At 41.4% G+C, this 144179-nt stretch overlaps 1 protein-coding gene across 5 annotated transcripts; it reads right to left on the bottom strand.

Moving 5' to 3' along the window:
* Positions 1-45194: 45194 nt before the first annotated feature.
* PCGF3 (polycomb group ring finger 3) lies at positions 45195-133940 on the bottom strand. Of its 5 annotated transcripts, none has more exons than XM_081943514.1 (10): positions 133790-133940; positions 73593-73635; positions 67679-67796; positions 62786-62882; positions 62165-62220; positions 60800-60910; positions 58926-59014; positions 55940-56077; positions 52152-52232; positions 45195-51712 (listed from the first exon to the last, which is right to left on the bottom strand). In XM_081943514.1, the coding sequence occupies exons 3-10, from the start codon at positions 67785-67787 to the stop codon at positions 51665-51667; spliced, it is 729 nt and encodes a 242-aa protein (XP_081799640.1). In that variant the 5' UTR covers positions 67788-67796; positions 73593-73635; positions 133790-133940; the 3' UTR covers positions 45195-51664. The 5 variants fall into 5 exon arrangements, with proteins under 5 accessions (XP_081799640.1, XP_081799638.1, XP_081799637.1 ...); XM_081943512.1 differs by lacking the exon at positions 133790-133940 and adding an exon at positions 115376-115631; XM_081943511.1 differs by lacking the exon at positions 133790-133940 and adding an exon at positions 114768-115007.
* Positions 133941-144179: the final 10239 nt, after the last annotated feature.

The raw sequence follows: 144179 nt of genomic DNA, 5'->3' as shown, positions 1-144179 counted from the left end.
CATCTAGACCACAGGTAAGGAGCCAATTCATTTTTGTGGTGTGTCTCTTAAGTTACATTGATGTCTGAAACACAAAAGAGGAAGGGGGACACCTTTCTCAGTGGGAAGGTAGAGAGAAAGCATCATATCTAAGAACAACCTTGTTCGGAGTTCGTAATGAGTGTGTGCTTTATTTTTGGTATTTCTGTAAAATTTCAATTAAATTAGAAGACGTGAAATCGTTTGAATACTGGGCAGTTCTATGGAACTATGCTAATGAAGTGTAGGAACTGCTCAGAGATTGACACATTGACTGCCCATTAATGTAGCAATCACAAATTCTTTCACATCCATTTGGCCTTTAAGCCAAGTGATGTAGGAGATGACCAAGCTCGAAGGGAGGGTCAAATGCATCATCAGTCACAAGTCTCTTCATGCCCACAAGAGATCTAATTCCAGCCCACCTTGAATTCCTTATCTACCACCAAATTGCTCTGACTATTAGTAGTTCAGATTCTTGTAGAGCGCTTAAGCTTGCAATTAATCTTTTTATCCATTTGAACTGCCTGGATTTCCTGATTTCCCTGGTGCGTGACAAGTACATGGTGGGGCCAGCCAGTACAAAAACTACTTCTGATTCTCTTTCATTCATTTTTAAATATCACTGAAAGTAAAAATAGATAATATCACCAGTAATTCAGTCATGTCTTCAATATTTCCTCATTTACATTACATAGAAGATAATGATTTAATTACTTTTAAAGTAATAATTAGAAAAATAATAAAAAGAATTACTTTTATAGGGTATAAGGGCATAACCAGGAGTTTAAGTAGAGCCCTTAAAGATGATGAAGCTACACAGGAATATACCTGATCAATATTAGGAGACATTTAGCGGGTAGAAAAAAGTAACATAAAATTGTGAGTGATTGATTCAGCAAGACTTTGTGATTTACTGGCATTAGTGGTGATATGTCATTTGACTTACATTTCAACCATAAAAATATTTTGGGCCTAATAAGAAGTGAGCACTTAATAATGATAATTTAAATTTAATCATCATAAGAATAGTTTCATATAATAATAGATTCCAAGTGTGACAGTAAGAAATCTTTATCCTTATCCTTTATCCTAAATTCTTATATAAATTCAAGATCGTATTCTGCCCCATACATCCCTACGACCCATCCGCTCGCACAGAGAGGGACTTCTCCAGGTGCCGTCCACCAGACAGTGCCATGGGGCGGTGCCTAGGAGCAGAGCCTTCTCTGTGGCGGGCCCAGCCCTGTGGAATGACCTTCCCCCGGATATTAGGACCACTACTGACCTCCGCTCCTTCCGTGTTAAGCTCAAGACCCACCTTTTCCAAATAGCTGGCCTGGCTCAACCATAACTTCGTAACGCTCCTGATGGGTTTTTTAATTTAGTAATTTTATTTAAGGGGATTTTAAATTGTGTTTTTAATTGTCTTTCACTTATAAGTCAACTCTCCTCCATGCACATATGTATATGTCTCTGTTCTTTTTGTATATATGTTTGTCTTATGTGTATTTTTATCCGTTTTGATTGTACGCCGCCCCGAGTCCTTCGGGAGAGGGTTGCGGCTAATCAAATAAAATTATTATTATTATTATTATTATTATTATTATTATTATTATTATTATTATTATTATTATTAAGATGTCCACATTAAACATGAATATTTAAAATAAACAAATAAATATAATTGCAACATATTGTCAAAAACAATAATCAAATGAAACAGAAATGAAACAATCATGTAAAACCTAAGTCCTCATTCTAATATGAGGATATTTTATACTTTCTTGTAGAAATTGCAGAAGATGAAAATTTAGTGTATCTATTGGTGCTAGTAGAGTTCTTATTTGACATAGTAAATGAATTACCTCTCCCTCCAATAACAGGTTTTATTTTTGTTGGGAGATGATAAACATACATCCCTGCTGTGGAAGATATGTCAACTATCTGAGTAGTTGGGAGTTGGACTCTGATTGGGCAAGTCCATTGTGGTGATTGGGGCTCAGTCTTGTGGGGTTCTGAGATAAATTTGAATTAGTAACTTGAAAAAGTGGACAGGATTTTCCAAAATATTTTTACCTAGGTCCATCCAGGATGGTTAAAGCCACAAGAGTAAATGCAGTGGACTCAACTTATTTGAGAGAATAAAGTAAAGCTTCAGCCTTGGGGGAAGCTGTGGTGCACTCCATCCTCAAATTTGGGTTATTACTGCCCTGTCTCCAACTTTTCCTTTCCAACAATAGTTATATAGAGAATCCTGGAGGAAGCAAATTTTCTGGATTCATTTTGATCATACCCATTGCATATCTTGATTCTGAGACAGCCAAGTATGATGTCAATGTCCTGTCTCAGTATCTGGAGGCACTGCAGATTTAGATGGAGAGAAACAGAATCTGGCTCAATCCACCAAGACTGAATACTGCAGATATTAGGGGCCTCTGGATCTGATGATGCCCCATCTTTAGCCGCTGATCGGTTTGCTGTTCTCCGTTCAAGTGGTCCTTAATGTGAGTATTGTGTGAGATCCACAGCTTCAGTTCAAGAGCAGGTGGCTGCTGTGGCCAAGAAGGCTTTGTTCAATTACACCTTATGCACCAGTTGTGCCCACTCCTGGATTTGGAGGCCCTTCAGATGGTCATTTACATCCTTGTCAGCATAAAGTTGAACTGTTGCAATGTGTTGTACAAGGGACTACTCTCAAAACCATTCAGAAGCTACAACTGATACCAAATGCAATGGTGCAGGTAAGAATGAGTGTGTCTTGGTATGCCCATGCTTCACTTTTCTCCAAGGTGTAGTGGAAACCAATAAATTTTCAGTTCCTATTCAAGGTAATGCTTATTACCTATAAAGCTTTTCATGGCATAGAACCTGGCTATCTCCCTCTATCTCCCAGGTTCTGTTTCTAGCCAGTAAAAGTTGATGCACTGAGTGCCCCACCTATTAAGCAATGCCATCCACTGGAACCAAGGAAGCGTGCTTTCTCCGTCATGGCACCTACCCTTTGGAATAATGACTGTCCAGAAATCTGTCTAGCTCTCATCATATTGGTGTTCCAGAAGCCCTTGAAAACCTATCCTAGACTCTGGAGTTGGGCATCTGTTGAATCTCTTCAACTTGTGATTGGTACACTGCTTGGATCTAATGGTCAGAATGAATCTGAGACCTTCTAGCTTGAGTGTTTAATTTTTTTCCTGGTATATCTCCCTTTTTATAATTCTTTTCAATATCAGGGCATGGCAACTTTGTTTTGTTAAGAAGAATGTGTTGATTCTGTGCAGTTCTGAAGGTAAATACTCCCTTGAGTTGAGCTCAGTTGCTGCTGACTATGCAGACATATCATTGTATAGAAGTGGTTGTAAATTGCTTTCTTCCATGACATTTTCTCAACCCTGCAGTCTGGTTTACAGTTGGAGTTTGCTGTTGGACATGAAAAGTCCAACCCTATTCAGATATTTTTTCAAACAGCCAAGGACAGCAAAGTGCTGCTAAGTGCTCCCACACAGCTCTGAATTGTTTCTGAAATAAGTGAAGAAGATAAAGGGGGGAGCAAAAATCTGGCTATGTTTATACATGAACTTTCTTTCAGGTTATGTAGTTGTTTTTCTATTTCTTTCCTTTCTTTTCCTTGTACTGGTTTGTGGAACTGTAATATGCTGCAGAACCCACATTTCTGTCAAGTGATTTATTGTCATGAAATCTTGACATATTTCACATCTTGGCAGGATGTACTTCAACGTAGATTTGAATCACTAGCTTCAACCTTTCTTCCCACGCCTAGTTAACGCCTCCATACCACACAGCAGAAATTCTGAGCGTGTACGCAAATGGTTCACACATTATCCACAAGCACTATGTTTTCTAACTGGAACTTCACATCCACCAGTTATCTCTACCCCACCTCTCCTTTGCTGCACCCTTCCACAATAATATTTTATCTTTTTTTAATTTTCTAATCATAAAAAAATCCTATTATTTGCAAAGCGATCTTTAATTACAGGCTTGCTCAATTCAACAGAGCTCTTTAATGTGTAAAAAATTGTCCTGTGAGATTTTATTTGCTAAAAAGCTTGGCAAAAGCCTTATGTATCCATGTGCTCTTTTTAGAATTGGTGTTTTCATACAAACATCTCTTTCTCTTTAAAAATACAGAACACTAATTTACAAATAGATCATTTGTGGATGATGAAGGAAAGTAAACATGAAGGAAAGTAAACTTTTGATTGTAAAAGTGAAGACATCAATGTGGTTTTCTCTTTTAGAAAAACAAACAAACAGCATTCCAATGTACAACTGTATGTGCAGTTGTTAGTTGTCCAATTTCCAGATGTTCTAGGAAAGGAACTGGAAAAGAGAAGAAGGGAGGATAAAGAACAGGGAGTTCAAAGCTCATAAAACATTACTGAACAAAAACAATAGAAAATTCGCATCTGGAGAGCTCTGACCTTTTGTTATAAGACTTCCAGTTAATGTTAAGAGAAAAAATGAGCATTAAAATATGGGCTGGTGGCCAAAAGAGAACAACAATAGAGGTATGAATATCCCTCTTTCTCTTCTGCATTTATCATTGAACTTCTAGTAGAGATATTCACAGTACAAGAACCAATACTATATTAGTATTTGTATTAATCTTACTCACCATAAGATTACTCAGTACACATATAATTAGATTTTCAATTCTAACCCAGTAAAAACAACACCTGAAGTTGCATAGGATTTTTTTTTTAATTTCCTGAAATATCAGTCCTGATGATGAAGAGGAACAAAATGGTTTTTTCCCCCTCTTTATTATTCTTAACAGCCAATTTACCGCAGAAAATTCATGGGCTTTCAGGATTGCAGTTCGGTTTTTTTTTTTCTCTTTTAAATACCTTAGAATGTTAATAGCAAAAAAGCTGGAACAATTAGTGTTGAGAAATTCTAATTTGCTTGTGGGAAAAAAATCAAATGAGACTTTGACAGGCAGAGAACAATTAAATCTATCACTCTTAGATAAAGCTATAATACAAGTTACAAATCCTTGCTTTCTCCCCCCCCCCACCCCCCATTTCAATGTATTCTCATTATGCTCTCCAATGAGAAGCTCAAACCCTGTTAATCTATTATGGAAACATTTATCAGCCAGGGCAAAATGTTTCCAATTTCTAATATTGGGGTGAGACGGGTGTGTGTATGTGTGAAAGTGGTTTCCGAGGCTTGATCTACAGGACAACATACAGGACAACATATTTGCAGCATGTCATATGCACAATATAACATACCTGATCCAGGAATATGCATCAGGGCCCCCAAAACATGATGGAATTGCCTCCCATAGAAAAATACAGTTATGCTCATCATTTCCGGCCATCTACATTAACACCCACCTCTTTACATTCAAAACCATGAGTGAACTTCACTATCTTACATTAACTCACATGTCTTCTCCCAATTTTGGAGCACAAAGCACTTGCAATGCCAACCAAATATAAACAATATGATAAATAGGAAGAAAGGGGCATGTTCTGGGCATCCAATTTAAATTATCTGCTTTGGTTGATGGATCTTATTTAAAGCAAACTTGAAGATCAACCACTGAGCTTCATTCATTTGTTTTAAGCTTAATAACAAAATAGGAGGTTGCATGAGCCCTACATAACAATGGAATAATCTTGTGCAGCTCCAGAAAGGTTGTCTAAAGGTTTAAGGAGAGGGATACGACACTACGTATCTCCTGTTTACAACACAGTCCTTTCAGCAGTTTCAAGAAGGTTCCACAGCCATTTGCACTATTCAAGTGACTCTGAGGACACAGATGAACTTCCAGTCGGCCTCAACAATTTTCAGAGAGAGACTACTAATGACCAGATGATTGCAAGGAACATAAATTACTTCCATTCTCCACCATTCAGTCAGAACTGAAGACACTTGTTGGGTGAGAAGCAAAACATCTCCAAGGAAAAAACAAAGAAAAAAAGCACCTTTGGGACAACTGTAACCTGGATGTCTGAGAATCTCCATAGACATTTAATTTAAGAAGTTTATGGATGCTTGGTTTTGCCTAAAACCATGCCTAAAATCCTTGTGAGGAAATGTCATTATCTGATTCTCAATGGGAAGGGTTGAGGAATCATTCAGTAGAAAACAGTTTCAGCACAGTTTGGAAAAACATTTAAAACAAACACATGGATGTGGCACTTAACCTCCATTAAATTATACCAAAGGTTGTTTTCTTTTTCCATCCATGTAGTGAGCCTGGCGCTTCTCAGCACACGTGGCATATCTGACCAACTATTTTAAAAAAACATTTTGGAAGCTTTAAAGTTTGCAAATGTTTATAATTTTGTACAGTGGTTAGATTGTTCAGCTTCGGGGTGTGTTGCTTTCTTTTCTCTATTAAATGTAGTTTGGGATTTTAATCAATATGTTACTTGGAATACCAAAGACTGGCAAAACTGAATTATCAAAAAATGTGGAACATGATTCTGGCCCAAAACTTGACGAAAGCTAATTGAAAACCAAGAAACAAAAATTGCAAATACAATATAAAGCTTTCCCCATTACTCAAATGCCAAGTTTACTTTTGAAAGTCAAAAATAAACTTTGACAAACCAGTATAATAAGATACTATTAGAGATACTGGAAAAGCCACAATTTAAGCAGAAAACCAGATGCATATAGCTCGCGCTCTCTCTCTCTCTCTCTCTCTCTCTCTCTCTCTCTCTCTCTCTCTCTCTCTCTCTCTCTCTCTCTCTCTCATACACCCTCCCTTCTCTTCCTTTTGGATTTTAGGCCTGCTACATTTTCTACTGTGGAAAAATGGGAAGGGGAATTATACAGAGTGTGGATGATATGTAGCCATAATAACATTCTTTCTCAGAAAGTCAAGGTCAACTGGCCCTGCAGCTGTGATGAGGTGACTGGGAGGTAAGTCCTGGTTTGGATGGTGCCTGATTGGATCATGTGATGAACATGTGGGTGCTGGGCAGGGGGTTTGAACTTTCTTTTGGGTGTGGAAAATCTGGAAGCTTTCAGAATTGGGTTTTCCCAGATGTGCTAATATGACATCTCTAATAAAATGTAACTTTGAGGAAACTCAAGTCTTGGAGTCTTCTTTCGTTAGGGGCATTACTTGGAACCCTGACATTGGAATGGTTTCAGCCCAGTTGACAAAAAAAATACAATGGCCATGTAACTTCAGTGCTTGGAAGAAAATCTAGATTCATGGCTTCCAATTTGGATATCCCCTAGAAATAGCTTTGGTTACCGTCCATAGGGACAGTGTTGGCAGAGAGCTTCTATGTTGATTCTTCTCAATAGATCAACTACTAACCATGCAATATTCATATATGAACTTATTGGGTTGAAATTGGTTTTGCCGTGTTCTCTTCCTACATCAGGAGAATATCAGTAGAAATTTACTGTCTGGCTCCATGGCATTTGGGGAGGTCTCATAGGGTTCCATTCTTTCTCTCCTGCTGTTCAACATGTGCTTCTAAGTAACTTGGGGAAGTCCTCTGAAGATTTGAATAGGTGTCCTCCATTCCATATGAACCAGGGGCAGAGAATTGTGAAGTTTCTTGATAGTTCCCAGAAGCAGGGATGGATTGAAAGAAGGTCAATTAACTAAAGTTGAATTCAGATATAATGGAGTTATTGTGAATGGGAAGTGTTTATATTTGGAATATTTCAATTCTGTTTAAAGGACGTTTATCTTATCTACTGTCTTTTTAAAAATGAACTGAATAGTAGTTCCTGGATTTTGATACTCAGAGTGTAAATGTGGCTTGTAAATTAGTAAAGGAGAACAAATTGCCAGTATATTTGACTGTCAAACCGCAATCTTCTTTTCTAGCTGGTTGTTACATTGTTATGAACAGAAAAGTTGTTGGAGAAATGCATTGGCACATAGTTCAATCAGCTATGTGGAAAGTGGGTGCATTCTCTGTTAATTGGTCTTATTATGACCTTTATTTAAATGCTCTATTTTTCTTTTTCAACAAACAGCAGAAATTCTGCCTGAATGTTATGCCACGATGTACAGTCAGGTGAGGCAGTGGAGGCACAGCTTCATCACTGTCATCATGAAAAGAAAAAAAAATGTAAAAGGAAAAAGGTGAGAGCTGAGGTCAGGCTGAGCTAGTTGCTGCCTCACCGTGGATGATTCTGCTTAACTGTTTAAAAAAGCCTCTAAAAAAGCATCCTCTAGTATGAGGCAGGAGAACTGCATGCCTCATCTAGTCTGACTTTAGGCGTTTGATGATCATCGAGCAGAATTAAGCAAAGGTTAAAAGCCTAAAAATTCCTGACGTAGGGGAGGCACGCAGTTCTCCTGCCTCATAGTAGAGGGCGCTAATTTGGGCGGGGCTTCTTCAGAGGACCCGAGGCAAGAGCAGAGTCCTCTCTGAAACAGCTGGAAAAGGTGTGTGTGGGTTGGAGGGAGGGAGAGGAATTCAAACTGTGTTTGTTTGAGAATGAGTGAGTGAGAGAGAGGAAAGGGGGTAGGAGAGATGGTCCAATCAAACGGGTTTGTGTGTTTGTGTGTGTGTGTGTTTTTGAGAGAGGGGGGAGGGAGAGAGGGAGGGAGGAGGGGAAGGGAGAAGAAAAAGAAAGGAGGAAATTTCTTTCGCAAAGGAGAAAAACAAATGCTGTCGCTTTAAATTGGAAGTGAGCATGTCTGGCTGTGGAATTCTGGGAGTTGAAGTCCACAAGTCTAAAAAAATTTGAAAGCCACCACTGTGTCAGTGCCTCACCAGCCATAAACCTCACTGCACGTCACTGATGTTATGTGTTTATGTTCCATTATTTCCTTTTTGGATTATTAGCTTGTTCATTGTGGCTATCATCTGAATGAATGTATGAATGAATGAATGAATGAATGAATGAATGAATGAATGAATCTATCTATCTATCTATCGATCGATCTATCTATCTATCGATCTATCTATCGATCTATCGATCTATTAATTTTAGCTACCAGGAGGAAAGCAGAATCCTGATTTAGGCAGATTAGGGGATTTCATGGTTTGTTTATTTGTTTTTCATTCCCACTTTCTACAGGCTGTTCTTGCACAATGTCTATCAGTGTTTTGATTTACTAAACAAATAAGCAAAAGTTGTTCATGGCAAAAGCATAAAATTGGATACCTATTAAAGGGATATGAAATAAAATTGCATGTGAATTTATCACACAACTAGGGATACTAATCTGTGTAGTACAAATCCAGATGACCATTAGATGGCAGCAAATATTTATAATGTTGATATCTTCCCCTGATCATCTAGAGCACGGGTGTCAAACTCACGGTGTCACATTGCCATCATGTGACATTTTGCAATGGTTTTTCCCTTCATAGAGTTTGGGTGGGTATAGCCTGTGCATGGCGCTTCCAGCCCACAGGCCACCAGTTTGATGCCCCTGATCTACAGGTCTGCAGCCGAAATCTTCTGGCTGGAATATTTTTGGATCAGAACAAATTCCACAATAACTATCTATATAGCAGGAAAAGGTTTGCCACTAAGTCAAGAAAACAATTTTGTTCTCCAATTGTTGTTTCCTGTGTTGAGACACAAAATACCTCTAGTCGGGGGGAGGGGGGACAGAGCATAAGGAAAGAAAAACTGATTTTTTGGTCTCATTTTTGGCTGCTATGAAATACTTTAAAGAAACAATCTATTTCCATTAATACTTTCCCTGCCAAACCTCACCTCCAACTGATAATCTAATCGCAAACAAACCAATGCATATCTTAGATAATGGAATCAAGCAGTAAAAACAGAATGCATTTCATATGATTTGGCCAGAATCATTGCCTTAATATTTCTCCACCTCTTAATATTAAAGAACACAGGAAGGAAGGAAGGAAGGAAGGAAGGAAGGAAGGAAGGAAGGAAGGAAGGAAGGAAGGAAGGAAGGAAGGAAGGAAGGAAGGAAGGAAAAGAAATTTTCAAGCAAGATGGTAATATTATGTCCAATAAGACACAAATCAAACCAGGCAATTTTGTCGTGCTAATAATAATACAGACATTTTTTTACTTTTTGCTCACAATACTCAATGCCAGTGATGGCAAACCTATGGCACGTGTGCCACAGGTGGCACGCGGAGCCATTTGTCAGGGCATGCGAGGCGCTGCCCTGTCAGCTGGCCAGCGCACATGTGCACGCTGGCCAGCTGAGTTCACCCTTTTTTAAAGCCATTTTCACCCTCCCCAGGCTCCAGAGGCTTATAGGAGCCTGAGGAGGGTGAAAAGAGCCTCCCCCCCCCCAAGGCCCTCCAGAGGCTTCATGAGCTTTCCTGATGCCTTCAGAGCGCTCAAAACGACCCTCCAAGCAAACCGGAGTCACTTCTGGTTTGCTCGGAGGGTCGTTTTGAGCGCTCTGAAGGCTTCAAGGACCTTCCAGAGGCTTCCCTGATGCCTCCAGAGGGCGTCCGGGGAGGGTGGGGGGCTGTTTTCGCCCTCCCCAGGCTCCTATAAAGCCTCTGGAGCCTGGGGAGGGCAAAAAAAGCATGTAAAAATGGGGGGAGCGCCTGTAGTGTACTCATGCGCACTGGGGGGTCGTGCATTGCATTATGGGTGCGGCACGCCCGCACACGACACCCCTGTTCTCCCCCCACTTATGGCACGCGAGCCAAAAAAGTTTGCCATCGCTGCTCTATGCATTAAAAAGTGACAGCTAAGGTAAACATGCATGATGGTATATTTAGAAATCAAACTCACTGACATAGCAGTAAAATATTTTCAGTACTTTCCAATTCACTCGGTGGAATCCAACAAAACCTACAGTATAAGAACATAATAACGTTTCACTTTTTTAATTACTCCCACTGAGCATTTTGTCTGAAATGCTTCATCCTATATATGAATGAGGCCTCCAGTGGTACATTCTAGACCAGTCCTTCTGCTAATGAAATCCATCCATACTGCTACAAGGGGACGATAAATTACAAATATTGATTTGAGAGCGACAAAAGTTTCCAAATGCTTATTGGCCTGTAATTCTGGTTCTTTGCAACACTTTTGATGCCAGTTGGGCATACAATTTATCTAAGTACCAACTGATGTCAGTGCTAGTATAATAGCATCATTTTCTCTAGATGCTGCACGAGCAATGAAGCTAACACCACATACATATAATTATATAAAATTAATGGAGAAATTGGTACATTATGTATTTGCATTTCACCTAAATCAGGTTTGGTTGTATCTGTTGTGAGGATACACACACACACACACACAACACACACAGAGAGACCCTCACATCAGATACAATCTAACCTGATCTGCGTGAAATGCAAATACATAATGTACCTATTTGTCCATGACCATTAATTTTGGGTTATGTACTTGCATTCTTTTCAAAACTAATTTCATTAAAGATTATAATGGCAGTAGTAAAAACTGATACAAGCTAATAGATAAAATGATAAAGTGCAACGGAAAGGGATTTTTTTTCAGGGTTTAGATTAGAAGTCTGATGTTGTTTTTCTTGGTATTTCCATCTTTTGTACTACAGATGTTTTAGATCCAGGATACAAAACTTGTAAAACAAACAAACCAATGAACATGTAATTTGAACTTATTTTTCAGTGAGTGAATGGATTCATGCCTATAAATTACGTATATATAATCCTTAACTTACAACAGTTTGTTTAGTGAATGTACTAAGCAGTTGTAGGTTCCGGATCTCATTGCAACTGGTACGGTGCAACAGGGCCAGGTGTCCACCACATGCATGCACGTAACGCGCTTAGGTACTTATCGGCCGCAACGCTCCAGCTGCTCGGCGGAACGTCACACAGGCGCTGTACTCTCCGTGCGCGAAAGCCCCGATCGGCTCAAATACAGGTAAGGACAGCGGATGGGCCCTCAGGAGCACCATATTGGAACGGTACCTGGTGCTCCCAGCAGGCACTGGTACACCCGTACCGGGGCGTACCGGTTGTATCCCACCACCGGTACTAAGTTACAACAGCACTGAAAAAAAGGGACTTATCATCCCTTGCAACTGGCTCATATTTATGATAGTTGCAGGAGGTTATGTGATCCCCTTTTGAACCTTTTTGACAAGCAGTCAATGGAGAAGGCAGATTCATTGTTACTAACTTCACAACTGCAGTGATTCGCTTAACAACTGTCTTATAAAATTAGGCAAAATTCACTTAGCAACAGTCTCGCATAGGCAGAGAAATGAGGTGCTCCATTGTGGGTTATAAGGCATCTAAAAAACAACAACTACCAATGACATAGGGACTCATTCCATCATTGTGGAAAGGCTAAGGCCACTGAAATCCCTCTTCTCCTTGGCAGTGGTTCTTTATCTTTAAAGCAGACTTGGATCAGACTGAGAGGATCACTTTAGCTAGAAAATTGCTCTTAAACCCTATTTGGGAGTTGCTGAGGCTAAAACTGAGAAGCGGCCATTTGGACAGAGAGCATTAAGCTATTCTCTCTGGCCCTGATTCAATCCTATGGATAAAGTCTCCAACTTGGCATCTGATTCTTGTCCAAGCACTGCATTTGTCATCTGCCTTGGCACATGGACCTTGCTGCCTGCAGTTTCTGCCCATTCATGAAGGTGACCTTAAACGAGTCTCGCGCAGGAAGCAGTCCTAAGCCTTCCCAGTTTAAGAGATCCTTTTTCTAAGGAGGGCACAATCAAGTCGGCATCATCCTTGCTTTTCCATAAGCAATCACCCTTGCTGTTCAATGGCTGGCTGCTGCAGGTTTTTCTGCTTTCTTGCTACATGACACGATTTCTAAATATGGCTCTTTGAGTGGATTCCCAGGTAGGAAACCATATGCTCAAAAGCTTGGTTCTCTGAAAAGAAATGCTGTTCCTCTTGCCTCCTCTGGAAAACAATAATATTTGGGTCAATAATATTTGGGTCAATATTAAAGGTTTGGGGGGGGGGGGAATGACATTGCCATAGGTCTATACTACAGGCCACCCAACCAAGCAGAGGAAGTAGATGAACTTTTTGCTAGTCAGCTAGCTAAGGTATATAGGAAGCACATCACAATAGTAGTGGGGGATTTTAACTACCCTGACATCAACTGGGAAACAAACTCTGCACCAAGTGGAAGATCCAACAGGTTCCTAACAAACCTAGCAGACAACTTCGTTTCCCAAAAAGTAGAGAAGAGAACAAGGGGATCAGCTATATTGGACTTAATCCTCACTAACAGAGAGGAAAAGATAGAAGGTGTTGAAGCCACAGGAACCCTGGGGACAAGTGACCATGCAATATTGGAATTCAACATTATGCAAACACAAGTAGTAGAAAAAAGTGAAACTAGAGTCCTGGACTTTAAGAGAGCTAATTTCAATAAACTTAGAGAGAGCTTGGGAAAAATTCCATGGATGAGAATCCTCAAGGGGAAAACAACTCAAGAAGCTTGGGAAATTTTGAAAAATGAGATTACAAAAGCCCAGTCCAAAAGCACAATACCAATGAAGAAGAAAAATAACAGCTCCCAAAAGAAACCAGCATGGCTGCATAAAGAACTCTCTGACAAATTGAAAGACAAAAAAGATAAGTACAAAAAGTGGAAGTGGGGGGGGGGGACATAACTAAGGCAGAATATCAGCAAATAGCCCAAGCATGTATAGATGAAGTGAGGAAAGCTAAGGCTCACAATGAAGAAAGACTTGCCACAAAAGTAAAAAATAACAAAAAAAAGCTTCTTCCAACATGTTAAAAACAAGAAAAAAATTAAAGAAACAATTGGTCCATTGCTGGGAGAAAGTGGCAAAAAGGTGACAAGCAACAGAGAGAAATCAGAACTATTTAACTCATGTTTTGCATCTGTCTTTACACAAAGGGATAAAACAGTCCAACCTATTAAAAACAGCACCACAAAAATCAGATTAGGAACACAAGTTGAAATAGGGAAGAAAATGGTAAGTGAGCACCTGTCTACCCTAGATGAGTTCAAATCACCAGGACCGGATGAATTACACTCCAGGGTTCTGAAGGAACTGGCAGATGAGATCTCAGAACCACTGAACTATATCTTTCAGAGATCCTGGAGCACCGGGGAACTACCAGAGGACTGGAAAAGAGTTGATGTGGTTCCCATCTTCAAAAAAGGGAAAAAAATAGATCCAGGAAACTATAGACCTATCAGCCTGACCTCAATACCAGGAAAGATTCTGGAAAAGCTAATGAAACAACGAATTAGCGAACACCTAGAAGCAAACAAAGTAATAGCCAAAAGTCAACATGAGTTTGTCAAAAACAGATCATGCCAGACTAATCTTATTGCATTCTTTGATAATGTGACAAAATTAGTGGACCAGAGGAATGCCATCGATATAGTTTACTTGGACTTCAGTAAGGCATTTGATAAGGTAGACCATAACCTACTACAAGATAAAGTAGAAGAATGTGGGTTAGACAGCATCACCACCAGATGGATTCGTAACAGCTGACCAACCGCACTCAATGTGTAGTCCTCAATGGAACTGCATCTGCATGGAGGGAAGTATGCAGTGGAGTACCCCAAGGCTCTCTTTTGGGCCCAGTACTCTTCAACATCTTCATCAATGATTTGGATGAGGGAATAAATGGGGAACTCATCAAATTTGCAGATGACATCAAGCTGGCAGGAATAGCCAACACTCCAGAAGAAAGGCTAAAGAGACAGAAGGATCTTGACAAACTTGAACATTGGGCACTATCTAATAAAATGAAATTCAATGGTGAAAAGAGTAAGTAATAACTGTGAAAGGGATCTTGGAGTCCTAGTGGACAACCATTTAAATATTAGCCAGCAGTGTGCAGCAGCTGCCAAAAAAGCCAACACAGTTCTAGGCTGCATAAACAGAGGGATAGAATCAAGATCATGTGAAGTGTTAATACCACTTTATAATGCCTTGGTAAGGCCACACTTGGAATACTGCATTCAGTTTTGGTCGCCACAATGTAGAAAAAATGTGGAGACTCTAGAAAGAGTGCAGAGAAGAGCAACAAAGATGATTAGGGGACTGGAGACTAAAACATATGAAGAACGGTTGCAGGAACTGGGTATGTCTAGTTTAATAGAAAGAAAGACTAGGGGAGACATGATAGCAGTGTTCCAATATCTCAGGGGCTGCCACAAAGAAGAGGGAGTCAAACTATTTTCCAAGGGACCTGAGGGTACAACAAGAAGCAATGGGTGGAAACTAATCAAGGAGAAAAGCAACTGAGAACTGAGGAGAAATTTCCTGACAGTTAGGACAATTAATTAGTGGAACAGCTTGCCTACAGAAGTTGTGAATGCCCCAACACTGGAAGTCTTTAAGAAGATGTTGGATAGTCATTTGTCTGAAATGGTAAAGAGTTTCCTGCCTAGGGAGGGGGTTGGACTAGAAGACCTCCAAGGTCCCTTCCAATTCTGCTATTGTATAGTAATAGGGTAAACTATAGTCCAGTGATGGCGAACCTGGAGCACGCGGACCCATTTGTCAGGGCACAAGAGGCGCTGCCCTGTCAGCTGGCCAGCATGCATGCGCGCACTGGCCAACTTAGTTCACCCTTTTTTAAAGCCATTTTTCACCCTCCCCAGGCTCCAGAGGCCTTATAGGAGCCTGGGGAGGGCGAAAAGAGCCTCCCCTGCCTCCCCCTCGGAGGCCCTCCGGAGGCTTCATGGGCTTCCCTGATGCCTCCAGAGGGCGTCCGGGGGGGCGGGGGAGGTTGTTTTTGCCCCCCCCCCAGGCTCCTATAAGGCCTCTGGAGCCTGGGGAGGGCGAAAAAAGCATGTAAAAATGGGGGGAGCGCCCGTAGTGTGCACATGCGCACTGGGGGGGTCACGCATTGCATTATGGGTGCGGCACGCCCGCACACGACTCCCCTGCGCTCCCCCCACTTATGGCACGTGAGACAAAAAAGGTTCACCATAGTCCTTTGCCTGGAAATGACAGAATATGGCTTAGCTGGACACAATCTCTTTATGGCCACCCAGATGAAAATGCTGATGCATTGACATTCATGAATAAAAGAGTCATTATAGCAGGGGTGTCATACTCAAGGCCCGTGGGCCAGATGCAGCCCACGGGTTGCTTAGATCTGGTCTGGGGGCACATCCTGAAAACAGCGAAGGATCAGCCCGTGGTTCTTCGTCCCAGCCCAGCCTGACCAGGTCCTGATCTACAATCTGGTGGCAGACATTTTTGCTGGCAGAGTGCTATAGGAGGCTGTCGCAGCTAAAACCGGAGCTCAGGGGGAGGGTGTGGCCCTACCGAGCTCCATTTTCACAGAGTGCTGGAGCAGGACATCGCAGCCAAAAACAGAGCTCAGGAGGACAAGGGTTTGCCCTCTCCCTGGTCTCGCCTTCCTCTGCTGAAGACAATGGATTCCCCAAGCCGTATCTGGGCCACCACAAATTCCCTCAACACGAGTGACATTGAGCTGACCATGCCCACCCCAGCCACACCCACTGATGGGGCCCTCAATGAAATCAAGTTTGACACCCCTGATTTAAAGGAAAACTTACCTTCAATCCCGGAAAGTTAAGGTAAAGGTTCCCCTCACACATATATGCTAGTCATTCCCGACTCTATGGGGCGGTGCTCATCTCCATTTCAAAGCTGAAGAGCCAGCGCTGTCCGAAGATGCCTCCATGGTCATGTGGCCGGCGTGACTAAACGCTGAAGGCGCATGGAACACTGTTACCTTCCCACCAAACGTGGTTCCTATTTTTCTACTTACATTTTTTATGTGCTTTCGAACTGCTAGGTTGCAGAAGCTTGTACAAGTAATGGGAGCTCACCCTGTTATGCAGCACTAGGGATTCGAACCACCGAACTGCCGACCTTTCGATCGACAAGCTCAGCATCTTAGCCACTAAGCCACCACGTCCCTATGGAAAGATACTTAATGCTTTTACTGTTCTTTCTTCACGCCATTTTCCCAGAAGTTCGTAAGCCACTTCACATTGAGGTAAACACTGCACCCCAGCAAAGCAAAAATAAATAAATTAAGGTTTTAGCAGTTTGATATGATTGCAGATGCAGATTTCCAATGAATCAGGCATTCATAAAGGCACCAGAATGTGTACAATGTCTATAGGGGAGAACAAACCAAGCATCTTTGGAATTGTTATATTGTGTTCTTGTGTACATTTATTCTAAGTTCTCTTGGTTGTCTATACAGAACATCCAGGGAGGAGGGAAAAATCACCTCAGGCATGCAGACTTTTACTCATGAGGCAGGAAGATTGGTCACCTTGCTGTCACGGCTCTCAGCAGTATATTGGGATGCACAGCAACAATAGCAACTGATAAATTAAATTCAGCTAAGAGGACAGCCTCTGGAGGCCAAATTACTCTTTGTTTCAGAGGCATCCTAAAATCAAGGAGCAAAATATTGAAGAACAAAATGCTTTGACATGTGGGCGTGGCAGGAATACTTGTATGTTCTTGGAAATGCCCTCTACCCTTTTAAGGTCATGATACCTTTCATACTTTCAGGATGGAAGGTGGACCTCAATATAGGGAGTTACGTCATAGTTGAGTCCAAAATTTCTGTTGCTAAGCAAGACAGTTGTTCAGTGAGTTTTGCTCCATCTTTACAACCTTTCTTGCCGCATCCATTAAGTGAATCATTAGAAGAGCTTCAAAGTCTTTTCCAATCCTGTTATTCTATATTACGTTCTCTATGAAAGGGAGCCATACTACAATTATCAAAAGCAACTGCATCAGAGAGGTTGGGAAATTTCTTAAGCTCTCTTAGCTACTTGCAGTATCCCTTCGCAAAGCTGGATCTGTTAGCCAGTCACTATTTAAACCAATGGTTTTGGGCCTCCTCAGACCCTACCTTGTTGGCCACAGAATTGATTCACCAAATTTTGAAGTCAGACATAGCATTAAGAGTGGGGAACTGTGTCGATATGAGGCAAATCCTACTGTTCAGTGATTTCCTGACTATCACTTCCCATCCCTTCTGGACACATTGAAAGGAATAGGCTGTCCCAGCTTACCACTATCTTCTTTTTCTTTCTATACATACATATATAAATGGCTGTGTGTGTATGCGCCAGCATAACTCTAGAATGCCTCAAGCAATTTCAACCAAACTTGGTACAAAGATAACTTACTCTCTGGGAATAAATACTGTGGGGGTAAGACACGCCTAACACCCCCTCAGGGTGTATGTTCTGTTAAAATACAGCCTGTTGGGCCTTCAAATGGCTTCTACCGTACTGCCGTATAATGGCTTCTATTGTACAGCGCAGTGGAGTTGCCACGGTAACGGCTTCACAGTTCTCCATAAGAAGGCTGCCTCTGTTAAGGGGGATTCCAACATTACAAATTACATTTGGTTCAGACATTTTCAACAAGGCTTTGATTATTAAGCATACCAAATGATTATGGGTCAGCTAGCAAAACAACAAGGTGGTTTCACTTTCCTTGACACTTCTGGGGGCACAAGGAAAACATTTGTAACTAATTTAATTGTCCCTGAAATCAGGGCTTCTACTGTCTAATACAGGATTAAGATAAATAAATACCTGGGCAACCTTGGGTTACAGCTAGTAAGACTATAAAAATCAGGATGTACCTCATCTAAAAATGAAGACCTTCTGGAGAAACAAAGGCCATTTAAGAGGAAAACCTCAGAAATATACAACGGTCCTTCTTCGCAGCATTTCATTTGGCCCTTATCAAGGTGGGAACTGCGCATTTATTGCTGTGGCTTAGGAATTGGCTTCTTTGGAAATTAGCTGCACAGAGAGCTTCAGCCTCTGAAAGGCAGAGAATTTGCATATCTACATTGTGCCGTTTCTCTCGTTTTCTCTCTTTCTTTGGCAAAAAGCAGGGACCTTTCAGGCATTGGTGATAAATATAGAGAATTATTTATAAGTCATTTGAAAATAAATGCTACTGAAGAAACAGCAGCGGCTGCTTCACAGTCTATTCAAGCATTCTGAAAGTGCCAAAGAGACTTGGGTTTTGTGCTATTGTGATGCAAAGTATCTTCAGACCAGAGTGTTGACGAGTACAGGGCAGTGGGCTCCTATATGGAAATGAATACATGAATGTTACTTTTTTTCAGTTTAATTGTGTTCTACGCTTGCTTCAAAATGCTACAACTGACAAAACTCTTGGAATAGCCTAGACTAAACAGCCTTTGGGATCTTATTATGTTTCATGTGAATCCTTCAAGTTCAACCCACACAGATGAACTGCAAATAGGTTTGGGATATGTTGAAATCAGATGTACAGTCCAATCCTACTGGTATTATTTTGTTCAGATGTATACCCATAGAAAGGAAGCCTACAATCAACTTCATTCCTTACATGCTTAAATGCTGAACACTGTAGAATAAAATATTGAGTTGGTAAGGCAAGCTTTACATTTGACTTAATATCATCAAGGTAATTAGCTTTTCCATTACTTTTGGATTCTTACACTGTCCCTGATGTTGTGTAGACTTGAGGCATCATGAAATATTTTATTTCCTACTGTGTCCCCAGAAGAAGACTATATGCTACAATACAGGCAGTCCTTGACTTAACAAGCATTCATTTAATGACCATTTGAAGTTACAATGGCACTGAACAAAAGTGATTTATGACTCTTTTTCACCTTTACAACTGTTGCCATATCCCCATGGTCATGTGATCAGGGAGAGGAAGGGGAAGGGCCACTGACCAGGAAGCCAGGAGGGAGGGAGGGGATTTTCAAGAAAAGGTAGAAAGGAGCAACCCCCAGGCAGGAAGGGAAAATTAAGGCAGAGTTTAGCGCCCTCCAGCTTCGATCCAACGAGCCACCCCCTCCCCAAATTTGAAATGTGTGACTGAGTTCCCACGACGCATGGGAACAAGCGGACTCGGCTGATTCTCCCAGGATCTCCTCCCGGGGGTGGGGTGGAGTGGGGGGTGTCAGAGAAGTTGCGTCCGGGGAAACTTCGTAAAGAGAAGCCAAAAGTCTCGGCTTTTGAGAGAGAGGCAACGTCGCAGGTGCTTCCCATGGGTGAAAGAGCATGCCGAAAGCACCGCCCCACAGAGTGTTTCGGCTCCGGCCGCCACTTGAAAGGCACCGAGAGCAGGCCAGGGATGCTTTACGAATTGACATTAGCCACAACAACAGTGCAATAATAAGTGACTGTTCTCCATAGATCAAAAGCAACTCTTCTCATTGCCCTGTTACTATTTTATTTTATTTATTTTACTTTATTTCACTTCTATGAACTATTGCTCCATTTTCAAAACAGGTCTTTGTATTATTCCTTCTTTAGTTAAACCTTGAGCTGATCAATTACAGTAGTGCAGGGGTGTCAAACTCATGTCGTCACAGCATCGTCACATGACATACCGCGCCTTTTTTCCCCTTTGCTAAACTGGGCGTGGGTGTGGCCAGTGCGTGATGCATCTGGCCCACAGGCTGTAAGTTTGACAACGCTGCTGTAGTGTATGGAAAACCTTGATCATTTTGAAATATATCATCAAATCTTGCCACGTATGCATCCTGGAATCTTAGCACAGGAAGCTATCTGTAAATCATTCCCTGTGGCAAAAAAGTGCCTTTCTTTTTTATGAAGACCAAGTCTATTAAAGAATCAAATGCATCATATTAGAATCAGAATCAAAGGATTAGATTGATGGTGCCCATGAATAAGTCATTAAAGTATTTTTACACCAATACACAAATACTTCTCTGTAAAGCAGCTGCTCACCAGTTTAGCTGAGATAAGCGGGGGAGGAGCATTCTACACTTTTTTAGGCTCTGGGTGTTTTTACCCTTCCAACTTGTTTACCTATAATAAATATTTCATGCTGTGTTCATTGGAAGTGCTTCACGTTAGTCATGGACGGATAACTATCCTTCAAAATTGTAAGAGTGTCAGTCTTTCGTGCATGCTTAAGAAATGGTGGTAAGAGTAAAATGAAGTCTCAAAGATGTTTTTTCGAAAGGCAACCGGACAAAGAAAGTCCAGCTACCTTTTGAAAAAGCATCTTTGGGACAACCATGACCTGGATGACTGAGAATCTCCATAGACATTTAGTTCCCCTGAAGACCTTCCGGGTTCAGGGGAGTAGGGGGCCAGATGTTCCTGCAAAGGATGAGGGAACAACCACAGGAATCTGTGCCAGGAATGTGCAATAGGGTCACTCAAAGTGTGAAGGTCACCCTAGCTGCCTAACTAAAACAAGCAGCAGTGATATAGGAAGATGCTGAAAGCAGATCAGGGGTGGGATCCTACCGGCTTAACAACCGTTTCGCTGAGTGCACACTTTGCTTGCATATGCTCGCTTTAGTCGCCTGTCATGCCTGTCGTGCCTGCGCGCTTGTGCTCAGTTCACAGGAAAACAGCTGAGGCGCAGCAATCCACTCTTCCACGCTGATCAGCTGGGCTAAAAAACAAGGAAATATACTGTACGTAGGTACAGCCCAGGGGCAAGTGGACGGGCCCACCTGAAGGTCAGAGAGAACCGGTTTGCTCTCAGCTGATCTTCAGAGCTACCTGTTTGCCCGAACTGGGCCAAACCGGTAGAATCCCACCCCTGCAGATGATCGCTTGAGTGACAAAGGCAGAAGCACGAATTCATACTGCACAGGAAAAGGCAAAATTAAATCTCCTGTATTTTGGCAAGAAACCCGTATGGATATAAGTTGATTGAAGACAGTGTTGGGCTCCTCAGGTCAGATGACACTCAACATGCTACAGAGCAAGAGCCAAAAATGGTTGGGATGGCAGATATGTTCCTAAGACAGCAAGGAGCACAGATTGCATTGACTGCTGATAAGTCTGAATCTTTGGTGATAAGTGAATGTTTAAATAATTTTCATCTGGCAGAAAGATTGTACTAATACGTTTCCATTTTAAAAATGGAATGCATTACCCTGGGAAGAATCAATCAGTGTTTAGAGCAGCCTTCCGAAATATACACAGCTATCAGAAAAATAGGTCGGGGGGGGGGGGGGAATCGGACAATTTGATATGATTTATGGGCACAAGAAACTGCTGATACCAACAAAAGCAAACAGATGTAACCATTTCAAAATAGGCCGCAAATGAGACTATACTTTAAAAAAAAAAAAAACAGAGACAGACAATGCTAAATTAACAAATGCTGCCTCTCACTCTATAAGGGCGAGTTTTTTTATCTCTTTTTTTTTCCTCTTTCAAATGAACCCAGACAAGCATCTTGGAGTGAAGTGCTGAGACACCCAGTAGGATACCTGATGTAGAGGAAATGACACATTGATATGGAGAGGCCTAAATTATCCATTGCTTCTTTTTCAGCTGGGGCAGGAAAAGAGCAAACACTGTTAGTAATTCAACCCTTGAATTTTGGATATTTTGTTTGGATATTTTGGGAATTGGTGTCACATTTCTGAAATGGAAGTTTTGGAGCTGTCACCAAGAATGCCATTTTTACAATCACCTCAATAAAAACTCTTCCATTTCCTAATGTCCCAATGTTACCTCATCAGTCTAGAGAATCCTGATAGCCACACTAGATAGTAACACTATCAGGGCCAGTTCTGGTTCTGGGCTTCAACTAAAATAGGCTTAAAGGTAAAGTTAAAGGTTTCCCTTGCACACATGAGCTAGTCGTTCCCAACTCTAGCGGGCGGTGCTCATCTCTGTTTCAAAGCCAAAGAGCCAGCACTGTCCAAAGACGTCTCCGTAATCATGTGGCCAGTATGACTAAACGCTGAAGGCTGTTACCTTCCCACCAAAGGTGGTTCCTATTTTTCTACTTGCCTTTTTTGCATGCTTCGAACTGCTAGGTTGGCAGAAGCTGGGACAAGTAATGGGAGCTCACTCCATTACGCGGTGCTAGGGATTCGAACCGCTGAACTGCCGACCTTTCTGATCGACAAGCACAGCGTCTTAGTCACTGAGCCACCACATCTCTTACATTGCCCATAATCCTTAGAATTCCAGAATGATCTATTGGAAGAAAAATCTGGTCTAGTTCCAAGCCAGGAGAAAGGCGCTGGGAATAAAACGGAAGTTGACTGCGTGCAAGGAAAGAAGGTGAGCCAAACCAACAACAGCATGTAGTTCTGGGACAGCTGACAATGTGGTTTGATGAGTACATGGATTTTTATAGGGTTCTGGGATTTTGTGATTGAGATATTGTAAGGGGTTGTGCAATATGTGAGCCAGTGGTGGGTTTCAAAAAATTTTAGAACCTCTTCTGTAGGTGTGGCCTGCTTTGTGGGGGTGGCTTGCCGGCCATGTGACCGGGTGGGAGTGGCTTGCCAGCTGTATGACTGGGTGGGCGTGGCCAACTTGTAAAATGTGGTGAAACTCACTTAACAACACTCTTACTTAGCAACCAAAATGTTGGCTCAAAAACTCTGGCATTGAAGTGTGCAAGTCTTAAAGCTGTCAAGTTACAAGACCCTTGCACCCCTAACCCTTTAGAAAAAAAACCAGGGGTGTTCAAACTTGACAGCTTTAAGACTTGTGGACTTCAACTCCCAGAATTCCTCCTTGCTCTTCATCTTGATGATGTGCTGACGGGTGGGGGGAGGGAGCTGGAACCGGTTCTAAACGGCACTGTAGATTTGTGGAACCTCTTCTATAGAAGAGGTTAGAACTGGCAGGAACCCACCTCTGGTGTGAGCCTTCTGTCTTTTGCTAGTCTAATGGTGGTGGGTTAATCCTCTCATATCCTAAAGGCCTGTCCTTAGAATGTGGGTGGGGTGAATGTAAATTCTTAATCCCATCAGCTGAAACTGAAGGTGTTTTGTTTTTGAATAGGTTGGCCTGGTTTTCTTAATGGGCACAAAATATCCATCTCTAAAGTCTTCAGGCATCTGCTGGAGGCTGTTTTACTATGTAGGAAGCTCCATTTTTCCTTTGGGAAAATATAATATTCTGCCTCTTTTAATATTTCATTCTCCGGGTGGGTGGGGAGAGGGCATCCTACATAACTTTTCCAATCTAAAATAGAAACCATTGATATATATTTTTGGTCCAGCAACTTTTTTGAGTACACCACTCTGCTTTGTTTTGGGTTTTTTTTGCAAGGAAAAATTGAACTGTACTTAATGTTTTATATTAAAATGATGGAAACATTTGACAGGTCTATATTTTAAACCTATATTTCAAGCATTCTTTGCCAGAGGGGTGATGAAAGAAATGTCCTTCTGGGTTTGGCTCCAAGTGGGGAAAAAGACACTGGAGACATGGAAACTGCTTGGAAAGATGGTTTATTGGTGGACAGGACCACATGGCTTGGGTCCTGAACAGAAAAGGTGATCACATGCTTCAATGTTGGGGAGAAGAAGAGAAGGAAGGACTGAGATGCTGAGTCCCTGGTTTTATGCCCTCTCTGGCCTTTGATCTTGAGCTTGTCTTCTGATTGGTTGTCAGACTCTCATGGGGCCATGCAGGGGCAACTCTCTAGGCTGCGTTTTGAATCCAGGTTTGGTTGAGTTCTCAGATGCCATGTAGGGAGTTGGGTAAAGGGCCAATATTATCATGCCTTAATCCCATCCCCCTGGAGCTGAAGGGGAGAACTCTTTATTATGTAAAGGGACTGGCTTGGCCACCTTAATGGCCCATTGACAAAGTGGGTGGAGGCAGGGAGCTACAAGGAGCTATTCTCTCTTTAAACATGTTTCTTCCTTTTCACATCCAGGGAAATGTAATATTCTGCCTTTTCAATATTTCCTAGGATATTTCATTTTTCTGGGAGGGGGCTGGGTGATAACTTTCCACAGGGATTGTACACTACATTTTTAAAAAAGCATAGAAACATTAGATTACAAAAAAAAATCATGAAGCTCATAGGATAAATCAGAGACGTAGTATCTTAATCTTTCCAAAGCCAGTTTGGTTATATAAATTGTATGCAAAATGCCATCCACTGACTTAAGACAAAGGGAATCATCATTTCAAGAGATTCTGACTCAGAAGGTTTATCAGCCAATCCAGATAAAAAGCAAGCAATTGCCCAATAAGAAACAGAATTCCAAACACAGGTATCAGATTGGATGATGATGCATTTTATTCCAACAGTTGTTTATGTCAGCGGCCAACTGATATTTTGGGTACTGGGAACCACTTCCATGGAGAGAGGTTTTTTTTTTCCATGGAGTGGAGGGGGTATGTTTTCATGTACTGCCTGCACCCTGTGAATGGGGCTTCGCTAGTTAGTGCAGATTGTTTTTTGGCATGCCATTGTTGCGGCAGACTGGGGCAGGAAATCTCAGTCAGCCAGAAATGGGACGTGAGACCACAAGGTGCAAGAGAAAACAGGTTTAATGATGCATCAGAGTTCAGAGCGTTAACACAGCAAAGTCTGAACTGCCCTGGCTAGGCCAGGACAGAGCTTTAATACCCCCTCGGAATTTAGGGGGTTACACAGGCGTGTTCTTCCAAGGAAAAGGAGGTACGAGGGGAGGTACATTTTGGATTCATCATTATCATTACAGCGTTTACAGTAAGATGTTACAAATGTTCTTTTTGGAATATTACAGAAACAGAAGTAAAACTGTTGGTTACAAAGAAAGAGAAGTAAAATGTTAGCATTGGCAATCTTTTCATACTAAAGTTTATTAAAATGCTAAATGCCACTTCCTTATCTTACAACATCTGTTTTTCTGTGCCCCACTGTGAAGCGTTTTGCAACCTATGTTTCAATAAGATTTGTAATATTTCCTATGCAAGCTTACGGAAGTCCTTTTAATATGCAGACTTAATTATTGCTCTTATCAAGGAGTCTAGAGACTCCTATACCCTTCAGGTAAGGGGGTTATCTACCTGCTGCCTCACCATGGACTGGTAGCCAAAGACTAGAGCTTGGGAACCCCTGATTTATTGATTAAGCAACAAAATGACCACATGCCCAAGTATTAAAAGCTTCCTCGAAGAACCAGCAGTTTGTTTTGTGTACTTTTCTGAGGTACAAAATCCATGAAAAAATATGAAAGGGATTCTATTGGTTGGACAGTCGGTCTGTTCATCAGAAGGATCTCCCTCTGCAAGCAAAGCAGAGCAGATTCAACTTTGATGTACAGGAGAAGCCAGAAAAAGAAAGATGGATTCAAAAATGGGCAAGATCCCACCGGGGGGGGGGGTTACAAAAAAAGTGTTCTCTCCCAGTGAACCCCCAAATGCCACCCCTGACTGGCCATGCCGCTCCCACCTTGCCCCTCTCAGGAGTCTCCACGCAGCACGTTCATTATACCAGGTAAGTGCAGGCCCTTGCAGAGGCTCAAAGGTGGGAGGGGAACGGACCTACCAGAGGTTCTGGAAGTCTGGAAACGGGCCTGTTTCCAGCCTCCAAAGGGCCTCCGGAGCCCGGGGTAGGCCATTTTCGCCCTCCCAGGTGGCTCGAGAAAAGTCTCCCACCATGGGAGCAATTTTTGAAGCCCACTCCTGAGTAGAATCACACATAAAGACAACACATATGCACCCAGCCTGATATGGAAGAAAGTACAGAGTTCTTTTATGGCTTTGTCTGGTAAATAATTCCAGAAGCTATGTCCTTGAATGTCTTCTCTATATGGTTTTTCTTAGGGTAAGTATCAGACAACCCCACTCTGGCATTCTTTTGAGTCTGTAGCAATACATCTCTAAAAATCTTATAAGTGAGGACATTATAATGCCAAATTTCTGGAGGACACTTCTGGAGGTAGAGAAAGGTGAAAAGCTATGAAGGGTGTAAATAATGACTGCATCCTTGTACTAATAAGGGTGGGATGTCAAAAGGACAGAATTCAAATGTTATAGCAATTTGCTTACTTGGTGTAAGGGAATGATGGGTATGCTCTTCTGCTTTGCCATCCACATTTTAGTGGAAAAAGAGTAATCAAGTATTGGGATCCTTTTTTGCTCCTTTTACGTCCTTGTTCCTTTTTTGCTTAGAATTCATCTAGGTCTTCATTTTTAGAAGAATAAGCAATATGTTTGTGTTTGTATGTGTGGTGTGTGTGTGTGTGTGTGTGTGTGTGTAAATAAAGATTGAAATGGAGGAGAAGGAGAAGGTGAAAGAAGGAGAAGGAAAAGGAGAAAGAAGGAGAAGAAGAAAGGAGGAGGAGGGAGGAGGAGGAGGACAATGACGACATGGGCATGGGCATGGACATGAACATAGACATAGACAATAAAAAGTGAGGGCAGAAAGAGCTATGTTTTCATTATCTCTGACCCACTAGGAAAAGACAAGAGTTTGCACAATTTGAACTAAGAAGAAGGGGAGGGTTGACGTCTAGAAGCACCTGCTATCTTCAGATATGGTATGTGACTTTGTTTAATTTCATAATACAAAGTTGGACGAGAAAGTTACAATTACTGAAAAACCCGATACACATCTAAAAATTGGGAAAGGACGAAACTAGCAATTAGTGGTTTCCCATACTAATTATTTTGAAAGATACCATAATTTACAGAAAAGGAAACAAATGAGGATTGTACAACTGTTCATTGTTAAAATTGCAAGCACCAAATGAGCTTGATTGCAACTGAGGTCTTGGCATTGCTTCATACCTTCTGTGTCAAGGACAAGTACTCTGTTGTTTCTAATCAAGATGAAGGATGACATATGTGCTAGTCGTTCCTGACTCTAGGGGAAAACATTTCTGTTTCAAAGCCGAAAAGCCAGCGCTGTCCAAAGACATCTCCATGGTCATGTGGCCAGCATGACTAAATGCCAAAGACGCACAGAATGCTGTTACCTTCCCACCAAAGGTGGTTCCTATTTTTCTACTTGCATTTATACATGCTTTCAAACTGCTAAGTTGGCAGAAGCTGGGACAAGTAACAATAGCTCACTCCATTATGCGGCACTAGGGATTCGAACTGCCGACCTTTTCTGATCAACAAGCTCAGTGTCTTAGCCACTGAGCCACCGCGTCCCTTTTACCTTATTTTGTCTTTTTAGCAGGAATTTAATTCCAAATCTCACTAACAGCTATGGATTCATTCAAGATCATTTTATCAAAAATCTTAGAGACTGTCAAATTCTGTTTCCCCACAGATATAAATGATGATACTCAGTATTAAGATGTCACAGTAATACTTATCTAAATTAGATGGTGCGAGATTGGAGATGAGCAGTATGTAGTTCAACAAATGTTATTCAGTTGTTTAGTTAGCTAGCTTTAGCTCACTTTTCTATTTGTAAAAGTACTTAGAGTGGCTTATGGTTCTCATTCTTACCACTGGTAAGGCCATTCAAGGGATATGCTGAAGGATAGTTGAACAATAACTGAATAATCTGGATAAACCCATATTTCTCATCTATGGGCTATGTCCATGATGGCGAACCTATGGCACGCGTGTCACAAGTGGCACGCGGAGCCATTTCTGAGGGAATGCGAGGTGTTGCCCTGTCAGCTCCAGCGCGTGCTGGCCAGCTGATTTTCAGCCTTGATTTTCAGCTGTTTTTCGCCTGCCAGAGGCTTTAGGGAAGCCTCTTGAAGCCTCCGGGGGGAGAAAAACAGCCCAACAGGCAACCTGAAAGTCTGTTCCTGAACTTCTGGTTTGCATGTTGGGCTGTTTTTCACCCTCCCCAGGCTCCTAGAAAGCCTCTGGAGTCTAGGAAGGGCAAAAACCAGACCTACCGGGCTCATCGGAAGTCAGAAAATGGGCCGTTATTGTTACTGCGTTAAATGTTTGCTAGTCGAACTGAACAGAATAGTTACTGAAAGAGTTACTGCGCAGGTCATAAGCCTTATCTGACAATGATTTATTGCGCATGCTTAACATGTTTATTACATCACACATTCCAGAGACTTCTTTCCCTTTTGATCTTTGTCCGTCTGCCAGGAAACTGGTAGACAAACTGTTTTCTGCCAAAATGTAACAATTAGATAGATTTGTTTATTTCTTTATTTTATTATTTTTGTATTAAAAGTTCATTTTTAATTAGAACTTGTTATTGGACTTCATTTTCGCTTCTTAAAGAAAATGCTGTTTGGAAAAGCCGCGGTCAAAGCCTCACTAGTTCAAGGTGAAATTTTAAGGCATTTTCCTATTGAAGTTAGGTGAGGTTATATGTTTTCAATGACATATGAGGATGTATGCATTTGTTGTGCGAAGGTATTTTAATATGAACATGCTACTCAGGCTAAGATACAATTACTAAGATGAGGAATCTTCCTTTGGAAATTCATCTATCAATGCTCATTTATCTAAATGTATTCTAAATTAGAACCTGTTTGCTTTAACGATTAATTATTGCACATTACTACTGAGACTTGGAATGACAGTACGGTTATGGAGATGTGGCTTGCAAGTGCATCTTTTATTAAAAGATGTAAACTTTCATGAGCTGTAGCTCACTGCATCATAAGCATAGATTGAGTAAATTCATAAAGGATTTAATCAGAATGTGGTGGAAGAACTCATCTACATTCAAGTTTCAGACAATCTAAAGATTTCAATAAACACAACTGGGGTTTCATATATTACAAATGTTAATTGTTAATATACTTATCATCGGTCTTACATGTAACCTGCATGTCTTTTTCGTTTTCTGTGGTTTCTGAGCCATTTTGGCTTGGACTGCAGCAAGCATCTCCAAATTCACCCCATTTGCCTCTTCCAACAGCATATTCATTGGCTGTTTTTGGACACAGAGTTATTTCTTTTTAAAAAACTAAATGTTATTAAGTTTTACAAACAACATAAAAATTAATAAATTGGTAAAAAAGCAAAGAAAGAAAGGGAGGAAAGGACAAAAAGAGGGGAATGGATAGGAGAGAAGAGAACAAGTGCAGAAAAATTGAAGCAAAGGACATAGAAAAATTTCTGCAGCAATTTCAAATTACAGTATAATATTGGTTCTCAGCCTATGATTACAAAATAGACCACTTTTTTCTATTATTCATTTTTTTCCCTAATCATCACAAATCACAAATCATTGGTTCATTTTTTTTCTGCTTCATACAAAAAATCCATAAGAGGTTTCCACTCAGCCATAATGTTGTCTTTTTATCTAATCAAAGAGGCTTATTTAGCCACCTCTGCAAGTTCCATCATCTTCACCAGCCTCCCCTCCATGGTGGGTAATGTTGAACCTTTTCATTTTGAACATGTTTTCTGTTGTTTTATATATAAAAACAAAGTTCCATTATTATTTTTTCTTGTTGTCTGCCCATTAGTCTCAAAAGAAAATTCCCTGGTTTCAACTGCACTTTAAACTTCAACATCTTCTGAATTAATGTATCTATTTGATTCCAAACATTTTTGTCTTTTTCCATGTACAGGAAACATTATGAAATATCCCTTGATGTTATCCGTGGTTCCAGTAAAGATTTGAAGTTGCTTTATATATTCTAGATAATCTCTGGTGATAAATACTAGCTATATAGCATTTTATAAAAAATTTCTTTAAGGCTACAACATGAAGTGAATTTCTGTCCTTCCAACAACCTATTCCCCCCTTGATCCCCCTTTGTATATTATAACCAACATTTTAGCCCATTTTATCATATATACTTTCGTTTGTTCTTCAGATTTAGGGCGCTTTCAAAATAGCCTGACAGGTCACATAGGCAAGATGCTACTTCTGACTTATTAGACAATTTCACAGTGGCCAAAACCATCATTCAAAGCACTAGCTTTCATTCAAGCAGCTTTCATCCATCTCCACCCACCACGTGTTAAGGAAACTAAGTGGTGACCAGTAGTTAAATGTTAGCAGGAGAAGAAATGAAGTTTGAGGAATTAGGTCACTGTTGATGGGAGGGAAAGATCTGTCTCAAGACTCTTGTTTTGCAGGGTGCCTCATGGTTTTGTTCTCTCTCTGTTCCTGTTCAACATCTGTATGAGATTGCTAGTCATCTTTCAGTACGGGATTAGATGCAGTGGTAGGATTCAAAAATTTCTACTACTGGTTCTATGGGCATGGCTTGGTGGGTTGCTTGGTGGGAGTGGCTTGGTGGGCATGGCAGGGGAATAGTAGTGCAAAATCCCCCTTCCCTCCCCACTCCTGGGGGAAGGATACCACAAAATCTCCATTTCCACCCCACTCCATGAGAAGGGTATTGTAAAATCTCCATTCCCTCCCCAATCCAGGGAAAGGATACTGTAAAATCCCCATTCCCTCCACACTCCACTAACCTACTTTCCAGCTCCATTCTCCTGTGAAGGGCAACAAAAGAAGACCCAGCCTGGGAGTCCAATCAGCTGGGACTCAGGAAGCAGCAAATTGGGGCGGGGTCAGCCAGAAGTGGTATTTGCTGGTTCTCCGAACTACTCATAATTTCCGCTACCAGTTCGTCAGAACCGGTCAGAACTGGCTGAATACCATCTCTGATTAGATGTCATCTTTACATTAATGATGTTCAACTATACACCTCAACTTTAGGGCCCCCATGAGAGCTTCACTCTTGTCTAGAGGCTGTAGGAGTCTCAATGGATAGACTCAAACACATTTTATAAGACCGAGTGACTGTGAGTTGTGGTATCTTAGGACTAGAGATATTCCTTCTTTGGTCTGGAGTTGCACTGCCCAAGATGCCGTGTATAATTTGAGGTTTTTCCTCATTTTACAGCTCAAAGAGCCTTGCACAGCTCCATCTTCTGCATCAATTGGGCCTGCTCCTGGATCACAGTCACTCACATCTCAACCACTTTGTGTGGTGATTTCTGCAATGTGTTCTACATGGGGATGCCCTTGGTGACCAGTTGGAAAAATCATCTGGTCAAGAATGCAGCATCATTGGTAATTATGGACATACTTTATTATATTTGTGTAGTATCTCTGCTTCCCAAGCTGCGCTGTGAACTTCTGGGTGCAAAGCAAGGATTTGGTTCTTATCTATAAAGCTCTTCATGCCACAGGGCAAGGCTACTTGTAGGATCATCTGCAAATCATTATTTCTGCCCATTCAATAAGATCTGACAGGCTCAAAGTGCTCTGGGACCTGCTGTTGAGTCAACATCTTCTGGTGGGACCAAGGAGAGGTGTATTCTCTGTTGCTGCTCTGACCTTTAGAAAAGGTCCCTCCTTGAGATTCAGCTGGCCCTGCTCCTTTCCTTCCTTCCAGAGGACATTCACCTCTCCCCACCCACCCACCCACCCACCTGGCATTAGATCTGACCTATTTGGATGATTCCCCCACCCAACACTTTATGTGCTTCTGTGTTCCTGTTTTGGATTATATTCATTATGCTTTGTTTTATTATGTATTTTTAAATTGAGTCATTATTTTTTATTAGTGAAATAAGCCACCCTGTTTCATTTGCCGAGTGGGCAGCGATATAAATCAAGCAAACAAATAATTAAAATACTACGATGTGTGAGTTCAGCTATTTGGCTTTATTAATCATGGTTGATAGCCTGGCATTATGCATACGTCAGGCCATTATGGCTTGTTGAACTAACCTTGGTAAAACCAAACCGGACAAAAGAGGTCAACTAAACTCCAGTTAAACTTTTCCAGTAATTTCAATTCATTTTCAACCTGTAATAAGATATGGTCATAGGAAGACCATCATAGTTAGTTGTTTGTCAGAATGTTGTGGAGTATCCATAGATCTTTTAATGCCATGTACAAGTTCAGCTAAAAAGCACAGGTGAACTACTATTTAAAGAAATAAATTATTGAACATCCCCCCTCAAAAAAATATGACATTAAACCAGGGGTGAAATGCTATCGGTTTGGACTAGTTCGCCTGAACTTGTAGTGAAAAATGCGAGCCAGTAGCAAAGGGAAGTTAATTTCACCCCTGCATTAAACATTTTTAAATAGTTCACACTCATAGTCCTTTAGTTAGGCTTAATTTCTAATTCATATTATCTATATTTACAGCCTTCCTGCATTTGTGTGTAATCTTGCATAAAGCTGTTAATTAATTTCTCAAACGTGGTCCCTTCGTTTCCAGTTCCTTAGCATTGGTTTTTCAATTAATAAGCTTATTTTTTTTTTCATTCGTAACATCAGTTCAAAGGCAATTTTTGCTCAGAATGTCACTCCACATTATGAGAGCAGTTGTACAACAGCCTTATGTGGAAATAGATGGGGTGAAATAAGAGTTTCCTACTTTCCACAGAATCTAGAATCTGACTTTTTTTTTTTTTAAGAGTAACTGGAACGTTGTCGCTGGCAACGTGAAACCGAAGGACACAAAGCATTTCTTGGGTGAAAACTACTCCCTTAAAATCCTTCATGATCAAACAGTAGGCAACTCCTTGTGGTCAAGAGCTCCTGGTAGTTGCAGAAGTACCTTTCATATATCATAGAGTTATTAGAGTGAAATGAAAGCTTAAAGGTTTATGCTCAGAGACCATAAGCCTAGTCAAAAAAGCCATCTTCAAATCTTGGTCTATCCACTCCAGGAAGGCATAGAGGTTTCTAGGGATATAAATGCTGGAGACACCACCTGGCCTATGAGCCACCTACTTCCTCCATAGTAGAATTATGAGGGTAATGGGGGCCAATTTTGTGTTGCACCTGTTGGCCATGATGAAGCCTTCCCAACCACTGGATGGCTATGGGAAGGGGCTACTTCATTGTCCTTCTCAAGATAGTAGGAATAAAATCATCGGCAGAACACAAGGAATTATAGTATCCCAAAGAACACTACAAATTAAATGTGATGTCTTTTCTTAAGAAAACCTTTTTCCTCTGGTTCATCACGATGCAGGACACATCAGTTATCCTTCTCTAGACAATTTAAGTCCCAAGCAATAAAGAAGCAACACTGACAACCAACTTAGAAATGGCACTTTAAGGAATGGAGGCAGGGAAGAATGGCCAAACCCCTGTACGTTCCAGAAAAAGGCATTGACTTCCCATTCCCTTGCAATTCAGCCATGCAAATGTTGTATACAAAAAAAATTAGAAAGTGATACAGGTTTATAATAACTAACCTTGTAAGGATGGGCAGAACTATGTATTTTCCTAACCTTCGGCTGTGCCACCAAGAACGGTGATATACAAAAGTGCCAGAATGGATGGGAATGAAAAAATCCAGCCCTGTCTATCAATATGACCTATCACTAACAGTTTGGGAGTCATTGTTCATCCTTTGTGGCTTTGGCATGCCACAAAAAAAAAGGGGACCATGTGATTTCCAGCTCCCTACATATTGTACAGCAAAATAAGCTGTCTGCTTTCCTGCACTTGAGTGATGATTCTGCTCCATCATTTCATAGCAGTTCCATCACCAAGAGATCCACGTGGTGCCCTCAGATGTATTGAGATTGCAATATCCAGCATCAGGAAAGTGTCAAGTTGCCAAACCATCCTGGTATAAAACTTATTACATTTATATATTATGGAATAGAGAGAATCATGTGGCAGGGTGACCTTTGGAACTGCAGCCATTGTGCTTCTTCATTTCAAAAAATGGCAAAAGATCCGGGGAAGCCACAGCGTTGATTGATAGTGAAGGGTCTCCTGAAGAAATGAGTCAGCCTTCATTCCATGATATAAAAAAGCAGAGGGCAAATGCAATGAAGCGTTTGTCTCATTTGGGGCCAATTCCTCTTTATACATGCACAATGCAATCAAAGACGAAAGAGGGAGGAAAAGAGGCGAGATCAGGAGGATGTGGGCTAAAGCATAATTCAACGTACCTTCAGCTCATCTGGAAGCCCATCAACAGCCAGCCTAGAGCAAGGTGGAAAGGTTAAAAAATAAAACTCCAGGCAGAGGCCTTTGATCAGGGTATATTACAGATACAGCAGGAACAAGAGAAACTTCTTTATGCAGCTCATCACCGAGACTTGCTTTATGGAATGTTTTTGTACTGGACAGAGGCTCTTCATTTTTCCTTTCTTCTCTCACAGAAGTAAATAATAAACTAAAACCTCATTCCTTTCCCCACCACCACCCTATATCCATCTCGCACAGTTTCAGAGAGGCAGAAGATGAGAAGTTTGAATGGAATTTATAGCTAGATAACTAGAAGCACAGAGGATCTGGGATTCTTCAAAGGACAAATCAAAGAAGAATCAGCTGGGTAATTTGTAAATCAAAGGACTCCCATTCACTCCTGGCTACTCAACACAACTCGCTCACTGCTTTTGGTCAGGTTCAACCAGCGATGTACCTCTCAGTGTTGGTGGGAAGGCATTTATTATTTACTAGCTGATAACCCAGTGTTGTTCAGTATTTATTTATAGGGGGAAATGTTCAAACATAATTTCTAATGTTGGATTTTCCCGCTTACTAGAGGGAACCCCCTGTGAAGCCATTACTATGGCAACTCCACTGCGCTGTACAGTAGAAGCCATTTTATGGCGATACAGTAGAAGCCATTTGAAGGCACAACAGGATGTATTGTAACAGAAACCCCCCCCCCCCAAGGGGTGTTAGGGGCTTCTTACCCCCGCAGTATTTGTTTCCAGAGAGTAAGTCATCTGTGTGCCAAGTTTGGTTGAAATTGCTCGAGGCGTTCCAGAGTCATACTGGAACACACACACACACACACACACACACACACACACACAGCCATTTATACAGAGAGAGATTATTTTTTTATTGGTCAACTTTGTACAGCCGCTTATCTCACAAAAAGAAACTCTGGGTAGCATACAAGAATTTTTTTAAAAAAATATACAAAAGTATAAAAACCCACATTAAAAGATAAGTATTATAAAAGGTTCCAAGCTATGTCCCTGTCATTTTCATAGCCCCACGAGGGATGCTAGTAAGAATAACAGAAACAGAAGCTATAAATATTAGGTTGAGATACTGCAGGCCCAGGTGCCTAAAATCCTATGTCCTAGCCTTGGACACCTCAAACTCAAATTGTTACAAGCAACCCACGAGAATAGATCTTCATCTAAAACAGTGGTTCTCAACCTGTGGGTCGGGACCCCTTTCACAGGGGTCGCCTAAGACCATCGGAAAACACATACTTTCGATGGTCTTAGGAACCGAGACACCAATTTTATAGTTGGGGGTCACCACAACATGAGGAAATGTATTAAAAGGTCACGGCATTGGGAAGGTTGAGAACCACTGATCTAAAAGGTTGTAACTCTATTCATACAAAAGCCTATGTATGGCTTTGAGTCAGTTTTTGTCTCCCGGCAGCTATTAGGACTACCGGTAGTTCCTGCAATTTTCTTAGCAAGGTTTTTCAGAGGTGGTTTGGCATTCCCCTTTCCTAGGTCTGAGAGAGAGGGACTGTCCCAAAGTTACTCAGCTGCCTTGTGCACTAAGTTGGACTAGAACTCAGAGTCTCCTGGTTACTAGCCTAGTGTCTTCAGCATTACACCAAACTGCTGTGCCAAAAATGGAAAATGGCAGAAGGCCTATGAGTCACACCATGCCAAACAGAGGCAGCAAATCCAGCTATTTCACTTTGGCCACTCATTCTTCATTAAGCCATGCCCTTTCCAAGTCCCTATCTAGGAATGACATAACTAGGGAATCTCATCCCATTAAGAGCTGTTTCTTTTCTCTCTTGGCTAAACAGACAACACTTTCTCTCCTTTGGTCTTCTCATTTGCTTTCCCCTTGACTTTCTCTTCCATCTTTTCTTGCCTGCCATCTTCCCCATTCCATGCCCAGAAGAAAGACACTCTTGTGCCAATCTACCAGATCCAGCCCCCTTCCTTCCTTCCTTCCTTCCTTCCTTCCTTCCTTCCTTCCTTCCTTCCTTCCTTCCTTCCTGAGATAGTGAGGCAGACCCAGCTCCCCTGGTTAAGCCTTGCCCCCTTGCTACCTCTTGCTGGAGAATCCAACAGAAGCAGACGTGTTCCATCCCCAAGCCCTGAAATGGGCAGGGGTTTCCCCAAAGACAGTCTTATTCAGTGCAAAAGGGTTGAGGCCAAGGATGAGTTCCTGTACCGGTTAGTTACCAGTAGGCTTTGCGCACGTGGCCACCGCACATTGCTCACACATGCTGAGTTGACTGAAAATTGTTTTGCACTTGTGAAGAAACATGCCAGTAACAGCAAAAGAGATCAGGGAACCAGTTTGGGGGTGTGGCTGGCCTGGGTTGCTGTGGTGCGACCAAGGCCAAATCACCACTACCAGTTCAACCAAACTGGGCCGAACTGGGAGCAACCCACCTCTGGTTGAGGCCCCAGAGCAAAATGAATAGGACCAGAGACAAAGTCACTACTCTCTCTCATCCCTGACACTGATGCGCATCAGGTCGCATTCATTACATCGGCTCCACACAAAAAAAAAATTACAACTATTGAAAAAGGTAATAGGCTTGAATTGAAGCTTTTCACAACTCTGACTCATCTCACTATCAATTTGGTTTGCCGTAGTCTATAAACTTTAGAGATTTAATCTGTTTTGCTCCTGTTTTTATATCTCCTCTACTGAAATATTTTTTTCTCTGATGCATCACAATGGCAGCTCAAACTAGCCACTGTGATTCATCTTCTGTATCTGGTAGACCACCAGCCTAACCTGTGTTAGCAAACAACTTTCTTTATCAGCAATAAGGATGACCAGTTTATCCTGGCTGGATATGAGGCACATTATGCCAATTCATACATCTGAAGAACACCAGGTGTCAGCGTTCCAAATATCATGCAGAACTAAATCAGAGTCCAAGGCAGAGCTATCCTTAAAGTTCCAATTTAATAAGACAGACATGTTGGCACATCTGTGGAAATCCATAAAATCTAAAGCTTCGTGGGATTCCACCCAATTGTCCAATCTATGGCTCTCACTCCAGAGGTGGTATTCAGTCAGTTCTTACAGGTTCAGGAGAACCGGTAGTGGAAATTTTGAGTAGGATTAGGGGAAGGGTTTAAGAGTGGATATATGAGCAGTTTGCTCCATGCTCTTTGTTTCACCTTTAATTTGGCGGAGGGGCAGGGGGGAAGAGAAACTTCACTCCTTAAAAATAATCAAAATGCGTTCCTTTTGTATGATTCTGCTGATCTTCTTGCAGATTGGGTCAATATTTTTCAAACCTGGCTCTTCAGATGCTTAAAACTCCCAGTTATTCCTCGAAACACTGGACACCTGTGTCTAAGGTGCGTGCCACCTGTGTGTCCAGTGGACTCCAGCTTGGTAGCCACTAGTTTATACAGATCCAGGAGCGTGCTACAGCTGCCAAAAAAGTCAACGCAGTCCTAGGCTGCATTAACAGAGGGGCAGAATCAAGATCATGTGAAGTGTTAGTACCAATTTATAATGTCTTGGTAAGACCACACTTGGAATACTGTATCCAGTTTTGGACACCACAATATAATAAAGATGTTGAGACTCTAGAAAGAGTGCAGAGAAAAGCAACAAAGATGATTAGGGGATGATTGGAGGCCAAAACACATGAAGAACAGTTGCAGAAATTGGGTATGTCTAGTTTAATAAAAAGAAGGACTAGGGGTTACACGATAAAGTGTTCCAATAGCTAAGGGGCTGCCACATATCACTACACATGATTGGATTGTATTTTTTTAAAAAAACAATAAATATGTCAAGAACAGTTTCTCTTTTGTTGGGGTGGGACATGACAGCGGAGTCAAATTAGGCATTTTCTGAATTTTTGACATAATGAGCCCAAAAGGTTCACCACCACTGCTCTAAAGCATGTGAGAGCTTAAGGCACATTTCAGAGCAGCAGTGAAGACACATTTCAGAACCAGTCTCATACTTCACTCCACGCCCCTTTTGGATGGCCAGTTAAAAGCACTGAACACAAAATAGGTGCAATAAATTTGATCAAAGTGGAGAAAAAAATATGGTGTTTTAACAGATTAAGGGACTTGGAAGGGACCTTGTACATTTTGTAGTCCTACCCCGCTCCCAATTCGGACAGATGGAAGTCCAGTCTCTTCTTGAAAGCTTCCAGTGATGAAGCTCCCACAACTTCTGAAGGCAAACTGTTCTATTGGTTGATTGTTCTCACCGTCAGAAAATTTCATCTTATTTCTAGGTTGAATCTCTCCTTGATCAGTTTTCATCCATTATTCCTTGTCTGGCCTTCAGGTGCTTTGGAAAATAGCTTGACCCCGAAGGCCACACAAGGAGAAATGGATGGAAATTGTTCCACCCACTACAACTGGGGTGGGTAATAAATTTTCCCAAGGGGTCACATGAGAACCTAGGACAGTTGTGGAGGGCCAAATCAATAGAGCTATAAAGGTGCTTAGGCATTCACATGCAAATATATTCATGGGGGGGGGGAGAAATCACCTTCAAAATAAAAGCAATCCATGCAGCCAGACAGGGACAGTCAAAGGACCAGATGTGACTCAGGGACTATAAAAAGCCCAAGTCTGCACTAGAATGAATATCAACAGATTAAAGAGAGAACAGCCGAATGACAGGTCCTCGTGATGACTATCTGGTGTCAAGGCTCTATGTTCCTTACAATTGCAGGAAGATTAGCAATGACAAAATAAAAAGAAAACCAAATATTTTTGTTAATAAGAAAGACAACTAGGAAAACACAGTGCTGAGAGACATCTTGTTTTCTAGAAAGGTCAGCAAGACTAAATATATTTGTCCAATGACTTTTCTACCTTTTTGAAGTTGAAAGATTGACCACTTGGAATTGAAGACCTGAGAAATGAGTGCATGCTTATATAAATAACTAGCTGGATACCCGTGCTTCGTGATGAAGCTATGTGATCAGGTTATACAGGAGGAATTTGATTCACAATCTGTTGTCTCAATGGTGGCCAGTGATTGAAACACATAAGGAAATATCACTTCCAACACCTTGAGTCTGGAAGCAGTTTCATAGATGGAAGGCATAGACATGTTGGTGAGGTACCGATGTTTAGTACTGTAAGGAGCCAAAGACTGTTCCGGAGTGAAGGAGTGGAACGTCTGCCAGTTTGAACTGATGTAAAGGAATGTGAGACTTATTTTCAGGTGGGGAGGGGGAGTAGAATGTCTAACTCCTTAGCATCAGAGTGTGTTAATATAAGGCAAGTGGCAGTTGGAACAGAGTTCTTTCAGGTGGGGAGAAGGAGTAGAACTCCTTAGCATCAGAGCGTGTTAATTACTGTATAAAAATACTAACGATCTGATGGTCATTTTGAAAAATCCTTTCTTAGTGAGCACCTAGAAGCCAAGAGGAATGTGCGTGCCAAATTTCAAGTTTGTAGGCTTTACGGTTCTGGAGATTTCATGATGAGTGAGTGGTATTTACCTTTTATATATATAAAATAGAAGATTGGTCTGCTACAATTGATACTAGTTTTCTAAGAAAGTACTTGTTTTCAAGGCCTTGGGTGAAAATCTTCTTTGGGCCTCTTATTATTTTACTGAAGATGCTGAATCCTGTGAGTTCTTGGACAAGGTGGACGAATAATTAGTGGTAAAGCAGCTGTTTTGCATGTAGGAGGTCTCAGATTCAGTACTTGATATCTCCAGGTAAAAATGGGGAGAAGCCATATGAAATACAATACAATACAATACAATACAATACAATACAATACAATACAATACAATACAATACAATACAATACAATACAATAGTAGAGTTGGAAGGGACCTTGGAGGTCTTCTAGTCCAACCCACTGCCTAGGCAGGAAACCCTATACCATTTCAGACAGATGGCTATCCAACATCTTCTTAAAGACTTCCAGTGTTGGGGCATTCACAACTTCTGGAGGCAAGCTGTTCCGCTGATTAATTGTTCTAACTGTCAGGAAATTTCTCCTGTTCTAAGTTGCTTCTCTCCTTGATTAGTTCCCCCCCCCCTTTGCTTCTTGTTCTACCCTCAGGTGCCTTGGAGAATAGTTTTGACACCCTCTTCTTTGTGGCAACCCGTGAGATATTGGAACAATGCTATCATGTCTCCCCTAGTCCTTCTTTCTCTTAAGCTAAACATACCCAGTTCCTGCAACTGTTCTTCATATGTTTTAGTCTCCGGTCCCCTAATCATCTTTGTATTGGCTGTGTTAGACCAGATATTCTCTAAACATCTCCAAAGCAAGAAGTAACAGGTGGAAGATTATCAAAGAGAAATCCAACTAAGGAGAAATTTCCTGACCGTGAGAACAATTGATCAGTGGAATGGCTTTCCTCCAAAAGTTGTGGGTGCTCCATCATTGGAGGTTTTTAAAGAAGAGATTGGACAGCCCTTTGTCCAGAATGTAATAGAGTTTCCTGTTCGAACAGTGAGTTGGACTAAAAGATACTCTATAACAGTGGTTCTCAACCTTCCCAATGCCGCATCCCTTTAATAGTTCCTCATATTGTGATGAACCCCCCCCCCAACCATAAAATTGGTGTCTTTGTTCCTAAGACCATCGAAAATATGTGTTTTCTATTATCTTAGGCGACCCCTGTGAAAGGGTCATTCGACCCCCATAGGGGTCCCGACCCACAGGTTGAGAACCACTGCTCTAAAATCTCTTCCTACTTTGTGATTGTGTATTCTAAATCCTGGACCACAAAAATATGCCTGCCCTGCTCTACTAAGGAAAAATGCTGCATTCATTTAAAGTTTGTCCAACTACTGTATTTCTCCAGGATTTGAAGGTTTGAATCTTTTTTGTCAGTCAACAGTGCTCACCTGCGCCTCCTTTTAATCTGAAATTCTCCATTAAGTATTAATTTCATTTAGTGTCACAGCATTATAATAAATTAAACAGAAACTGTGAGAGTGATGGATTTTCCCCCTATGCCAATTACCAGCTGGTAAGCAATTTAGGAAATACGCAGAATTGTTAGACTAAAGCAACATCAGAACGTTATTAAATTATATCCCTGTATTATTCAAGTAATTTGATTGTTATTCAGATTAGTGGAAATAGCTTGATTTGTAGATGAAAGTAAACACACAGAACAACAAAGCATGTCCTTCACCCTCCCTGTCCAAAATCTAATGTTCCTATACATTTTAAAAATCTAATTTAAAAAAACAGAATTAAGAAGATGTCTGAAATAAAATGCATTATACATCTGCCTTTTCAGTGCAAGTCTTTTTAGTCCACGTGTCCATCTATCAAATGCCACAGAAGCACAGCGCATATGGGAATTTCAAAATAAACCTTTAGCGTCACCAGTGGGAAAAAGTGAGTATCACACTAGACAACTACAGTAAACAGGAAATTTTCTGCCTGGAGGTTGAGAATGTCAGCTTCAGCATTTTGCTTGCTATTGAAATAAATTTAGTTTCCAAAGTACATGCTGTGTGACAGGAATTAAAAATATACCTTAGTTGAAAGACTACATGGAGGAAAGAATTGAGAGGATGGCAGAGATAGTGGAAATGGCTCTATTGATTTGTCTGATTAAGGGAGAGAGCAGTAAATATTTTTATAGAAGACAGGAGACCATGTTTGAATTTTTGCTGAAAATAGATTAAGCTGAATTGGGAATTTTGGGGATCTATTGGTTAAAAAGAATAGATTATTGAAAGAAGGGAACATATGTCGTTTGTGAAGCTGGAGATGGCAATTATTTGTTTGAAAGATTGGAAGTCACTCTTCAGATATTTTTTTTTCCTTTTTTATCTTTTTCTTTTATATTTTGTCTTTTTTCACTTCCCCTTTTGTGTTCCTGTAGTTTTTATAATCTTGTGTAAAATTCCCTTTTAATTAAATAAAAAAAAATTTAAGCAATTGAAAGCATACTTTAGAAAGTTAAACTGGGTTTTTTATTTGTGGATGGGAAGAAGGGGGAAAGGCTTTTACTCCATGAAAAAGTGCACACACAATTCACTTGAGAGGGGAAGTTATCAAGAAGGGGGAGAGGGAGGGAGGGAACATTGAACATCCCTCCTACTAAGGAGCTACCTCCAGAGATGCTGAGATTGCTTTATATGAATTACACAGGAGTTGCACAGGTCAAGAACTGGCATCTCCTGATCAATCTATGGCAAAATTGTTGTTTTTTATTATTTATTAACCCTTTATTATATGGGTTGTTTAATGATTGTGCTGTTCTGTGATACCCAAAAACATAATTTGATTCACATTGTAGTAAGTTTTTTGCCTGATCACTTGTGTTTACAGGCAATCCCTGGGTTACCAGCATTCCTTTAGCAAACCTTCAAAGTTACACGTTAAGTGCCCCCTAGTGTTTACAAACAAGTCTTGAAACTACGAAACTTGCATCACCATGAGAGTTTTTGCCCTTACGAACATCAACAGAGGCTCTGCAACATTCGCCCTGCATTTTGCTGGCCAAAATGGAGCTTCAGAAGCACCCCCGCCTCTCCCATCCAACACTCCGTTTAAGCCAGTAAAATGCTGGGCGAGGCCTGTGCAGGCCTAAACGGAGCTACAGAGGGGCACACACGGCTGAGAGGCTGGAGAGGAGACAACTTGCTAGACTTTCATGTGGTAAGTGACATGCCACAACAGGTTGGTGGGGAAGCAATTGTGGGGAACATGAGGTATTTAAGTGAATCGAGGAGGCCTGGGATGATCTTAAGCAGGTGGCATGTTCCATCACTATCCCCTCATGGCCTTTCCCACCCTGAAATACCTCATGTGCACCTAACGAACTGTGCATTCGATTAGCAAATGTGTGGGCAAAAGGAGGGAGTGATCATGTTCAAGGTACAAGATTCACTTCCACGAATCCTCAGGTTACAAATGGAATGGGCTGGCTCCCATTTCATTCCATAGTAACTTCCTATATTTACTAAATGGTCCACATCTTACAAATTGTGCAAGTGTTGCATAAACTGAGGGGCACAACTGTACACACCTGGGCTCAGGAAGTGTTTTTAATGCCAAAAGCCTTATTTTCTCCTCCCAGTTCCAACTGGTGGAAGAGTAGTAAAAATGAATGGGTACAGTTGCATATGAAACTATAATGCAACAGCTCCATCTGTCAGTATCAATAACTCAGGAAAGGCACTGGAGGCTTTTAATAATCATGAGCAATAAAGAGATTTTTTTTTAATCAAAATGTTTCTGTGAAGATTTTGTAATTTATGCAGATTACAGAGTTGCATTTTGTAAACCTAAGTCACCATGTAGGAGAAATCAAACATGCTATGTCTTATGGTGGGAGTCTCTAAGCTTTTAAACAGTGTTGCAAGTAAGGTAAACAAAAGGATTGCCACAGGAACATAGCCAATCATTTGTGGGAATTTTTTTCAAATAGTTACCTATAGATGTCTAGTGTAAAGATGACCAATCGATGGAGATTAGTAAATATACATGATTTTTTAAAGTGCTAAAATCATTACTGGAATATCTCTAAAATGTCTCATGTATGCATTTCTGACATCAAAAATCACCAGTGGCTGGAATTTTACAATGCAGACCCCTGAAACCAATGCAGTCTTTAGGGGATTTTTGAGGGTGTGATTTCATGTAAAAAAAAAATCACAAAATCAAGGTATACATATACCAAAATAATCAGTTTTTATTCTAAGTCAGTTAATCCATGATCTAACCATTCAAAATCCATAGATGGACAACTGTTCTATTAGAGTCTGTGCATGTGAATTCTCCAGAACTTGTCAATAGGTAAATACTACAGTACAGAACCAATAAATTGGTTGGTTGGTTGGTTGGTTGGTTGGACGGATGGATTCCAATCCAGCATTGCAGTTATCGCAGCCATAAAGTCTGCTGACAGGCTGGTTTTAATTTTCAAGCCTTATGGCTGGGCTAAATTTTGAATCTTCATAAACCAAATGCATTAGTCAACCAAATGCATGTAGATAACAGATAATACCTTGTTTCAGAGACCCAAAAACTAGTGATATGATTCAATTTTTTTTTACTACCGGTTGTGGGGGCATGGCAGGGAAAGGATACTGCAAAATCCCCATTCCAGGGGAAGGATACTTCAAAATCTCCACCCCACCCCACTCCACTCTAGGGGAAGGATACTGCAAAAGCCCCATTCCCTCCCCACTCCTGGGGGAAGGATACTGCAAAATCTCCATTCCTACCCCACCCCACTAACCTGCTTTCCAGCTCCGTTCTCCTGTGTAGGGCAACAAAAGAAGACCCAGCCAAACATCTGGGACTCAGGAAGCAGTGAATAGATCAGGGGGTGCGGCCAGCCAAAGGTAGTATTTGTCAGTTCTCAGAACTACTCAAAATTTCCACAACTGGTTCTCTAGAAACTGTCAGAACTGGCTAAATACCACCTCTCCATAGAGATCACTGAGACATAAATCTGCTATCTGCCATGGCATGGATTCACAGGCTGCTAGCCTAGCAGGCAGCTTTTTCATTGTGATTGATTGATTGATCATGTCACATCAAGTCAGCGTCAACTCTTGGCAATTACATGACAATCTATTCCTAAACTGGTCTTTCAGGTCTTCCATTAGGGCATGTTCATTGTCCTGGATTCCAAAGTTGTTTGCAAACACAGAGAGAGATTCATCTGTTACTTTCACACCCTTGAAAAATAGAGATCAGACAACTTTTTTTTTTTTGCTTTTATTACAAGCATATAATATTAATTGGCAGAACACTGAATACAAGCTTCACTATCATAAAAATCAAAACAAGCAATAATTCCCAGAAAGGCTTATTCAGACAAAAACTAGCCACCAATAGTACAAAAGTTACACAGCAACACAAAGCATAAAAAAATGTAAACGTCCAATTGAAACCAAGCCAAAACTATGATTTTTTTTTCTCCCCAATACGGCAAGAATTTTCAGTCACTTTATGATGCCACATAGTAAGGATAAAGGATTAGATGGTTGCACTGGCTTATTGTCCTATAACCCTAAATTGCCTGGTTGCTATACTGATCGCATTTTTTTTTTTAAAAAGGGTATTTTTTTTTTGAAGGACCCTGTTATACAATGGGTATGCACAGCACATCTAGTTGACTCCTCATGCAAGAACATCTGTCCGATCACACAATGCATAGGGGACAGGGTGACTTACCAACATTTTTCTTTAATTGAATGTTTATGGACCTACGTCCGATTTTAGACCCCCTGCCCTTGGCAAAAGCTATTCATTCAGCAACAGATCTAGATATGGGTTTCCAGATATCTACTGCAGTGCAGTATGTTGAGTGTGTGTTTTGTAATAAACAGATGGTGGGCAGGCAAGAAAGAAAGAAGGAAAGTACATGATGCTTCCTTTACCGCTTTTCCTTGTTAAACTCCCTTGTACTCTTCAGCCATGGATAAAAATGTCTGTTTGCTGGGTTGCAGGACAAGTGGTGGATAGGGAAAACTGTTAAGCGCACACACTTCTCTACTCCTCCACTGTACATCACCCTCTTGACATTTTTAGGGTTAGCTATCTTAGTTCTTGAAGGGTTACAAAGGAATTCTTGGAGCAAGAAGTATGTGACATAAGTTCCACTTAAAAAGGAAAGCGTGCTTCCAAGCCAAGAGTACATCTCTGAAGAAAAATGCTGTGTTTTCTGTGCACATTTTGACTACAAGGTGAAGATATCCACTTGCAATTTTGACATGCAATGGTCTGCCTGTGTGCCTTGTCATTTTGTATTTTAAATCCCAAAGCACACACACAAATATATGCTAAGTTAAGATATCACATGAAGTGTTTAACACCAGAGCAATTACCTGAGGAAATACAGAAAGAGGATTTTTTCTGTAAAATACAGTTTGGTCTGCAGTAAATGCATTTCTTATGTACTGATTTAAAATATAAAGTTATCAAAGAGTCATAGTGTAGATGTACAAACTGGTTGGCTTTCTCCTATTGCATTTGCAGCTCAGTTTCAAATAATTGCAAATAGGTTAACATTAACTTAATGTTAATAAGTCTGCCATCCACTGGAAAAGAAGACAGTAAATTTCCCAAGGATTAATTAAGTCGTTATGAAAACAACAGGAGCCAGATAAACTTTCCAAAAGCTCAAATCCAATTGAAGAAAAAAAAATAGCACCATCATAGTTTGTAATCTGATATTTAAAATTATTGTATTACTCCCAGAACATAAGAGATTGTGTCTAGAGCATTGCACAACCGCAAAGAAATAAATATTTCCAAGTTCTATGGTATCATATTGAGAAATACCAGACATACCAATGGCACACAAGAAACATTTCTGATAGGCTGCAAGTTTCACATTGAAGAGGTCTTGCCAGATCGCTGTTAAAATATTGCCGACACAGGTAGTTCTTGCACACAGAAACAGTTCCCCATTTATCACTCTCTTAAGAATCCCAAGAAAAGGGAGAAGGAAGGAGATCCCATTTGAATGTAAACTTAAAACTACCTACATAATCTTTCTCCAAACTGCAGTTAGTCAATGCTACATTTACCATTTAAAAAGTATGCCTAACAGAAGCATGTTTCCAACCTATTGCACAAAAAGCATAAAGTAATGCTCTCTTTGTCCATACAAAAACATACCATTTATTTTTTTTAAAAAAATAATAAGAATAAATGGGGCCAAAGTAAAATTACACTAAATGTGGCAACTAAGGGGTAGCCAATCGCTGCTCTATGTTTGTTTGCTGCTTAATGACGTCTCATTAAACTTACCCAGGGTTTAGGTTGCAAAGTTCTTCTCTGAGCTTTCCTCCCCACTAAGTGATGGGGAAGAAGTACAAAATGTAAAGATATCCATGCTGTTTACATCAGACCTTACAACAGATGGAAAACAGGCAGACAGGTGCCATTTTTGGTAAGAGACCCTCATTTAGTGCAAAATCTAATTTGGCCCCCTCACAAAAGGAAGGAAGAAGCTTGTAAAAAACATCTCACAATTTCATTTTATATGCCCATAAATAAAGCTGGACCATCGAAACCAAAAAAAAAAAAAAAAGTAAAAATAATAATTAAAAAAAAATACTTAGATGGTAAAAAGTAAGAAAGAAAGCTTAAAATAGAATAAATAATTTTATAAAGTTAACTTTTCAACCCCCCCCCCATCTTATTTAAAATTCAATATTATATATTCTGATTTCTCTATCTTAAAAAGAAAATTATACCAAGCGAGACCATCAGCCTGCCTCGACCTGTCTTTTTGTTGCTAAAGATAATGCAACAAGACCATTTGACTGCTTTCGTTTACCAGTGGTAAGCAGTTAATTAAAACAAAGAACAGAAATTACTTCACAGTTAATCATGTATCACTTAATCAATCTAGACAAATTTAATGTGGCCGGAGCAACTCCAAGCCACATTTACTAGAAGTGAAGACCTAAAGCCAGAAAAATCAACAGAATGTTTCCCCACCCAAATCATTGTGCAACCTGCCCCTTAAAAGCTTCACAGAAGAGAGACAGCTGATATAACAATAATCTGTTCTACTGGTATTAACCATCGTTTTTCTGATAAAACAAGACAGGCCTTTGAAACAAATAATCCCCAAAGGATGCCGTTTCCATAGGAGAAGAAATATTCTGAGAAACTGTTTAGAAGGAAAACAAAAATTCTTTTTTTAAAAAAGTATTTTCTGCCACTATCATTTGTGGATAGGCTGTTAGAAAATAATCATCTATGAGTGATAAAACCAGCTTGGGTGTCAACAGCTGGCTTTTGTTTCATGCACCTGATTACATAGTGTAGTAATATAGCACCGTATCAAATTCAAGTGATTCAAAAACTTGCTAGAAACATAGCAGTGCGGGTTCTGTAAACGGCTGCAGTCCAAGAGAGTTACGGGGTTACAGTTTGCACCTTAATACTATTTAATCCCTCTGTTTAAATTATGCAATGCGTGTGCGGGTGGTGTGTGTGTGTGTGTGTGTGGTATTCTTCATTTTAAGATGGCATTGGTGGAACAATTCAGCTGTGTATCTGTTCTGAGGTAGAGTTAATAGTTGCACAAGGTCATTATACCCTCTAAAGGTTTAACACACACTTCTCCCCAACCTGGTTGTTCTCGAAATAAATGTGTTGAAATAAAACTCTCATCAAGCCCACTGGTCATGTCTAGAGAGCAAAAGTTTGGGAAAGCCTGAATCAAATGGGTATTCAACAGGCTGGCTAAAATTAAGGCTCACTAAGCACTCTTAGCCAGGATGTTTTCAGATAGCACCTGGTCACCTATAAAAGAAGAAGATGGGGAATTTTAAAGGCTGCCTTATTTAGGGCAGCCTGGCACATTTTCCCACAGCAAGCCCCCCTCCCAATTTCAATAAAGGTGTCTTCTTCCGTTCCCTAACCATTTTATTTATATCTCAGCTGATATTTTTCCAGAATAATGGCGAGCAATCATCTATCATTAGTAAGCACTTACTTATTATTACAAATTTAATATAGTTAAGAACTATTACCTTTTTAAGCGCACTTACTAGTAGAAAATCTCCTGCAACACACCCCAATTTAAATGAGTGCAAATGTTACAAGGGGTACCAGTGCACTCATGTTCATCTCGTATGGAGTGGAAAATTGCTTTTAAGGTGTGTGATGTACGGTACTTTTATACATTTTTTTCAACTCTAGCTCATTGCAACAAGACATGCGCAGAATGCTCTCTACCAAAAGGTTGCCCAGTGTTGTTGTTTTTTCCATTTGTCCTCCATTCCCACTTCCACTGCTCATGTGCAAGCCGGCTCTTGTAGCTTTCTCCACCTCCTCCCGTTTCTTCTTTGTTCCTTTCTTTTGATTTCCATCTAATTTATTATTATGAAATTAGAGAAGGAAAACAACTCGGGAGAGATGGGCTCCTAACATACCTAACATGTGCTGCCGACAGGAGAAGCTACTTGGTATTTTACAAAAAAAAAGTGACCCTTTTAACTTGAGCGTATATATAGGAAATAATCGGCATTATGAAAGGAATGTGTTTTGTCTCCTAACAGAAATTATAAGTGGTTTCCATGGTGTGAGAACAATTCATTCCAGAAAATGAGATCTAATAGCTTAATTGAATATATGTTACCTGATGCATTACCGATGTCTAAAAAAATCACTGAGCAGTATGAAAAGAGCCCTTCCTTGCCTCACATTTGCATTTTGTTTCCTGCCCCATCCTTGTACTTATTCAGGTTTGTCCACTCACCTACACCCGTCATGTATCTTTTTTTTATACTTTGCTGAGGCTTGCTCCCTATAGGAAAAATTCCCTGTGAATCACACTTGCAGAGCAAGGATATTCAGAAGAACAAGAAACAAACTTTTAACAAATTGCTACCAGTCCTGAATAATTCACCATCCAAACATAAACCTCCAAACGGAAGTGACTTCCATAAAGGATGGAGAAACTCAAGTTTTGTCTTCCTAGTGATCTCTCTCTCAAACTCAAGCCAAGATAACCCATCCTCATTGGGCTATCCTCTGCTTCTGCCTAAGGACCTGTTCAATCAGCAGCGGGATTATAAGCAATAGAGCTAGTAAGACAGAGTAAAGGCAAACTTCTGCATCACAGAGAAAAATCTAGAGAAATTAAAAAAATATATCGTCTCAGTAATCCTTCTCAGCAACTTCTTCCCTGTTCTGGTCATATCCCATCCAAACTGGTGTCCCAATGGAGGAAAGGCAGACTTGTGTTCATGCAAAGAATATTTGTGCCTCTGCATATATGTATGTGCATGTGGGAGAGAGAGAGAGAGAGAGAGACATAAAACATGCCTATATACATGCAACAGGAGTATGCGCATGCATTCTTGAACACACTGGAGTATTTAAAATCAATGGCGTGGTTCTCCCAGATGAAAGTGTCTTACATATCCCGTCCAGATGAAGAACAACATATATTTCGTATGGTCCATATTTGCGGTACCACCACTGAATGCAACCTTTTTAAAAAAAACAAAAAATAACCCAACCTTAAAGATATTAAAGGGAAAGCAACATTGCCCTTCACACACTGTTCCCACCTCTACTTAAAGAGAAAGTGCACTTACATAGTCTAGAGGGAGAAATCAATCCCTTGGGGGCTGGATTTAAAAATAAATAGATTTATAGGTTAAGGCCCAAAAGTACCATAGTGCCAACTAAATCCGAACACATAAAGATAGTTCAAGTAGAGAATCAGGCAAAATTAGTCTTCTTATAGAAGCTAGAACCCAGCAGGAAGGTCAGTGAACTCATGCTTGTCATAGAATGAATGCTCCAGCATTAGTATTGTGTGTTGTTCAAGAGAACAATACTGGAGTTCAAGTAGTTAAGGCTGCTAAAGGCTTATTTCATTTTCACAACAGGAAATCCCCTTGTTTCTGCCCCAGCTATGTAAGTCACACATATTACAGAAAAAGGATGTTCCCCCCCCCCTTAATGCTCAACATTTTGTGTAATCTGAGAAAACTGAAATAAAATGGAAATCACTCATTCCAATACCTTCCTCAAATGAATCAGCAGAGGAACAAAGGAGCAGAATCCAGAACTGTATCATGATGTCGTCACTGCCAACCATTACATTATTAAATACTATGAAGGGCTTACTGATCAACAAGATGCCCGTGAGGTTTAAGAGACAGAACACTTGGCGAGAGAAGGAAGGAAGGAAGGAAGGAAGGAAGGAAGGAAGGAAGGAAGGAAGGAAGGAAGGAAGGAAGGAAGGAAGGAAGGAAGGAAGGAAGGAAGGAAGGAAGGAAGGGCTATGTTTAAGCTAAGTTGCAAAACAATCCAAGAGCTGCTTGGTGACAAGAAATTTTAAATTGCCTCCTTCCCTACATTTTCACCTATTTTGCATCTTTCAAGATGATGACCAAGAACTGAGCTACACAGAGGGAACTGTGAAGTGCTTTCAATGTCTGTAAACATCATGCTGGTAGTGTCCGTTCAAACTGCACTTTCCTTTTTTTTTTTTTTTTGTAGAAAATAGTATAAATATTTTTACTGTCCTGAACGTTGAGTTTAATGCATCGCTCAGAGAAATATTCAGAGTGGTGGGAAAGTACTACTGTTTTTCAGGAATGGATTTTGCTGGTCTATGTCACGAGTGAATTGAGTAATGATGCACTAAGAAGGTGCCTGATGATAGTCTCTGCAAAAAAACCGTCCACAAGGACAAAACAGTTCTTACAGCAAGTCCATTTTCGGTCTGTAATGTAGCAGTAGAGGTGCTTTCTGAAAAATAAACATAATTGCTTGAGGAACTCTCTGAGGCAGAACATTAATAAACAAACGAACATGTCTTTAAGCTTAATCTTTGTTTAGGATTCTGATTGCCCACCACTGATGGCCAGGAGACAGAGTAACCCTCAGGCTCAATACCTCAGCAGGTTCTGCAGGGCTACCCCTAAGTGGAGGGAAAATTTCAAGTCTGAAGACTTTGATACATTATCTCTATTTTTGCCCAAAACGAAGATGTCCCAAAGCCCCCCCACCTTTATTTTCCCACCCAAACTAAAACAAAACAGTAAGATAATTTTTGACCTGAGAACATGGAAAGATAAGGATCACAGGAATCAGGACGTCAGTTATATCTTTATGAATGATAAAGTAAAGGTTTAGAGTTTCAAAGGGAGAATATTAAAAGCATCAATTGATTACCAGTGTTGCATACCTTAAATCTCCATCTTGTGACAACTACAAATTTGAGAGTATGGTCCTTGCCCAGAATTTCTTCATTGCATAATATATCCAGCTGATAAAGGAACAAAAGATTTATATTTTTACTAAAGACATTGATTTACAGGATCCAAATAATGAGGCAATTAAGACAAGTTTTGTTTTGCTTTTTAATGGCATGAAATGGTATGATACTCCCAGCCAAATATTGCCTCCCAGAACTCTTCAGGTGTCTTGACACTTTTCCAATGCTGTAAAACTCAGCTAAGGTTTTAGTTCTAACCAACGAGCTGCAAGTTGAATAATATGCATATTCTATTATTTAATTTGCCTGGTGGGTGGGTGGGAGATAAAAAATTCAGCACTTACAGGAGATGCAGAGTTATTTCAGGGCATAAACTTCACTCTGCTGGATAACCATCTGCTCCATAATCTACAAAAGACCAGATATTCCGGCCTTACAGAAATTAACTAAATCCAGAGTGATAAAATTAATAAAGTGAACATGTGCAAATTCTAAGCATCGTCATCTTAAAAACCTGGAAATGAAGGCCTGAGAAAATGAATTCTATAAAATTGGTAGTTTAAAAAACGAGTCCCTGGATAGGATTCTATGTAGGATATGTGGAGGCTAACTTAATTAGCTGTCTAGGGAATGATTATTTCCAAATAGACAAGTTGCAAGCAATAGCAAACAGAAAATGGTAGAAATAAGTGTCCCTTTGGATGTGAAATTTCTTGCCTGCTTTTAATTTGAAAGCCAGTGTCTGATATTATGAAGATCAAAAACCTCACATAACTATTTCAGCTATAACCTATGTATGCCCTCAAAACAGAGCAGGTGTCCTACTTGACACATAAATGATTGTACATTTATTTTATCCTTCTGTTCCATCAGTTGCTGATACTAAATTTTACACTTAAAATTCTCACACTCCAAAAGTTCTTTTCACAATTTGCCAGATACCTTAAAAAAGTACATATTCCTAACAATTGGAACATTATTTTATTTCTCTCTGGATTCTTTTAAGCGACTTCATTCCCACCTCCAAAGAACTACCAAACCAGCCTTGAATCTCTCAGTGTCTTTTAAGTTCACAAAGTAAAAAAAAAAAAAAAAAGAACTGTATACCAGGTTGAATAGTCAGTTATTTTTTCTGAAATAAGCACTGCCCCTGAATCAGATCAATGGTCAATAAGAGAAGAACTTAGAGATTAAATTCTGGAAATCCTTTTGAACCCTTTTTACTGCTCATATGTTCCAAACTATTAAAGCAGTACTGCTTCCCTGTGTAATGAAACAATCCCAATTCCTCCTCCTATTTGTGAACATCCTCACCATACATTAAGTTATAAGAAATGGACTAAAGAAACCAAAGGCAACATTTCTAATGAACTGGAATTTTTCAAGACATGCAAGCATGAGTGTTTCTCAATTTTAATTCTAGAAGTTGAAGTCCACACATCTCAAAATCGGCAAGAAATACTGATACAGATCAAAATGAGCTTGCCCACTACAGTTAGGAAAAGAGGAAACTGAGATATACCTGTTCAATGGAAGCAAGCAGTAAGAGGAAACCTTTGATTTATCAACAGATCATACTAAACTGTGTATGTATGTGTATCTGTACGGGTGTGTGTGTGTATGTGTGTGTGTGTTCGTAGTCAAACCTACAATTCAAATGCAGGTTGAATTGTGCCATGAAATAGCAAAAACCTTTCTGCCTTTCATAAAATCCAAAATCATTATACTGAGGGCTATTTTCTTGGCTTCAAGTTAATTTTCCAAAGAAATAAAGAGTCTCTGCATGTTAATTAACAGATCTTCATTAACATGTATTAGAACATTTTGCTGCTTTCAAGACAGTGTTGACTGGCAATTGGCTGGACAGGTCCCTAGAGTTTTCTTGGCAAAGTTTGTCATTGCCTAGAAGAGAGCTGACGTCGCGATGGCACAACGTGCGATCTTGGTGCTCCGAGAAAATTTTATGTTTGTTTGTTCTTGTTCAAAAACAAATAAAAATTAAAAAAAAAAAAGACAGTGACTGGCAATTGGCTGGACAGGTCCCTAGAGTTTTCTTGGCAAAGTTTGTCATTGCCTTCTTCTTAGAGTTTGGAAAGAGTGATTGGGCCAAAATCACCCAACTGGCTTTGTGCCTAATGTTGGACTAGAAGTCCTGGCCTTCCAATTTCTACCCTGGTTCTTTAACCACCTCACCAAACTGGTGAGAAAAGAGCCTCCCCCGCCACCCCGGAGGCCCTCCGGAGGCTTCCCTGAAGCCTTCGGAATGCTTAAAATGACCCTCCGAGCAAACCGGAAATGACTTCCGGTTTGCTCGGAGGGTCGTTTTAAGCATTCCGAAGGCTTCAGGGACCGTCTGGACAGTCCCTGAATCCTTCAGAGGGCTCAAAACGACCCTCCGAGAAAACCGGAAGTCACTTCCAGTTTGCTCGGAGGGTTGTTTTGAGTGCTCCGAAGGCATCAGGGAAGCCTCCGGACCGTCCCTAAAGCCTTCGGAGCGCTCAAAATGACCCTCCGAGCAAACCGGAAGCCACTTCCGGTTTGCTCGGAGGGTCGTTTTGAGCGCTCCAAAGGTGTCAGGGAAGCCTCCGGATGGTTCCTGACACCTTCAGAGGGCCTCCGGGGGGACGGGGGGAGGCTCTTTTCACCCTCCCTAGGCTCCAATAAAGCCTCTGGAGCCTGAGGAGGGCGAAAAAATGGCTTTTAAAAATGGTAAACTCAGCTGGCCGGCACGCACATGCGTGCCGGCCAGCTGACAGGGCAGCGCCTCACGTGCCCTGACAAATGGCTCCGTGTGCCACCTGTGGCACGCGTGCCATAAGTTCACTATCACTGGAATATATAGGTTCGCCATCACCGGTCCCTATAAAGCCTCTGGAGCCTGGGAAGGGTGAAAAAAGCATGTAAAAATGGGGGGGGTTGTGCCTGTTGTACGCGCATGCGCACTGGGGGTCACGCATTGCATTATGGGTGAGGCACGCCCGCACATGACCCCCCTGCGCTCCCTCCACTTGTGGCACGCGAGCCAAAAAAGGTTCACCATCGCTGTCCTATTCAAAAGCCCTAGTATACTGCCAAGTAAGAATCAGTAAGTAAGAGTTTTCCTTAAAAGTAAGCCAATATATTTTATATGCTAATGAAAAATGAGTGAAACTCACTTTCCTTGCAATAAATATAGCAGATAACCTAGACAACTGGCTTTCAAGATATTATTTAAATAAATGCATGGTATTTTAGCAGACATTAGTCATAACAGATTATTCTTCAATTATTTGCACTGAAATTTTAAATCATCTCTTTCACAATCCATCCACAATACATATGTAATTTAAAATCCTAAAGTTTAAACTGGCATTTTTTTTTCCAAAGGAAATTATTGTGACCTTCAGAATTCATATAAACGGCTGAAGGCACCTGCTTGTTCTGCAGAAAGAGAGTACACTGTCAATTTTAAACTCATCTCCGCTAAAGGTCTCCCCATGAATTTTTCTCACCAGATATATTTACATTAATGCTTCAAGTGCAAACTAAGGAATACTTGGGAGCTTCAGAATCACATTTTAAAAGCTTAATATCTGTTCTTCATTTATTATACATTAGTTAAGTGACTGAAACAGCAATTCTATTTCAGAAAAAATCAACCATCTCTAAGGATTTAACATAAGTTTTTAAGAAAAAAAAAGTTACACGGTTATTTGGGAGGGGGAGTCAGCCACACTTTTTGTTTCTCTCTTTGTTTTTACTCTATCAGCACTGATTACCTCATTAAATGAAGAAAGATTAAGTTTTTTGGCAATGAACTTCTTTAGATGCAAGACTGTAGCTTGTGCTGAACAACGAATCCATTTTCTCTTCAATCCACGCAATTTGCTACTGTTGCATTCCAAGCAGATGCTTACCTTTAAGAAAAGAGCCAATACAGGTTACAATTTAAGTTCTCATTTCGTAGCAGCAGAAGCAGAGCATTCTAAACGGCCCGATGCCCACATTACGTAACAAGGAGAAACAACAAATCAGTGGTGGGTTTGCTTCAATTCAGAAGGGAGCCTATCTGGCAATCCTAGCTACAAAGAATGGCTTTCTATGGTGGCAAAGTCCTCCAACTGAAATCTGGAAGAGCTGAAGGACAAAAGGGGAAATAGTGCGCTAGAAAGGGGTGTTCTAATACGCCCTATTTCTGCTAACCTAGCAGTTCGAAAGCATGTAAAAATGCAAGTAGAAAAATAGGGACCATCATTGGTGGGAAGGTAATTGCGTTCCGTGTGTTTTTGGCGTTTAGTCATGCCGGCCACATGACCACGGAGGTCTTCGGGCTGCACTGGCTTTTCGGCTTTGAAATGGAGATGAGCACCGCCCCCTAGAGTCGGGAACGACTAGCACATATGTGCGAGGGGAACCTTTACCTTTCACCTTAACATGCTCTAAGGCATTTTCTCTATGACACTTGGGAGAAATGAGGGTCAATTGTCTATCAAACTGAATTAAATCATTTGTTTGCGGGGGGGGGGGGGGAAGATTCCTTTACTGTGAAGACAGTTTCTTACTGTGTGCAGTTGCTGGTTTAGGTTGTGCATACACCGTTTTACCAATCCCATGGACATTTGGATCTATGCTCATCTTAGAATCTCCAGGTTCCATAAACTTTTATTTTTTTGTACGTATGTGTACACACACACACAAACAAACAAAGCTTTACAGAACCTGGAGATTCTAGGATGGGCATAGATCCAAATATTCATGGGATTAATAAAATGGTGCATGCACAACTTTTACTAAACAATATATATGCACACTAAACAATATAAGTTCCTCTCTGCCTTTTCAACTAGAACACTGAAGGATAAGTCCCAGGTCTTCCAGTTATACCCAGATGTTAAGCAAAGGTAGTTTGTCACTTGACATTCTTCAGCTCAAAACAACGTAAATTATGCAGCAAGGAAAAATGTTGTGTGGAATGAATACAAGTAGTCCTCGGACCACAAGTGAGCCCAAAATTTCTGTTGCTAAGCAAAATAGTTAAGTGAATCACTGCGGTTGTGAAGTTAGTAACAGGGTTGTTAAGTAAATCTGGCTTCTCCATTGGCTTTGCCTGTCTGAAGGCCTCAAAAGATGATCACATGACCCAGGGATGCTGCAACCGTCATAAATATGAGCCAGTTGCCAAGCGTCTGAATTTTGATCACAGGACCATGGGGTTGCAAATGTGAAAAACGGTCCTAAGACACTTTTTTTCAATGCCATTTGAACTAAATGAACTGTTGCAATTCTAGGACTACCTGCAGCACTTTATTCATGCACAATGTTCTAGCCTTTCAGTGTTTAGATTTTTAGATCTAATGAAGTACTGTATTTTTCGGAGTATAAGATGCTCCGAAGTATAAGATGCACCTAGCTTTTGGGGAGGAAAACAAAGGAAAAATAACTGCCTCATAGCAATTTGCCTCCTTGCAACAAACAGCAAACAGTACAGACAATATACACTGTTTGTAGTGTTACATTTCAGACTATACTTGTACAGAAGCTGTTAAAATTGATGTGCTTTCTGTAAGTATAGTTATTCTCCGCTATTTAAAAGAAGATACAATAACATTGGGCCTCTTCAGATCAAGCATTTATTTTAAAAAGCTTCTTTATTTTGTTAAGCTGTCTAGAATAATAATAAAGCAGTCTTTAAAAAAATAAGTCTAATAATTTGAACATTCTATAGGCATTTATAGTTATTGACTTACCTCCTTGCAGCAAACAACCTGATTAGCACAAGAAAAAAAAATCTGCCTCTGGCTCCCAGCAATTTACCTCTTAGAGAAAACAGCAAGTTTCACTTTCAATTTCTCACGATCATCAGCTGTTTCAGGCTGCAATGATTGCTATAGCCTATTGTAGCCTCTGCAAGCCCCCTCCCCTTTGCTGCAAGGAGGTTAATTGCTAGGAGACAGAGGCCAAAGGGTTGGGGCCGGTGGGTGGGTAGGGCTACATTCAGTGTATAAGACACACCCAAATGTTCACTCTCGTTTGGGGGGGGGGAGGTTCATCTTATACTCTGAAAAATACGGTAGGTAATTTTTAGAACTACTGAAGTAGCTGGGAACAGCCATATAGGCTGGCTGACCGCCAAAGTCAACCTACCGCTCCAACCTATTGTAAATGAAAAACAAGTTCTTTTTCTTTCAAATAATTTTGAATAATTTGTAAGGAACAGATTGAGTGAGGAAATGAAAACAAAGTTAGTAGTGAAAAGGGAGATGGTCAACTATGAGAGGATGACTATTTTCAGTAATGTCTCCCCTCATTTATTTTTGCCCAGTAAAAATTCCAGAACTGGTGCAAGAGATTTCAGTCACGTTTGGGAAATCACAACCAGCCATTCTTAGGATTTTTTAAAAAATTATGATATCTAGGACATTCTTGCTTTCATTTGTGACAAGTTCAAACATTTCTTCTAAAAATGAACCTTCCTGGTTATTAATGGAAATTACTTTCTTGACAGGATCATTGTTATGTGGGAAGGTATTTTAAGAAAAAAATGTAAAGGAAAAAAAACACCCTATAACTTTAAACAGGTGTTTCTGTATTTGGGCAACTGCCAAAAGTTTGAACTTCAGCTCTTACAATTATCCAGACAACATATGGAGAATTCTGGGAGTCAACTCTACACATCTGGAAATTCCCTCACTGAGAAATGCTGTCTTAATTAAACCACCAAAAAGGAAAACAACTGCTAGTTCAAAGGTTATATTTCAACAATACCTGTTCATCACTTCTATGATAATCATTATCTTCTTCCTGTTTTTCTTCTGATGTTTCTTTGTTTGTGTTCTCATCTGCTTTAGTTTCCCCTTATGACAAAAGCATAGAGGAACTGTTATGAATGGGAAGACTCCAAAGATAGAAATATTTGCATGAAACAAAATGAAATCAAGATCAACAGCTTTTTTGGAATGAAGCCTGTTGGTCACACAGAAGTCAAATCTCTTCAAATCTCTGTAGTATACTCTGTAGTATATTTTGATAAGCTGTGCTGCAATAGCACTTAGCAAATTCTATCCTAAAATATATCTGCAACCAATTTTAGGACTGAGAAATTTACAGTCTATCTATTCAATTTATACAGTTGACTATCTCACATACATGACGTTGTGTAGCTCAACATTAAAACACAAAAAAATCAACACAATTGTTTTAAAGTCCAATCCTGTCACTCAACTGTAACCTAAGCAGCTCAACCAAGTCATAACGAAGTAAAAATAAAGGAGAATTCTACAGCCAGCAAGTCATCTTTACTATATATTAAAATACTGCTGCTACAGACAAATCACTACAAAATGACCACACCGTGATTTGAGACAAAGTGGCAATCTGGATTTATTTATTTATTTTTATATATTTATGAAATTTATTTGCCATCCATCTTGCATCCAACAAAACTGGGTGCTTTATCCTTGTAGAGCAGCGCAATCTTTTGCAGTGATGCTATGCTGTATTACTGAATGCAATTCTGTCACTGACTCTGGTGCAGCAATAAACACTTTCCCAGCAGAGCCAAGTCTAGCTCTGTTTACCAATGTTATCTGCCTCAGAATTTACAGCACCAACTCTGCTAGGAATTGGCCTCAAAAGAAACAGTTGCCATAAGACTTACCTAACAGCCTTAAGCACATAAAAAGGCAAACATTTTTGGAATGTTATTATAATGCAGCAAGCTCACAGGACTTGATTACTGATCATCAAGCTTGCTGCTTTGGACCCGTTTAATTGACAAGAACAACCAATTTGCAGTAGTCTGTGAAGACTTTAAAGTAAGATTATTGTCCTAGAATCAACAGAGGGCAACCTATGGCCAGGAAGCCTCAACACTCCATTTGTAGCCCTTTCCCAATCCCAGTCAATGGGGTTGAAAATTTAAGACCTTCTTCATTTTGTTATTATTTTTATTTGATGTTATTACTTATTTTAACAATTTAAGGAACATTTTACTCCTGTAACCCAGTGCGGCCCTATATATACTAGTGATTTCTGAGCAAGACTACTGTGCCCCATAGTGACACACATACAGAACTTTTTAAACTAACAAATCTCGCAAGAGACACCTTCCTGGCATGGGATTTGGGATCTCAATGATTACATTTATACAATTGTTTATCTATTTCTTGATGCCCATAACTATATGTGAAATCACAAAATGGTTTCTGACAGTGAAAAGGTTGCCAAACCCTGTCCTACCACACAGGTTCTCAACCTTTTTTATTCTAGTACACAGAGTACACAGAATTTTGGAAGAGTGCCATGCTTTGGTTAAACTGATACCCATTTTTACAAGATAGCCACAGTTTAGCCACAATGGGACCAGTTCAACAATTCTCAGACTAAATGGGCCATTCCAAAGCTCGGAGAGAAATCCAGCTGTGAAAACACATGGATCATAAAATTAGTAGACTTTCAGCTTTCCAGTCAAGTATTCACAGCAAAGCACTAATTTACACAAGAAACTGACAGTTTATATTTCTTTAGCAAGGTTGGGATAAATGTACTAAATTAAACTAATCTAACTAAACAAAGAGCAATTTCCTTTGACAAGCACAGTAATTATTCTGAAAAGAACAAGCACATGCATTTCTATTTACCATTACGGTGAGTATCTAAATGCTGCTTGGCTGAGCACGTCTCCCCTTTGATGTCACCTGGTACTTCCATGCCCAATTTGTGGTAGAATTCCCTCTGCTTTTTCATTTCCGCTGTTTAACATTTTAAAATAGTGTCTTTAACTAAGAATGTGGACTTCATCAACTCAAGCAAACATTGTATTCCTCTCCCTTGTTTAGAACATGTAACAAGAGCCCCCTCTAATGTTCAAATGCTTTTTTTTGTGGCTAATTCGTAACACAACTGGATTTTGAGAACATCCCATACAATGCAATACTACTTTTTAAGTGTTACATCCCACATTAAGATGACTCAATACTGTTCCTCTCCCTTGTCTACTTGTTCAAAAACATTTGGCAAAAATTAGAATCCAGGGAACAAACTAATTTTTGTTTTATAAAGTTTACTTATGCATTCATTTTTTTGAATTTTAGAAATAACCTCCCCTTCCTATTGCCATACATCAGAGATATATGTTCTCCAACCACATTTTTGGGAATAGAGTCTAACAACTGGGAGTTAACTTCTTACTTTAGTCTTCTGCCAAAGTAACACTGGAATGATCAAAAATATGATTCCCCCAACTGTTATTTCTATAATATAATTTTCAAAATCCTAATCACAATATTTATAGAGCATCTAAAATAAATTCAAAATATTTATCTGAGTGAAATAAGTAAATATAAAATTCGACAATTTTAACTGCTTCTGTACTATCAAAATTACCTCTATATTCATTTTATGTTTATAAGTATGAAGAAATTTGGGAGATGCCAATATTCCTTCTGATTTAGAAAATACCCCGGGAATTGCCAGGAATGTTTAAAATGTAAAACTTCTTTCTGTCAATTGCTTCCACTGTTTTTTAGAAAAAGACCTTTTTGAGTTATATGACTAAAATGAGAATACAACCAACCATTTACTGAAGATAACTTTTTACTGATTGATGTTGAGGATACCTGCCTCTTTATTCCTCTTCAGATCTTGTAAACCATCTTATATCATTTATGATATTATGGGGACAAAGAACAGAGAAATTTAGAGCAATACCAGCTATACTGGTTGGGGGATTCTGGAAGTCTATCTATCTGGAGCATATTCAGGTTGGGAAATGCTTCGATTTTTTTCTTTCCAATCCTGAGGATTCTGCCATCCCATTTAAAAATTAAAACTTTTGCCGTGGGTTCCCATGTAATGTGTGGTTGTCCTTGCTTTCGCAAAGCAAGCAAGTAATGTGAAGCAACAGTAAATTGCATCACTTCCTGAAACCATTGTCTCCCATACATCACACAGAGGGGATTTATTCACATATAAGATGCCTTTTAAACAATTTACTATTGTCTTACCTTCTTGAAGACCTGGAACAAGCTTGTAAACAATATCTTGCATTGTTCTGTCATGACTGGCAAGACAAAAAATGAGAAATTAAAACGGTTACTGCAAAGACCTATAACCAGTGGTGGGTTGCAGGAGGTACGCATCAGTACGCGCGTACAGGAGCTAGCCCGCAGCACTGGATACCGTTCCGGTGCTCTGTAGGGCCCACCTGCCCGCCCGAGCTCCTTACCAGTGTTTAAAGGCTTCTGCGCATACAGCATCTGCGCGATGTTCCGTGGAGCAGCTGAAGCATCCCGCAAGTGCTAAGACGCATGCGTGTGCTGCGCGCGTCCATGAGGACGCCGCCGGCCCTGTTCCAACCATACCGGTTGGAACGGGATTTGAAACCCACCACTGCCTATAACCTTTATATATTTACACCATTAGGATAACTGAAAAATATCCTCTTCCTCTGGGCACAAATGAAAGAGATATTAAAGAAAAAAAGTGGTTCCTATATGCATTTCCATTTTGCTGAAACAGAATGGAAAAATCCAATCACAGGCACACTCTTTTGTCCAATTCATGTTTTAGAGAGAAGGCACATCTAGAAGATCTCTGCAATGTGTTTCTTTTAACACAATACTTACCCAATATACTGGAGAGGATGACTCTGGTGTATTACTATCCTGCATGTGGGGCAGGTATTATTTTCCTCCAAATACTTTACCAAGCAACTCCTGCAAACTGTTTTGCAAAAAAAAAAAAAAAACAGTTGAAATGATTGTAAGGGAACATTTTTATCTGATAGTAACATTAAACTCTGCACATAACTGAACCTGCATTGCTCAAGGAAGTAAAGTTAAACAATGTCACTGTTTCATAGTTCTGGATACAGAACCAAATGGTTGCATTCGAAGCCCAGTTTTAACAAACACAGAAACTGCCCAAAAGAGTGTAATCTAATCAACATTTTATAAGGAGTACTTTCTTTTCTGGAATAAACTTAGCACATCCCAAATTAGCATCAGAAAATTGCCAATATAAAGATTTCAGAAATAAAATCAGTTGTTATTTGAGATATGTAAAACTGTAATCAATTTATAAACATTGTGGGATCATTTCCAACACAAAATAGACAGCTACTGTCCTATAAGCAGCCTTTTTTTTAAAAGAAAAAGGAGTATTATTTAATATTTATAGTCATAGATCATTAGCCTTACTTAAACACTGAAATATATGCAACAGCATGGCATAATTGATTGTTGGCTGTCAGTATACCTGCAACCAAGCTTATTCTGAAGCTAATGACGGCTGTTGCAAAAGTGAAACTTCTTCAGTAACAATTCAATTAACATTTCACTGTATCTTCAACTCTTGAAAAGTGACAATACCAAAGACTAAAAGCTGCAGTTAAACAGTGCCATCTACTTTTCATACATGACGATACACATTCTAGTAGATACATGAGCAAACTTGTGATAGTGTTTACAGAACAGAGAAGAAGATATTTCCTTCAGAGGGAAACTCGGAATGGAATAGGGTAAATCCACACGCATATATAGTAGCCTTCCAGAAGACCATAAAAATCTGGTTTTATGCCCAAGCCTGGGGCCACAGCCATGTGACAGAGCCTATTCCTACTCCTGCTCCTTCCTATTCCTACTCCTTTGGAGCCTCCCCGGAGAATGTGTGTTGTTAACACATTTGGGCGTCCCCAAATGTGGCTTATAGCTGGCCAATCCTTTCAATCCAGAAACATCTAAAGCGTAGTGAGGTGCTCATTCGTATGTATGTATGTATGTATGTATGTATGTATGTATGTATGTATGTATGTATGTATTATTGTGCATCACCCAGAGTCATCAATGTGAGATGAGGCCATCATATAAATCAAATCAATAAATAAAGCATTATCATTTTTATATGTGGGTAATCTAGTTTCACAGTCTAAGATCGGGGGAAAGTTTATAATTCAAATCCCAACCAAGGACCTAAGAATTATTAAGGTAGCATCTAAGAATATAGGAAGTTCCAAGCAGGGTTGTCTTTTGTTAAATTAAGTTGTTCCAGTCCAATAAATTCTATATTTTCAGATATCGAAGGAGTTGTTTAGGTATTGCTCTGAGGGCTCCAATCTCAATTGGTAATTTTTTGTAATTTCTTCCAGTTGCTTTTTCTTAATCCCAACATCACCTGGTATAGCAACATCAATGAATCAGAATTTCTTCTATTCAATAACTGTTATATAAGACATGTTATGAAAAACTTATCTGTTGGAATTTTAGCATCCCGTAAAAACTTAATCTGCTCATTTCCCAAAACCTTCTTAACTTGATGGTTTTACTATTCAAAACTAAACCTCTAATAGTTTCCAATGAATAATTTTGCCAACTTGATCATGACTCTGCTTATAAACAGTTTGTGACATTTTGCTTTAGCCACTGATCAAATGGTCAATTGTTTCATCCTTTTCACTACAATGGTGACATTTGCTGTTGTCTGTTATACGTTGAATTTTCACCTTCTTCCTTTCCAGACCAACATGGTCACGTATGCCTTAAGAGGCCTAGACACCCTCTGCCTTGACTGCTGCAATGAGCTCTAGATGGGGCTGCTTTTGAAAAGTATTCAGAAGCGTCAACTGGCTCAAAATGCAGTGACCTGCATTATTTATTCTAGATTTGCACATGTGTTACCTCTCCTGCAGTGGCTTGATTGTCTGGTGATTTGCTTCCAGGTCCAATTCAAGAAGCTGATTATCACTTTTAAAGCCTACAAGGTGGGGCAGGTTATTTGAAGGACCGTCTTTTCCCAGTTCCACCTACCCAACCCACCAGAGACTGGAGGCAGGGAATGCTAAGAATCCCCTCTCCTAATAAGGTCTGTATCCTGGGATAATAAAGAAGGCTCTTTTCCATGGTAGTTCCTTCATCTGTGGAACTGTTCTGACCGAGGCTTCCCGAGGGCATGAAGCAAACTCCTGGTCCCGACAAAAACCTCTCTTATTAATTTACTGTGAATTCTGCTCATTCACATCCAGCAAGTCTTTCAAGGGATTTACAATCACAGACCTTATTTGGCTTGGAGAGCTGCCAGGCCGATATCTGCAAAACTTGGCAAGGAGTCACGAATCAATTAAGCCAACTAATTGTGTCTTGCAAACTCCACTCTTCTTTCGCTCCTCTTTTATTTCCTCTGGGAGGGGCCATTCATCATCCACCTGTGGCCTTACTCCCAACTCGACCCCTATTCTTTAGCTGTTCCCTTCATCTGGCAATTGTGCGCATGAGCACACTGGGAATAGGCTCCAGCTGTTCGTCTGCCTCACTGATGTCTGACTCTGAAGGCAGCTGATAGTTGGCATAGCGCTCTGGTCCCCTCTCTGCCTCCAATACAGAGCCCTCATCAGAGCCCTCCCCAGACTCCAGGACTGGTCCATGTTCCTCCACAACCTCTTAATTACCTCTGGCAGGGCACAACAGGAAACTCATATCTGCAAAAATAAGATTGGGCCTCCACGTTAACACTCCTTAAGTGTTAAATGTGTTCAGGCCCTGAAGACATGGTTTTGTAAGCAGGCCTAGAAATCCCCAGGGTGATATGGAGCCCATCAAGTAGTTGATTTGAATGTTGTTGCTGGGGGTTGTGATTGTTTTTTATTGGGTTTTTTATTTTTATAAGCCACCTGGGGACACCATGAATGAGTTGGGCTGACATATACATTTTCTAAATAATTAGGTGTGCATTCGAGGAGGCAGAAGAGAAGCCACTAGAAGGAAGTTATTGGTTTTTGGAAGCACTGAATAATGAAAAGTTCTATGAAAATGAGATTGATTTTATTTGATCCATTCTTTCTGTTCAGAAAAAAGGAGAGTCTTTAATATGCCATCATATTCCTAAAATCTCTAACATAAAAAGTAAAAACTAGAAAAAGCAAAGAAAGATTTGAACTTCGGAATGGTAGGTGATTATATGCAGTGCAGCTATATTTGAGCTAAAGAAGTTTCTTGCAGGCCTCTCAGCTTTTTGACCATAATTACACATTACATAATTCTCATTAGCTATCCTGCAAACTGTCAGTTTTGTAAGACACTCTTAGCACCCAAACTAGATCCCGTCATCTTGTTAAACAAAGCCGCAACTGGGTCTACGAAAACAGATATTGTTTTAACTAAATCAATTTATTTGTTATTTCTAATATCCTTTCATGCGCTGTCAGCAAAATTCCCTTCATTGTATTAGCTACAGATCTGCGCATTCAGTTCAAAGGGGGGAAAGGGAGGGCATGATGCCTTCTCAGCAGCAATTAAGAAATATATTTTCAGCAAAAGAGCATCACAACCTTTCCATCATGCTCTTTAGTAAAAGCTCCCTTTTCAGCATTTCTAAGTGTGTACCTGAAGGAGCCATTGCCTTCTGTTTTAAGTTTTTAAAAGTTCAGAACATTATATGTTGTCATGTATTTCTATCCTTTCTTAGAAGAATAAGTAAGAGGTCATAACACCTGAGTTCAGAGCAGAGGATTTTTACTGCTATGTTCTTGTCTCTGAAAAGATAATAAGGTGCCTAAGTTTCTTCTGCAAGAGCAGAACTGTTCTTCCCCATTCCTTATATAATCAGCCTTCATTTACTTGCTTCTCAGAGAATTATACAACAACATCCCAATATTATGGGATTAATTAAGAGAAAACCTTTTCAGGTATTAATAGAATTACACAACTGGCTCATATTGATTGCCCTATTGGTTCACTAACTTTATTGCAAGGTGAATCAAAGCAGAGCTGAGAGTGGACACCTTTTAGGCAAACCAAGTGTGGGAATCGTGTCAACTACTGTAATTCAAAGCTCTCTGAATTTCTTGCTAAGAGTCGAGGCATGCATTTAAAAAGAGATTCTGTTCTGTCCCGTGACTCTAATGAATATGCAGACACAGGCTTGGCTGTCTGCCACGACTAATGACGGAGATAAAGCCACCCCTTGGCTAGGAGCTTAGAATGCTATCTTCAAGAAACCAAGATTAGACTTACGGAATGCTTTCTCAACGGCTAGTAAAGTGGACTGTTGTTTCCTGCAAAGATTCCCCTCCCGTCGCTCCACCTATACGCTCTTTGGGAGGGGCCACAACAGTAGCCACCTGTCCCTATTTCCTTCTATGACGTCTTCTCCACAGCTGCTCCCTTCTCTTCTCAGCTCTATGCATATCAGGGACCACCTCCCTCTGTTCCTCCTCACTGCTCCCTGACTCAGATGCCACCTGGTGGCCAGCAGGCCTCTCTAGTCCCTGCTCTGACTCCAAACACCCTCCTGAGACTTCTTCTTCATCCAGAGCAGTCCCATAATGTTCATCGCTGTCAGAGTCCACCAACAGCTAAGCCGGCCGCTGCTGGGCCACAACAGATTCACATATAAATAAATCATTTGAAATTAATAGGTCTCTTAAGCACTAGGCTTTCAAATAAAAATCAAAACTATATCCCAAATGATTATCTTTATATGAAAGTAAATCTTAATTCACAATACACAGTAATAATCATACTCACAGGTATGCAAGCATTCCGTTACAGTGGTAGCATCGATAAGATAACCATTGCAAAGGCGGCAGGTTATATGGGCATTGATGTCCCAAAGTTTAATTTTTCTTGTCAGCATCTTTGGTGTCTGTAAGAAAACCAGGACAGACAGGTATTTGAGATATGAATGTCTACTTCTTTTAACATATCTGACATTCATAATAAGCCTTGAATGCAGGGAAAAAAATTAAAATGATTGAAATAGTTTTCTTCTCCAAAAGACCTTATTTGGGGGAAAAATAAGGGTAGTTTAAGAATAATGTATAATCATAAAGCTAAAGACAATGCAACAACTGTTATTCTGGGCTTTACACTGCAAGATGTATGGCATTCCACACCACAAACTTTAAATCAGCCTACTTTTCAGAAACAGCAAATAAGGTGAATGCACCAGTTTTATCTGTAAAACATATTCTGGAAAGTCTTTCAGAAAATGCTAAGCTCCTAAAAAAATCTATAGTTTTCTGAATCATATTAGTAGTGTAAGAAAAAGCAACTCTAGTCAACATATCTTTTTCAGATGATTGATTTTTAGAAGAATGTACATATAAGATAAACTGTACAGCATTCGGGGAAAACTAAGTTCCTTACTTAAATATGTTTAGGCATTAACTCCCCACTTTTAAACTATACAAAATAACTTAAAGTAGTTTCCACAAATTGAAAAATAAGTGCAAAATAATCACTGAATTATATTTGAAATTATAAATCGTAGCTTTTCATTTTTCCTTCCAGAAAACATTTTAATAGAATTTGATTTCAAAAAAAGAAATTACTGTACGTCTTTTATGTAGCTTTTAAAATTTCCAAGAAAGTCTTGGAAAAGTTTTTCGATTTGGTTTTTTTCGTTTCCAACATTTGGGAGTCTTCACCAGGTAGACAATTAAAAAATAAATGTCAGATGCTGCATCCTAACTGTGCAACTCTTTGCTTCTTTAGTTTTAAATATACCGATCTGTATGATTTTAGCTACCTCCTTTCCTACTTGTGATTTTACTGTTTGTTGTTTTAAAATATATAAATAGCTTTAAAATTTGAAATTGTTAGTTATCCTGGGATCTCTTCTGGATAAAAAGGTAATTTAGAAAGTCGTATATAAATGTTTATAAAAAACATTCACATCTATCAGAAATAACATAAAAACATCTGCTTTTATTTTCTCACTGGGGAAAACTGCACCAGAGGAAATGAAATAGAGTACTAAATAATAAAGACAGGAGGAAAGTATTTTTACCATCTGCTGCAATGAGTTTCTACACGGCAGGTGTCACCAAACTGTTTTCAATAAAAATTGCTGAGACGTTTTGGCTGAAAAGTTGGAAATTTTTGCAGCTTAGTCTTATAATATGATTGCAATTAAAACAGTCAATATGTTTATGACCTGAAGATCAGAATACCTAAAACCAGCGAGTTTTTTTTCATATTATACATAGCCAGCTCAATTAGCAGCTTTTCTTCCCATTCTTTCATTTTATAAGTCACTAAAAAAACTTGCAGCTTCTTCCCCACCCCCCCAGCCCCATCTTTCTCTGAGCTGCTTTAACAGAGAAGATGTGGCAGGCAGCCAGCTTTCCCTAGTTAGCTGGCTGTTGGAGCCTCACCCCTGGAATTGGGACAGGGAGAGACCCTGGGGGAGATTTATGGGAAAAGTAGTTCCCCTAGCAGAGCGAATTAAATTAGAGTGCTGGAGAGGGGACTACAGATTCCAGCAGCTCAGAGAGAGAAAGGGAGGGGTGGCATCAGAAAAGGTGATTGGGGGGGGGGGAGTAATAAAAGGACTGAGAGGAAACCAAAAATAGAATACTACTATGGGCTAGACTCCTTTGGAATGAGAGAAAAATTGCCACCCCAACGGAGAGCAACCGTTATATCTCGGCCTGGAGACTGCATCCTAGCTGCCACGAGAAGGGTGGCATTCTTATCCAAAGCATGGTTCCAGAGTAGCTGCATAGTAGCTGAAGAGCCGAGATGGCACACTGGTTAGAGTGCTGTACTGCAGGCTACTTGAGCTGACTGCTAGCTGCAATTCGGCAGTTCAAATCTCACCGGCAAAAGGTTGGCTCAGCCTTCCATTCTTCCAAGGTGAGTAAAAGGAGGAGCCAGATTGTTGGGGGCAACAGGCTGACTCTGTAAACCACTTAGAAAGGGCTGTAAAAGCACTATGAAGCGGTATATAAGTCTAAGTGCTATTGCTATTGCTATCTTTGGTTCAATTGATCTCCTGAGCCACTGTCCCTGGCTGGAAGAAGTGGACTCCATAAGCCTCTCACTGGGCTTACAGAGGACATGTCTGGAAGACAACAGGATCAGCGAGGGACCATTTGGCCAGAGGACAGTCTTTGGGACCTCTTTGCGTGTTTTAACTGAACCTTCCAACCTTTATGCTGGCCGTTACTAAGCCACATCAGAGGAACTGGGACTTTTTTCATTTGAGCAATGTTGTTCACCATAAGGTTTAACATTTTATGCTATTGTGCTATTTAATCAGATTTTATCTTGAGGGCCACCGTTTTAATGTATTTGTTATGTCACTGTGTGTCTATTGCATTGATGCTTGTTGCCATTATCTATAGTTGTTGCTTAATTTTATTTTATTTTAAGGACCACTATTTTAATTTGCTTGCTGGGTTATTGTGTGCTTATTGCACTGGTGCTTGTTGTTACCTGTAGTTGCTGTTTAATTTGATTTTTTCTTAACAGCCATTATTTTAATTAAAGCTCATAATTCAAGATGTGTTGGTATGCCTGGGCCAGGTGAGGCTGGCCACCTGGGAAAAGGGATAGAAGGACCAGATTGCTAGCGCCCCCTTTGGGGAAAGCACTGTATATATTTATATAATCCCTTCTTTTTTTATCAAGCATATATAAAATGATTTAGAAGTAGCTAAGAACCAAGAACCAACAGTGAGTAGAAAAAAGGCAAAATCTTCAAATGATTTACATTCCTTTTCCATTCTTCCTTCAGAGGATTCTTTCAAAATGCTAATTTATTTTAAATAAAAATGCACGCCCATCAAGCAAAACATTTTTCTGTTAAAATTCTCAAGGAATTCTTCATGTCTCAAGGCCTGAGGAATTCACTCAAAATTGTGATGTGATCTTATCATATCTCTGATAGAATATAAATATAATAGCTAACCAAAAAAGCCTCTTTTATTTGCTTATCTTCTTTTTTCTAGGATCAGCCAAATGTTTATATAACAAGACTTAACCATTATCATTCCCTCACCAGCTAATGTTAACATTACTCATTGTGCAAGGAAGTAAACAAAGATGCAAATCATCTACTTAATCCAAAGTACAATGAAACATATTTTCCAAAATCCATAATGAAGTAAACAATGTACCATGGATCTGAGATTCCAATGCCCAGAGGTAAAAACTGAACAACTTAATCTAATCCTCAAAGAATGTAACTTAATCCTACCTAATCTAGGAAAATAGAAAATTCAGTTGCTTCAGGAAAACCAAGGCATGAATTGAGTTTGGACTAGCAACTGTAATGGGATCAATCTGCAATCAGAAGTCCCAAATTTAATAATTCAATTGTTACAGAATTTACAATTTCCAATCCTCTGTTGCTGATTTCTTTGATATCTTAAAAACTAAACCCTCTCCAATACTATTTCTGTGAAAAACTGCATCTTCTGTTGAGCAAGTGGAAAAGCAATTTTCACTGAAAAATGGCACCAAGAAAACATTACATTTAAGAGTTCATTGCATCTGAAAATGCAACTATGAAACAAGTATGCATGTGTATGGACTGATATTTTATATCAAATTATTAATGCTGGTCTTGTATTCAGGCCTTTTCCCATGTAAGATTGAGATTGTCTTGGCAACGTTTCAGCGAGGTCTCACTCGCCATCTTCAAGATGGGTTTTGGCCTTAAAGCGTGGTCGGAGCTGCCGTCTTTCTATAATTCTTGGGGGGTGGGGGTGGAGTGCTGGCTTTGTTTCACTAAGTAAATGTGGTTGTATCATGATTGGTAGATTGGTGCTGATTGGTGCTGGCTGTGTGTCCGTTGTTGTTTCGTGCTGTAACGGCCTGGGTGGTAGGTGGGGCTCATTTGTTGACTAGGGCTGGTTTCCAGATGTCTGGTAGGCGGGAGGTATCATCACGTTTATTCATGTTGTGGGGGTGTTTCTCTATTTCGATAGCTTCCATAATTATTCTCTTGTTGAAGTGTTCAGCAATATTCTCCACAAACACAATATCAAGACAGCCTTCAACACTGACCAAAAAATAGCCAACATCTTAAGAAACCCCAAAGACAAAATCCTGCTAGAAAACCAAGGAGTCTACGAAATACCATGTAAAATCTGCCCTGCAACATATATAGGACAAACGAACAGGAGAATAAATGCATGCATCACAGAACACAAGAACGCAGTAAGAAAAAAAAACTTCCTCCCTTTTCCAGCACCTTAAAGCTACAGGACGTGAAATTAATTTTGAAGGAACCAGGTTAATCTCCAAAACTGAACACTTCAACAAGAGAATAATTAGTCCTGAGATACTCTTTGTTCCTTACAATTGCATTTTTTTTGTTATTTTTCAATTTATCAGCAATAGTTGTTGTTGTTATCCCCCCACCCCCATAGCAAAAAAATTGCAGTGCTTGGTTTCAAAGAAAGTCAGTCAACACAACCATTTTGTTCATTTCCTTATTTTTGCCTTGTTACACAATACATATATTTAAAACCTGGCACTTGGCCTAATTTCTCAACTGAAGCAAACAAGTTTATATATACTGTACCTACAACATTGTATTGATTTGCATAGTTTTCTTTTATTTCTAAATCATGGGGAAGACTTCACTTCTTTTCCATGTTTCACCAACTGTGTAAAGATGGCTATTTTACATGATGCTAGCATGAAAATGAGACTGCAATTATTTTACAAATCTGTGTGGCTTGCACATTTGTGTAAATGCAGTTCTTAAAGTACTATTTCTAAAATATTAGTGACCAATCCTAAACTGTTAGATCGTCTGTTGGTTCACTAATTCCCAAATTATAGCTACAGGAAACAACAGGCATTTTATTTTGAAAGGTTCTGTAAGCTGAATGCCCACCCACAGAGTTGACTGTATACCCCATTGCTTTATGAGTCACTTTGTGTGATAGTAACTCAAATGAACTTCCTTTTCAACAGTTTCTCCAGAAGGCTCCTTTCAGAGGTGTGTCTATATTGAATGCAGCTGAACCTTTCACTTGATCTGCATGGAAGTGAAGCAATTTTCCCATAGCTTTATTAAGTGTTTCAATTTCCCCATAGATTTATCAAGTATTTCTTGTTAACTATTACATTATTTTGACTATTGTTCCTCCAATGACTAATGTAACTACTAAAAACTTGCTTGTTAAACTTTGTGCAACATGTCAAAATCAGTAGCAAAAAAGAGCACTTGCCAATAACAAAAATTCCCTAATTCCTATTAGCAGGATAAATGATATGGGGAAATTCAAATATTTCCTGTGATTTACATTTAAATAGGTTTTAGTTCGACTGAAACACTTTTACACATCAAATATTATGATTAAAACAATGAAATTATTCCTTTTTAGTTTCAACACAGCTGTCACACTGTAGCACTTGAAGCCAATATAAAAACAGCTTATACCTGGCCTGGGGGGAAAAACACATTAGAAATATTGTAGTCATATTAGGAGAAACAGCAATTTTTCTTGTATATATCAAAAATAAACATATCCTAAAGAGAAAACGCTTAAAGTTATAACTAGACCTCAAAAAGGTTTTGAGTTTTTTTCAGAACACCCTTTAAATACTTTTATATGTAATTAAAGGAAGTTGTAGAATTCAATCAGAAAAAAATCTCTTCACATACTGAGGGGAAAGTATTCTTTTTCTCTAAGCATACCTCTTAAAACAGCATTTCTTTTCAGTGTCTGCCATCCAGAGACCTGGAAAGATAGAAAAACAAATCTGAAAATGAACACTGTAGCTACTTAGAATACATTGAAGGAAATTCAACAGTATTTATTAATAGACAAATATTAGATGAAGAAATATTTGTTTTTAACATGAAAACGATTAATTTCTGCTGGAAATCAGTGGCTACAATCTAGTATGAATTAAACATTGCTAAATAAAACTGATGCCATTCTTTCTACCACCACATGGTGACAGAAATGAGATGACTAATGTTTTTCTATTAAACTTCGTCAGCTTAAAATCAAGTAGATTTTGACGTAACTTTGATATCAAAAAGCCAGTGCATTTTGTTATGTAAAGTAGTGCATTCACTAAAACATCTCCCAAGATCCATACGATGCTAGTTCATTCCAGTATTTAAAGGTCTAAATATATTTCTTGTATCAAATTAAATAGTTTATCTATGCTGCCAAAATGTACTCTCACGTTTATATTCCATATGTTTTCCCAAGGAAAAGACAAACACAATTTCAGCTCTATGCAAAAGAATCTTTAAAACCCGAAATGAGCAAACAACAGCATGGCACTTGATCGTAATTGCTTAAAATGGTCTAAAAGAGGTACTCAAGGGCTAATAAAACTATTAACTAATAATGAGAGTCAGTAATAAATGGGGGGGCCCTAGAAAGAGCTGTTCACTTTTTCCTGGATAAGAAGACTGTTTCTGAACAAGTTCAGCTTTAATTTACAGCTCCAATCCCAGTTTTGAAAGGTAAGTGTTTTTTGTTTTGTTTTTTTGCAAATATTGTGTGCATTCTATCACTTCTCCAGCTCCTGGCCTGGGCACATAGTAAGCCTTTTGACCAAAATTTCACAAACGAGATCGAAGACCATGTAAAGAAGTATCTTGAGAGGACTTTTCAATGTTTCCTTAATTCTGACAAAATAAAGCCCAAGTCTTCAGAATGAACTACAACCAAGAACAATTGGCCAAAGTATACTCAAATAACCTTCAGAATTATTATCCTTTTTAAATGAAAGAAACAATTCATCTTCAAGGTCTACAAGATTTCATAGATCTTCCAAGTTCTGCCTTTCAGCAAAGTCACTGGATATACAGGATATATACAAGATTATGAATATTAATCACATGATTAATATTTTTAGTTGGATATCTATTCATCCAACAAAAAGGTACCACTCATGGACTTACATTTGGCATTATGTAAGTAAACACCTACAAATATGGGACCAATAATTTTCAAAAATTCCTCTATCATAAAAAGATAATACAGCTAGGACTGGTTATGGCCCACTGCTGAAATGGTTAAGGTATTTTACTGTGAAGAAATCACCTGCTGCAGTTCCTTATACAGGTATTCCTCAACTTACGATCACAAACAAGCCCAAAATTTTTGTTGTTAAATAAGGCATTTGTTAAGTGAGTTTTGCCCCATTTTATGACCTTTCTTGCCACAATTGTTAAGTGAATCGCTGCAGTTGTAGAGTTAGTAACCTAGTTTGCAAAAGGGGACCGCGTGATCTTGGGACACAACAACTGTCATAAATATGAACAAGTTGCCAAGAATCTGAATTTTGATCACATGATCATGAGGATGCTTCAAAGGTCGCAACTGTGAAAAACGGTCATATGTCAGTGCTATTGTAACTTTGAATGGTCATTAAATGAACTATAGTAAATCGAGAACCACCTGTAGATTGTATGTTTCTTACAATAGATCTGCACATATACATCAATGCACTTTTCAAGAGCACGGAAATATTTTACCACACTTGGCTGAATCCTTAATAAGATTATTTGTAAAAGCTATTAACAAATGAGTCCTAGGCGCTCTGATAGTAAGCTGATTCTCTGATAAACATTTGGTTTAATTCACATTGCTGATGGGTTACATACATGCACAGAAAAAGAGACATACACACAAACCCATCTACAAGACAGTGGTGGTTAAAAGTTCGTGTACCTTTGCCACACATTTTTCTCAATAAAAAAATTGATAGATGTAATGTTTTGGTTTCTTTTTTTAGTTTTCTTTATTTTGCTTTAGGATTTGGGTAGAGAACAAATCACATTTAGGTCATATTTATGCAGAAATTTTGAAATTTCAAAAGGGTTCACAAATTTTTAAGCATCACTATAGTGTGTGTGTGTGTGTGTGTGTGTAAGTTTTGACTAAACAATCACAAATGACCAATTAAGCATCATTTGTTCAAAAACACCCATTATAATATAATCATGTACCATTTCCTTCACCTTCTTCTCAGCATCTTTTAGTGAACAGATGGTGCCAAATGAATGGATCAGAACTGCCTGGTTAATTAAGTGGTGTAAGGAAGTCTAGCCTCATTTGCCTGCAAAGAGGATAAGCACAGTGGGAGGGAAGAAGACGGATTTCAACTTCCCCTAGTCATATTGTCACTCAACCTAAGTAAACTGGTGACCACACCCTGCAGTTCTTACTTTTTGGATGGAAAGAAGAAACAAGCCCATATCCAAAATGGAAATGATGGGCAGAGTTCAACTTATCAGGTCATCCAAAAGCTAACTGGAAAACAACTCTACGGAAACACTGGAATCTTTTGAGACTTCAAAAACGGGGCTACTAATGAGTAAAAAGTCATTTGTCTGTAGCATAGTATATAGCAGCAATGGCGAACCTTTTTTGGCTCGCGTGCCACAAGTGGGGGGAGCGCAGGGGGGTCGTGTGCGGGTGTGCCGCACCCATAATGCAATGCGCGACCCCCCTGAGTGCACATGCGCGCACAACAGGCACGACCCCCATTTTTATATGCTTTTTTCGCCCTTCCCAGGCTCCAGAGGCTTTATAGGAGCCTGGGGAGGTCGAAAAGAGCCTCCCCCCGCCCCCCGGAGGCCCTTCAGAGGCTTCAGGGATCATCTGGAGGCTTCCCTGAAGCCTTCGGAAAGCTTAAAATGACCCTCCGAGCAAACCGGAAGTCACTTCCGGTTTGCTCGGAGGGTCGTTTGAAGCATTCCGAAGGCTTCAGGGACCGTCCGGAGGCTTCCCTGATGCCTTCGGAGCGCTCAAAACGACCCTCCAAGCAAACCAGAAGTAACTTCCGAAGGGGCGAAAAATGGCTTTTAAAAACGGTGAACTCAGCTGGCCAGCGTGTGCATGCGCGCTGGCCAGCTGACAGGGCAGCGCCTCACGTGCCCTGACAAATGGCTCTGCGTGCCACCTGTTGCACGCGTGCCATAGGTTCGCCATCACTGGTATATAGCATTATACTACATATTAATAGAATTCTGATTCTAGTAGTATAACTATCGTAAAGCTAGAAACAACTTTCAATGAAATATTGGTAAGCGGAAAACATTCAAGCACAAAAAAGGGCTCCAGATGGCTTAGCATTTTTTTTGCAAAGATTCTGAATGTGGATGGATGGATGGATGGATGGATGGATGGATGGATGGATGGACGGACAGGGAACTGCATGCCACCACAACTTCAATCTCTCCTACAGTTTACTAAGGTGTGATCAATGCTCCCAAAATCCTTGAAAGGAGAAGTTGTGGCGTGTAAAAAAAAAGTGTTCATGTGCCAATATCAACTTCCTCTTAGAAATATTGCAGTTTCTGAATATCTCAGAGACATTGTTCCACCCATTTAAGCTTTCTGTAAATCTACGAGAAGTCTTTCATCAGCAACTTGTTCAATTCACTCAATAATACAAGCAGCTTTATGAAGATAGCAGTGGCTCTGGCAAATTTAAGCTCTTTTGTGAAAGCATGCCTTTCTGTGCCAGTAATAAAAATAAAAAAGTGACAGGTTAAGATGAAAAGTAAACTCTATCATAAATTCAGAAACAGAGTTAGCTTTATTTTACACCTGGAATACATACCATGGCCTGGTGGTCTCCCATTCTAGTACTATCCAAGTTTGAACCTGCTTAACTTTTTGAAATCAGCTAAAGTTGATTAAGCACTGCAACATACATGTTTGTATAACATATGGAGTCCACTGTTTTTGGTACAATTCATAGAATTTCTCCCAGAATTGCAACTAAAATCTCTTTTAAAAACGGCGCAGCAAGAAAATAATTAAATAACCATATTAAATGATATTGATTAAAGTTTAATTAAATTTAAATTTAATATTTTATTCTGGTCACACTCACTACTTTTTTTCTCTAGTCCTACTTCTTGGCAGTGCAGGTCCTGGTAAGGCAGCGAAAAAATAAGAGTAACCCTTAGCCTAAAAACCTAGTTCAATTACTTGTTCAATTGCTTTAATAGGAGGGCTGACACTAGGACAGGGCTTCATTAATCAGAGATAAACAAGTAGCTTGCTTCTTGTACTTCCTTTACACAGATACTTAATTAGAATTACTGTTCTTCAAGAGGTCTCAACACCAAAGAAGTACAACAGGAGCAAACCACTTTACACTCTCCAAGTGCTTTAGATTACACTTCATAGAGTCTGTAATCAGTGGTCATTTTATCTGTGGATTATAAAACTTGAAGTGCAATAAAAATAGAGGGTACCACCACATAGTCTGGAGAAGCAGAAAAGAAGGCTTAGTTTATTCTGGTTTTGTGGCTAAAGAAAAGCTAGATATACTGCCTTGAATTCACCAAGAAAGGAGTGATATAAATCTGACATAATTAAATAAATAAGCCAGAAACTGATTTTGCATCGAATCACAAAAGATCTCTACTGAATCTGTTTTTTTAAAATTACCAAAGTATTTTTAAAATACAAAATTATTCCACCACTCTGCCCAGAGTATGAAAGTTCTCCCCAAAGATTAATGAGTACAAAATATGAAAATATACTAAGCCAACAAGCAACAACAACAAAAAAGGAAAAACAGTGGTGAAAATGCAAGATGGAATTTAATAAGAGAGAAATGTGAGAAATGGCCTTGACATATTTCTGAGCTCCAGAGGACCTAGTTATGGAAGGAAAGTATGCCTATGAACGAAAGCAGAATTAAATCAATCCCCAAGATCTTAACGATGGACTTAAGGTATACAAGGCAAACAAAAGCAGCTTCTATGATACATAAAGCTAAAAGTTTGAAGAGTTTTAAAAGCCTTTGCAAAAACTGAAATGAATCTGAACATCATTGACAATTGCTATGAAGTGCAAATTAACAAGTACAGTATACTCTTTTGGAGCTCACCCTCTCAAGCGTCCTATCCTGCTTTGAATCAAATGTTTATTCACGAGAACTGAAACGCAAAATATAATAATACATTTCACGTCCATGGTAAAGTCATGGTACTGTTCTTCCCATCTGATCATCTTTACAATTCAAAAAGTCTTTATTAAACTAATGAGATTGCCATCTTGCTAGTCCTCAAGGGCCAGCTTGAGAAGATTCATTCCCAATTTGGGATGGAAATTCTGGAGTTCTGAAATACTAAAGGATAATATGGCAGGATATTCTGGTTCAGGTATAAAGTTCATTGGCTCAAAACTATGTCCTACTTTTGCTTTGTTGCAGAGTTCGTGACATAACAGAATGACTTAAGGTGCACCAAATGTTTCAAAATTCCTTAAAAACTTATCAGTTAACTAAAAATACCATAGAACTAGTTTTACAGCATACAGAATTTTTTTCCAAACTCTTGTAGTAGGGCTGGTTACAAACAAATAAATTAAGCAATGAAATTTCATACATGAAGTTTACCCTACAATACAATGATTATACATTCTGAGTTTGCAATCATTTGCATACTTATCCGGGAATAAATATTAACTGAATGTAAATTGACACACATGCAATCTCTTTTGAATACAGCAATCCAATTTCTTTTAGACGCTAATTCTTGTGCTACAGAGAGATTAACTGCTGCAACTATTTTTAAGCTAATTTGTGTAAGGGTTCAAATGTCAATTCTCTCCCCAAAGCAAGAAGTGAAATGCCAGAATTTCTGTGAGTCCGCCCAGTATTTTAAAATTGTAAAATAAAATGAAATGAAACTCTTAAGATCTTGAGGATTAAAAGTCCAATATGCAGTAACCAAAGTTGACTACATTAAATTAGACAAATCAAGATATGAGTCAAAATAAAATTCTGTATAATTAATGTTGAATAGATAAAAACCATCTTGGATGATTTTTTTTAAAGAAGGAAACAAGTCTTTTTGAAACAAGTCAACAAAACAAGCTTTTACACAAAGAAATATTGGCCCTATTGCAAATTATCCTGAAAATATCATTACACTGTTACTCCAGGCTACTGTAAGTCAGTCCTCAACTTACAATCATTTGTTTACTGACTGTTTGAAGTTACAACAGCACTGGAAAAAAAAAAGATTTATGATTAGTTTCCACACTTACGACGGTTGCAGCATCCCCATGGTCACATGATCAAAATTTTGGTGCTTGACAACTGGCATACATTTATGACAGCTGTACAGTCCCAGGGTCATGTGATCTCGATTTGTAATCTTCCCAGCTGGCTTCCGACAAGCAAAGCCAATGGGGTGAGCCAAATTCACTTAACAACCGCAGTGATTCTTTTAACAACGGTGGCAAAAAAGTCATAAAATGGGGCACAACTCACCACAACTGCCCTGCTTAGCAACAGAAATTTTGGGTTCCACTGTGATCATAAGTCAAGGACTACCTGTAATAGGTAAAAATGGTTGATAGCATTTAGGCAACCTGAGTTTTTTTTTTCTTTCCTTCAACTAAAAATCTATTATTCCATCTTAGGCAGCCCAAGAAACTGTTAAGAAATGGGGTGGTGGATTAATGATCGCTGCTTTCATTTCTGCTTCTGTGTCATACTTTAAGCAGAAGATTATAAAATAGTTATCATTAACATAGGAAGATTTACTCTCTGGACAACTGCCTCAGTGTGATACCTGCCCTAAGCAGCAACACTTGAACTCTAGTATTTCAGAAAAACATAGGCAACAAGAAGTGTATTTACATATTCATATTTATGCTCGTATATAGTCAGAAAGCTGCATGCAAACTTCCAGCAGCATTTTGCAGCTCCAAGTTCCACCCCAAGATCAGAATACGAAATTCCACCATGCAATATTTCTCCCCCACCTGGTCAGCACAACCAAAATGATAAATTTCTTTTTAAACAAAACATTTTCAGATCAACTTCCAGATATCACACATCTTTTAGACTTGGGTAGTACTGCTACCAAGGAATGCGGTGGCTCAGTGGCTAAGACGCTGAGCATGTCAAACAGAAGGTCGGCAGTTCAGCTGTTCGAATCCCTAGCGCCGTAGAGCTGAGTGAGCTCCCGTTACTTGTCCCAGTGTCTGTCAACCTAGCAGTTCGAAAGCACGTAAAAAAGGCAAGTAGAAAAATAGGAACCATCTTTGGTGGGAAGGTAACAACATTCCGTGCGCCTTCGGCATTTAGTCATGCCTGCCACGTGACCAAGGAGACGACTTCACAGCGCTGGCTCTTCGGCTTTGAAATGGAGATGAGCACCACCCCCTAGGGTCGGGAACGACTAGCACATATCTGCGAGGAGAAGCTTTACCTTTACGTATTACTGCTACAGAACTGAGTGTCCTGAAAAATAAGGTGTGGGGCATTTTTACATACAACCATACGAGGCATTTAATATAATTTGGAAGCATGTGCTGCTTTATCTATTCCGTCTGGAAACCTCTATGTAAATAACCTGAAAAAAAGGACTAATTCTGAATGGGTTTCCACATTACATAATCTTTTAACAAATGGCTCCATTATAAATAGCCAATTATTGTTCTATTTTTCAGACCTACAGGCAATTAAATGCCCAACCAGGCTTAGGCTCCACCTGACTTCAACTGTATTTTCCACTTCAGAGATGGTCATGCTAGCATTCGTAATCAAAATAAAAGAATTTTGTGAAACCTTAAAACATTAACAAATTTTATTTTAAAATGTGTTTAATTATCAGATGCTGTAAGAAAAAAGAAGCAGATAAGATGCAGTGCAAAGAATGATGGAAAGTAATTACAAAATGCTTTTTTGGAAGTGTGCCATCTGTCCAGGATGGAAAGGATGGATCCCTTGTGTCATTGTTTTAGAGATAATTTTCTCACCAGATTCCTCAGAGCTTTCAACAATATTGGAGCTTCTAATATGTTGCGTACACAGAAAAAAATATTTTAAGAAATTCAGGGAAATATTCAGAGAAAGATCTGCCTTGAATGAACTGTATAGCGCAGTCAAACATCAGTAGTCGATCAGTGGTGGGTTTCTGCCGGATGGCACCGGATCGCGCGATCTGGTTGGAGAATGAACCCGGAAGTAATTTCCTGCCACGCCCCCTTGGCGTTTTTTGCATCGGGGCTGACTCCCCGCCGCCACCACTGCGCTACCTCATGTTCCTTGTCTTCTGGCCGCGGCCCCACTCCGTGGAAAACATAGGCGCAATTACAGCCCGGAGCAGGAGTAAAGCCCCTTTTCCAACTGGCCTTTCCTCACTTGGAGGGCTTCGGAGGGAAGCTTCTGCAGAAGTCCGAGCGAGTGACAACAAGTTCCCACCGTTACGAAGTCTCTGAGGCTGTAATTTTCTGAGCTGTGCGCGCGAACCTGTTTTCCAAGGCATGGAGCAGCGACGAGGCTCTGCGCGGCGAGCGGTGATTCTGGATGCCATCCGGGAAGACGAGGAACACGAGGGGGGACTGTTGATGGCCTACGGAATCACTGCTCGCCGCGCAGAGCCTCGCTGCTGCTCCACACCTTGGAAAACAGACGCGCGCGCGCACAGCTCAGAAAATTACAGCCTCCGAGACTTCATAACAGCGGGAACTTGTTGTCACTCGCCCGGGCTTTTGCAGAAGCTTCCCTCCGAAGCCTTCCGAGGGAGGAAGGGCCAGTTGGGAAAGGGGCTTTGCTCCTGCTCCGGGCTGTAATTGCGCCTATGTTTTCCATGGCGTGGAGCAGCAGCGAGGTTCTGCGTGGCTGGCAATGACTCTGGGGGCCATCAGTGGGGGGCAGGGTCCCCCCTCGCGTTCCTCGTCTTCCCGGATGACCCCCGGAGTTTTGATGGTTCTTTTTTAAAATGATCCAGTTAAATTCACTTTAGGAAAAAAAGGAAGAATTTTAAAAGAACCACTCATTTACATAGAAGTGCTGAATGAAAGAATGCTGTTGTACTAGAGATTTTTTTAAACATTGGAAATAGCATTTAATCCATTTAAAATTTAGTTAAAATTATAATGGCAAATGCTCAAAACCTTTCCCCCTCTCCTGTACCGCTTCAAATTTTAACCAAGGAACAACACTGAATATGTGTCATCATGATTTCTATAGAAACAATGCCACCAAGACAGGATTTTGACTTCACTGGGTAAAATCCTTGAATTAAAAAAGGCTCAGAGAAACCCGTAAGGACAAAGGTAAATGTCTGAAAATTGTATAATGAATCATGCAAAATCAACTGGAATAATGAAAAAAGCGAGGAAGGTTTACCAGAGGTTTTCATACCACAAAGCAGCCATTTGAGTACTTTCTCCATAAAACTGAACAGAGTTGAGCAACTAGTAATTAGCAGATTTCTTCTTTTTTTTGCCTTTGAGTCAGACTTTATTCCTAGTGACAACCTGAACAAGCCTATATGCTTTTCTAGACAAGGTTTTCAGAACTGGTTTACTACTGCCTTCTTCCTAGGGCTATGAGAAAATGACCGGCCCAAAGCCACCCAAACCTGGTTTCCTGGCCTAAAGCAAAAATAGAACCCAATTTTCCTAATCCAGCATCTTCATCACTAGACTAAACTGCTTCTCAAATCATTCCTTCTATGTAGAAATGGTAGGGCCAGTACAGAATCCCACCAGCTGCATCATGGTCCAATTACTGAAATGTTTACATTCGTTTCAGAAAAGAAGCGGGGAGGGAGATGTCATTTCCTTTACATCACAAATTTATATTCTACTTGCTCCGAAATGGCTCTGGCCAGCTTACAGTAAAAATACAAACAGATTCAAAACCATGTATGAAAAAACTTTTAAAAGCAACTACATAAGTTCATTCAAATTCAAATTCTCAATGATCAAGAAGATAAAGAAGATTCTCTCACATAAAGCTGTGTTTTATGTCACTACAGGAGCTCCACCTGGAAGCTTCCAAGTCACAATACGACACTGAAAAAAAACACTCTAAAGGAGGAGATAGAGATGCAGGTAAATCTTCAAATTAAGACAGCAATCGGGACTGGAATCTCTGTTGCTGAGAGCTGTGGTCATGAAGCACAATGTCATATATGACCACATTGCCTAGCCTGGTTGCTGCTGGTTGCTGCTGTAATTTCAGGACTGTGCAGGCAGTTGAATGAGAGGTAGGAGCCCCAGGCAAGCAGATTGTTGAGTGTCCAGGTGTCATAGTAGAGTGGGCATGGACAAACACTCTACTGCAGGCAGGTATATAGGTGCTGCAGGGGCAGAAGGGACCACAAGCAGGCACTACAGAGCAGGCAAAAATGTAGTGCAAGTGGAAGTAACTTCTGATTTATTACCAGCTTCCCACTAATTTTGCTTGTAAAAACCTGGCAGAGAACATCAGAAATCATCCTCATGTGACCATAGCTTACTGAACTATTGTAAGCATGACCCCAGCATCAACAGCCTGGATCATGGTCTCCTGACCACGGAGGCACTGAAATACCTGGAACTTTGATGACTGGTCATGCCCCCCCCCCCTTATTCAGTGTCATAACTTTGAAAGGTCACTGAACAAAAAGCCGTAAACAGAGGACTACCTGTATATTCCAGGCAGTGAATTCCAAACACTCCAAATATGTGGCAGTAATAACCAAGGAGGGTTAAACGTTTTCAGTGTGACAAAGGCCTTGACCCCACAAAATCACAAAGCCAGGCAGTACTCATAACTGCAAACTTTTCTGGGTGGTCAATGAACGACATAACTCTACAGTTGTATTTGTCCCAAACAAGAGATGGAAAACCGATAAAAAGCTACAGCAACAAAATACCTCTTTTTATTTTATTACTCACATTAATATGTTGTCATTGCTGTATGGCTAAAACTGCCTGAATTCACAAAACTCATTTAAGCCATAAACTGATTTATTTGATTCTGGCATGCTGTGGGATACATGAACTTGGCTACTGAGTTATACAAATAATACTTTACATATCCGCATGTTTTGTAAACTCAGCCATGACTAAGCAAACCATTGCTCAGTGCATCATTCAAAGAGCCAAGACTGACAGACTTGGGCCAGATGGAGAAGGAAGGCTGAAATGAGCAGTACAAGCATGTTGAGGCAAGACTCCAGGTAATATCCCCCAGCAGAGTCATACTCATGTTGAAAAGGGAATATGGAATATATATTTTACTTGTGCATTCAATTGAAGAGGTTCTAAATTATATTTGCAATTCTAGCGGTAGTGGAGGACGACATGTGAAACTTGGTTGTGGAATGCAGGTAGTCAACACAACTATTTCTACAGATGATAAAGTTATGGCTGGAATACATAGAATAAATCTTAAGTTCCTGGATGTTGTGGGTAAAAATTGCTTGATTCCATAACAGGAGCTATGTCGAATTCCACTAGGTCAGTGAAGGCAAACCCTTTCGGCACGGAGTGCCCAAACCGAAACATGTGTGCATGTACTTGTGCCAGAGCGCCAGAAATCCAAAGACCAGCTGGCCGATGCACATGCGTGCACCAGCCAGGTAGTCTTCGGGCTTCCAGCACGCGCATGCATGCTGGCCAGCTGGTCCTTATGTGCACCTGAGACCGGAAACCCGAACACCAGCTGGCTGGTGCATACATGCCCATTTTCAGGCTGTTTGGGGGGCTTTGTTGGCTGGTTTTTGGGGCGTTTTCAGGCCATTTTTCGGCGCTCTACAGCTATGTTCCCTCTAATTTTTTTTCAGTGTGTGAGGAAAAGTATAGTGTTTCAGCGGCACATTTTCATGCCTGAGCATCTGAATTTTTTTCACAGATGTTTCACAGAGCAATTGATTTATAGGATCCGAATTGGAATGGAGAAAAATGGTTTTGTGCGTGAGATTGTGTGTGTGTTTGAGTGAGCGAGGGGTCCGGTAAGGGAACTGCGCCTATTTAGAAAAGGTAAATTATTGCAAATATGATCAGTCGAAGATAAGTATGTGGACAGGTTGGGTGGTAGAGAGAAAGTGATAAAAGAGTGGGAGAGAGGAAGAGAGGAAGAAAAAAGAGGGAAGAGAGACAGAAAGAGACAGAGAAGGAGAGAGAAAGAGAGACAAAGAGAAAGAGGGTGAGAGAGACAGAAAGAGACAAAGAGGAGAGAGAAGGGAGAAGGAGAAAGTGACAGAAGAATGGAAAAGGAGAGAGAAAAAGAAGAGAGACAAAGAGAAAGAGGATGAGAGAGATAGAGAGAGAAGAGAGGAAGAGGAAAGAGTAAGAGAGAACATCTCATTTCAACCCTGAGGTGCAAATATTCTCTTTGATTGGTAATTTTATTTGTTCATTTACTATCCAATACTCTCATTTCTCCTTAAGTTCATCAAGAATTCCCTTCTTTTTATTGAATTTATCACAATACCTTGAGAACAACTTTTTCAGCATAGCTTTACAGCTATTTAAAATATATAGTAATTTAGGTCAGGTTTTCAGAACATTAGTCTATTTATAAGTCACTAAGTGCAAAAAAACAGAATTCAGAAAGTTGGCTTCCCTTTTTGTAATTGCCTACTGTCTGCTTAATTTTCTACCTACATTTTTGATAACTGATATTCACTGTTGACCCAAGAAGCCCATCGTAGAAAGAAACCTTCCCTAAGAACTTTGTTGGGTTTCCATGGAATGAAGTTTGATCTTTTTCTCAACCATACAGTAGCATATTCTTTCTAAGAAGGATATAATCAAGATAGTCCATAATTGCCTATCAATCTAACAGTATGGCAATTGACAATTTCTTTATATTTCAACTCTAACTCTTTCAGTCTTAAAGGTTTGGTGAGGAGAAATCCAAAAATTCTTTTAAAGAGGAAAAAAAATGCTTGCACAATTGCATCCATGGAGACATGTATATATACACAACACACAGAGAAACAAACTTAACAAAGTGCTAAGTCTGCCCACCAACTAACTCTCTCTCTTTTAATGAGAGAGAGTATCCCTCCTTCCTTTGCCCAACACTCTCGCTGGCATCCTGCCCAGACGAGAAGGACTGCAGAGGGTCTTCCCGGATCTAGGTCAGCGAGTCATTCGATGGGAAACTTGCCTCTTGAAAGGAATGACCTGGCTTGGCTCCCGCTTTTGATCTGCCGTCCAACGACCAAACGGAGAAGCGAAGAGGCAGGAGAGAGAAAGCGGGAGCCAAGCCGGGTCATTCCTTCCAAGAGGCAACTTTCCCATCGAATGACTCGCTGCCCTAGACTCGAGGGGACCCTCTGCAGTCCCTCTCGTCTGGCCAGGATGCTAGCGAGAGTGTTGGGCTGAAGGAAGGAGGGATACACATGCTCGTGCTCTCCCTCTCCCTCTCTCTCGCAAATGGCAAATCCGAGCAGCCGCTGCTGGGAGCCCGTCCCATGCCTTCTCCCAACCCCCACACCCCTTCTCTCAGCTACTTTCTGCCTTGTGGACCTAGAACTGATTGCTTACTCCAGGCTGGCTCTCCTCTCCTATTATCGTGGAAGGCGTCTCACAAAAACCATTGCGCAGCAGTTGTAAACTCTGTGTGGTGTTTTGTTGCCATGTGCGCAGCCACGCACCCGCGCAGCTTAGAGGGAACATTACTCAAGAGCCCGCAAAGGACCAGCTGGCAATGTGCGTGCCGGAAACCAGAAGAGCAGCTGGAGACGGCACACATGCCCATAGAGAGGCCTCTGTGTGCCAGCTCTGGCATGCATGCCATCCAGTGGTGGGTTCCTATGGTTCAGACCGGTTCAGCCAAACAAGTAGTGGTTTGGCAGCCTGGGTCGCTGGACCCGGCAGCGACCCAGGCCTGTCACACCCTGAACTGGTTCTCCGGGCGGCGCCATAGACACCACCATCTTGCTTTTCACTTCTGCACATGCGCTGAACAATTTTTATTGCATAGCGCATGTGCGCACAGCCCGCCCATGAGCAAACCGGCAGTAGTACCTGTCAGAACCCGCCCCTGGTACCATCGGTTTGCCATCACAGCACTAGGTTCTCAATAATGCCCATATTTTCCCCTTATTTCCATTAAGCTTGTCACTCACATGCTCATTCCAGATGTTAACAAACAGCAAAGGTCCATTTTTCTGAATGGACTGTTGGATTTCTAAAGGACTGCCAAACTAGCACACAGTCCTACATTTTGTAGGATTGCTATATAGCACAAACAATATCAAGATATTACCTTTCAGGTGAACTTATACAGTAGATAAAAAACATGGAGCGGAGTTTATTACTAGTGTGGTTCTCATTCAGAAGTGCCACTGATGATACGGAAGGAATTTCAGAGAGGATGCACACTATTGGTAATCCTGGCTTACGACCACAATTGAGCCCAAAATTTGTATTGCTAAGTGAGATAGTTAAGTGAGTCTTGCCTCATTTTATAACCTTTCTTGCCATTGTTGTTAAGCGAGTCGCTGCGGCTATTAAATTAGTAATACAGTTGTTAAGTGAATCTGGCTTCCCCATTGACTTTGTCAGAAGGTTGCAAAAGGTGATCCCATGACCTCGGGCCACTGCTACTGTCATAAATATGAGTTGGTTGCCAAGTGTCTGAAATTTAATCACATGACCATGGGGGAATGCTGCAACAGTTGTGTGAAAAATGGTTATAACTCACTTTGTCCAGTGCTGTTGTAACTTCAAATGGTCATTAAATGAATTGTTGTAAGTCGAGGACTACCAGTACAGCATCTGTGAACCAGAGTAACAGGAAGCTGCAACAAGGTGAAAGCTGTAAAGACAACAGCAAATTCGGTACAGACAAGCAGGAATGGGCTCCAATCCCAACATCTTGATTAATAGCTGGCTAGTCACCTTTGGAGAAATGGACGATATATAGGTTTAATAGACAGACAGACAAACACCAATCTCTGATGGCAGCCTTGGTTATACTTATAACAGACAAGATTCAGTTGCAGTATCTTAATCATATTTAACTCTTGTCTAACAGCAATCCTCAGCCCACCCCAGCCATCTGGAACTACATACCCTGGTTCTACTTACAGCCCTAGTGTAACTGCTTCATAGCTACTGCTGCCATCTTTCAAGGGGATGCCTCACCTAGTCTCCTTCCCCCCCTAGCCCTGGTCTAGACAGATGGGGTTCACACAACTTGTATAGACTCTTAGCCATATAGTCTAACAACATATTGTTAGTAGTTTCAGCCTTTCTCCTTGTTAAAAGAGATAAATCAATCTTGCAAAACAAAAATCACACTTTTTAAAAATAACTCAAAGCTCAGTGTATATATAGGCAGTCCAGTTTATAAAGATTCATGCATATAGAGTTCTGGCCCACTATTATTAGCAATCTTGAGAGATGGCTTCCAAGTTATATATCAGCTTCCAGCAAATGAATAAAAGGAAAAGTAATATCTTGAATACACTGAAACTATGCAGAATGCGCGAAGAAACAGGAGTAGGAGAGAATACAGAGATAAAAGAAATAATAAACTTAATACAGTGTCTCACTAAAGCAGTTACCTATTCCTTCTTATCTTCTTTCTCGCTTTTTTCTTTCTTCTTTTTCTTTTCTGATCAGTTTTTGACTCTTGGTGGCTGCAGTTGTCTTGGCAAGGTTTTTCAGAAATGGTTTGCCATTGCCTCTCCCAAGGTCTGGAAGGTATTACAAGGTCATTCAGCTGGCTTTGTCCCTAAGGTGGGACTGGAATCCACCTGGTTTCTAGCCTGCTGCTTTAACAACTACACTATACTGGTTCTCTGCATATTCCTTAGAGATATCTTAAACCTAGAAGTGAAGTCCTACTTCTTTCTCTCCTGGCTTGTTGGAGTAATTGCATTTATCAGAAATGCTGAAGAGATGATATGTCTGTTTGCTTTCCCAGCTCAGGGTTTGCTTTGAGTCCCTGGAGTTTCACCTGGATCTTTTAAAAGGACACACTTTTTCTCTATATAGAAAGGCAAAGGTGGAGGGAATCTCCTAATTATGTCTCTGTCCATGCCAGAGAGAAACTATATTCAACAGCAGACGCAATGTGACATTTACACTAGTAAGGGAGGCTACAGTGAGGTGAATACTAGCTGGCTATTCATAAGACCATTTTCTCTACTGACATTTTGATGTAAGGAGATACACATCAAGTGTAAATTTACTTCCTTTTCTTGTAGCACCATCCTGATATGCTATGCTATAATTCCCATAAATACCACTCTGTACAATTTGGGACACACTTATTGGGGATTGTAGTTCTATACTGTTCTAGTTTACTTTTAAAATATAGTTACCTCTACCAAATCTTCAGCACTCTGCTCTCATTCTTTAACCATTCTCCACATCCCAATCTCCAGAGGTGAAAACTAAAACCTTCAAACCTCTATGGCACTGAAGTATGGCAGCTCAAATATTCCCACAGAGATGGATGCACTTTAAAAAGGGCATTGGTACTTATCTGATACGCCTCTTCTCATAGTGGGGGAGGAGTATCCAGGATGGGTTGACCTTGTCCTCTCTTGATTGGACTGAGTCAGATAAGATCTTTTAGCCACGCTTTGGTCACCAGGCTCCACCCAGTTATCAGCGAAGAATTCTATCCAATTCGCTGTGTCATCCACTCTAGACTTTATTTTAGTTGCAATACAGGTTCTTAACCACCTGCCTATCGTGGTGGAAGTCACCTTGTTCCCCAGGGACCCCGGCTGGAAGGAAACAAATAGGGCTTCCGACTTCCTTTTCGGCCTGGTTCTTCTGAGGTAAATCCTCAGAGCCCTCCTCACGTCCAAGGTGTGCCACTTCCTCTCTAATGGGTGAGAAGGGTCCGGACAGAAATTGGGCAATATCAGCTCCTGTGAGAGATGGAAGCAAGAACACACCTTGGGTACGAAGGAGGGGTCCAACCTTAGCACTACCCTGTCCTGGTGGAACACGCAGAGATCTTCCCTGGTAGACAGAGCCTGCAGTTCGGATATCCTCCTGGGGGAGGTGATGGCCACCAAAAAGGCCACCTTAAGTGTCAGGAACTTCAGAGAGACAGTATGTAATGGTTCGAACAGAGGGCCTGTCAAAGCGTCCAACACCTTGTGTAAGTCCCAAGAAGGGTACCTGTGCACCGTGGGCGGTTTAAGATTGGAGGCCCCCTTGAGGAACCTCCTGACCATCGGATGGTGAGTCAGTGTCTGAGATCTGCCGCACAGGAGTACCGATGAAATGGCCGAGACCTGTCTCCTAATCGTGTTGGGAGCCAACCCACTGTCCAACCCCGCCTGAAGGAAGTCCACAACTTGTGCAACAGTGGCCCGGACTGGATCATGGCCCCTAGAGATGCACCATGTTGAAAAAGCCCAACCTGTAGCACCGTAAATGCGCTCCGTAGAGGGTCTGCGAGCTGCCTGGATAGTCTGTATAACCCTAGGGGAGACGTGATCTTCCCTCAGGATGCTCCGCTCAAGCGCCAAGCAGTCAAGTGGAGCCACTGAGGGTCCGGGTGTTCCAGCGACCCCTGACTGAGGGAGATCCTCTCCTGGGGGATCCTCCTGGGTCTGTCCACCGAGAGGGATTGGAGATCAGCAAACCAAGGCCTTCAGGGCCAGTGTGGGGCAATCAATACCACCTCCGCCCCTCCCGGAAGATTTTTTGTATGACCCTGGGGATCAGGGGTAAGGGTGGATAGGCATAGAGAAGCCCCCGGGGCCAAGGGCTGTGGAAAGCATCTACCCCCTCCACCCCCCGTGTCCAGTACCTGGAGTAAAACCTCGGGAGCTGGGTGTTGAGAGGAGTGGCGAATAGGTCGACCTCTGGGCATCCGAAGTGCTCTGCCAGCTCCTCAAAGATTGCTGGCTGCAGCTTCCACTCCGAATTGTCCACCTCGGTCCGGGTGAGCCAGTCGGCTCTGATGTTGTCCACCCCTGCTATATGTTCTACTCTCAGCGAATGCTGTCTAAGGTCATAGGCTATCTGAGGTGCTTCTGTGTTTTCTCATAGTTGGACATCCAATTCTGAGTTTGTGGTGGGTTCAGGCATGGGGACCGGCCTGTCTGACCCTTTTGCCATGGCTAGAAAGATGCTATGATTCTATGACTAGGATTAGCTCAGAAAATTTCTTGAATGTATTATTAATTCTTTTGAGTTCAATTCACTTGTCGGCCACTAGGGTGCGTTGCAAGACTTTGTAGATGCAGATACTTTTCACTGGTTAGCCACTAGAGTGCATTGCAGGGCTTTGGAGATGCAGGCACCGTTCACATGTCAGCCACTAGAGTGCGTTGCAAAACTGAGTAGACACAGACGCAGTTCAATGGTTCAACCACTACAGTGCGTTGCAGGGCTTTGAAGATGCAGGCACAGTTCACGGGCTGGCCACTAGGGTACGATGCAATGCTTTGTAGATGCAGGCGCACATCACTTGTCGGTCACTAGGCGTTGCAAGTGTTGGCCTGAAATACTGGATTGCAGTTTGTAGAGGAGCCACGAGTGGGTGCTGCTTGTGCCTACTGTTTGGAGTAATTGGTAATGGCGCCTTCCTTGCTATTAAAGGACGGAAGGCTGAGTCAATCTTGAGCCAGTGAGATTTGAATTGCCAAACTGCAGCTAGCAGTCAGCTGAAGTAGCCTGCAGTACTGCACTCTAACCCCTGTGCCACCTCGGCTCCAGTTGCCAAGGCTATTCTGCTGGTTAAATTTGTCAAGCTGACTCTCCAATTTTGGAATTCCTAAGGGTCTTTACCCGAACTCGGAACCTGTCTTGGACCTGGCTAGTTTGGTACCTTCTATAGGGGTTGAACCCTTCCTAAATAATTCATAAACAATAGTAACCAATCCACAAGAGCATAACAATCTCTTCAGCTGAACTACATCTGCCTTTTGGCCTTTGGCTGCCTGAAGGCTTTGCACACACAAGGTAAGCTGATGTTGGAATGGTTGTGGCGTTGTCAGGACAAATTATCATTAAAGTTCAAAGGATTTGGGAGGTTGGGTCTGGGCTAGCTGACCTCTTTCTCATTCAAGTTTCGTTTCCATGGAGATCTTTCCACGAGGCTTTTACAACCACTTAAGGAGTAAGGCTTGAAATCTGCATCAGGTTTCTCTTTCTTTGTTAGGCCACATGTGTTTGGCCTTAACAACAGCAGATCAGATTACATAGGTTGGGAAGGGGTGGGGTTGCTTTATCATGTGATTCCTGGATCCCTTCCCCTGGAGCTCAATTAGATGGAAACAAGGTCGATCTTGCTTTCAAAGAATGAGAGGAAACATGCTTTTCTAACTTTGCAACTTTGTTCTGCTTCAGGTGGCTGCCCCACCCCCATGCCTGCAGAGGTAGAAGGGAGGCTTGAGGAGAATGCCCCGTAGTGAGGGTGACTGCCATCCCTAGATAGAGCCCCAGATGCCTGAGGTATCAATGGGAATCCTCACTTGCTGGGAGGGATCCTCCTCTGTGATCGCATCAGGCTCTAGACCAGGGGGAGCCTTCTTGCTGATGGACTTATGGCAGATGCGCCCTAGGGCTTTATGCCTCTGCCTTTCATATTTAGAGGCAGGTTTGGGAGGCTTGGAGCTGGAGCTTGCCTCTTTAGCCACCCTGGAGGAGGTGTGCTTCATTTTGCTCTTTGCCTTGCCGCCCCCACCCTTAGATGGACCTTCAGGGGTAATCTCTAACCTGATTGGAGGCTCTCCTGCCCTTCCTGTGGGGCTGCCGGCTTTAGAAGCGAGGATTTGATTCCTGCCTATGTCCTCCGAGCTGCGGAAGGCCTCCGTCTTGGGACACGTGGGGACTCTCCTCCCCCTTTTCAAATGGCGCTGCACGGCAAATACAACAGCCCTGACTGGCAGGGCTTTGAAAAAGCGGCTTGTGCTACTAAGAGCTGCCGCGCTCTCTCCTGCGACCTCCTGCTGTTAACAGCAGCTCACTGAGAGCCTTGCCACCCCCTCCTCCAGATGCTTTCCTTTCTCTTCCTTAAAGGGAAAGTTTTTCCTTAAAGGGAAGACCTTCTTTAAAGGGAAAGCCTCAGCAGCGATCTGAGCCTCATTGCCCATCTGGGCTTCTCCGGCTAGTCAGGCACTCAGAAAAGGATTGAATAGGGCTTGCATAAATTGTGATAGCAAGGTTGCCGGAACACAGGATGACAAAGCCCGAGGTGTCGAAAGGAATCCTCACCTGGAGGGCGGGGTCCTCTTCTGCAGCCCTGCCAGGTGAAGAGAAACCTGGTAATCTTTCCTCAGATTCCAGGCAAGGGGTCTTCCTGCTGCTGGCCTTGTGGCCGATGTGCTCCAAGGCTTGGTGCCTCTGCCTTTCATACTTGGAGCTAGGCTTGGGGGGTTTGGATCCACAGCCTGCCTTTTTAACCCCCTTGGTGGACATATGCTTCCTTTTTGGCCTTTGCCTTGCCTCCCCCGTTCTTGGCTGATGCCTCCGGGATGGTTTCTAAACTTTTTAAGGGCTCCTCAGTGCCTCCAGTGGTTGCTGGCTGCAGGGCTGAGTGCTTGGCTCCTGCCGGCCTCTTCTGAGCTGATGGGGGCCGCCATCTTGGACCACGTGGTTTCAAAATGGCTCCTGGCTCCAAATTCAAACAGCTCCTTTTTGCTGGAACACATGGAAGCAGTTTGTTTCTTTGCAGGCTGTGGCGCGGCTTCCGATGCCGCTGGGGGCTCTTTCTCGCCTCCCCCTGCCTCCCACAGCTCTTTCTCCGACTCTCACCTTGTTCTCTGGCGATCGCTGCCAGTGCGGGCGCTCCAGGGCATTTTAAAATACCACAGTTCGTTGCTCAACCCCTGAGGGGAACGGTGGAGCGCTCCGTAGAGCCTCCTTGGGCATCGCTCTTGCTGCAGAGGCCTCTGTGGAGCTTGCTTGCCTGTCTTTGGTGAGAGTCCTCCCTTAGTGCCCTGGGTCTCGCTCTGTGACCTGGGCTGCGCGCCGCCTTGCCGGTTGCGCGCGGGCTTTCTACCCCCGCTCGGGGTTTCCTCAGCCTCTAGTGATTGATCAGGCAGCATGGAGGCAATTTCAATCGCTTTTGCAGCAATTTAAAATGTTTCCTTTAAGTTTCTTCAGGATCTCAGGATGAACACAGCTGTCCGTTGATGAACTGAGTTGATAACTGGGTGGAGCCTGGTGACCAAGGCGTGGCTAAAAGAGCTTATCTGACTCAGTCCAATCAAGAGAAGACAAGGTCAATCCATCCTGGATACTCCTCCCCTCACTATGGAGAAAAATAGAACCAAGTTAAAATATATTATTCTTAACAGAAAGCATTTGATTTTGACAATCCCTCAATTTTTCATCTGAGGGTCAAGATTGATTCCTAGTGATTACATGGACTCATCCATATATTTAACCTTACTGAAAAATGAGCTGAACTGGAGTTGACCTGGTCAGGACTTAGGTAGGAGACCACCAGGAAATCTCAAAACTGTATGCCATACTAGGAAATTGAAAATATCTTATGTATTATTGTTAAGGATTTCTCTATACAGACATTTGGAGTCAAACATGATTCAACGACGCCTACATTTTTCATCTCATGACAATTAGGGATCACCTCCAGGCAACAAACTAAAATTTCTCCATTATATGTAAATTAACAATTTAATTAATGAGTCTGGGAATGAAATTCCATCAAAGTCAGCAAAAATCTGAGCACTGTGGTGGCTATCCATATTGTTAATTGACTAAACATGAATGACTTTATCCCTATGTAATATTTCCGTATCTCTAAAAAGCTATTGGTGTTAGTCTTTAAGATTTAAATTCTCACTCCAAGTGTTTTACTCTTGACCTTTTCTTAAATAAAAGTAAGCAGGATGGGAAAGTAGGAGTTCAGGCTTCTTCCTGCTCAATAAGACAACTAGATACCAAGATCGGAATCTGAAACTAAGTATATAAGGAAGTCCACTCTAATTCTAATATAAGATGCAAAAAAGGAATGGGTGTGTTATTTCTCCCATTATTATGTTTATGGGAAAATCTACACCCTGGTGGCAGAATCATACTGTATTTTCCTGCACAATAATACCATGCTGTTTGTTTCTCTGAAATCATTCAATAATAATGGGATGACAGAGAAAATTATCCAACAGTGTTTCTGAAACTATGTATTATTGACAGGGCAGGAAATTTGACACACCGTTTGTATTTTCAGCAATCCTATCTGTGTTGTGATATTTTTGTTCTAAACCAATTACATACTGAATGCGTCTGTGCATTCTGTGTGTGTGTGTGTGCTCTTCTATGGGGAAGAAGGGCTTGCTAATTTTTGCTATAGCACAAGAAAAAAATACCTTCCAAATGTGAATTTGTAGCCTTTTTTTTTTTACTCCCTCTGAATCTTTTTTCACCACTAATGAGTCCAAATTAATCTGTACTGTTAGCTGACTACCAATCAAGGTAAATAAACTATATTAGTAGAAAAGCAGAATGTGATTCACTTACTGGGATGCTAAGAACCTTTGATCACTTCACACCTAATTAGCAACGTGCTAAAAACACTGAAAGTCAAAGTGCTATTGTTCAGAATGACTGTTGGCATGCCACATTACTGCCAAGTCATTGATTTATTTGTTTGCTTGCTTGCAAACTTATTTATTTTATTCAACTTATACTCTGCTCCAGTCCCAAAGAACTTAAAGCAGAATATGGCTAGCATATTTATAAGTATTTACACCATCATGCAAATATTCCACTGAAATACATCAAGCAGTACAATTTAAATAATGAAATTTGTCAGAAACAATACAAAACTCAGAAAACTTAGATAAGTGTCACCATCAGGACACTGGGAGAAAAAAGTGTGTGATTCATATAGCTTAGCTGATCGCATTCTAATTTACCCAGATTTCAAAATATTGGTTAAACATGACACTGTACAAAATAGCTCAACTTGATTGCCAGAACCATCTAACAACTGAATGCTTTTGCATCTTTATTCATAGAAATAGAGGATGCAAATTGTATGCCAAATGTTTAAGCTACTCCCACACAGTCAACATAATGAAAATTTGGAGTACATGCGAAGAATCTTTCTAAATCTGAAAGTAAATAACAATGGAAAGCAAGATGTTTATAAAATCTCTCTCTGGAAATACGGGCTATGAAATCACTCAAAGTGGTCAAGAAAATTCCAAATAAAAATGATCCCTGAAAATAGTAGATGTTATCCAACTGACAGCATTTACTAAAAATGAATCCAAATGTTATGTATGAAAATCTGAAATATATGACGATCAGACTGCATTTTAATCCAATGATGACTTTTCTGCATAAATAAAGCTAAAGTTCCACCATAAAAAGCCAAGCCACACAGGTATTGGAATCCTTGAACCAATGATGCAACAGTCTCATGCTCTCACTGGAGTGTGAATATTTGCACAATAGGGAAAAACAACATGCAGTTTGAGAGAAATCTTCACCCCTTGACACTTCTTTGTCTTCAATCATATCTTTCCAAAATATGTTTCAGCTGTTTGAGATACGTCTAGACTAGGGCCTGATCTCCATGGGGTGTACAGCCCCACTTGAAGAGAATAGATAGGTAAGAGAATAATTACTGAAGGACCCTCTGGTGCATTCTTTCAAACAAGAAATACAAAACTTGAAAGCCTTTGGTAATTAGGTTTCATCCAGTAAAATGCATGCTGGTTTTGCTATTAGAAAGATACTATGAGAGAATCAATGAACATCTGGAATTCTCAAGAGTGCAATATATTTTTGTAAAACAAAAAGTACCTCAGTTTAACTATACCCTCATTCAAGTGAAGTTGCTCCAGGCAGCTTGATTTCTAAAAACTCATTTCCCCTTGATAATAATCACTCCAAAATAATGTGAAGCAAACATCAAAAGTTCATCCAAAACCTAAATCTCTAAAAAAAAGAATGAATTCCATTCAAAGTAATCTTAGAATGATACACACTTGAGTTGCTTATTTAATGATGGGTAATTGATTTTGAAATATATTAATCTGCTAAGGAGTTCAGGAACATTTCAATTAATACTGAGCCAGAAATGCTGGTTGAGCTTCCTAAATGCTTACTGCACCTGCAAAAGAGATTTTTGATTTTTTGTTCAATTCTTCAATTCTTTTATATTTCTCTCCATTATTCTGCACTTTCTCTGCTTCTTTCTTCCATCCTCATCTGAACAACCCCATGGGATTATTTTCTTCCCAATATCTTACCTCAGGGTTTAATTGAAACAAAAAAAGGTGAACTACTCCAGATATTAGAAAGATGATTGTGCAATGAAACAGAGAATTTTATTTATATTGTTGATTATAACTGTTTTAATCTGACTTACAAAGATGGAAAATGCATGCTGCCTAGACAGTTTGCTTGAGGTGGCTTACAAACCTTGTAGCTATATAGAGGCAAATAAATGAGAAATGCCCATATTCCATTCAGTGAGAATTTTGATCAGACTTCTTTCCTCCTTTAAGGGGAAAAAATCATTTTCTATTCTAACAAATTGAATGAAAATGGTTCAATAAAAATAATACAAAATGAAATACGGGCATAAATTAATCCAAATAGAAACTTTCACTAGTAGTTCTGAAATGGTGATGGCCCAAAAAATAGTCAACAGTCCCCCTAGTTTAAATTGCACAGATAGGATGGACTTCGGAGGAACATATAATCTGTGTCCTGAATTACACTCCAAATAGATGTAGCAGAAAGAACTATTTTCTGAATTTACTTAACTGGATAATGCCTAGATCCATGATGGCGAACCTGTGGAACACGGAGCCATTTTTGAGGGCACGTGAGGCGTTGCCTTCCCTGAAGCCTCCGCAGGGCGAAAAACCGCCCACCCACAAACTGGAAGTTTGGGAACGGACTTCCAGTTTGCATGTTGGGGTTTTGGGGGCCTTCTGGAGGCTTCAGAGAAGCCTCCTGAAGCCTCTGGAGGGAGAAAAATGGCCCAACAGGCAACCCGGAAGTCAGAAAACAGGCCATTTCTGGCTTCCGGGAGGGGGGGGCATTTTCGCCCTCCCCAGACTCCATGAAAGTCGTGCACACATGCGCGGGGCAGCAGGGGGGGTCACGTGCACATAGGCAGAGGGCACAGTGCAGGGGGGAATTAACTTATGGGGTGGGCACACGAGCACGTGTGATAGCGGGCACACGTGCTTTTGGCACCTGAGGCAAAAAAGATTCGCCATTACTGGCCTAAATTGCATGTTAAAAATAAATAAATATGGTGCACAAATACTTTATTCCAAAGTGTCACTCCTGACACAATTCAAGGAAAAAAATTCTCTTCTTCAGGAGCACAGTTGCAATAGGAACAACATTCAAAGTATCTCACATTCTGGATTAAAGGTTTTGGAATAAAAGACGTACAGTGTATTCCTTTCTTTTTTCTTCTTCTTAGTCTTGTGTGTGTTCTAGCTTCAATAGATTATATGTACAATCTTATATTTTTTAACTTTTTAAACTTTTTTTTCTGATTTGGAGATTCAAGCTATATGTTACTGAACATATAATGCACAGTTCACTAACCCTCAAAAAACTGAGATTTTTTTAGATAAGATTCCAGTGAATGGTTAGCACAACCTATCAGGAAGTTGTGTGGGACAAATAGAATCTTATTTTAAACCTTCTGTTTCAGTAAGCAAAGGGGAAAATGTAATCTACTGCTATGTTTAAGAGCCAAGGAATTTATATCACACCAGGGCCTAAGCAAGCACTATACTATATGGATGAATTTGTGCAGTAAAGGATACCACATCTATTCTGTCCCAAAGGTGCTTTTTTAGGAAGCAACTGGACTTCCTTGTTTTTTTCTTTTGAAGTTTTGCTGTTCTTCAAGAAGTTTCTTCAGCTTTGACAGGATAGTGGGGAATGGAAGGATTTATACTCATTGCAGACAGCTGGTCATTTGCATTCTTTTAGATGGTCTTTGAAGCCCTAGGAGGTTTATCTGTGCCCTCAGGGTCACCTGAGTAGTGCTCCTGGTTCCTGTAGTCTGCAATTTTTCCTCTGGAAATCCATTCCTACTCTCATATTTCCAGAAGATTTCCTCTGGATTTCCAGGAACACTTCTCGGGTGACTCTGAGGACACAGATAAACCTTCAAGTGCTTCAAAGACCCTCTAAAAGGATGCAAATTACAAGCTGTTTTCAAGGAATATAAATCCTTCTATTCCCCACTATCCTGTCAGAGCTGAAGGAGCTTCTTGGATGAGAAGCGAAACGCCTTCAAAAGAAAAAACAAGAAAGCACAGTTGCCTCCTGAAAAAGCACCTTTGGGACAACCATGACCTGGATGACTGAGAATCTCTACAGACACACCTATTCTGTCCTATGTATAAAGAGTCGAATATAACCTGCATCATTTCTTCTCTCAAGTACCATATACAGGTAATCCTTGATGTACAATTGAGCCCAAAATTCTGTTGCTAAGCAAGACATTTTTAAGTGAGTTTTGCCCCATTTTACTGTCTTTCTTGCAGTTATTAAATGAATCACTAAACTTGTTAAATTAGTAATATGGTTGTTAAGTTAATCAGACTTCCCCATTGACTTTCCTTGTGAAAGATGGTCACATGACCACAGGACACTGCAACCGTCATAAATATGTCACATAACCATGGGAATCAGCATTGTAATCCTCTGCTACCGGTTCAGTGAGTCTGCTACCGGTTCGGTGAGCACTAAAAACTACCGAGCGCAGCACTAAAAAAGGAACATTTTGAAGCCTTCCAAATCTGCAAAGGTAAGGGGTGGGAGAGAGAGATTTGCTGTGCCACGTGATTTAAATTAGCCAGAAAGCAGAAAATCTGACGATTCTAGCTAATATAAATTGTGCATCACAGCTGATCGTCAAAAATACCAGTTTCACCCAAACCCTGATGGGAATGCTGTAATATCCATTAAATGTGAAAAACAGTCACAGGGTAAACTTTTTTCAGTGCTGTTGTGACTTCAGTCACTAAACAAACTATTCTAAGTTGAGGACTATCTGTATTGTTGTAAAGTTTACAAAGTTGTTATAACTGGTTGATCGTACTGCTTCTATAACAAGCAACACCAAAACTGATATATACAATATCTATACAGTCCCAGGGTCATGTGATCACCTTTTGCAACCTTCTGAAGTCAATGGGGAAGCCAGATTCATTTAGCAGCCATGTTACTAACTTAATAACTGTAGTGATTCACTTAGCAACTGTAGAAAGAAAGGTCATAAAATGGGGCAAAACTCACTTAACTCTCCCTCAGCACCAGAAATTTTGAGCTCACTTATGGTAATAAATTGAGGACTACTTGTATATAGAAAAAAACACACACATTTAGTTACTGTCACCCTTGAGAAAAAAATTAAACCAGAGTCTCTCACCAAGAAAACAATGGCCAGAATATTCTTTAGGATTAAATTTAAACAAGCCGTGTATAACTAAGAAAATATGGGGCATACTCCTATCAGGTGCCATCTTCTCAAACAAGAATAAATATTCATATTACTAGAGGGTTCGGATCCAGCCGGTTACTTGCTAGGAAGAGATACTAAGGTCAAACTGTCACCAAGTAACCTTTTAACCTGTATCCTGCTTTATCACAGGAACAGATAGCAATTTGTTTGCACACACAGCATCTTTTTGGTCAGAAAAAGTCATGAGAACTGAAAGCTGCTTTAAAAAGTATGCACATAAGCAAGTCACTGGTACTATCATATGGATGATAATGCATATGGGGTATACTACTACTATTTCTAGACTGTTCTCATAACCCCCCAAACAATTAGCAGCAAGTTATTCAAGAAGTACCATTCATACTTGAATAATGGATCAAACTAAGCAGCACTCTCTAAATACACTCATCTCAACAGTATCAAATCTTATCTTGCAACTCATATATTTAACCGTGTGAGCTTCCTAAGGAAGAAAAGCTATTTGCTTTAGTTCTGATTTACATATCGCTGTTATTAATTACCTGGCTTTTCCCAATTTACAGGATGGCAAGAACATGTAGATTTGGCAATTTACTCACTCAGAAAGAATGTTCCTGATCTCAGGCGTGCCTATTTGTAAGGCCAAGCTTAAAACACACACACACACACACACACACACACAGAGAGGGGGGGAGGGGGAGGGGGAGGGGGAGGGAGGGAGAGGGAGAGGGAGAGGGAGAGGGAGAGGGAGAGAGAGAGAGAGAGAGAGAGAGAGAGAGAGAGAGAACCCAATGCTTTTCTTTAGTACTCAATTTTAGAATAGAAATTGGATTTAACAGAATTTCCAAATAGGACTCTGTCAAGAGGCACTTTCTGCTACTGCTTCCTTAAAAAGCAATGACATGGAAGCAAAAAAACAAAACAAAACAGGACAGACAGGATTTTAACTTCAAGGTGACAGCGCTTTGAGGTTTTTTAGGAAGAAGAGCAGAAAGACTATGATGAAGACTATATTCCAGTAAGCATTCTACAACAATATATTACAAAACAGATCTGCAGTTAAGCCTTTAGGCTAGCTTCTTATGAATCCTTTCTGTCTTTGGACAATACAAGGAATCACATGATGTAAATTATGTCTGCTTATTTTACAGTCTTGGCAGCAATTTCCACTTCACTTTTGGCTCTAGGTGTGCAAACCAGTACAAGGTACAAGGTGACACCCACTCTTGGGTATCTAAGTTAGCTTTGCAGTATATTTTCTTGCAGATCCAATTGTACATGCCACGCAAAATTTAGGGACATGCTAAGTGTTCTGTGCATTAAACCGCTGGTTTCAGGGAGACAGAAATGTACTTTTATGAAGCAGAAGCGTTTTAGGAAATGAAAGCAGGAAAAACCTAATTAATTATGGGCAATGAAAAGCATTGGCTAAAAAAAAGTAGGAAAAAAGGTGCTAGGGAAGAGCGGCTCACAGACCATGTGGTAAAGGAAGGGAGAGACTGACAATATGCATTAGTAGGCTTCTCCTACCCATTTGATAAGCTCTCTATTTTTTTCTAGCTGAAATAGTTTCACTTCTGCCAAACTACAACCAACCTAAAACAATTCAGTATAATCTCAAATCACAATGCGTTTCTTTCAGGTTTGGAACAAAACGTATTTTCCATTTTTGCACATTCCTAATATAAATATAAATTTAAAAAAAAAAACTCTAAGGGACTTTGAAGAGCAGTTAATCCAACACCCACTTCAATTCAGGATCTGCAATACAGTATTATTAATAGTTACAAATTGTATTTTCTATGAAAATGCTTCCCACATAACTGATCACATCTAAAGGGATTCATAATTTCAGAATATATTGGGGACACAAAAAGAATTTTACTTTGCTGGATGACAGATGATAATTTGCATCTACAGATATCACCTACTTAATATCAGAGCTTAATTTAAACAAAACATTTACAAAACCTTAATTTAACATTTAGAAAGAACTGAAGAGCTTTCTGTGTATATATCACACGCACTTATCATGCCTTCTCTTTCAAGGTAAGCAACCTTGAAAGAGTAAGAACAATCTAAAAATAATAATAAGAAACTAGCTAAAACTTTTACACCATTCACTAGAACTCTTTGTATCTTTTTATTCTTGAAAATCATTTTGCTTCTATCATGGATATACACTGCTTCATATATTGCCTCTTTTGCTTTAAACTTTTTTTCTGACTTTTTGAGGATCTCATCAATATTATTCAATTCTGACTTTTTTGTTCTTCCCATTCCTATTAAATCATTCAGTTTCTTCATATATTTGTCATGCAATTTAAACCTTAATCACTTTCTATGTGACCAAACTAATATTATTTCTTCCAGACTGGTCACTCACTTGTATATAATTGCAAAGTTATATACAGTACTTTGCAAAGGTTTTAGGCAGGCGTGAAAAAATGCTGTAAACAAAGGATGCTTTCAGACATATAAATAATGATTGTTTATTTTTGTCAATTTTCAAAATGCAAAGTGAGCGAACAAAAGAAAAATCTAAATCAAATCAATATTTGGTGTGACCACCCTTTGCCTTCAAACCAGCATCAATTCTCAGAGGTACATTTGCACAAAGTCAGGGATTTTGCAGGATTATAGTCAGGTATATGATCAATAATTATACCAAACAGGTGCTAATGAGCATCAATGTCACACGTAGGTTGAAACCCAGTCATGAACTGAAACAGAAACAGCTGTGCAGGAGGCTTAAAACTGGATGAGGAAAAGCCAAACTCGGCTACCAAGGTTGTGAAAGACAGTTTCATGTCATGGCAAGATTGAGCACAGCAACAAGACACAAGGTAGTTTATACTGCATCAACAAGGTCTATCCCAGACAAAGATTTCAAAGCAGACTGCGGTTTCAAGATGTGCTGTTCAAGCTCTTTTGACGAAGCACAAAGAAACGGGCAACGTTGAGGATCGCAGACGCAGTGGTCGGCCAAGGAAACCTAGTGCAGCAAATGAAAGACCATCAAGCTTATTACCCTTCGAAATCGGAAGATGTCCTGCAGTGCCATCAGCTCAGAACTGGTAGAAACCAAAGGGACCCAGATACACCCATCTACTGTCTGAAGAAGTCTGGCCAGAAGTGGTCTTCATGGAAGAGTTGCAGCCAAAAAGCCATACCTCCAACATAGGAACAAGGCCAAGCGATTAAAGTATGCATGAAAACATAGGAACTGGTGTGCAGAAAAATGGCAGCAGGTGCTCTGGACTGATGAGTCAAAATTTGAAATATTTGGCTGTAGCAGAAGGCAGTTTGTTCGTCGAAGGGCTGGAGAGCGGTACAATAATGAGTGTCTGAAGGCAACAGTGAAGCATGGTGGAGGTTCCTTGAACGTTTGGGGCTGCATTTCTGCAAATGGAGTTGGAGATTTGGTCAGGATTAATGGTGTTCTCAATGCTGAGAAATACAGGCAGATACTTATCCATCATGCAACATCAGGGAGGCGTATGATTGGCCCCAAATTTATCTGCAGCAGGACAACGACCCCAAGCATACAGCCAAAGTCATTAAGAACTATCTTCAGTGTAAAGAAGAACAAGAAGTACTGGAAGTGATGGCATGGCCCCCACTGAGCCCTGATCTCAACATCATCGAGTGTGTCTGGGATTACATGAAGAGACAGAAGGATGTGAGAAAGCTTACATCCACAGAAAGTCTGTGGTTAGTTCTCCAAGATATTTGGAACAACCTACCAGCCGAGTTCCTTCCAAAACTGTGTGCAAGTGTACCTAGAAGAATTGATGCTGTTTTGAAGGAAAAGGGTGGTCACACCAAATATTGATTTGATTTAGATTTTTCTTTTGTTCGCTCACTTTGCATTCTGAAAATTGACAAAAATAAACAATCATTATTTATATTTCTGAAAGCATTCTTTGTTTATAGCATTTTTTCATACCTGCCTACAACTTTTGCACAGCACTGTACATACCCTCGCTTGCTGGCTATTTGAAGGAGTGCCTCTTTCTAGTTACATCTTCCCAGCCCATTAGAACTGAAAGACAAGGTATGTTCCCATCTATTAAGGAAGTACATCTAGTGCCGTGATGGCGAACCTATGGCACATGTTCCAGAGGTGGCATGCAGTGCCCTATCTGTTGGAACGTGCGCCGTTGCCCAAGGTCAAATCTCCGTGGCGTTTCTTTCATGAGCTTATTTCCCTGCAAATGATGAAACAGACGCTCACGAAAGAAAAAGATTTTACCTCTTGCCATGCTGCTGGTGTTGGGATGCCCCACCTCCCGCCAGATGGTCTTCGGGTCTCTGCTGTGCATGCGCACATGTGCGCATGCATGTCCACACATGTACATGTTTGTTCAAGTTCCCATGCACACCTTTCAGTTTGGGCATGCGCGCCCATGCAGTTTTGCCACTCGGTGTCTAAACGGTTTGCCATCACTGGTCTATGGGCCTGAGGAAAAGAGCCTTCTGTGTGGTGGCTCCCTCCATTTGAAATTCAATCCCCTTAGAGTGAAGATTACCCCCCCCCCATTGATACTTGATTTAGAAAGCCCTGAGGAGATTATTCTGTCAGCAAGCCTGGGGACCACAGGTGGATACAGATTGATTAAGTGTGACTGTGTACTTGCTGCTACTGGAGTGAGGAAAGGGGTGGGTGGGTTATGGTTTCTTAAGTTGTGAAATTTTAATGTTGTAAACTGTACACTGTAAAGCCTTGAGTTACAGTGAATAGTAGTAGTAGTATAACCTTTATTGTCATTGTACAACATAAATATAACAAAATTGGTGGTGAGTAGGTGAGAAGGACAGTCATATAAATAAATTTAATAAATAAAAAACATAACAGAAGAAAAAGTACACTTGTGAAATACCATTTTTGCTTTTATGACATTCACTCATCCCTTGAAACAGACTTTAAATTACCATAACCTTTCTACCAGCATTTATATATCCTAAAATTTCATAGTTAATCTGGCATTCTACACAAATATACTTACTTCTTCTTCATTAACTTCCATAACAACTTTAAGCTTCTATCTAAATTGTTCTGCATTTTTTTCTGCTTCCTTTATTCGTCATTCTTTCTTGCTCTCTTTTGATTACATTAGTTGCAACTATCTTTCTTTCTATATAGCTTATATAATATCTGGATGGGACAAAACAGGTTGAAGTTGAAGCCAAACAAACCAAAGCTGCTCTTTGTTCACTTGGATTCCTAAATATCTCAAGAAATGTCTTTGGGTAGCACTGTTCCTGAAAGAACAAAGCTTTAATTTGGAAGTCCTCTTGAATTCATTACTACACCAGTGGATAGGTGAAAGTCATGGCCAGGGAGATCTTTCTCCAACTCTGCCTCGTGTGCTAGTTGTATACCAACCTGGAACAAAAGAGCCTGGCACCCTTAATTCATACTCTATCTCAGCTGTTACCATCTATACAATATGGGTTGCATCCTTAAAGACAACTAAGAATCTTCAACTGGTCCAGCATGCCATGGCCCATTACCCTACAGCTTCGAATCCTGCACTTGCCCTCTATGAGCTTCCAAGTGCTGCTTTTGTTTCTAAAGTTCTTCATGACTTGATACCGGAGTACATGTACAAATATCTTCTCCATCTGATTTTGACCCACTTGAGTCACATTCTTTTCATTTTGCTCCAAGATTTCACAGTCCTTTTCCCTACTTCCACTTTGTTTAGAGATTAATCTTCGAGTGGTTTTTCCTAAAGGACTAATAATTTATCTTCCTGAAAATGTTCACTTTCACGCTTCTTTCTTTTCCTCCTTTCATTTTTTGTCATATGCTGTTTTCCAAGATTCATTCTTAGTGCTACCACTAACCCACATTCAAAGCCACACAATATTTGTACCCTTCAACAATTTGAAAGGTCTTTTATCATAAACAATTAATTATGCTTTCATATGCATATTCATTCCTCTGCCATGTGTATATACAGACACATGCTTAAGCCATATATTTGAAACAAACAGATGTAATTCATTACTTATCAGTCACAGCCCTCTCATTCTTGGGTCTCTGAATGACCAAGTACCTTTTATTGTACTCTCACATTTTGTTTCCAAATATCCATTTGTGCCTTCCTCCGTACAGCTCCTTCATTCAGAAGGTTTCCTAATTTTTCCTAAAACTCACCTCTAATTCTTCTATCATCAACAGTCACTGAAGTATAACCTCTCCAACTTCTGAATTTTTACTTTCATATGTACCTGTAACAATTTAAATGATACTTTCTGACATATTCTTTAGCCTAGCTGTTAACATTTAAATCTACACTTTTATTTCCTTGCAGGAAGTTATCAAGTTCATTCAACAAGGCATTTCATTACGTTTCATTTATTAATTTATGGTCTTTACTATCTTCTCTTCTTACACATTGAATCACAATCTTTGATAGGCTGCAGTCATCACCACCCACCACCCTTCATAAGGTAAAGGTCCCCCCGCGTGCTAATTGTTTCCAGCTATAAGGGTGGTGCTCATCTCCGTTTCTAAGCCGAAAAGCCAGCACTATCTGAAGACATCTGCGTGGTCATGTGGCTGGCATGACTAAACGCCGAAGGTGCACAGAGCACTCTTACCTTCCCACCAAAGTGGTCCCTATTTTTCCTCTTGCATTTTTTACCTGCTTTCGAACTACTAGGTTGGCAGAAGTTATGACAAGTAACGGGAGCTCATTCTGTTACGCGGTGCTAGGGATTCGAACCACTGAACTGCCAACCTCTTGATCATCAAGGCCAGCTTCTTAGCCACTGAGCCACCGCATCCCTACCACCCTTCATACATTTGCCCAATTGAGGCTTTTAAGGTCTATTTTAATAGGCTAGAGAAATAGAGACTAAATTACCAGATTTAATCATACTTATGCCACATGCTGCATTTCCTATTAAGTGTTCAGACAGTATTGGTTAGCCCCGGGATGGCATCCAACAAACACAACCAAAGTGCAATTCTATCCCATACAGGCTAATGTTTCTCAATCTCCGCTGTACAGGCCACATTACAAAACAGAAACTAGTTGCCCATCTCAGCAATTAGATGGTTTGGGCAGTGTACAGGTAGTCCTTGAATTGCAACAGTTCATTTACTGACCATTCAAAGTTACAACAGCACTGAAAAAAAGAGACATGACTGTTTTTTTCACACTTATGCCAGTTGCAGCATCCCATGGCCACCTGATCAAAATTCAGACGCTTGGCAACTGACTCATATTTATGACGGTTGCAGCGTCCCATAGTCACATGACTTCCTTTTGTGACCTTCTGGCAAGCAAAGTCAATGGGGAAGCCTGATTTACTTAACAATTGTGTTATAATATAATAGCTGCAGTGATTCACTTAACAACTGGCAAGAAAGGTTGTAAAATGGTATAAAATTCACTTAACAGTAACTGTCTCACTTAGCAACATAAATTTTGAGGCTCAATTGTGGTCGTAAGTCATACAGGCAGTATTGATACTCATTGACTATACTGACACTGCGTAATGAGTTTCTTCACTTCTAAAGTTTTTAAAAAGTAGAGAAATTCCAATAAAATTATCAGGGTGGAGGGGGTTTTGAGAGAGAGAGGGCAGTCCATTCAATTTTAAGCAGCTGTTGATCTTAACCTTAAGTACTAAAAGCAACTTTTATTTAGAAGGTCAAATTTAAGGAGATAATAAAAAGTTATTTGTTCACAGCATATTTGTGAGAACAGCATAATTCCTTGTCAAAGTGGTGACAGATAAAATAATATTGTGACAGGATTAAGAACAAACAAAAAAAGTTGCAATAGACAGAGGAATGGTTCTGAATGCAAGGGAAAATAATGTTGGTTTTTTTTTTTTTACCTAAGCTTATTTGAAGAATGAGGGTAAGAGACAGTATAACAATTTACTCCCAAAGTGGACCCAACTGGTCGAAAAAATAGGAAAAGAATTATTACAAACTAGAGCATCATAAATTATTCAAGACTACTTATTTGCTTTTTCTGGACTGAAGCTAGAGGTGACACCAATATATGTCTGAATGCTCCTAGGGAAAACTCCAGCACGTAGAAAATTAGTTCTCAGGAATCAAACATTCAGCATAGCTTCTCTCTTCAACTAGCTTTCTCTAGAAAGGGAATTTTAGAATAACTAATACATTTCAAAAGCAGTTCTGTAGAATTTCCAGCTGTTGTGCTTCAGAAGGCTATTTGGGAAGACGTGTCTGAATGCCATCACCCATAAAGACCCATATAGAAGACTCCTGCATCAAAACGTGAATGCTGTTCCTAACCTGTCTCTCTCTTCCCCTGCAAATGTTCCATAAAACAAGACAACCATCCCTTATTAGAGTAGGAGCAGCATCCTCTGTAAATCTGTTTCTACAGTGCGCAGTTTATGTCAGACACATAGATTCACTTTAAAACCTTTGCTGGAACATTTACAAAAATGAAGTCATCCCGCTATAGTTTGAAATTTCAAATTTCACAGGTTTTCTGTCTCATTCCACAATTTTCTTCTGTAAAATGTGTAACCTGCTCTTATTCTTATGTGAGCATTCACATGTTGCCTCCACTGTTATTTACAGCTCAAGATCAATTTAGCAAAAGTTTAACCACTTTTTTTTAGCCAACTGTACAAATTGTTCATCAGAATAGGATGATCATGTGTTGGATAAGAGGGAATAAAAGGGAGATAATTTTGCAGGGAAAATAACATGGTGAAAAAGATGATAGTAAAGGTTTTGCCCTAAATTCCAACAGTGCTTTAAAGCTAATCTCTCTCACACACACACATACTCCCTCACACACATACACACACACCTGTTTGTACTCGCAGCACCTGAGAAAACAGTGACTCATTTTTCTTAACTGCATAACTACTGGAGAACCTGTGCTCCTCATTTTAAAGTTGAAGGTTTAAACAGGGAATAAATATGGATTTTTTTTTCTTTGACAATAGAAAAGAAAAGGATAGGGCATTCCTTAACCAAAGGTTTTTCAGGTAATAGGAATAGTAATTTCATAGTTCAGAAGAACTACAATTTATTTAAATAAATTCTCTTAACTAAGCCAGCACATAATGCTAGTTTACGCAGAGAAGTTAGTTATGGAGCAAGGTGTGAAGATGTGACAAAAGTATCAAAATTACATTAATATACTTTTCCTTAAGATACCGTAGAATAGATAGCTCTCCAATTAACAATCATTTGTGACCATTTCAAGTTACAATGGCACTGAAAAAGTGGCTTACACACTTACAACATTGCAGCATTTCCTTGGTCACGTGATCAAAATTTAGGCACTTGGCAACTTGTATTTACAACAGATGCACTGCCCTGGGGTCACCTGATCGCCACTTGCAACCTTGCCAGATGGCTTCTGACAGCAAAGTCCATGGGGGGAAGCCAGATTAATGATTTACCTAACAACTGCAGTGATTCACTAAACAGCTACGGCAAAAATGTCGTAAAATGGGGCAAAACTCACTTAACAACAACTTTCCTTAGCAACGGAAATTTTGGGCTCGGTTGTAGTCGTAAGACAGGGACTACCTGTGTACAGCAGTTTCTTGCATATGCCTTTCAGAAATGAAATGCAGGGAAAATTGAACTACAGCAAAAGTAAATGGGAAGTAAGCATTTATTCTACATCCTGCCTTCCTTTTGACTACCAAAGATCGGAATAAGTGCTGGTTTCCGAAATATGACCAGGAGTTCAACTGAGAAGAAGTATATGATGAGACTGATCTTCCTTTCCTTCCTCACCTGCAGTGTATTTCATTATGGCTGCATCAGCTTCAGTTCTGAACACCAGAACCAAAACAGTATGTAGAATGTTTCACATTGTCATAACGCTGGAGGTGACAACCCAATGTTCAAGAATGAGTAATAAAGGCACCAAAACTTATAGCTTAATTTACTTGAAGATAAAATTTTTATACAAACAAGAACTTGAAGCTTCTATAGCAGCTCACTTTGCTTACCTTCACGGATCTGATCTAAGTTAACCCATGCGTTATAATCTAGATATATAAAAGCGAAATCCACTCACTCATCACGAAATCTCCAGAACGGTAAAGGCTACAAACTTGAAATTTGGCACGTATGTTCATCTTGGCTTCTAGGTAAGAAAGGATTTTTCTAAATGACCATCAGATCATTAGTATTTCATATACAGTATATCCATACACAATATATTAACATGCTCTGATGCGAAGGAGTTAGACCAGTGATGGTGAACCTTTTCAGTACTGAGTGCCCAAACCAGAACCTGCCTGCATGTGCGTGCGCCAGAGCGCTGGAAACCCGAAGCTGGCCGGCGCGCACATACCTGTTTTTTAGCTGGTTTGGGCCATTTTTCAGGGTATTTTCAGGCTGTTTTTCAGGCCGTTTTCTGGCCCAAAAAAACGACCTGATAATGGCATGAAAAATGGGACGAAAACAGCCTGGAAAACAGGCTGCTGCCCAAAAGTACAACGGATGCTTCAAAAAGACGACTTTTGGAGCCAGAGAGGTGAAGGAAGGAAATTTTATGCCAACATTCGAAGTGCAGGAGCAGGTCTACCACAGGATAGGGAGTATCATAGTGTGGCCTCAGCAGCAGCCTTCTTTCTCCAGATATACTTTGCTGGTGATGATGACAATAAGAGTCTGTCAAGACCATGGGGATACTACAATGGTCGTAAGTGTGAAAAATGCTCATAAATAGTGAAGCACAGGTATCCAGCTAGTACTATTATATGATTATAATGTGTTTCTCTATCAGATGTATTACATTCCCTATAATACAGAATTCTCTAGACTCTGTGCAATTTGACATACAATATCAACAATCCAAAGTTATGATAGCAAAATAACAAAATCCAACACAGCCTGAAATGCAAAGACAAAACCTAAGCCACTAGCAAGGTACAAGAGTTAATTCCACATGCCAAGAAGTGGGGAAAGATTGTCATAAAAGTCTTGAGAATACTGAAATACTTAAAATGCCTAAGATAATGGGAAAGGTTTAGCCTAGAACTGCAAAGACAGGAATGTGGTTGGATAAAAGTATTAATTTAGAAGGCTTAAATAATAAAATTAGGCTCTTTTTAATCTGAACAGAAAATAGAAAGCTTTTATATTAAAAAGTACACACAACTAGATAATACATCATACAGATTAGACCATAGTTTTCCCGTGCTTGCTAGAAATTGTTCAATCAGAGCACCAGTACAAATGGATCACATTACTCCCTACCTCCAACTGGAGAGCACAATTGTTATGTGAATATTCAAAGTAGTAGTCTTAGTTTGCACAGGGCTATGGGGACCCACAGCCTTATGTGCTCCATTAACTTTCCATGCACCTTAAAACATGCCCAGGAATCCTTGGAACTTCCTTAACAGTAAATTTGATAAAGAAATGGAAATAAGGTTTAAAATTAAGTCATTTCCAGCATCACCACTATATTCATTAACTTCATTTAAACAATGTATCTGTCACATTCCAGCCAACTATACTTTTCAGGTCAAAGTTTCTAAAGTATATATACAGTGCACAAATCACACACATGTAACAGCTCCATGCATTATGGGGTATAAAATACATTTTTTTAAAAAAAAATCTAACATATACAAGGTTCAGTTAAACAAAGCATTTGGGACATTTAAATTGGGCTTTTTAGGAACAGCAAGATCCCCCCCCCCCACCCTTTCCTTCTGTTCAATTGTGTCCAATTTTTGAAGACTGCCTGGGACACATCCCTACAGTTTTCTTGGCAAGGTTTTGCAGAAGTGATTTGCCACTGTCTTCTTCCTAAGGCTGAGAAAAAGGGACTGTTCCAAGGTCACCCAGCTAGCTTTGTATCTTTGACAGGACTAAAACTCGTGGTCTCCCAGATTCTAGCCTGATGCCTTAGCCACTATATAAACAGGCTTTTTGTAATAAAAAAAAGTCTTGTTTATTAGTAAGACCTTCAACACTACAAACACCTTAGTCAAACAGGACACCAGAGTTTGGAGCAAAGTTTCTAAGTAAGGATAGTAGAAAACCTGAATGAGAATGTTAGCATTTTAATGAATACTACAATTATAATCAGATTATGCGAGTTCGGAAAAGGGGGAAGAGGATGCTGTGTGTGCGTGTGCGTGCGCACGCATTTGTATTGTATACAATGACTTCAAGAATAAGTTGCAATGCTGTATGAAATTAAGCATACCTATAAATGAATATATGAATAAACCCAACTCTTACTAGTTTCACATTATACTTTTCCATGCAGGATTACATTTGTTAAACATAATAAACAAATCTGAAACTAGATTATTACAGTATGGACAGTCTTAAGAGTTTTTTCCACAGAGTGTTTGAAATTTACAGCAACTCATAATTGGTTATAAAGATTATGTATTTACTACCCTATTCTAACCATTACATTACCATAGCAACACAAAACTTAAATGCCAACCAACTGATTTTAACATAATGAGGAGGAACTCAGTTTGAAGCCACAAAAGTGTCTTTCTTCAGCAATCATACCTTAGGACGAGAAGCACACCTCTAAAACTCAGAACATATTATTTAAAAGAAAATCATATTACTGTTGAATTACTCAATACATATCTACCATTTCCAGTACACCCATTCCCCAGAAGCAAAACCAAGTACATTCATGTAGACAAAACATCTGAGGCCATGAACATTTTTAAAGTCCACACACTGGCACTATAGAGGTGAACTACAAGATAGTTTACTGCTGCTATTGAGTCAAGAGTTCTGCAAATTAACTCAAGACTTCCAACAACTATGCCACAACCTTAAACTGTACCACAGCAGAGCTTTTGTCCTGCCCGATAAAACACAACCAATCACACACTTTAATTCTTCTCTCTTTTTTTTTTTTTTGTTCTAAACACAGCTAAACTTGTAGGGCAAGCTTACCAGTTGAACGGCAATGGGCACTGCTACACAAGTACGGCACTGATGGTGGACAAGCCCTTAGTCACTATGCAAAAGCAAGCAAGACTATTTCTCGCCATAATTTAGGGGCGGAAAGGTGGGGTGAGAAAATACACAAAATTAAGTTTAGGGTGAGGGTTTTCCCACAAGAGCAGGGCGAATTTAGAGCACGAAGGGGGACACACACGGCTCCTGGAAGAAAGAAGCCAGTACTTCAATGCTGAAGTGGGGGGGGGGGGGGAGGAAGAGGAGTCCCGGGACAGGATTTTAAAAATACATTATGGCTATGGTTGACTTGGGGGGGGAGCAATGTAGTTATCCGGGAGGACCCAAAAAGGAGAAAGCAAAAAGTCTCCAACTCTGGATGAGAGAAATGACCACCCCGCCCCCTGGAAGTATTTGCTGCAGTCCCAGAAAGTTAAGAGAGGTGCCCTTGAAATCCACCTCCCCAAATTAGGATCCCCCCCCCGCCCCAGGCTCAAAGGCAGAAAGGGAGGAAGAGGGAAGGTGGTCTGGCCCAAGACTTCTCTCTCACACACACACATACACACACACCAGCCCCTCCTCTCGATCAAGGGGAGGGCAGGCGCCCACTGCCGCCACCCAGGAGGTGGGGGGCTCCTCTCGCAAAGACCTCCACCACCCACCAACTCCTTTGGCCCAACCGCGGGAGGGAACCCGCCCCTGTGGGGCCTCCGTGGTAGGTCTGGGGGAGAGGAGGAGGAGGAAGGCAGGGTAGGGGGGTCAGAGAAGCGAGGAGGCAGCCCAAAGGAGAAAGACACTGACCTGGCTGGGGGAGGAGGAGGAAGAGGAGGAGGAGGAAGAAGCAGCAGCAGCAGCAGCAGCAGCAACGAGGACGGCGCCGGCCACGCGGGTGGATGACGAGGGAGGGAGCCCGCTCCCCTTTAAGACTCTCGGAGAGACTGGGGGTGGGGTGGGGGATTTAAAAAAAAAAAACCAAACGAGAACGAGAACCAGGAGAAGGTTAGAAGGGGGAAAAAATTATTCCGGTCGGGAGTTAGTACAACAAAGAGGCGGAAATAGCCGAACCGAGCCGAACGCGCCCGAGCGGGGGCGCCGAGAGCATGCGCGCTTGGGCCAATCCGAGCGCGCCGCCCCCCCCCACCACCACCACCACCACTACTATGTACCAACGCGGCTGGGTCTGCTCAGCAGCGGCCAAGTCCTTCAGCCCTCGGTGGCGGCCCCAAAGCAGAACTGAGGGGAGGGGGGATTGGCGGGAGATGGAACGGCAGAGCGCGTGTGGGAGGACTGGCGGGGGGGGGCGAGCCTCGCCAGAAACGGGAAGAGCAACGGCGGCCCCCGGCAACGTCCGCCTAAGGAAACGGGGAGCAAGAATCACCCCCTCACACACACACCTCTGCCCCTCTCACCTCGTGCGCGTACACCTTCGGTTCCCATGACAACGGGTTGCTACTTCTGGGCCGGGTCGTGGCTTCCTCCTTGCCCCTCACCGGGGTGTGCGGGATGGCGGTCGGGTGCAATCCTACAGGTGGCTCGGTGTGTGCTGGGCGCCCTGAGTACTTCCCTCGCCCTTGACCGCTCGTGCTGCTGCTGCTGCTGCTACCGCTGCCGCCGCACTTGGCTTTGCGCTTATTAAAACGGCAACCCCAAAAACAAACATATCGCCTTGCAGCAGAGTGTGAATCCATACTTGCAGCACCGCCTTGTTGAATGAACACCTTATAGCCTCAGGGACGGGACGGGACGGGACGGGACGATCAATAATCTTAAGAAATGCCTGACCAAGTATCTATCCAGCTCAGCCTCGTGTAATCTCAGTTAAAAGATTTAATAAATCCGAGTTCGAAGTTTTGGTGGGTTTTACAAATGCGGGGAGGGGGGTGGGATAGTGCATGCCATGTGGGGTGAATGCAATTGGTTGTCACCCCTCCGAGTGCTAAATAAGGTGGCAATCCGAGTTCATGTTAATTTGTGTCACGCTGTAGATAGGGACACTGTCCAAAAGTACTAGGTATTTCCCCAAAGAAATGACATTCCTGGAGAAGACACGTGGATGTTTCACGCAGCAGCTAATGCAAAGCTAATTGTAGCACTAAATAAAAGCTGGCGTGGTGACAGAAAAATCTCTGGAATAGTCTAGAGAAATACTCCAAAGGAATTAAGATACTGAACAGCTAAAATCATGATCAGCGTGGTCCTGTTAATGGTTATGTAACAGTCAGGGCTCAGGTTCAAGGAGTTCCCCTATCACAATTTCACAAAGGTAAGAGAAATTAAAATTATTCTCGGATGCTTGGATAACCCCCCTGTCATTATGAAGAACCTAGAAAATAGCTTGAATTTCTAATAGTATCCTAACAGATATCTCCTTTCCTGCCTGTCGGGGTCACTACAACGTCTGACTCTTTAAAAGTCTGACTCTCTTAAGAACTTTTTTTTAAAGGGAAAAAAAGGAAATTGGTAAGCTTTAAAGCAAAAACACTAATTCCGGTGTTATCTTGATTTTCAAAGCCTCTAACAGCTACATTGTCTCTAGAGGCATTTGTGGATGGGCAGGTAGGTAATAAACCTCTGAGAGGAGAGATGCAGAGTATTCTCATCAGCTTGCTTCTTAATAAATAAATGCTTTGTAACTTCACAATTTTTGGTGAGAGCATCTGCAATGTTTCCTCAGAAGCCCAATGATTCCAAAGTGGTGGTGTTCTATGGAATATAATGTAACCATCATTGGGTCTCAGGGCACCAACATCTGTATGGGAATCGTACAAATTACAACTCTATTAAAAATCTACAGCATAGGACTATATCTCTGGTTCAAGTTGGAACTTGCACAGGACAACAGATATGGTAAATTAGGAATAAAATTCACAATGCAGAGAAAAGAAGCACATTGCAGAAAATAATTTACTTCAGAACGCTTCCAAGAACTAGAACCCACTGCTCACAACTTCTCACAACACTGCTGACAATTGGCAGCATTGTTAGAGTAGCTATGTCCCTATGATCATCTTCTCTGATGGTCATCTGATTTATTTCAAGTTCATCCTTCTTGTATCAGAAAACATTGTAAATCTGATTTTCATTCAAAATACTAAAGCTGCTTGAGAGCTCCTGGGCCCTTCATCATTCCTTATGTTGATAAATGCCAGTAGCCTCATGCTTGTATCTTATCCGTTTCTGGAACTGAGCAGAAGGATGGTTCCATTTTGCTTTTTCACCTTCCCACAGAGCAAGGAGTGTAATTTTTAGAAATTCCCAAACATGAATCACAATGCAGAGAAGGACAGGCACTATCAGTTGGGTGCTATTTTTATCTAATTGGGTAGTTTAGAAGGACCAACTATTTAGCTCATGGGGGATTCTCAACAATTCTAGGTCAGCTATTGTGTGGGCAGATATAGGTACTATATTTCTGGGGAGTGAAAGCAATGGCCATATGAAAGAACTTTGTTTAAATGTCCCATAGGAACATTATAGTGGAATATTAGACATAAACACGAGGCCGGGGCAGCACCTTGGAACTGATTCCAGCAAGATGCTTCAGAACATGAGTACAAAAATAATACCTTTCTCAACTCTCTTAAGCCATCTGTAGCTGCCATGTGATCCTAGGAAAAAGTAGAGCTGCTTTAGAGAGTTGTAGATAGGTGCTATGTTCACAATCCTGCTCACTTGGATGCATCTATTTGGCAGCACATTTAAAACATTGAACAGCTGTAACAAACACCGCAAAGCAGCCCTTCTCAACTTCATGTTCAACTGGGTGTGGTAGAACATACTATTTCCTCCCCCCCCCTCCAAAAAAATGAACTGTTGTACAGCTGGTACATCCTCCTCCTTCCTACTCATCAAATGCTCGTGATCATTTTTATCTTGCAGGGTTAGCCTGGATACATGGAGCAAAGCAAATAGTTGTCCATACCCATATTTGCACTACATCTGGCATGAAGCATGCACACGTATTACCACATAGGGAATGGTTTTTCTTTCATACCTTTACAAACATCATACAGGATCCATCACACCTTTTGGACTAAGGCATGCTAAAATTACTGAAAATCAGCTTTCCGTGTATCTCTTTTAGGAGCTTCACAGTCTATTATATTGATAAATAAAAAGTGATTTTGCAACTTGAGTCAAGACAAAGTTGATGGGCCTCTCTTTTCCCCTTTGTAGGAACCTGTTGAACTGACGTCAGGTGGGGCATTCTGCTAGGTCCAGGACAACGTAGTCTACTCTTTATACCTGGGCTGTTAGAGAATAGATCTTTTACAGTTCAAAAGGGAGAGGGATGTTAGTATCGTGAAATCAAATATGGAGAATTTTGAGGAGGAATAATGAGACTTATGGGCTTATCTGATGGGCCTATTTAACAAAAGGGCATTGACAATGATTTGACTGCAAGGGTGGAAACAGTAATGAGAGACAAAACAAATGTGTTGTACTCTATAGCCTACTACTTTATATCAAGTAGTAGGCAAGCTTTCAAAGACTGAGAGCCACATTTAACATTCAGGAGGAGCACAAGACCTACGGTGTATCAAATGACAGTGGTGAAATTCATTTTTTTACTACCAGTTCTGTGGGCGTGACTTGGTGGGTGTGGCAGGGGAAGGATACTGCAAAATCTCCATTCCCACCCCACTCTGGGGCCAGCCAGAGGTGGTATTTGCCAGTTTTCTAAACTACTCAATATTTCTGCAACTGGTTCTCCAGAACCTGCTGAATTTCACCCCTGCCAAGTGATGATTTAATTGACTGAACAGATTTGGTCTTTGTTTTTTGTAAGCTATATTAAACTCATTTTAGAAGTTGAGAATCACAGAAGTGACATTATGGGATTTTTTTCTGAAAAATGGCAGACTCAAACTAGTTTTAGTAAATTGTCCAACCTATTAAATAAACACAGGAGAGATTGTCAGTTGTCTGGTCAGTAGTAAAAAAAAACAACCCATAATGATAAAATTGTGAGTTGTTGCAACACCTGGCTGAAAAGTGCCTTGAATATTTAATAAAAGTTTACATGATGTAATGTTTTCCTTTCCCAATGTTGATCTAAGTGTGATTCTTTCCAATCTTCTTTCTTCTAATCCATCTCCCTGATTCCTGGGGGGTTTCATTTTAACAAAACTGCCACGTTTTTTCTAAGGGGAAACAAGACACAGGGATAGAAAACTAGATGTGGGATGTTGTCATGGAGAATATCTATGTGGTCGCTTCAACATGGTCTTGATGGCAAATCACTGTGGGATGTAGACAGTAATTTTTCTTTTTTTCATGTTAGTTTAGCCCAGTTATTTATCAAAGCTGAATGTTTAGAGAGTCAGGTTAAAACTGGGCTCCTCTTTCATGTAGCACATAAATGAAGTTCATGACTGCAACATGTTATGATGAAATTTCACCAATCAGTAGTAATAACAATGATGATAACATAACCAAGGTATTAATGCATCTAGGAATGAATACTTTCCTTAATACCTCCTATGTTTCCTAAGCCATCTAATACTTTTAAAAAACCTTTTAATTAAAAACAGAAAAAGAGTAGCAAAGTAACTTATCAAACAGAACACTAAGATAAACTCTTATTTCCCCCAGGGAAAAAAGAACACAAGGGTAAACCAATGTACTAGAAAATGTCTAAGGAAGATGGAAGGAATGCTGGGAACAATCTCACATATATTTTGTATTACATTATTGTTTTGTGACTGGACACACACATTCTAGAACAATTTTATAACACTCTCCATAACATGCTCTCAAAATTCTAAGCATGTTCTCTGGCCGAAGAGGTTGGGAACCCTTTTGCTATCTCCAGTAAGGAACACTGTGGCTTATGGGTCCAAATATGAACTAGAGAATATCACCTAGAACATTTTTTTTAAAAAAATAGAACAAATATTGGTTATTTGCCATTATGTAGGTGTTGATTCTTAGCAACCACGTAGACAGGATGATCTGTCCTCAACCTGGTCTTTCAGCTCTTCCATTGGGGCACCAAATGCTGCTGTAATTCAGTCCATCCACTTCCTGTTGGTTGTCCTCTTTCTTTTAACAAATGTAGATGTAGACCAAGCATTTCCAAGCCATGGCCCATGGGCCTCATACAGCCCTGGGTAGCTACTAATGCAGCCCCACATGGTTGTAAACTTGTAATATTATTATGTGATTCGTATCCATTTCATGTATTCAAAATCATGTTTATAGTTATATGTTATCTAATACATGCTTGATGAAACAAACAAACAAACAAACAAACAAACAAACAAATGTTATATATTTTGTATGCAGCCCAAGACAATTCCTCTCCACTCAATATAATAATAATAATAATAATTTAATTTGTTAGCCGCTCCCTCTCCACAAGGGACTCGGGGCAGCGTACAATAAAAAACATACATAAATGCATATAAACATACACATACACACATACACATACATATACATACACGGAGGAGGTAACAATTAAATACATCACGATAATAATAATAAAATTAACCATTAAAAATACCCCATAGTAAAATTACAGATTTAAAAAAGGACTGTCAGGAGGAATAGGATAAACTACGGTTGAGCCAGGCCAGATAATTGGAAAAGGTGGGTCTTGAGCTTTACACGGAAGGAGCGGAGATCGGAAGTAATCCTGATGGCAAGGGGGAGGTCATTCCACAGGGCTGGGCCCATCACAGAGAAGGCCCTGCTCCTGGGTGTCGCCCCCCGACACTGTTTAGCGGACGGCACCCGGAGAAGTCCCTCTCTGTGTGAGCGGATTGGTCGTAGGGATGTATGGGGCAGGATGCGATCCCGCAGGTAACTAGGTCGTGTGCCATGGAGCGCTTTGAAGATCGTAATCAAAACCTTGAAACGCACCCGATAGACCACAGGAAGCCAGTGCAGCTCGCGCAGGAGAGGTGTTACATGGGAGTACCTAGTACTCCCCATAATCACCCGCGCGGCCGCATTCTGGACCAGCTGCAGCCTCCAAGTGCATCTCAAGGGAAGCCCCATGTAGAGAGCATTGCAGTAGTCTAGGCGAGACGTCACCAGCGCATGGGTGACTGTAAGACATCCCGGTCCAATAAGGGGCACAATTGGCGCACCAGGCGGACCTGGTAGAACGCCCCCCTTGCCACGGCTGTTACATGGTCATCCATGGACAGCCGGGCATCCAGGAGGACGCCCAAATTGCGCGCCCGCTCCATGGGGGCCAGTTGTTCGCCCCCGATGGCCAGAGATGGAAGCAACTGGTTGAACCGGGGGGGGGGGGCAGCCACAGCCACTCCGTCTTGGAGGGGTTGAGTTTGAGTCGGTTGTCACCCATCCAGACCCGTACAGCTTCCAAGCACCGGGACGTCATTTCGACGGCCTCGTTGGGGTGGTTCGGGGTGGAAATGTACAGCTGAGTGTCATCAGCGTAGAGATGATATCCCACCCCAAAGCCACGGATGATCTCGCCCAGCAGTTTCATGTATGTGTTGAACAGGAGTGGCGAGAGGACCGACCCCTGTGGCACCCCACAAGTGAGGGGGCTCAGGGTCGATCTCTGCTCCCCTGCCAACACACGTTGCATCCGGCCGGAGAGGTAGGAGCCGAACCACCATAAAACGGTGCCCCTAACTCCCAACCCCTCCAGCCGGTGCAACAGGATACCATGGTCGATGGTATCGAAAGCCGCCGAGAGATCTAATAGGACCAGGAGATCATCAACCAACGCGACCAAGGCCGTCTCCGTGCTGTGCCCGGGTCGGAAGCCGGACTGGCGCGGGTCAAGATAATCATTCTCCTCCAGGTGACGTGGAAACTGTTGGGCCACCACACTCTCTACAACCTTCGCTAAGAAGGGAAGGTTGGAGACTGGACGATAATTAGATAGCTCCGTTGGGTTCAGAGAAGGCTTCTTGAGTAAGGGTCTCACAACCGCCTCTTTCAAGGTGGCCGGCAGAGACCCCTCGCCCAACGAAGCATTCACTAGGCCCAGGAGCCAGTCGTGTGTAACCTCCCAGGATGCCAGTACAAGCCAGGAGGGACATGGGTCCAATAAACATGTGGTAGGTTGCAGACGTCCACGTAACCTGTCCAAATCCTCGATGGCAACCGAGTCAAACTCCTCCCAGAATGGTCTCTCAAGACTCGCCTCGGGCGTCTCTACTAGCCCACTGAAAGGGACCCATTCCCTCCGGATTTGAGCGACTTTATCCTGCAGATATTTCCCAAATTCCTCTGCCCTGCCCTGTAGGGGGGCTTCCCGCAGCCTCTGAAACAGAAGGGAGCGGGTCACCCAGAACAGGGCGGCAGGGCGGTTATCTGCGGACGCAATAAGAGCGGCACAATGTCGACGTTTGGCCGCTCTTAATGCCACAAGGTACGTCCTTAAGTAGGTTCGTACCTGTGCTCGGTCAAATTCGGAGCGGGAGGATCTCCAACGACTCTCTAGGCGTCTCTTGTGGCATTTCATCACCCTTAGCTCCTCGGTAAACCAAGGGGCCAGGGTGGTTCGTTGCCGCAGGAGAGGCCGCAAAGGCGCCACTCGGTCTAGGGCCCCAGCAGTCGCACTATTCCATGCAGCTACCAGGTCCTCTACCCGGGGGTGGGTCAGGTCTACAGGAGGTGGCCCAAGCTCCGTCTGGAACTTATCTGGTTCCATCAGGCGCTTGGGGCAGAACCATCTAATGCCTTCCGGCTCCGCCTCCCCGCAGTGGGGGGTAGCACCAGGGAAGTCAAGTCGGAGAAGTGAGTGATCTGACCATGACAGGGGAGTGATAGTTAAATCCCCTATTCCCAGATCACTCGTCCACTGGCCAGAGACAAAAACAAGGTCCAGCGTGTGGCCTCCGTTGTGTGTAGGGCCCTGAATTAATTGAGTCATGTCCATGGCTGTCATGGAAGCCATGAACTCCCGAACCCCCTCGGACGTTTCTCCCATCGACGGCAGGTTGAAATCCCCCATCACTAAAAGTTTGGGGGTCTCAACCGCCACCGATGCGATCAGCTCGAGGAGTTCAGGCAGGGCCGCTGATGTATAGCGAGGAGCCAGGTATACTATCAGCAGGCCCAACTGCCTCCCTGGGCCCCATCTCACGACAAGGGACTCACACCCGGATGTCTGCGGCACAGTGAACTCTCTCGACTCTAGGTCTTCCCGGATAATCACTGCTACCCCACCGCTCCTTCCCTGGGCCCGAGGCTGGTGAAATGCTCGATAACCTGGTGGGCACATTTCCACGAGGGGTAAACCTCCCTCGTGGCCCAGCCAGGTCTCAGTTATTCCTGTGAGGTCCGGCTCCCCCTCCAGAATCAGATCATTGATGAGGGGGGCCTTGTTGACAACGGACCTCGCATTGCATAACAACAGCCTCAGGCCCTGGGTCTGTAGATCCTGACCACCTAGTATGCGGGGGTTGGTACAAGCGACCGGGTATGACCAATAACCACGGTCTCCCAACCGACTACGTGTTCTCAATCTGTCCTCGCACCTGCCCCTCCCTACGACCGTTGGTATCAAAGAGCCCTGTATTGGAATGCTATCTTCCCTTTCCTCCCCCACTCCGCTCCCTCCTCTCTCGACCACACCTATTCGCCTGGCTCTACCATCACTCCTGACCTGATCCACCCCCCCCCAACCCTGGAACCTCTTAAAATTTTTAAAAAACAGTTAATTAAAAAGCCCCTCAATTTACGCTTCCTCCACCTCTCTGGGTTAATAAACCCGTCCTCAAGGTGGGCCCTTGAAAGGGCTGGAGGCCATACCTGCGAGAGGGGGGACTCTCGCAGCAGCAGTAGGTCTAACCTCGAGTATAACATATTCGCGTAATTACAAACAGGGCCAAAAGCTCGTCAAGTGGGTGCTGTCGGTGTTAATGTAAGTTAGCAAACCACAGTTCCCCACTAAAGGGGATAGACAGATGGTAATAGTACACATCAGTGACGTGCGGTGAGGTTTATGACTGGTGAGGCACTGACACAGTGCTGAGTTTCAAATATTTTTAGACTTGTGGACTTCAACTCCCAGAATTCCACAGCCAGGCATGCTCAGTTCCGATTTAAAGCGACAGCATTTGTTTTTCTCCTTTGCTCCTTCTTTCTTTTTCTTTTTCTTCTCCTTCCCCTCCTTCCTCCCTCTCTCCCTTCCTCCCCCTCTCTCAAACACACACACACACAAGTTGGATTGGACTATCTCTCCTACCCCTTCCCTCTCTCACTCACTCTCAAACAAACCCCCCCCACACACACACACAAAAGTTGGATTGGATATCTTTTCCAGTGGCTTGAAGAGTCTTTGCCTGGCTTCCTGCCTCCTCCTGTGGTCTCCTCGGTGCTCGCTTGTGCTCTCCCTCCCCAAGTGTAGTTTGATTGCAGGTGGAGCCACGTTGCCTTTTCAAACTTGTAATCAGTGAAGCTGGGCTAGATTTTTATATAGTTTTATCCAGCTGTGTGTGTGTGAGAGAGAAATGAATGGGGAGGAAATCACTACACTTGGGGAGGGAGAGCACCAGTGAAGTTAAGCAGAGTCATCCACGGTGAGGCAGCAACTAGCTCAGCTTTTTCCTTTTACTTTTTTTTTCATGATGAGAGTGGTGAGGCTGTGCCTCACTTGCCTCACCTGACTGCACGTCACTGGTACACATCCTAGATGGAACGGATGGAATAGTCCTGGCTAAGGGGATAGATAGGCAATGTAGCCCAGGCAAGCCAAACTTAGCATCTTTAAGACTTGTGGACTTCAACTCCCAGAATTCCCCAGCCAGGGAGAAATTCTCAATTTAAAAAGCTGAGAGAGAAAAAGTAAAAGAAAACATAGAGAAAAACAAATTATAAAAATAACAAATAAAATGGAAAGGGGAAAAATTAATGAAAATACCATCACTCAATTTTCAATATAACATTGCACAGTTTCAAGTTTTTAATTTTATCTTATTGGAAAGATAGTGACCATTCATATTTTAAACGGTGAATTTTAAACTGGTCCTGGAACATCTTCAGGATAAAGTTAATTCAAAACTAAGCGCTGAGAAATTTCCTGAAGCCAACTTTTTGAATCAGGAACTCAAGTATAATTCTAGGAATACATAATCATTTTTCTCCCCACTCCAGGCCTGATATAATATTCATAATAAAGGGATTCCAGATTTGGGGATATTGTTTAACAATGCATTAACATCTTGGAATCTTAATTCCTTCCAAGAACTAACCAGCAAGGAATTATCAGTGGACATGTCCATAAAAGATGCATTAAGATTTTTTCAGATTGAGTACATCTGCAGTATAGAATGGTTGACTGCCAATATTTTTGAAAACATTCTTTGTGGGATCCAATAAATTCCTCCAAATAATGTTTAGCTGAGCTAACCAAGCTTTTCAATTATATAAAACACTTCTATGTTTCCTCAAAGTCTGAAACCATCAATTAATGTGACACTTCCAATTCTCCATTTCCAGTTTCCTGTATGTTTTCCAAATTTATCTTGGGAAGTATTTTAACTGAAGCTTATAATAAATTGCCCATTTACTCTTGATGAAAACCTTTTCCCATACAGTCAATATCTTACAAATTTCAGAGGTTAGGTGGACATTGGGGCCAAATAATTAAAATAGCAAATATTTTAGTTGTATGTATTCCCATATAGCCTTATTAAGTAAATTATATTCTTTTTAAAAAATTACAAAAGTTTTAAAGTGCCATTGCTTATTAGCTGGTTAAGGGTAATCATCCCAGTTTCAGGACAAGTTTCCCCATGTTTCCTACCAAAAATAAAGACTTTTAGCCATTGAAGCTTGCTGATTGATTTTGGGCCAATCATTCAGTATCAATTTAAGCTAATATGCACGGTTGCTTTTATGGCAACAAACAGAAGAAAGGGAGGACTCTGCCTTGAGCTTTGATATAAATCAAATGAATATATAAATATATTACTAATTATTCTAAAATAAGAATTAACCCAAAGTGTCAATTGTTCATGTCAACAAAGTTTTTTTTTCTAGTTCGATCAAGGCGAAATATGTCTTACCATCTTCAATCCTGTGAAAAAGGACCAAATTCCTGCTATAGTTAGAACCAGGAACTTGTGAGGAACAGAAGGAAGACAAATAATAACTCTTAAGTTGAGACCACTATGATAAATAGCATCATTTTCCTTCCAGTACATTGTTCAACTTAATAAATATGTCCAATGTTTTTTTTAAAAAATCAGGAAAATTAAAGCCAGCATCAACTTATGAGAGATCTGTGTAAATTTATTAAAGAAATTTTAAGTATTTATTCTTCCCATTTAACCATTCACTTGCCAATCTGTGTAAAGTATTTGAACATAACTGACAAAAACTTTACTATCTGAGTCTGTACAAGTCCTGATGCAAAATTTATTTTCACTCCCTCAAAACCTGAGAGTCATTTTTAACCATCTCTTAATGACCTCTTTCATCTAAGCAATACAAATTGAAATGTTCTTAACCACTAAAGAGAATACTTGCCGGTTTAATAATCCCCAGATGGACTCTGAACATGATCTGGTGCTTTGCAGTGTATTCATATCGGCTTCCCAGGGGCACTTGGTTGAAAAAAAATCTTGGTCTTCCTCTTAGGTCACAATTCTCCTTCCTGCTCACTCCATGTGTGCAAAGCAGAGCCAATAGTTCTCAATTGGTGAGCATTGAAGGGATCTCAAGGTCAGCTAGATATGTCTCAAATTGTACCATAAAACAATTCTATACTTTGGCCATGATTTTTTTATTACAGTCAGAGGGTGGTGTGCAGTCAACATAGAAGATCTAAAAGAAAGTTATGGCACGCTAAAACATATGAAACAGAAAATATAGATTAAAAACAAGAGTCTAAAAGAATCTAAAGCAGTGGTGTTCAGTGTTGACAATTTTAAGACCTATGGACTTCAACTTGAAGAATTGCCCAGCCAACAAATCTTAAAGTTGGTAAATGATATAATCAGAGGTGGTATTCAGCAGGTTCTGACCAGTTCTGGAGAACCAGTAGCGGAAATTTTGAGTAGTTCGGAGAACCGGTAAATACCACCTCTGACTGGCCCTGCCCCCATCTTTTCTCTGCCTCCCAAGTCCAGCTGATCAGGAGAAAATGGGGATTTTGCAGTAACCTTCCCCTGGAGTGGGGAGGGAATGGAGATTTTACAGTATCCTTCCCCTGCCATGCTCACCAAGCCATGCCCACAGAACCGGTAGTAAACAATTTTGAATCCCACCACTGGATGTAATGCTGCAAAATTGGGCATCATAAATAAGTTGTGCTAAGCAGCTTAGCTTTAAATAATTTGAGTGCTGCAGATATTTGTCTTAAGAAATGTAAAGGTAGTAGATGAGCTCCTGTGTGCATTTTCAGAAATATAGTCTCCATAGGGTTTCCCACTGTTGGCAGAATGTAGGACTAGTCCCAGGTATTCGAAACAGGATGCCTGCTCCGGTTTGTGGCCATCAGTGCTCCAGGACAGATGACTACAAGGTCTACGATTTTAATTTTTTTGGTGATTGTGGTCCAGATTTTCTTCCTTGCAATACTGTGTCAGTGCTCTCGGTGCTCTTTTAAAGATCAATAGATATTCTTGAAAGTACTGCTGCATCATCTTCAGAGTAGATGTATCTTCCAGCATGTTTTGGGGAATGAAAGTTTGCGTTGTGGAGATCACCCACCATGGAGTTGAAATAGAAACTGAATACGAGTGGGGCCAATATGCAACCTTGCTTGATGCTTTCTCAATCTTAAAGTTTCTACCGGTAAGGTTGGACACCGCTGATCTAAAGAGAAGGATCAGATCATTAGATGGATATAGGAGAACATATGCAGAAGACTATATCAAATTACAGAACTCTCTCGTATGGCCAAGTAGATGCTCATAAGTCTAGTTTATGGCCCAGTTCACCATTGAACAAATTTTAAGGGGTGCTGTAGAGAACGTGGAGTATTTTGCAACAGGGTTGATATCTGAAAGCAGCAGGGAGGTCAAAAATTGTCCTGGGCACCTTAGGCAGAGGTGATATTCAACCGGTTCTCTCCAGTTCAGGCAAACTGGTGGCGGCAGCTGCAGGAGGCTCCGCCCACTCATGCCAATGTAATGCGCAAGCACTGCGCATGCGCAGAAGGCAGTGTCCAAGCGGGCGCACTCACATTTGTGAACCGGTAGGTAGGGTAAGTGAATCCCACCACTGACCTTAGGTATTTGCAAAACCACCAGTGGCACTGGTGGTTACATCTTACTTTAAGCTAGATCCCTTTGTATTAAATGAAGTAGACATTGGTCAATGGAGGCCTCCAGTTTTTCCCGCAACTTAGCTCAGAACATGGAATCAAATACTGCTTTGAAGTCTATGAAATTCACATAAAGGGAGATTGTGTTGTGAGAGGAGTATTTTTCAATGAGATAACGGAGCACTAGACACTGATCAATGACAGATCAGCCTTCCCTAAAGGCAGCTATACTTCACGTTTTCAGCTCTGATGAAGGGAGCTTATGGAAGCAATACTGTAACTTTAAAAAAAAATCAAAACCAGGTGCAATAAAAAGCTTTGTATTTATACTTTTTAATGATGGATGCTGAGCCCTAGAGTTTGCCAATTCTGAATTTAATAATTAATAAAGCATGTCAGGTGGTTTTATTACCAAATGCCCTTTGAGATATTGTCGGTTGTGTTATTTCACCCCCATCCTTAAGAGGAACAGCAGCAAGGCTGATGAGAAGAAAAATCATTCCATTGCTGTCTTCACAATTTGGTAAGAAGAAAAGCCAACTTTCCCTTCACAGCCAAGGGAAGGGTTTGAATCCAAGTCTCCCTGATTAAATAGCTCCCTTGGTTTACATCAGTGGTGGGTTCCTCTCCCCGTCGCTACTGGTATGCTGTGCACGGGGCCGGATGTCCTGGTCGTGTACGCGCATTCCGCAAGCATGCACAAACCACCGCTCCTGTGACACCCAGCTGCTTGTTGGAGGTTGTGCAGGCGCCACACACTATGCACATGTGCGCAATTGGCCGGTTGCTTTAAAAACAGGTATGGAACGCGGGCAGGCTTGGGGGGGCAAACGAGCCACCGTAGCAATATGGTGGCCGCTGCTCCCGGCTACTGCTGGTACGGCTGTATATGCAGCTTTGAACTCCTGTAGGAAAGGCAGGATTTTCTTTGCTTTTCTCCTGTTCACTGCTAGACATGAAAAGGAGATTAACCCAACAGACCAGTATTTACAATATGCTAGTTTAATTGTCATTCCCCCAAGGAATTCCAGGAATTGCCTATTGATGTGGATGCCGACAAGTTTCTGTTAGTAACCTATTATTAACTTTGTTTGGGTGGTTAGCAGAACACATAAAACTAGCCAGTAGTAGGAAAGCATTTTGAAATTTTTGAGGAGGGCCAGGCATAGAAGCAAACATTTTCCTTTTTACCTTTTTTCCCCCCAGAATAATTTTGGAGGAAGTCTCATAGAAACTTGAACTTGGTGGTTTAAATATGTCCTCTGGCTATGAAAACTCTCTATGAAGATTCTTGATGCAAGAACCCTTCACTGAATTACAACCTTCAAATACATTCCCCCAAATAAGCAGCTTTTATGGAGAAAACCATGCTGCAAAATCAGGACAAGAAGAGGACAAGAATAGCAGAACTACAGCTTTCTTACACTGAGAAGATTAGCTGAAAAAAGACTATCAAAGTAAATAGCAAGGTGTTCTAAGATAGGTTAGAAAACAGAAGAATGGGAATGTGAATAAGCAAAAGAAGAAGGAAGGTTCAGATAAGGTTTTTCATAAACACACTTTTTTGGGAAATAAATATTTGTTTGTGTTGATTTATTGCATGCAAGATGAGAAAATGCATTTATTTGTGGGAGTTTGTTGGGGGGGGGCTGGAGAGAAGAAGAGAAGGAGGGAGAGCCCAAATTGCTGCTACAAGAAATGGTAATTAATTCGATTATTTAAAGGATGTGTTTCTTCCTAGTCCCAACTTATTATTTTGTGAATGGGGCATCCCTTCTGAGATGTTACCCCTTCTTCAGAATCCTGAAACTCAACAGAAGATCTGTCCTTGACATGAGAGCCAAGTGCATTTCTTATTAAGTATACCATACACAGCTGTGTTTCTATTTGTCTTTTTTTCCTTACATTTCAGTAAATAACTATGGTGCAATCCAGATATAGATTCCCATATGCTGGGGATGGGGGTGAACGTTATTCCCCAGGCTCATTTTTGGAAGACACGTAAACATTTGGTTAAATGTAAATATACATTTAAAATAAAATACTTGGTACAATCTAGCATTCCCCCCCCCCCCCGCAAATACATATATTAATGTGTGGATGCGTTTTCCAAACAAGGAGTCCAGATCGAGAGGCATTAAGAGCAATTTTTCACAGGAATATAGTGGCAGCAGGTCCAAAGCAGCTCCCTATTTCTGCCATTCCCTGGTTTTGGCTGCATACAAGAATTTCTGTCTCAACCACATTGTGTTTGTAACGGAAGAAATCTCATAAATGTCTCTGGAGTTCATGGGACACATCTTTTTCCATTTGCTGGAACTCCTGCCTCATTGCGTATCCTAGCTTTTGGAGTCCATCCCTGTTAAGATGGCCTGACACCTCCCTGACTCATCATTGCAGGAATCAATTAATTTGCTTTTGGGCACCCCTAAGATGGCCCATGTAACGTCTCTACTATGTGAGCTGCACTGGGTGCCAGTTTGATTTGTCCAATTCAAAGGGTTAGTCATCACCTTGAAAACCCGTCATTGCATGGGGCCAAGATCAGAGGTTGTATTCAGCAGGTTCTGACCGGTTCCAGAGAACCAGTAGCAGAAATTTTGAGTAGTTCAGAGAAACAGTAAATATCACCTCTGACTGGCTCCCACCCCCGTCTATTCTCTGCCTTCCGAGTCCCAGCTGATCGGGAGGGAATGGGGATTTTGCAGTATCCTTCCCCTGGAGTGGGGAGGGAATGGAGATTTTACAATATCCTTTCCCTGCCACGCCCACAGAACCAGTAGTAAAAAAAAATGAATCACACTACTGGCCAAGATACCTGAGGAACCATCTCATCCCAATTGTAAGTAATTGGGTAAGTAAGGTAATCCTCGACTTACAACAGTTCATTTAGTGGCCGTTCAAAGTCACAATGGCACTGAAAAAACTGACTTGCCACTTTTCACACTTTTGACCCTTGCAGCATCCCCGTCGTCACACGATCATGTTTCAAATACTTGGCAACTGACATGACTCATATTTATGACCGTTGCAGCGCGTTGGGGTCATGTGGGCTGTGACCATCTGACAAACAAAGTCAATGGGGAAGCCAGATTCACTTATTTATTTATTTATTATTATTTATTAATTCAATTTATAGGCCACTCCCTCTCCACAAAGGGACTCGGGGCGGCGTACAATTCAATATACAAACAAATGACGAGGAGGAGGTATATACAAAAACATTTTACAATACATAAATAAATAAATAAATAATCATGAGTTAAAACAGCACAGTAAGATTAAAACAATTAAAATACCCAAAAGTCAGAATTAATTTAAAAATTGTCCAGGGGGATTGGATAATATAGTTATAATTCAAGCCAGGCCGGCTAGTTGGAACAGGTGGGTCTTGAGTTTCTTACGGAAGGAGCGGAGATCGGTAGTTGTCCTAATGTCGTGTTGCTCACTTAATAACTGCAATCGTTCACTTAACAACTGTGGCCAAAAAAAGTTGTAAACTTGGGCAAACCTTAGTTAACAAATGTTTCACTCAGCAGCAGATATTTGGGGCTTAATTATGGATGTAAGTGTTAAGTAGCCATGGTCGTAATTGTGATCGTAAGTTGATTTAGGATATGTGCAAGGAACTAACTATATTTTCCTTCCGGTTATTCGTTGCTGTCTTCAGCAGCTTGAAGTGGAAAGTTGATTTTTTTTTCCCTGCTCCTTGTTCAGAGCATTTTGAAATGGCATGAAGACAATTATGAGTCAACTTCTTTTTAAGGAACTGAGAACAGTGTGGGGTAGGAAGTGACCCCTCCTATATCATGGACAGGGTGCTCTTAATCCCAGCTTGAACCACTGAATCCTTATCCTAATATATCTATGGAGAAGGGATTGTTTGGATGAAGTAGGAGAGTGGGATGAAATTAGCAATGTGAAATTCAATACAAATGAGCAATACAACATCAGGTTACACAAAAAGGAAAAGGAAGAGAAAGGCTAATCTGATTTAGGCTATATTAATAAAACTGCCATACCCAAGCGTGATTAATACTTTTTAATTTTTAAACTTGTATGGGTTCTGCCTTACTTGAAAAGCCATTGAAAAGGATTAGTGATATGGAAAATAAACCATATCAAGGGAAGAAGGAAGGAATAGGCAAAACTGGGAGGAATAAAATGACAATACTGATGAAATATCTGTAAGGCATTTACATAGGTCTTGCTTTCTACGGACTGGGCTACATTTCATGCTGCAAGTTAGAGTTTTGGCTGAAGAGTAGGAAACATTATTTGATGGTGAAAGCAATCTAGAAATGTAAACTTTTGCTTGGAGAACCAGTTATCTTGTGGAGCAAGTCTTTACAGATCTTTGGAACTCACCACCCAGAGCCTCAAAATTCCTGGGTCAAACAGGGGATGGATTAGATCACACTCTGGACCAGGGACGTGCGGTCAGGGGAGGCAGGGGAGGCAGAGCCTCACCTCTCATCATGAAATAATAATATATAAAATAATAATATCCACGGGGGTCCACGAGGGAGTTTCATATATATAAGAGGAAGAGGAGGGAGGAGGAGGAGCGCGCGTGGGGCGGTGCCAGCTGGGCAACCGGCGGAGGCAGGAGGGTTCTCAGAAGCGCCAATAACCTTCCTGCCTCTGCTGTACTTTATGCGCTCCTCGCGACTGCAATCGATGTCCAGAAGTGGCAGGGGCTTGATGACGTCGCTGCAGCTGCCATGCGTGGACGGACAGAGGTAGCCAGAGTGGCGCCGAGGCAGTCCGGCGGATGAGCGACCGAGGATCAGGCTGCCTGATCCTCCATCGCTCGCTCGCTCGCTCTTTTGTCTGCCCGGACCCCTCGGCGCCACTCTGGTTACCTCCGTCCGGCCATGCCCAGCAGCGACATCGGCGACGTCATCAAGATTTTTTCCAAGCTCTATTCTGGAAGACCTTCCAATTCCTCATCATTTATGGGGGCTCAGGGTCTCAATTCAACTCTAGAAGTAGACGACAGTAACAGAGTTGGAAGCGACCTTGGCGGTCATCTAGTCCAACCTCCTGCTCACACAGGAAACCTGTACTAGGGATTTGAAATATCAGCCTCCTCTAGCTCACTACGCAGCAATGAACTTGGCACCAACAGACCATATGCCTATTGTTCTAGGAAAATCAAGATAATCTGCCTCCGGAAAACAATGTTTCAAAGCCCTTACCTTTGAGATGCTCAGATGTAGAAACAAGATTTTCAACAGGGATTGTCACTTTCACAAGCCAAGTCCACTAAAATTCAATGTCTATACAAGAGATAGCCATTTTATCCTTAGCCAACACTACCATTAAGCCAGAACATTATTAAACCTTGCAGACGGAAGAATTACATTCACCAGAAGAACAAGTGTCCATGTCAGGCTTTTCCCCAAGAAACTGGCTGCTCTTCTATGTCTCTGCTGCCTAATTAAATCTTCTGCTCCACTCTATTCGAAGTAGTTAATCACCTGGGATAAGTCTGATCAAGATTTAAAATTCCATTTAGGTGGGCTGATCATAAGCTCTCAGCACTTCATTCATTGCTTATCAGCTGTCTGAGGATCTAAGCAGTTTTTATTTTAAAGCACCAAAGGTTTCCTACCTTAATACTACCAAAAGGTCCAGTTCTCTTTGGTTTTCTATAGCCTGCCAAGCTTTTGTTGTTGTTGTGTGCATCACAAAGAGAGACTGCTGGAGGGGTGGGCTTCAAAAAGTTCAGCAATGGGTTCTCTGCCCGGTTGCTGGGTGGGCATGGCCTAGTTGGCCTCCTGCACAAATGGGGGGGGGGCTTTTCACCTTCCCCAGTCTCCGGAAGCTTTCCTCGAGCCTCTGGGAGGGCGAAAACTGCCTCCCCCGGGCTCTCGAGGCCTTCAGGACTCCTGTTTTCCCCCTCCCCGAGCCTCTGCACTTACTTCGCATCCAAAACGGGTCACATAGAGACTCCTGGGAGGAGAGGGGCAGGTTGGGGTGGGAGGGATGGGGAGGGGAGGGGCAGGTGGGGCCAGCCAGGGTTGGGATTTGGAGGTTTTCCGAACTGGCCATAACATTAGCTATGGGTTCTCCTGAACCCAGATGAATCCATAGCAGCCCATCCCTGGACTGCTACAATACAGACCTATCTTGTGGAAACAAATCAATTCATGTCTAGCTGAGGTTGTAGCAGGATGGAGCACAATATTAAGTGCCAGCCATTCTTGAAGAAGTTTTCCAGAGATGTAGCAGATCTAGACACTACTATCCAACTGCAATTTTTTTTCTTTGCCTGGTGTGTGTAGCTACCACCTTCCCTACTCAGCCTAGAAGATTCAGTAATCTATGCCCCAACAAATTTCAATTAGATTCTCTAATGCAGGGGTGACTGGGGAATTCTGGGAGTTGAAGTCCACAAGTCTTAAAGTTCCCAAGTTTGGACACCCCTGCTCTAATGTATTTCACAGAGGCCATCATTCAAGATATTAATATTTCCTAAGTAAGTGAAGACAGGATTATTTGAACGAGCCATCGGTTTTGAATGACCATGTTTATTTGTGGTACTTAATGGTGATGTCTTATGATTTTTGTTTCTTTCTTTGTATCTTGCTGTGTGTTGCCCAGAATTCTCTGGAATTGAGGTGCTATATAAGCAGTAAATAAATAGGTTCAGAAGGACCTAATTTGGAACCTAGCTGCTTGGTTATTAAATCCTAAATGGTGTGGTTATATGAACAGCCCTTAAAGTGGGGCACTTGTCTAAATAGAAATAGCGCTTAGACTTATATACCACTTCACAGTGCTTTACAGCCCTCTCTAAGCAGTTTATAGAGTCAGAATATTGTCCCCAACAATCTGAGTCCTCATTTTACTGACCTTGGAAGGCTGAATCAACCTTGAGCCTGTTGATATTCGAATTGCAGGCAGCCAGCAGTCAGCAGAAGTAGCCTGCAGTACTGTATTCTAACCACTACACCACCATGGCTCTTCTCAATTCTTCTTCTAAATGCTATCAGCCCAAGTGATGGCGTTGCCATAGGTTAATAAAAACTCTGAATGGCTGAGGGGTCAATTACTTAAAAGGTCTCCTCCCCTAATTGCATTCATTAAGTTAGTTCGAGAGCACCGATGGCGAACCTTTTTTGGCTCACGTGCCATAAGTGGGGGGAGCGCAGGGGGTAGAGTGCGGGCGTGCCACACCCATAATGCAATGTGCGAACCCCCCCCATTTTTGCATACTTTTTTGCCCTCCCCAGGCTCCAGAGGCTTTATAGGAGCCTGGGAAGGGCGAAAACAGCCTCCTCCGCCCCCCTGGAAGCCCTCCGGAGGCTTCAGGGACCTTCAGGACGCTTCCCTGAAGCCTCCAGACCAGTCAAAACAACCCTCCGAGCAAACCAGAAGTCCGTTCCCAAACTTCCGGTTTGCCCGTAGAGCTGGTTTTTTGCGCTCCGGAGGCTCTTTTCGCCCTCCCCCAGGCTCCTATAAAGCCTCTGGAGCTTGGGGAGGGCGAAAAATGGCTTTAAAAAAGGGTGAACTCAGCTGGCCAGCGTGCGTGTGCGCCTCGCGTGCCCTGACAAATGGCTCCGTGTGCCACCTGTGGCACGCGTGCCATAGGTTCACCATCACTGGTCTAGAGCATGCATCTCAAATGTGCAGCATCACATTGCCATCACATGATATACCATGACGTTTCCCCCCTTCGTGGAACTGGGGTGGGTGTGGCCTGCGCATGACGCATCCAGCCCATGGGCCGCCAGTTTGACACCCCTGTTCTAGAGGCTTTGTTTGTGGTTCTTAAAGTGTTAAATGTGCTCTCATCTTATGCTCACTCCCACCCTCACAGCCCTGACAAACAACCACAAATCACCTCCAACCCAACAATGAGGCATAAGCAGTTCTTTAGAATCATAGAGTCACAGGGCTGGAAGGGACCTTGGAGGTCTTCGTGGAGAACCAGTGGATTTAAAGTAACAGCAAAACTTTACTGGTTGCAATATATAGTTGCTCCTTTCACTCACTCACACACACAGTGATCCACACTTACCTACATCCTTCTCAACTAGGTGCCAATAAGTTGCCACCAAGTGCCACAGAAGCCACCAAGTTTGGATCCAATGATGACGCCAAGAGTGGGTGGGCTTCGGACAGTGGTAGGTTCCGGATCCCATTCCAACCGGTATGGTTGGAATGGGCCCAGCGGCATCCACAAAGACACGTGCAGCGCATGCATGCATCGTGCCTGCCAGCGACACCTCCGCAAGCCTCCATGATGTTCCAGCTGCTCGCGCAGACGCTGTACGCGTGAGCAGAAGTGCCGAAGGCTTTAAGGGAAAAGGTAAGGAGTTTGGGTGGGTGGGCCCTCCGGAGCACCATACCGGAACGGTACCCGGTGCTCCAGGCAGGTTCCAGTATGCCTGTACCGGGGTGTACCACCTGCAACCCACCACTGGCTTCACGACTCCTTTTAACCCCAAGTCCTTTCTTTGGTGATTCCTAAAACTGGCAGGTATTCTTGCCTAATTGGTTTTAAACTCTGGTAGATGTTGATCGGTTCTGAGGAGGGATTTCTCATGTGCTCAGATCAGGGGTGGGTTCCTGCCAGTTCTATAGAAGAGGTTCCACAAATATATAGTGCCGTTTAGAACCGGTTCCAGCTCCCTCCCCTCACCCGTCCGCACATCATCAAGATGAAGAGCGAGAGGAGGAATTCTGGGAGTTGAAGTCCACAAGTCTTAAAGCTGTCAAGTTTGAACACCCCTAGGTTTTTTTTCTAAAGGGTGAGGGGTGCAAGGGTCTTGTAACTTTGACAGCTTTAAAACTTGCGTGCTTCAAATGCCAGAGTTTCTGAGCCAACATTTTGGTTGCTAAGCAAAAGCGTTGTTAAGTGAGTTTCACCACATTTTACAAGTTGGACATGCCCACCCAGTCACATGGCTGGCAAGCCACTCCTACCCAGTCACATGGCCAGCAAGCCACTCCCACCCAGTCACATGGCCGCCAAGCCACTCCCACAAAGCAGGCCACACCTACAGAACAGGTTCTAAAAAAATTTTAAACCCACCACTGGCTCAGATCCAACTTCCTTTGTCTAGTTCAGGTGACATTGTTTTCCTTTGTTTCTCCTTTACAACTTGGTTCCTTCTTATTTATTTCACAAAGGGATCTTTTTGACAAGATTCCTGGGCTTGCCCACACTGCTTCCGTGCCTGCTTCATTATTGGGCGCGACAGCTTCAGCCATATTCTCACATTACAAATAGTCCTTGACTTACAACCATTGATTTAGTGACCACTCGAAATTGCAATGGCAGTGAAAAGAAGTTACTTAGGACCATTTAATAATAATATAATAATAATAAGTTTGAATTTATTAGCCGCTCCCTTTCCAAGTAGGACTCGGGGCGGCGTACAATGGGGCATATAAAACACAGAAAATATATAAAAACACATAGGCGTACATACAGAACATACATACAGATACACAAACACGGACTCGAACTCGGAGGAGGTAAACAATTTACATCATATAGACAGTTAAAAAACCCGCATTAAGATACCCCAATTATAAAAACCCCGTATAGAATTAAAATTTAACGTTTAAAATACAATTTAAAACCAGTTAGGAGGAATAAGAATAATTACGATTGAGCCAGGCCAGATAATTGAAAGAGGTGGGTCTTCAGCTGTACACGGAAGGAGCGGAGATCGGAAGTAATCCTGATGTCACGGGGGAGGTCATTCCACAGGGCTGGGCCCACCACAGAGAAGGCTCTGCTCCTGGGTGTCGCCCCCCGGCACTGTTTGGCGGACGGCACCCGGAGAAGTCCCTCTCTGTGTGAGCGAATTGGTCGTAGGGATGTGTGAGGCAGGATGCGATCCTGCATATAACTAGGCCCTGTGCCATGGAGCGCTTTAAAGATCATAATCAAAACCTTGAAACGCACTCGGTAGACCACAGGAAGCCAGTGCAGCTCGCGCAGGAGAGGTGTTACAGGGGAGTATCTAGTCCTCCCCATAATCACCCGCGCGGCCGCGTTCTGGACCAACTGTAGTCTCCGAGTGCATCTCAAGGGAAGCCCCATGTAGAGAGCATTGCAGTAATCCAGGCGAGACGTCACTAGCGCATGGGTGACTGTGCGTAGGACATCCCGGTCCAATAAGGGGCGCAATTGGCGCATCAGGCGAACCTGATGGAACGCCCCCCTTGCCACGGCTGTTACATGGTTATCCATGGACAGCCGGGCATCCAGGAGGACGCCCAAATTGCGCACCTGTTCCATGGGGGCTAGTTGGACGCCCCCGATGGCCAGAGATGGAAGCACCTGGTTGAACCGGGAGGCCGGAAGCCACAGCCACTCCGTCTTGGAAGGGTTGAGTTTTAGTCGGTTGCCATCCATCCAGACCCGTACGGCCTCCAGACACCGGGACATCATTTCGACGGCCTCATTGGGGTGGTTCGGAGTGGAAATGTATAGCTGAGTATCATCAGCATACAGATGATATCCCACTCCAAAACCACGGATGATCTCGCCCAGCGGTTTCATATATGTGTTGAACAGGAGAGGCGAGAGCACCGATCCCTGTGGCACTCCACATGTTCTTCGCCGCAGGAGAGGCCGCAAAGGCGCCACCCGGTCTAGGGCCCCGGTAGCCGCACTATTCCATGCGACTACCAGGTCCTCTACTCGGGGGCGGGTCAGGTCCACAGGAGGTGGCCCAAGTTCCGTCTGGAACCTATCCGGTTCCATCAGGCGCTTGGGGCGGAACCATCTAATACCTTCCAGTTCCGCCTCCTCGCGGCGGGGGGTAGCACCAGGGAAGTCCAGCCGGAGAAGTGAGTGATCCGACCATGACAGGGGAATAGTGTCTAGATCCCCTATTCCCAGATCACTCGTCCACTGGCCAGAGACAAAAACAAGGTCCAGGGTGTGGCCTCCCTCGTGAGTAGGGCCCTGAATTAACTGGGTCAGGTCCATGGCTGTCATGGAAGCCATGAACTCCCGAACCCCCTCAGACGCTTCCCCCATCGACGGCAGATTAAAATCCCCCATCACTAAAAGTTTGGGGGTCTCAACCGCCACCGATGAGATCAGCTCAAGGAGTTCGGGCAGGGCTGCTGAAGTATAGCGAGGAGCCAGGTATACTATCAGCAGGCCCAACTGCCTCCCTGGGCCCCATCTCACGACGAGGGACTCACACCCGGATGTCTGCGGCACAGTGAACTCTCTCGGCTCTAAGTCTTCCCGGATAATCACTGCTACCCCACCGCCCCTTCCCTGGGCCCGAGGCTGGTGAAATGCTCGATAACCTGGAGGGCACATTTCCACAAGGGGTAGACCTCCCTCGTGGCCCAACCAGGTCTCGGTTATTCCGGCGAGGTCCGGGTCCCCCTCCAAAATTAGATCGTGGATGAGGGGGGCCTTATTAACAACGGACCTCGCATTGCATAACAGCAGTCTCAGGCCTTGGGTCTGCAGATCCTGACCACCTAGTATGCAGGGATTGGTACAAACGACCGGGAATGACCAAAAACCCCGGTCTCCCAACCGACTACGTGCTCTTAAACTGTCCTCGCACCTGCCCCTCCCTACGACCGTTGGTATTAAGGTGCCCTGCATAGGAATGCTATCTTCCCTCTCCTCCCCCACTCCGCCCCCTCCTCTTTCGACCACACCTAAGTGCCTGGCTCTTCCATCCCTCCTAACCAGTTCCCCCCCCCCATCCCTACAACCCCTCCCCCCCCCATCCTTATAACCCCTTACAACTTTTAAAAAACATTTAATTAAAAAACCCCTTAACGTGCGCTTCCTCCACCTCTCTGGGTTAATGAACCCGTCCTCAAGGTGGGCCCTCGAGAGGGCTGGGGGCCAGACCTGCGAGAGAGGGGACTCCCGCAGCTGCAGTAAATCCGACTTCGTGTACATAAAGATCATATAGAAAAAATCATAGGGGCAAAGTTAGTTAGTTACAGATGCTGAGGATGTAGCCTGGTTTGTCGTAGATATTGTCCTAACCCTAGATGGAAAGGGTAAGTTAGTGGGCTAGTTTTTCACACTTACGCATCCCCATGGTCACGTCTCTTGGCAACTGGTTCGTATTTATGACGGTTGCAGTGTCCTGGGATCACCTTTGGTAACTTTCTGATAAGCAAAGTCAATGGGGAAGCCAGATTCACTTAATTATCATGTTACTAACTTAATTGCACTGATTCACTCTTAGCAACTGTGACAAGAAAGGTTGTAAAATGGGGCAAAAATTAACAACTATCTCGCTTAGCAACAGAAATGTTGAGCTCATTTGTAGTCGTAACTTGAGGACTACGTGTAGCAATAGTTTTGGCTCATCATACAGAGGCCAGGAATAAGATTTTCTCACTGTCACTAGTACCTACTTAAGGATTATTGTCAAGATGTTCAGCATCTTCATATACACACAAACAAAGGCACGCTTGTTTACCCAGGCATTTTGGAGGGTAACATCTGCTCTAGAACTAGATACTTTAAAGATTGTCTATTTTTATATTTGTTTGTTTTTAGTTTCCACTTTTCATACTTACTGCTTTTAAGCAATTTTGGTTTTATTGCCATGGTTTCCTTCTAGACTCCCCCTGCTTTTTTTTTGCATCTCTCTGGGCTCCTCTGGAAAGAAGACTAGTATAGAAATTAATTGGAAATAGACTTTGTCTTTGCCAACTAATGTATCGTTTCATGAGATAAAATGAGATGTAAAAGGATCTTTGTGTCCTACCCACCTAGCAGTTCAAAAGTATGAAAGTGTGAGTAGATTAATAGGTACCCCTTTGGCGGGAAGGTAAGAATATTCCAAAGGCTATATACAGGGGTGGGCTTCAGAAATTTCAGCAACGGGTTCTTTGCCTGGTTGCTGTGTGGGCGTGGTCATGGGGGCGTGGCCTAGTCAGCCTCATACACCAGGGGAGGGGGCATTTTTGCCTTCCCCACGCTTCAGAGACTTTCCTCAAGCCTCTGGGATGGCGAAAACTGCCTCCCCTGGGCTCCGGAGACCCTCTGGAGGCCGGAAACAGAACTTCCGGAACTTCTGGAACTTCCGGGAGGCCTGTTTTTCCCCCTCCCCAACTTCCACACAGGCCCTGCACTTACCTCGCATCCAAAACAGGCCACTTGGAGACTCATGGGAGGGCAGGGGAGCAAGGGGGATTTGGAGGTTCTCCGAACCGGTCCTAACATTAGCTACGGGTTCTCCTGAACCCAGGAAAACCCATAGCAGCCCACCCCTGGCTATACACCTTTGGTGGCCACATGCCCACAGAAATTGTCTTTGGGAAAAGCTGACTCCCTTGGCAAACAGAGATGGGCATCCTATGTACAGACATGACTGACAGGGAAACTTTTATCTTTTTACCTTTGTGTCCTGTGTTTGAAACAATGGCACCTGATTGTCCCCAGACAGGGACATTTTCAGTTGATGGACCTTTGGAATTATCTTCCATGAGATGCAGCTGGTCTGGATCCATCACCCACCCCCACTGACCTTTAGAAACTGCTAAAAATCTGGTTATTTCCCCAAACGTTGGGTCTCCCGTGAGTAAATTCCCATCAGGAGAGAATATGATTGTGAGCTAAGTCACATATTACTCTTTATTGTTATTTGTCTTTTTTATCCTGTTTGGGTGGTGGTGGTTTGTAAACTGCCCAGATTTGTGTTGTTTGAATAGGGTGACCAAGTAAGATCTTTCAAGAAATCATTAATTTAAAAAGAAAAGTTAACAATTACCAGTACTCTGAAGTTACAGCTGAATTATGTTTTAAAATCAAACCTTGAACAATATATGTCTTTCAAGCCAAACCCATCATTTCAGAATCTAGTAACTAAACTGAAGATTGCCTATGTGGATGTAGTTCATAGAAATTTTTTTTAAAAAATTAGAGAGGCAAATAAATATGTTAAGGGATTCTTTTCACAGACTGGAATCTGCTTCATCAGACCCACAAAATGAAGTGTAAGTCACAAAAAAATGTGCTATTATTTATTAGTTTATAGTTATCAGAAAAGTGTTGTTTTGGCTACAGCAGACTAACAAGGTCATTTCTCTCTGAAATTTTAACTTCATCTGTGCTGCAATGCAGATTAGCTTTAACAAATCAAACTACCACAGTCTTCCAACACAATATAAGACTCCTAGTTGAATATATCAAAAATGTGTTGGCTACAGGAATAAAACAGACCAAACAGTTTAACCCTTAGCAACCAAAGACATCAATGCTAAAAGATTCGCTGTGCACTTGGTTAGTAACAGGATCTTCTTTGGCAACATTTAAATTGTTTTTGCTGGTCTAAGAAAATAAGCAGGGTTTTCCTCGATTATTTGGGTGGTCCAAAACAGTAGTTTTACTGGAAGACATGGTAAACAATTTTGTATCATCAAAGAAAACTGCATGGATGTGCTAATCTAGGCTGCCAACAACAATATTTGTTTGATGAAACTACATTGAAAAGTTTGGACTGATCAGCCTGAATGACAGCTCTTCCCAACACAGATGAGCAGAGTGCGCAAGAAACAATACAGGTAGTCCCCAACTTGCAACTGTTTCTTTAGTGACACAACAAAACTGAATCCAGGAAGATCTTGGGTTCATCCCACCTGGAACTTTGTAGAAATCACATTGGCTTTTGAAATAAGCTAAATACGGTTACAAAGGCACTGAAAAGAAGTGACCAGTTTTCACAATTATGGTATAACCCCCATGGTCATGTGATCAAAATTCAAATGCTTGGCAACTGGCATGTATTTATGATAGTTGCAGTGCCATGGGGTCATGTGGTTACCTTTTGCCATCTCCTAAAAAGTAGGGATGTGGTGGCTCAGTGGCTAAGCCTCAGTGGCTAAGACGCTGAGCTTGTCGATCAGAAAGTTTGGCAGTTAGGCAGTTCGAATGCCTAGCGAAGCGTAACAGAGTGAGCTCCCATTACTTGTCCCAGCTTCTGCCAACCTAGCAGTTCGAAAGCATGTAAAAATGCAAGTTGAAAAATAGGGACCACCTTTGGTGGGAAGGTAACAGCGTTCCGTGTGCCTTCGGCGTTTAGTCATGCCGGCCACATGACCATGGAGACATCTTCAGGCAGTGCTGGCTCTTCAGCTTTGAAGTGGAGATGAACACTGCCCCCCAGAGTCGGGAACGACCAGCACATATGTGTGAGGGGAAACTTTACCTTTACCTAAAAAGTAAAGTCAATGAGGAAGCCAGATTCACTGAACAATCATGTTACTAACAACAGCTGCAGTGATTCACTTAAAATGTGGCAAGAAATGTCATAAAAGGAGGCAAAACTCACTTAACTACTGTCTTGCTTAGCAACAGAAGTTTTGGACTCTATTGTCATAGATCGAGGACTACTTGCAGTAGGTTTTAATGCTACTTCTCTTTTCAGTTGCCCTCAGCAGATGGCAGCAGTGCATTTAGCTGATCTAGAAAGGGAGGCAAGATCAGACCTACTTAATACTTGGAGAGAGACTACCTTACTTTGGAAGATAAGTACCAGAGGCTAAACTGGGAAGCTGAAATTTAAAAGAAAAAGAAATCTCAGAGAAAGGAAATGGCAAACAACATTGGTGTCATCCAAATAAAATTGTATAGATGGATCTTCAGGAGTCAAACTTGATGCAAAACAAACTTTGCCCTTATTGTATTCAGATTTCCAGAAGAATGCAAGTAAATAGCTTGGGTTTATGGTAGCAAATCTTTCCCTTATAATTATAATGTCAAGCCAGGTTTGCATCTTCTAAAGCAATACTATATTTTGTAGTAAGAATGACGGATGTATGTATTTTTACCATTGACAGGAGCCATATGCTAAATAAATAAACCATTAACAGGAAGCCCTAAAATCAATCCTAGTGTCTTGATAGAGATGTAATACCTATATAATGTACATGGAAAATCATGATTGGTCTAGATCTACAACCTGATTATTTAAAGGACTATCTATGTCCAATAGTTGCTGTCTTCCCAGTAAGTTTGGGCACAGTGGGTACAAACCAGGTCC

Source organism: Natrix helvetica (genome assembly GCF_964273705.1).
Source record: "Natrix helvetica genome assembly, chromosome: 2".
Classification (NCBI taxonomy): Eukaryota; Metazoa; Chordata; class Lepidosauria; order Squamata; family Natricidae; genus Natrix; species Natrix helvetica.
Note: the sequence above shows the minus strand (reverse complement) of the source record. Positions and strands in the feature narration are given on the sequence as shown.

Bases quoted from the DNA above. Each gene is read 5' to 3' on its own strand.
- PCGF3 (XM_081943514.1), bottom strand. From the start codon at position 67,787: ATGCTGACAAGAAAAATTAAACTTTGGGACATCAATGCCCATATAACC. The intron at 62,883-67,678 runs GTGAGTATGATT...TTTGCAAAACAG, and splicing joins AACGGAATGCTTGCATACCT to TTTGCAGGAGTTGCTTGGTA. The intron at 52,233-55,939 runs GTAATCAGTGCT...TTCCTTTATCAG, and splicing joins ATCTTTCTTCATTTAATGAG to CTGGATATATTATGCAATGA.